Below are 142,811 nucleotides of genomic sequence, written 5' to 3' on the forward strand. Positions count from 1 at the left end.
CTCTCTGATGGGCACAAGGAGACCATGGTTATCCTAGTAGAATTATGGGATCAAATTCATTATGACTTTGAAGTGTTTAATAAGCTCATCACTTTTACACTCATTTAATCTACATGGCTTTATATATTTCATTGCCATTTTACAGATGAAGACAACAAACTTTAAAAACTGCTGACCCAAGGTTATAATATATAAGTGCTGGAGCTGGGATTCACCATTTGCTCAAACAGCCCAGGTTCCCCTTAACCCTGGCATACTATCCAACAGACTGCTGTAAAGACCTTTGAAATAGATTCCTATTTTCACTTTCTTATAATAACTTTGAAAGCCACACTCTATTGATTTAGCACTGGTGGCTCCTCTAAATTTGCTTTATTCAATTTTAGGAGGCCCTTCCTGCCAAAATGCCTACTTTCTGACAAAGTGGGGGTCATTCTCTCTCTTCTCTTTTGCCAGCTCAGGGAATATATTTATGGCCAGCTCAGATAGAAAAGCTGGTAAAGAGATATTTCTTGGTTTTAGGGCTGATTTTGGGGAAAAGGAATCTAGTTTCTATGACTCATTTTGTGGAAGAGGAATTTTAGTTTCTGAGAATAAGAAATATCCAATTTCCAAACCATATTTTCCATCTTGTACAAGAAGCCAGTCTATTTATACCAACTGCTTCCTTTTAAAACTTACAAAGGGGGGTCGGGCTCCAAATTCCTTAATAGGACACCCAGAGCACAAGAGTTAAAAACAAGAATCAACAAATGGGACTTACTCAAACTAAAAAGTTTTTTCTCAGCAAGAGAAATAATAAGAGAGGTAAATAGGGAGCCTACATCCTGGGAACAAATCTTTACTCCTCATACTTCAGATAGAGCCCTAATATCCAGAGTATACAAAGAACTCAAAAAATTAAACAATAAGAAAACAAATAACCCAATCAACAAATGGGCCAAGGACCTGAACAGACACTTCTCAGAGGAGGACATACAATCAATCAACAAGTACATGAAAAAATGCTCACCATCTCTAGCAGTCAGAGAAATGCAAATCAAAACCACCCTAAGATACCATCTCACTCCAGTAAGATTGGCAGCCATTATGAAGTCAAACAACAAGTGCTGGCGAGGATGTGGGGAAAAGGGTACACTTGTACATTGCTGGTGGGACTGCAAATTGGTGTGGCCAATTTGGAAAGCAGTATGGAGATTCCTGGGAAAGCTGGGAATGGAACCACCATTTGACCCAGCTATTGCCCTTCTCGGACTATTCCCTGAAGACCTTAAAAGAGCGCACTATAGGGATACTGCTACATCGATGTTCATAGCAGCACAATTCACAATAGCTAGACTGTGGAACCAACCTAGATGCCCTTTAATAGATGAATGGATAAAAAAAAAATGTGGCATTTATACACAATGGAGTATTACTCGGCACTAAAAAATGACAAAATCATGGAATTTGCAGGGAAATGGATGGCATTAGAGCAGATTATGCTAAGTGAAGCTAGCCAATCCCTAAAAAACAAATGCCAAATGTCTTCTTTGATATAAGGAGAGCAACTAAGAACAGAGCAGGGAGGAAGAGCATGAGAAAAAGATTAACATTAAACAGGGACAAGAGGTGGGAGGGAAAGGGAGAGAGAAGGGAAATTGCATGGAAATGGAAGGAGACCCTCATTGTTATACAAAATTACATATAAGAGGATGTGAGGGGAAAGGGAAAAATAAAAATAAAAAAACAAGGGAGAGAAATGAATTACAGTAGATGGGGTAGAGAGAAAAGATGGGAGGGGAGGGGAGGGGGGATAGTAGAGGATAGGAAAGGCAGCAGAATACAACAGTCACTAGTATGGCAATATGTAAAAACGTGGATGTGTAACCGATGTGATTCTGCAATCTGTATACGGCGTAAAAATGGGAGTTCATAACCCACTTGAATCAAATGTATGAAATATGATATGTCAAGAGCTTTGTAATGTTTTGAACAACCAATAAAAAAATTAATACCAAAAATTAAAAATAAAATTTACAAAGGGCCTTTCCTGCCTTCATATGGGCAGAACCTCAAGCTCTAACCACTCTATGACCTCCACCCTCCTCCATCTTTCTGTGGAGCATAGACGGACCCAATGTGCAAGATCAGATGAGACCCATGTGTCTGAACCATGAGCCATAATTGCCAGTGCCCATGTGCACACAATAGCAAAACCATCAAACTGCCTGATATCTCCTCAAAAGCTTGTCCAGGAACCCTATCCAGTGTGCTGTTTCACTTAGGCTCAAGCATAGGCATAGTAAACCCTCATTCCTTTGATATAGTTTGCTTCTTAATGATTTCTGTCTTGAAGTGAGCAAAAGAACCCGGGGCTGATTGGCAACATTCTTGGTGGCCCAGCTGGATCTCTCACTTTAAAGGGTCCCAAAGAAGAGAACTGACAACAGCAGCAGCCTGTGTGGAGCTGCCTCGTGGCTGACAAAGTGGCGCCTGCAGCTTTGTTTCATGTCACCACAACCAGTGGTTTCTGCCCTGGCCGTCCTCAGCTTGAATGACACTGCTGCTTTCTGTTTGACTGCTTCCATCCTTTGTTTGGCTTCTCTTATACTTACCTTTTAAGTTCTGTTTGTTTCTGTTCTGGTTTAAAGTTTGAGCCTTGCATCCTACAGTGGACACCTTCAGGGAGGGTGGATTTGGGCTGCAATGGCCCCAGTCTTGACTGTCCTGGTATTTTAGGCTGCAGGAAGGTTTCACCTCTTTGGTAGTCTCTGCAGGCACTGTTTTGGATTCAGTTGTAGTTCTGCCCTGAACCCGACACACCCCTGTTTTACGAGTGCCTTTGATTCTTCCTGTTATTTTCTTCTCCATGTCTTTATTTGTGGGGACCTGAAACTTGTCAGATCTTGTGCCATTTGGCCGATCACAGCCTGTCTCTAGGCACCCCAGTGCTGTTTCTGTGTGGATAATGTCTGTAAGAGTACATTGGAGATCCTGAGACCCTGTCTTTCCTCTTTGCTTGTCTTATAAAACACCTCCTTTCCTGCTTTTCAGTTGAAAGAAAGCATGAACTTGAACTCAGCAGATCTTGGACTTAGTATAAGAGCTTCTTGAGGATTTCTTAAAAGTTTCTGGACACCATCAATAGCCCAATGGGAAGCTTATTCCCTCCTTTTCTCTTTCCTCTCTAACCTATTTATTTTATCTTTTTTGCCAACATCTCTGTTCACAGGCCTCATGGGACCAGAAAAGTCACATACCCACCTTGAGTCCATTCTTGAGGTTTTACATCTACACCTCAACCTCTGATTGTTGGTCACTGACTATAAAGATATCAGACATTTTCTGAGCATTCTGAAAGACTCACCCTTTGGCTGTCTGATAGCTAATTGGGACCAATTTGAACTTGATGGTCTCAAGAAAAATAAATGATTCCCCCCCCCCCGCAAATTGTCTAGCCTCAATACAAGCTAGGGGACCATGACCATTGGCTAATAAAAATAGGTCCCTAAACTATACCACCATCTTCCACCCTAACCATTCTGTAAGAAGGAGAAAAAGTAGACAGAAATTCTCTATGTCCAAATCTTTATGAAGCTACATTAGGACCTGGACTGAGGGACTCCTGTAGGGTCTCTGTGGTTGTAACCTCTAAGTCTGCTAAGTCTACAGACTCACCACCCAGACATTCTGATTGACTCTCACCTCCACCCAGTGCCCTGCCAGCAGCCTAGTCCCTCTCCTCAGAATCCTGCACCCCCTTCACATCCAGCACAAAGATCTACTCCACTCCCTTCAGCACTGCCCTTTCTATCTCCTGAACCAACTGGCAGCTCTTTCCTGGCTCCATTCCCCCTTCATCCAAAGTGGAAGCCTCTTCCTCTCTGTCTCTCAGACCACCTAATCCACCCATTCCATCTCTAATGGAACTGAGGTCAGGAAACAAGTGGACACCCATCCTACTCAAAGGAATCTGTTCCTCCTATGGGAAGTGTCAGATGGAGGTAGAGAAATTATTAGGGTGCATGCCCCATTCTTAGTAATGGACATGGCCCAAAATAAGGAAAAGTTTAGGAACTTTTCAGACAACCCTAATAGATTCAGGGATGAGTTCCTTAAATTGAGGTTGACCTTTGTCTTTGCTTGAGGGATATGATTGCAGTTATAATTGTACTCTTAATGAAAAGGAATGGATTCTTAAAAAGGTTGTTGAAGCAAATGGTGCTGGGAAAACTAGAAATCCATAAGTAGCAGAATTAAATTGAACCTCTATCTCTCACCCTGCACAAAACTCAACTCAAAGTGGATCAAGAAGAACCTAAGCATTAGACCAGAGACCCTGTGCCTACTAAAAGAAAATGTAGGCCCAATCTTCCCTTATGTTGGCTTAGGATCCAAATTCCTCAACAAGATTCCTAAAGTGCAAGAAGTAAAAAGAATATAAGTAAATAAAATAAAATAAAAGGTTGTTGAAGTAGCTTACAGATTAAGCAGATAACACCATGGAATATAATGTCCAATAACCTGAGGAATGTGTGGTTCCAAGTGTAGACCCTAAATGGGACTCCCAGGAGCACATCAACAGAGCTAGAATAGAATGTCTTACAACCTTTGTTTCTTTTCTTTCTGGTACTGGCGGTTGAACCCAGGGGTGGTTTACCACTGAGCCACATCCCCAGCCCTTTTTATTATTACTATATTGTAAACTTTGAGACAGGGACTTCTTAAGTTGCAGAGGCTGGCCTTGAACTTGCAATCCTCTTAGCTTTCTTGTCGCTGGCATTACAGGCATGTGCTACATGACTGGCTCTAACCTGTGTTTCTAAGGGAATGAAGAGATGCCTAGTCAAACCTGTTAATTATGACAAAGTTGAGGTCACCCAGGAAAAGGAAAAAATCCTGTGGTGTGCTTAAGACACCCTATGAGAGGCCTCCTGAAAATACACCAATACTGACCTGGAGTTGGTGGGAGGGGAAGCTTGGATGATTATACATTTTATGAGAAAAGCTGCCCCAGATATCTGAAGGAAAGTGTAAAACCTTAGGTGGGACCCCAGGCCCTGCTGCTGGCCTTGGTGAGGGATGCCTGTCGAGAGCCACCTGTGGACTAGGTGTGAACTAAAATCAGCATCGTAGCCAGTGAATAGGAAAATCTGGTGTTTGGGAACTTCCCATGGCAATCCCAGAGGGCAAGACTGCCCAAATACATGTGAATTTCTAGTCAGCTTTGCCTGGTCCCACATAGCACCAGAAATGGGATGACCTGCCACAGCCACACAATCTCTCAGAGATGGGTGTGACCTGCCAAGATGCCAATCAACCTGTTGACAGCAAGACATCAGGAAGCAAGACCTCACCCCTGAAACCTTATCCCTGCCTTTGATGTACCCCTTAAAAAAACAATGGGAGACATTTTCTAATTATTCAGCTCCAGCTTCTGTGTGGGCTGGACCTATCAGGTGCTCCAAGCTCCTTAAAACTATTTTTCTGACTCTGTGTCTTATTTCTTCACTAAATATTTTAGACTTTAATTTTCTCTGGTGGCTTATACCCTCCTGGGAAGGAAGAAGGAACCCCTGCAAGGCACTGGCAGCCTCATGATAGAGGCCTTCAGGGTATATAACAATAAAGACAGGGCAGAGGAGGCCAAGAAGGGTAGAAAACTAGGAAAAAAGATACACTCTTGACTACCCTGATTTGGCCACAAACTGAGGTTAACATACAAGGCTCCCAAGATCTACAGTCAGCCTCCAGTGCAAGCTGTGATGCCAAGGTCAAAATCAGTGTGCATACTGACAAAAGGAAGGGCACTTGAAGAGGATTTGTCCTCAACATCCCCGAGAAGGCCAGCTGGGCAGCAGCCCATGTCCAAGCATGGTCCCCCAAGTGGGAAAATTGGCACTTGGATTGAAGAGGCCTGAGTCCTGCCCTCTTCCAATGTTGGCTTGCATGATGATGGTTATAGATGGGCAGCTTAAGATGAGAAGTTTTACTTTTCCCCTCAGTTGTGAAGTTGGGTCTGCAGCCATTGCCCAGTCCTTCCTGTATGTTTCAGAATGTCCTATACCCCTGTTAGGGAAGGATCTTCTTAGTAAACTGCGCAGACGAGACGAACTGGGTTTAAAAGAGCTGGCTGCAACGTTAAGCTGAGAAAGTGGTGAAAAATCACACAATATAGAGAGTAGTTTTTAAACCCAGGGCAGGATGGCTCTGTGACATTAAGGGTCAGCTACCACGCTGGAAAGACAGAGGGTGCACCTGGAATATCTTTATTTACAGGGAAATTAAAAAGGAGTTTCGATAGAATATTCTTCACCAAACAAGGCTGACCTAGCCCCAGTGGGAAACACCCAGGTGCAGAGCTATGAGAGAGCAGACTTCTTTGCTAGCAGAGTGAAGGTGAAGGCCACCTGCTTCAGGCAGCCAGACAGCATGCAGTGCCAGACCAACGCCCCCTTGGCTCAAGGCTGAGAGAGGATGCTAATATAGCTCATGGGCGGCTCCCCCACACCTGAGGATCCTTCATGGTCCACTGTGCCCAAGAAACAGCACCACCACATCAGTAGAGCTTTGGGTAATCCCTGACATGATTGGAGGGTAATAATTTTTTATTGGACACAAGAACTACCAATGTCCTGATGCAAGCTGTTGGCCCTCTTCCAATGTCGGCTTGCATGATGATGATTATAGAGGGGCAGCTTAAGATGAGAAGTTTTACTTTTCCCCTCAGTTGTAAAGTTGGGTCTGCAGCCATTGCCCAGTCCTTCCTGTATGTTTCAGAATGCCCTATACCTCTGTTAGGGAAGGATCTTCTTAGTAAACTGGGTGCTTCTATTTTCCTAAAGGAAGAATAGATAACAGGTTGCTGCAGAACCAGGATAAGGAATTCATCTACCAGTCCTCCTTGACAGCCCCAGTTCTAAACTCCAGCACCTTCCTGACAACATAAAGACTCAATGCAGGCCTCAGTTTGGAACACTGACTTTACAGATATGCTGTAAATAAAGACTCGGTTTAGATACAACTGAAACCTGGAACAGACCATTCTTGGAAAAGGCCATACCCTCTCGAACCTGAAGTTCTAAAAGAATCCAACAACTGTTGCAGAGGTTCTTAAACACGGGCTCATCAGGCCTTCTGATCTTCTGGCAATACTCTATTTTGTTAAAAAAAAAAAAAAGCTTGTAGGGAAATAATGATTTGTTTCTCACCTCTATGATTAAAGAAGCAGACATCACCATATAGTCCTTACATTTTATACCCTCACACGAGTCCATACAGGGGAGGTGACAGCATTGTTTTTGTGTAAATTATGTAATGCAAATTTTTTAATCTTCGCCTTAATACTTTTTTATTTTGTTTTATTTTGAATGGTCAGCCATCGTGGCCCCCCTTTTTGTCCCCCAACATGAGATGTATGAAGGCTTTTGGTCTCCCTGGGAGTGGGCTAAAGTGTGGAGGCAGCCAGGGCTTACCTGTACACTGACTTGAGACCAGTTCAATAAAAGTGCACACCTTAAAAAAAAAAAAAATTTATACCCAGCTCACCTAGGCCTTTTAGAATGCCCAATACTTGATAGTCCTAGATCTAAAAGATGCTTTCATTTATATTCTCCTCCATTAAGAATCACAGTAACAGGGCTGGGGTAGTAGCTCAGTGGTAGAGCACTTGCTAAGCATGTGAGAGGAACTGGGTTCCATTCTCGGCACCACATTAAAAAATAAATAAAATTGTGTCCATCTATAACTAAAATAAATCTATCTATCTAATCTATCTATCTATTTATATCTCACAGTATCAGGTACAGTGGCACAAGCCTGTAATCCCAGCTAATTGGGGGACTGAGGCAGGAGGATTACAAATTTGATGCCAGCCTGGGCAGCTTAGTGGGCACAAAATAAAAAGTAAAGTGGGCTGGGGATGTAGCTTAGTGGTAAAGTACCTCTGGTTCAATCCCTAGTCTTGTGGGAAAAAAAAGAAAAAGAAAAAGAGAAAAGGCTGGTGGGGTGGAGTGATAATAGGGAACCCCTCTTGTGGGAGGCCATCCTCGCACGTGATTTCAGTTACCTCCCTGGCTGGGTGAGAGGCGCTTGGATACAGCGGTGTTAAAGCCATCCCACACCCTGTCCCAGGTACGAGGGCTTGTCTGTGTAGAGGTGTGCCTGGCCACTGACCTGAAGACCCAATCGCTGGCCCTGACCTTGGGATGCTGCCTCCCTTAACCTTCATTGGATGGGATTTTCCCTTGAATTTTTTGTTCCCCAATAAAAGCTCACTCCCTGGCGTGCGCTCTCTCTCTTGCCAGTCTCTTCTGTAAACCTCACCACCGCATTATGTGGCTGGAGGCGGGAGCTAGGAGAAGCCGTCTCGGAGCTGGGAATAAAGGTAAATGAGAGTCTGTCTCTTTAATTTAAAACTCACTAGCAATTTTTATGCATCGAACCTTCTTTTATGAAGCTCGCGCTGGTCACGTGGCAGACCCTCTGCTGAGATGATTACTAGCAGGCATCGAAGTCCTCAAAAGAAAGCTTGTCCAAGCCCCTGCATTAAGACTCCCTGACAAGGAGCAAAATTCAGAACTATACAGTGACACACATTGCTTGGAGACATTTACTTACTGAATCATTTCCAAAGCTCTTTGGCTGAACAAGAATATCCTTGTGGAAGTTCATGGCCCATTAACAAGGCCATGCTCTCTTCCCTCAGTATCATAGGTACACAGAGACCTAGAGGCCAGGAATAATTCAACTGTTCTTTCTAGTCGTGCACCCCATGGCAAAGTCTGGCTATGCAGCCTCCCTGCAAATACCCACCTGGCCACAAACTCTACCACCTCCTTCCTTGATGAGACTCTAGCCTATGATTATACTGATGACCTGTGGCTCAAAAGTGATTACACTCTGGGATTTCTTGCTCCCTCAGAAATCTCCATATTTTACCCAAACCCCACTTCTTTTATACTGTAATAAGAAGGCTATAAGCCTTATCTTTGCAGGCAAAAGGGCCACAGTAGGTATGGATGCACCATGGGGAGGGTTGGCCAATCGTGAAACTACCCTGCACAATCTAACCACAATTGAAATAATCACCCAAATACCCATGAGACTATTACAGGACTTAAAGTTTCCTTAATTTCTTAGCAAATTTGGCTCTTGACAACAGTCTAGCACTAGATTATCTCCTGGTAGAACAGGGTGGCATGTCCTGTCACTAGTACTTTCTGCTGTATTTTGATAAGTACTTGTACTTAGGACAAGTTGAGGTAAACATTAAAAGGATATGTGATCAGACCCAGTGGGTTTACAGGAAAGCTGTAAAGGATGCTTTACCTGGCATAATAACATGGTCTCTACCCTTTCTTGGACCTCTGTTAATTATCTTACTGTTAATGTTCTTTGTTTGGTCCTTAGGTTATAAACCTCGTGGTTAAATTTATTTCCTTGAGGTTACAGCAGCTTCAGGTCAAACTGAAGGTTATGTAAGGTTTTCAACAAATACCTTCAAAAGAGGAATTGGGACTTTATTTGTCATTAGTATAGTCAGCAAGAGATTTTTACACCTCCAGTTACCAGAGGTTGGATGTCCTCAGTCAGCAAGAAAGACTTTTGTTCATGACTCCTTAAGATTAAGGAGAATAAAATTTCTCAGGAGGAATGAGAATAAGAAACTGTCGAGTTCCCAACCATGTTTTCTGTTTTCCAGAAGCTAATTTGGCTGAGTTTACACTACCTGCCTTCTTTAAAGCTTTTAAAGGGGTTTTCCAGCAGCCTCTGGACAGCTATATTATCTGTTGTATGACCTTCCTGGGATGGCAGTAATGAGCCTTTGCTATCTTCCAGATGAGCAGACCCAACATGCATGAGCCAATAACCAATCACCATGCCGAGTATAGACCCGGTCCAAGGTGCCTAGAGCAAAGATCTGATGAAATGTGTGTTGAAATCCTGAACTGTAGGCAACAACAGTAGTGTGGCCTGCACACACAACCACCAACCCATAAAAACTTTGCCTGATATCTCTTTTAAAAGCGGGTCCAGGAACCCTATCCTCGGTGCTGTTTCTCTCCAATTCAAGTACAAGCCCTAATAAAGCCTCATTGTTTTGGAATGATTTGCCTCTTTGTAACTTCTCTCTTGGAGTAAAAGCCCCCTGGGCTGTTAGTCAACATTTCTATGGCTTGCTTGGGGGTAAGGGAGAGACCTTGGTTCTGAGGCTGCTTCTGAAGAGGCCTTCCAATGTCTCTTAGTTCAAAAGACTCAGCATGCCACAGTGCCATACTTTGGGGGATTGTTTTCTGAGACCCTACCTTAGTTAAAACGAACCAACAAAAGACTCCTACCTTGAGTAGACAGGTACGGCTAAGACCACAAATGTAGCATATTCAGTTATAAGAATTGTCCTTTAGACATTTCTAAGTTAATGTGAAATTCTAATTTCACTGGGTTTATCCTGATTCTAGTTGGCAACCCTTGCTAGAGTAGCGTGTAAAGTAAGAGATCTGAAGATCTGCACCTTCCAAAGGTTCTGCCTCTCCACAAGGTGCCTGAAGGCGACTTCTGGGCCTGTCTTTGGAAACGCAGGGTGGAGTCTCCTCGGGCTGGAGAAGTGCCTGCTGCCCACACAGGTGCTGACTTGCACGCAACGAATGGGAGCCACGGACCTCTGCTGGAGCCCTCCTCTGGACTTGGGGGTCAGGAGAGTTGAAAAAGACCTGCGACATCTGGGGCTGGGCCTGAAATGCCAGTCATAGATCAGCGGCCAGAAGCTGTCCGCCCGACTCCAAGATGGCGCCCGCGGCAGCCGCCAGACGCCAAGATGGCGGCGCGGGGCCGCGCCCGCGATCCCGGCTCTTCTCCCCCAGGCTTCCTCCCGCGCTAGCGTGACTCGCGTCGCGGTGCGCCGGTTGCCCTTCGGCAGGGGTGGTCACGGCCGCCCACCGCCCCGCACTATGCGGCTCCTCGGCTGGTGGCAGGTATTGCTGTGGCTGTTGGGGCTTCCGGCCCGCGGCCTGGAGGGTGAGTTCGGGCCGGGACAGTGACCAGGGCGGTAGGCGGTGGTGTGTAAAAGCGGGGCGAGAAGGAGGTGCGCCCGGGAGGCGCTCTTTACCTGCGCCAAGGCCCGCGATGCCCGCCCTGCTGTGCGCTGCTCCGGACCTGGTTCCCCCGGCTCCCTGCGGGTCAGTGGTCCCGGGCAGGGGATAGCGGGGCGGGGATCGCCGGCAGTGACCCCGTCAGGAGGAATTGTGTATTAAACGCTTATCGAGGTGTACCCTCTTGCTATGAGCTCTTTATTATTCATAACCATCATCATAACGAATAGCCGACGTTTATTAAGGCCTTTCTTAGAAGCCAGGAACCGTGCCTAGTGCTGTGCACCTTTATCTCATTTAGTCCTCCCACCAACCTTACGACATGGTTTCATTAACATCTCCATTTTACAGTTGAGATGAAAGAGGCCAAGCAATCTGCCCAAGTTTGCATCTCTGCAGACAGAACCTGTCTCCAACTTCAAAGCCCACGCTGGAGTTCATTCTGCTGGACCACTTTCTAGGCAAGCCTCAGGTGCCTCCATAAAGGACAGACTAGAAAAACTACTGGAGACCACCAAAGCCAGGCTTGCAGGGACTCCTTTAAGTGGGGGAAGGCAGTCACCCTGGACGATAGCTAGAGTGGGTAATGGAGGCTTTAGTCTTATTGCTCTTCTGCCCGCCTCCTCACAGTCCAGAACCTTTGGCCTTGCTTTTCATTCACACCTTAATAAAAACAGAGGCAGGGCAGCTGACTGTTGCTGAGCTAGGGGAAGGGAGAGGTACAGTCACACCGTTACCATTAATGAAAGCACTCATTGTGTGTCAGGTACTGTGCTTAGTGCAAAGAGTTATTTAATCTTTAAATATTATTCAGTAGATGTTATTGTTCCCATTTTATAGATGAGTAAACGGAGACCCAAGAGCCGGTAAGTCCTTTGCTAAGGTCATATAGTCAAAAATTAAGGAGTCACATGAGGCAAGCCCATGTCTGCCTGACCTCACAGCCAAATCTCTGTATTCCCAGTACACTTAGCCACTAGCCTCAGAGGTATGAAGGCATGTGTAGAAAAACAGCTGGTCTCTTGCCTTTGGGTTGGAGGGGGTGGGGGAAAGTGAGGTCAGTATGTTGATTTTCTTAGCTGTCTCCCTCAGGGGTTAGCCCAGGCCGGCTGTGTCCCCTGACTGAAAGGCCACCGTGTTAGAAAGCTGCCTTCTCTGAGCTGCATGTGTTCTTCCAGGTTCTGTAACTGCTTTTGCCTCTGGACCGGTAAAGTCAGTGATTGCCTTCCCCTCCGCTGTTCCTGGCCTTGGAGTTCTTTAGTCTCTCTACTGAGCCCACATATTGGTGGTCCCTTATTCAGTTCATTTTTCTTTGTTTTTTTTTTTTTTGATATATATTTTTTTAGTTGTAATTGGACAGAATATCTTTATTTTATTTATTTATTTGTTTATTTTATGTGGTGCTGAGAATCGAACCCAGTGCCTCATATGTGCTAGGCAGCGCTCTACCACTGAGCCACAACCCCAGCCCCCTTATTCAGTTCTTCAATTGCCCAAGTTAAATGTGTTGTTTCCTGGCAGAATCCTCGGCTAACTCAGGGGACTGACTTGTTGTTGGAGTCAATGTGAGCCCATCTTGTAGTCGGGGTCACATTCATGCAGATCCTGAGGATGATACCAGCCATGGGGTGGACCACTGGTCATCGTGGACTGCTCATGAGTAGAGTGAGAACAAGGAAACTTCACCAGCTGGTTCCTTCCCAGAGTGGCTGAAAATCTAAGGCCTTTCTTTGTAGAGAGCACCACTGGCAGATTAGCATCTGGAGCGGCAGTGCTGCCAAGGTGCCTAAGGATCTCAAGACCCCTGCCACCAGTTGTCACTAGGCAGTCAGCCAGCAGATTCTTACTGCCAGACATAGTTGGGCCCTGAGGGTTCAGTGATGAACCAGACAAAACAGGGACTGGGAGTACAGACAGAGCCATGTCATGTGGGGCCTGTTTTTAAAATTTTGAGACAGGGTCTTGTTAAGTTGCCCAGGTTGGTCTTGGCCTTGAACTTTGGATCCTCGTGCTTCAGCTTCTGAAGTAGTTGGGATTATAGATGTGGGCTGCTGCACTCATCCGTCATTGTTTCTTTTCTTCCTAATAGCTAAATGACAATGTAAGATTGCTGTTGTTCCTAATTTGTACTATGTACACATATATCTTCATGGGGGAAAGGGGTTGTATTCCTGAACTCAAGATACCAACTCTGGGCATCACCGAGATTCTCTGTTGGTTTTCTGCTGGGAACATCTATCTGAGGATGATCAGAAAGATCTGGATTCTAAATTGTCCCTGTTGGCACAGTGTACAAGTTTTTTATTGTTGTTGTTTTTTGTGGTACTAAAAACATCCCCAGCCCTTTTAAAAAGAAATTTAAAAATTTTTTTCTTTTATCTTGAAGTAGAGTCTTGCTAAGTTGCCCAGGCTGGCCTTAAACTTACCATCCTTCTACCTCAGTTTCCCAGGATATTGGGATTATAGGCATGTTGGAATTTTACCTGGAGGCTAAATTGTCTCCTGAGTCAGGTGTGGTGGCACACACCTGTCTGTAATCCCAGTGTTTGGGGAGGCTGAGGCAGGAGGATTGCAAGTTCAAGGCCAGCCTCAGCAATTTAACAAGGCATAGAAACTTAGCAAGACCTTGTCTCAAAATAAAAATAATAATAATAAAAAAAAGGGCTGGGGTTGTGCCCCTAGGTTCAATCCCCAGTACCAAAAACAAAAGAAAAAAAATGTACCCTGAGATTTTTCTTCTGGAGATTCAATGTTTTATCATTCTCTATTTCCTTTTGGGATCTAGAATGTTGACTAGGTTAGTAAGGGCAGATCTCCATGGAGCTGGGGTGTTTTGGTATAGGGTTGACCCCCAAACCTGGCACTTTCTTTCTTCTCTAACTCTCTGGTTTCTTTTCCTGCTCAGCAAACTTGTTTATGCTCATCAACCAAAGGCTATAGATGGAGCACCAGTGTGATCCTGTTCCCCACCAAACTGCCAAAGCTCCTTGCCTGGGCACCCTGGCCCTTCTCTCTGTTGTAGTCACAGAAGTGCTTGACCAGACTCACTTGCTGCCTAACATTGTCGCCTGTCCCTCCCTGCCTCTTTTTCCATTGGTGTTATATATCCTCAAATTGTTCCTATGTCCTAAAAACACAAATAAAAACCTCTCTTAGTTCTTTGGTTTTATATATATATATATAAAAACTACCTCGTCTTCCTTGTCCCCTTCATAACAAGAATTTTAGAAAGAATTGTGGGCATTTATCCATGTAGTTCCCACTCTGCCATTCTTTATTCTTTTATGTGTGGATCTTTATTTACATTTGGTATTCATTTTCTTCTGCCTGAAGTAGTCCCTTTAAGATTTTTGTGTGTGAGTCTATGGCAGTGAATAATAATAATAATAATAATAATAATAATAATTATTATTATTATTTTCTCCTTCTCTTCAGTGCTGGGGGTTGAACCCAGGGCCTTATACATGCTAGGCATACTACCACTGAGTCCCTATCTCAGCTTTTGGATTTTTTTTTTTTTTTTTTTTTTTAGGGAGGGGGGTCTTCTTTTGTTGCCTAGACTAGTCCTGAACTTTGGACTCAGGTAATTCTGCCTCAGCATCCTGAGTAGCTGGGATTACAGTTGTGCACCGCTGCAGGGTTTATTTATTTATTTATAAAATATTTTGTTTTAGTTGTAGTTGGATACAATATCTTTATTTTATTTTTATGTGCTGCTGAGGGTCAAACCCAGTGCCCCAAATGTGCTAGGCGAGCCCTGTACTGCTGAGCCACAACCCCAGTCCCTGCAGGGCTTTAAAAAAAAAAAACTTTGTTTTTTGTAAGATATTTTTGATGGGTATTCAAGATTTGTGTTTTTTTTTTTTTTTCCTTCAGTACTTTAAAATTCTGCTCTTGCTTACATTATTTCCAATGAGAAATCCACTGTCATCTGTGTCTTTGTTCCTTTGTCCTTCATATATCTTTTTTTTTTTTTTTTTCTCGCCACTTTTAAGATTTTCTTTTTGTTACTGATTTTGAACAATTTGATTTTGATGTGCCTTGGTGTAGTTTGTTGAGCTAGGGGTTTGTTGAGATTCTTGGATGTATGGATTTATAGTTTTTATCAAGTAGAAGAGTTTTGAGGTCTTTCTTTCTTTGCTGAGCATTGAACCCAGGGTCCAATGCATGCTAGACAGTACTCTACCACTGAGCTACATCCTCAGCCCCACTTTTAAAAAATATTTTTCATTCATTCATTTTTTTTGTTTGTTTGATTTTTAGTACCAAGGATTGAACCCAGAGTTGCTTAACCACTGAGCCACATCCCCAGCTGTTTAATTTTTAATTTTGAGACAGGGTTTCACTAAGTTGTTCAGGGCTTCTCTAAATTGCTGAAGTTGGCTTTGAATTTGCAGTCGTCCTGCCTCAGCCTCCCAAGCTGCTGGGATTACAGGTATGTGCCACCACTCCCGACTCATTCATTTTATATATACTATATATTATGTTATCATATGATTTTTACACACACACACACACACACACACACCTACACACACAAACGATTTTTCCCCTCATTCTCACTCCAGTGACACAATTCACTGGTAGTTCCCAAGCCACATGGTGAGCTTTTCTGAGGGCAGCCAGCATCATTTGTTTCCACTGGTCAGTGTCTGGTGTCTGGCATTGAATTGAGTTGGAGTCATCTACAGAGGTCTATGGCTAAATGGGCACCAGGATTGCCCGGGACTCTTCCCTTTTCTGAATATTTAGCCCAGGACCCACCTTCTGGCTCCAAAATGGGAGGAAAGTCCTCCTCTCCTTCCTGCTGCAGTGGTTGCACTGCTGGGCCCATCTCTTAGCATTCCAAGAACAGCAGCTCAAGGTTGGCGGGTAGGACAGCAGAGTCCAGCTGTCAAGGTCATTCTAGGAAGGAGATGCTTTGTGGCTTGAGTAGTGTTCCTTAGGCAGAATGGCCTGGCATCCTCCGAGGATTCATTGTGGGGCGAGTTAGGCCCATTCTGGAGTAGCAACCAGAAGCCTTTGTCCTTAGAACTGGCTCTGTCACTCACTAGCTGTGTGCCATCAGGCATTGCACTGAGTTTCTCTGTGCCTTATCTTGGTCATCTATTATGTGGGCTTGATCACCCCATCTGGCACATCTCATAGCGCTGTTCCAAGTGTGCATAGATGCTTTGACCTAGTAGGGTCTTGCGTAAAACTATTATTTTCTGCTGGGTGGTGCACACTTGTAATCTCAGCCACTTGGGATGAGGCAGGGGGATTGTAAATTCAAAGTCAGCCTCAGCAATTTATTGAGGCCCTACGCAACTTAGTGAGACCCTGTCTTTGAATAAAAGTATAAAAAAGGGCTGGGAATGTGGCTCAGTGGTTAAGCACCCCTGGGTTCAATCCCTGTTTACAGCACCCCCCGCTCCCCGCAAAAAAAAAACAACAAACCCAAACAACAGCAACAACAATTATTTTATTAAGTATTCTCATCAAGCAAACGAAAATGTTGAAGTGTTTATATCATATTTTCCTGATCTGATGTCTGCACCAGAATGTTTTGGTTATAACCCACATGGCAGGCAGTGGGTTCCAGGTGAACCTATGTATTTGTCTACTTATTTGGTATCCATTAATCTAGATTGGTGACAATCTTCCTGAAAAGGAGAATGGTGATAGCCCTCTGATAGTCTGATGGGAAGCATAACTTTTTCTCCACAGGCGAAAATTTCATTTTTTGAAGAGTTCATTTACTTTTGAGTTGAGTATCACTGAACATGCTGGCATGTTTTAGTTGCAGAGAAAAATGATCACATATGGTCAGAGGGGCAGCCGGCTTCCCATCTCCAGGCAGGGGCTGTGTACCTGAGCGAGGAGGAGCCCCCACTTGACCGCACAGGCCGGGACAGGGCTGCGGAGGAGGCCAGTGCTGGGCTGGGGCTGGACGCTAACCGAGATCCCATGGTGGTGCTGTCTGTGATTCCTGGGGAAGCTGAGGACAGACGGAGCTCGGAGCCCAGTGGTGGCACCTGTGGTGTTGATGGAGAGGAAGACTCAAGGTGCAGCGCCCAAGACAGCCTCTTCTCTCTGGACAGAGGTGGGACAAGCTTCCCTGAAAGAGAAGAGGAGTACTATGCGGAGCCCGAGGTGGTGGAACCTGATCCTGCCCCTGCAGAGGACGCCAATAACACCGAGAGCCTCAAGTCCCCAAAGGTGAACTGTGAGGAGAGGAATGTGACAGGGTTGGAGAATTTCACTCTGAAAATTTTAAATATGTCCCAGGTAAGAAAAAACCATTTAGCACTTTTCTCCTTTCAGCACATGATGAATACTCTACCAGCTCTCACAGGGAGGGCCACTATCTTTATCATGTTCGAAGTGGGGGGTAACACTGAGTGGCCCTGTTAGTGGAAGTTGACTTTGCTTCTGGTGAAGTTTATAGGAAATAGAATTAATGACCTCGGGCTGGTGATGTGGCTCAAGCAGTAGCACGCTCGCCTGGCATGCGTGCGGCCTGGGTTTGATCCTAAGCATCACATACAAATAAAGATGTTGTGTCCACCGAAAACTGAAAAATAAATATTGAAATTCTCTCTCTCTCTCTCAAAAAAAAAAAAAAAAAAAAAAAAAGAATTAATGAGCTCACAGTTTTGAGCTCACAATTTAATTATGTTTTATTTTGGTACTGGGTATTGAACCCAGGGGTGCTTTACCACTGAGCCAGATCCCTAGCCCTTTTTAAAAAATTTTTTTCTTTTGAGACAGGGTCTCACTAAGTTGCTGAGGTTGGCTTTGAACTTTCTATCCTCTTGCTTCAGCCTCTCAAATTGTTGGGATTACAGGTGTGCACCACTTTGGCTCAATTATGCTTTTTAGGTGGCCAAAATCTAGTCATTCTTGGGTAATCTCACCATCGTGCCCTATGATAAAAACCCTATGGATAGATAGTTAGTAGATAGATAGTTAGTGGATAGATAGTGGTTAGCATCAGAATTATAGCATTTGACTTCCAGGGCTGGGGATATAGCTCAGTGGTAGAACACTTGCCCTGCTTTCAAACGAAGTATTTATTACAGAGGCAACATAAAATACCTGAGTTACAACTGGTCAGTGGCTTGTGCCTGCAGTCCCAGCTACTCCTGAGGCTGGCTTGAGCCCACAGTTCAAGACTGACCTGGGCAAAGTAGTGAAACACTGTCTCAAAAAACAAAACAAAACAAAATTGAACTAAATTAGAATTTAGCAGTATTTAGATGAGAAGTATTTATAATTCCTTGAAGTTATGTCACATTGATTGTCATTTTCTTTCCTCTAAAGAATGTGGACCAGTAATTGTTCTGGAGCGAGAGCTGAGACTGTTGTCCTAAACCCAGCTGTACTTTTCCAGCTAGTTGGATAAATGATGATTCCAAAGGGAATTCTGGGACAATGACTGACAATTTCTGTAGTTGAGAAGCCAGAAGAGCAGGATGAAGTCAGGCTGCTTGTATGAGAAAAATAAATCCCAGCTCTGAAAGCTGTGATTGTTTCTTGTCAGGGAGGGCATGATACAGTTAGTGCATGTAGCTTCTCTAGGAACAAGGGTCAGCCTGGGGTCTCACATCCCCTCCTGAATGTGGTAAACATTTTGCCTTAGTCCTGCAGTATTGTTTTACTGAGTCACATACATAACCAGGATAGTCTGAGTTATAGTTTAAATAGCTGGTGGTAAGGACAGTGCACCCTTGACTTTAGGTAACCTTTGGCCTCATGCATTGATCCAGTTGCTTGGTATAGACTTAGCTCTACTAAAGTGATAGTTTGGGTCTGATATCATAGTATCAGACCCAAATATCATTTGAGATTGTTTGATGGATGTGTTAGTCAGTTTTCTGTTACTCTAACAAAATACCTTAGATAATCAACTTAAAAAGAGGAAAGGTTTGTTTGAGCTCACAGTTTTGTAGGTTTCAGATCATGGTCAGTTGACCCTGTCACTGTTGGGCCTGTGGTGAAGCAGTACACCATGTTGGGAGTGTGTGGCAGAAGAAGCCCTCTTCTCATGGAGGCTAGAAAGGAAGAGAGAGTGTGAAGAAACCAAGGTCCCCAAATCCTTTTCAAGTACACACCCGAAATGCCTAAGACCTTCCAGTAGGTCTATCCTGTTCAGGCTTCACCACCTCTCAGTGGCACCATGGGCCTTTGGGATTTAAATCATAGTATTTGAGATGCACAGTTCAAAGGCATGGGCAGTGACCAGTACCCTGTGAGTATTTGCATTTGAAGTAATGAATTATGAAAAATACTAAACAGCTCTCTAGTCATATTCGAAAACCTTAGAGGAAAATACATACCAGTCATTTGATACTGCTTTTCTACTAATTCCTGGATCCATGTGGTTTGAATCCCAAAGGTTCCTGAGGAAGTTGCCCAGCTCTCCCTGCCTCCAGCTGCAGTTCCTCTCTCTGGAGGCAGCAGGCGTTTCTCTTTCTTGGGTGTCCGGCCAGAAGCACGTGTATGTACTTTATTGCTGACGTCAGTGCTGTTTCTTTCACCACAGGATCTTATGGATTTTCTAAACCCGAATGGTAGTGACTGTACCCTGGTACTGTTCTACACTCCATGGTGCCGGTTTTCTGCCAGCTTGGCCCCTCATTTTAATTCTCTGCCCCGGGCGTTTCCAGCTCTTCACTTTTTGGCACTGGATGCATCTCAGCACAGCAGGTATCTTCCCATGGCGGGGTTTATGGCTCATCCTTTTGGCTGATGGTGCGGTTTTGTGGAGGCTGCAGTTAGATAAGTTAGAAGTGGAGGAGGAGGAGGTAGAACTATGCGATGATGGAAGGAAGGGAAAGGCAAGACTGAGGTGTGTGAGCCAGGTGCCATGGCACATGCCTGTAGTCGCAGCTACTCAGGAGGCTAAGGTGGGAGAATCACTTGAGCCCAGGAATTTGAGAGTAGCATGAGCAGCACAGGGAGATCCTGTGTCCAAAAAAAAGTGAATTAGTGCAAGAGTGTCAAACTTCTGAGAAAGCCAGTGGCATCATTTTTTGGAAGACCCTTAACAAAAGAGGCTTGGTCTCTGTGTGGTGGATTTAAAGGTGTCCCATTTTGGCAGAATAAAGTCCAAAGGACTTTGGAGGGTCCTGGCCAGAGTCCAGTTAGTGCAACTGGTGTCACAGTATGAAGTCTCTTGTGACTTTAACCTGCAGATTAAGTCCCCATCCCTGGCAGCCTAACTCTTAGGACCCTTGTTCTATGTTTACTTTGACATTCTTCCTTTCCTTGTATTTTCTCTTGTTTTTCCTTCCTCCTTCTTACATATACTCTTTTTTTCTGAGTACCAGGGATTGAACTCAGGGTCACTCAACTACTGAGCCACATCCGCAGCACTATTTTGTATTTTATTTAGAGACAGGGTCTCACTAGTGGCTTAGTGCCTCGCCATTGCTGAGGCTGGCTTTGAACTTGTGATCCTCCTGCCTCAGCCTCCTGAGCTGCTGGGATTACAGGTGTGCACCACCGCACCCAGCTCTTACATCTACTCTTTGCATGCAAGTTTCACAGTAAATATTCAATAAAGTAATGAATTAATTTAATCCATCAAAGTAACATTTACCTTTGTTTTATGTTTCTGTTATATTGCCCACTCAGTTTTTATCTTTTTTGGGAGGGAGGGTAAATTGGGTCTTGCTACATTGCCCAGGCTGACCTTGATCCTCCTGCTTCAGCTTCCCAAGTAGCTGGGATTATAGGCATGTGCCACCACCCTTGGCTCATCTTTTTAAAATGTCTAATAAAACAAGTTAGAGAATTTATTCAGATATTTTGCATTTACCCTAAGTGCTGTGATCATGGCCAGTTTATAAACTGTGTTCCCACTTCTTCTAAATCAGATGTTCCTTACTAGGTCACAAGACAATGTGTGTGAATCAGTCTAGAATGTTGGGAACCTGGTCAAGGTGATGGTAAAGGCTTTATTAATTTGTACTCTACTGATATTTTTCAGTGTTGGTCTATAACTGCTAATGTTTACATGAAACTTTTATGGAAAAAGAATAAAGGAATAAAAGAAATAGAAATTTATTTTGTTTCATGGTTCCCAAGGCTTCAGCCCCTGGTCAGTTCAGGCCCTGCCGGTGTGCTAAGGCATCATAGCAGAAGCACCTGGTGGAGGAAAGCTGCTCAGCTCTTGGTGGCCAGGAAGTAGATGGAGCTTGCTTGTAGTCACAAGCCTCACCCCAAACACATTTAAGCTGTGAACCCATAAATGGATCAATCACTTAATGAAGTCAGACCTTATGATCCAGTTACTTCCCAAAGCCCCCACCTCTGAACACTACTGCACTGGGTACAAAGCCTTCAACACATGAGTTTTTGGGGACGTTTAAGATCTAAATCATAGGCGGCAGGTGAGGTGGCGCATGCCTATAATACCAGTGGCTCAGGAGGCTGACGCAGGAGGATCATGAGTTCAAAACCAGCCTTAGCAAAAGCAAGGCCCTCAGCAACTCAGTGAGACCCTGTCTCTAAATAAAATACAAAATAGGGCTGGGTTGTGACTCGGTGGTCAAGTGCCCCTGAGTTCAATCCCCAATACCATTAAAAAAAAAAAGATCTAAATCATAACATAGGAATCTCATATATTAATATGCAAATAGCATGTTACTTGATGAGAAGAATATTTTGATTATCCAATATTATTGTTTCACTAATGGGGGAAGCTGAGGTTTAGGGAGGTTAAATATATCTGCCCATAGGTCACACCTGGTTCAGTGGCCTGAGACTAGAACCCAGACTGGTCTGTATTTTGTAGAGGTGAAATAATCCTACCCAGGTCAGATTACTTCCAAGCCCTCTTCCCCTAATTGTGAACTTCCTGGTGCATTACGTTATATATTCCTTTGCACCAATTTACCAAACCAATTGCTTTCTGTAAGTTGATGTTTTTGTTTTTTTTAGGGATGGAGATGGGCATTCTGAAGAAATTGAAATTTCTTCTGTCAAATAAATTGATACAGTGTGCTTTGTCCGTGAATTAGAATTTTCTGTTCTGATGTTTAACAGTTAGGAACTTAAATAGTGGAATAATTGGGTCATGGGTAGATCCACATGGTGATAGAAAGCAATTCAGGAATACCCCCAATCCTGACCCATAAGGAAAGAGGTCAAGAAAAAACTGAAAGCTTCAAATTTGAATATCGGAAATCTCCTCAGGTCACACAAAACTGATCCTTTCTCATTTATTTCAACCATTCTGATATGAGAAAGCTTGCTGTTAATTAACTCAGGTTTTCTAATTGACTTCTTTCTCTCAGCCTTTCTACCAGGTTTGGCACTGTAGCTGTTCCTAACATTTTGTTATTTCAAGGAGCTAAACCAATGGCTAGATTCAATCATACAGATCGAACACTGGAAACACTGAAAATCTTCATTTTTAACCAGACAGGTATGTAGAAATAATATGCTGGGGAAGAAGATATCTTACTTCTGGGGGTGTATGCCTTTCTTTTTGGGGGGTTACTGGGGATTGAACTCAGGGCCACTGAACCACATCCCAGCCCTATTTTGTATTTTATTTAGAGACAGGGTCTCACTGAGTTGCTTATTAGTCTTCAAGTTGCTGTGGCTGGCTTTGAACTCACAATCCTCCTGTTTCAGTCTTGCCAGCCACTGGGATTACAGGCATGCGTCACTGTGCCTGGCAGTGTATACCTTTTGATCTGCTTAAATCCATCCTTAGATTGACTTTAAAGTGTCAAAATTATTTTATTTAAAAATTAATTAATTAATTAAAGTTCTTTTCTAACGAACTCGTGATCTTGTTAAATACCTCTCCATCAGTGGCAAGCTTAACATGAATAGGTAATTTAATGATTATAGATACCATTTAAAAAAAAGATTTATTAAAATATAATTCACATATCATACACTTTACCTATAGACACCTTTTTATATTCATTTTTAGTTATTTAATATTTACACAGAATTACATAAATCATTAGTGATGAATTTTTATAAAGTGAAATTTCAACATTACATACAACTGAAAATGTATGTAAAAAGATATCTATACCCTGGGTAACCCGTACTCAGTATAAGAAACACATGAGCAAAATAGCCCCTCTGCAAAGATAGCCAGTCTTGACTCCATACCAGAGTCTAGTGTTACCTGTTTTGTATTAGTGGAGATGTATTTTGTATATTCTTGGATGTCTGACTTATTTCATCCAACTACTATGCTTATGAGATATGTCTGCATTGTTTTTGTTTTGTTGGCATTCATTTATTAATCCATTTGCAGATGTTATTCTAATTTTTTAATTTAATTCCTTAATGTTTAAACATATGGCCAGGGCTGGGGGTGCAGGTCAGTGTAAGAGCACTTTCCTAACATGTGCAGGACCGTGGGTTTGATTCTCGGCACTGCAAACAATCAAACCAAACCAAACAAACACAACTTCACTTTTTACTCTTTGTAAGAGTTTGAGCATTTAAATTGAAGAAAATTTCCTCCATTGTAAAACTTAACTAACTACTTAAAAGCCTTACTGTCTTAACTAAGAGTATCCCTTCTTTCTGAAGTGTACTCAGTGGAAATAAGTTCAAATTAGAACACACTTCCCATATATAGTGAGTTGCATGCAATCACTTTTCTCTTAACACTAAAGAGCAAAGTGCTAAGTTAATTGGAGGGGTGCAAGTGGGCCACAAAGTGGTTAGGAATCCAGGTCTAGTACTGGATCCCAGACTGGTGTGTGGAGAGGAAGCCATTTTCTTCACTGCTCTAGGAAAATGTAGAAAACACAAAATCTAGGAGTCCTAGTGTCTTTGGTGATTACCAATCCTAATAGTTGCTAGTTCTACCAATTTTTTCAGTAACTTATTTAAAAACATTTTGAATTCAGCATTAGTTAAACACGTGAAAAAAACATTCTGTGAACTCCTGCAAATAAGTAGCTTGTTAAACTTTGGTCTCAGGAGAACAAAAGGCAGCTCTTACAAGGCATTGACTAAGAAATCTCTGATGAGTCCACAGAAATTCTGGAATTTTAGCTTGGAATAGTTGAATGGATTCCTGTTCCTTTGATGTGGTGGGGAGAAAGGCAAGCTACAAATTATACTGACAAGCAGGTGAAATTCATCCCAGATATAATAGTGGTGGTGTTTATTTTAGGATTGCATGTCATTTTGCATAACATGCATCGTACTTCAAAAAAATCTGTGGCGGATGTGTTTTCTCTCTGGTTTGAAACAATTGGTTTTTCTTTCAGGTATAGAAGCCAAGAAAAATGTGGTGGTAACTCAAGCTGACCAAATAGGCCCTCTTCCCAGCACTTTGATAAAAAGCGTGGACTGGTTGCTCGTATTTTCCTTATTCTTTTTAATTAGTTTTATTATGTATGCTACCATTCGAACTGAGAGTATTCGGTGGCTAATTCCAGGACAAGAGCAGGAACATGCCGAGTAGTGATGGACTGAAAGAAGTTGAAGAGAGGAGAACTTGCAGTTTTTCATTTCAGAAATTATTGCTGTAATCTCATACATTTTCTCCAGTGAAGTGTTGACTTGCAACTTCAGTCAAGTTAAAAGAATCATGCCTTTGTTGAATGGGTAAAAGAATTACAAACTGGTGTTTTAACTAGTTTTGGAATAAGCAGATGCAAAAATATTCATTAGAACTTACTATTCTTGTTTTTATTGCTTGAATATAACCCAATATTTTAGGAATAATCCAGTTTGAAATGTGAAGACATATTATGGTAGAATAATAAGTATAGTGCCATTGTGATTACTGTGTACAAGGCAGAAATAGAAAATTCTTGGTTCCTTGTGTATGTCTAGGAAAGTTTGTTTTCTGTTTGCAGTTTCTCTTCCAGAGTTGGTTAAGCAGGAACATGTTTTGTTATGGGAAGAATAATTAGAACTGACAGTGTATCCCTAAAATTGCAACTGATGGAAAATAAAAAAGTGAAATAACTTGGTGTTTGTGATCTCTGCTTTTACTGAAAGAATTTAAAGTGATTTCACTTGTTTCTAGGTAAGACAGATGTTAGGAAAAAGTAATTAAAAAAAATTTTTTTTTTGTATTAGGGATTGAACACAAGACCTTGCATACACTAGGCAAGTAATCTGCCACTAAACTGCATCCCTGATCTTTTTTTTTTGGTACCGGGGATTGAATTCTGGGAAACTTGACCACTGAGCCACATCCCCAGCCCTATTTTGTATTTTATCTAGAGATAGGGTCTCACTGAGTTGCTTAGCACCTTGCTGTTGCTGAGGCTGGCTTTGAATTTCTGATCCTCCTGTCTCAGCCTCTGGAGCTGCTGGGATTACAGGTGTGCGCCACTGCACCCAGTTTAAAAAAAAAATTATGTTGAGATAGGCTCTTAGTTACCCAGGCTGGCCTTGAACTAGTGATCATCTTTTCCTTTTGTCTTAGCCTTCTGAATAGCTGGGATTACAGGCGTGCACCACCATGCCTTGCAAAGTAAATATTTTTATAACTCAAGGTAATTTATTAGTTCCATGCTAAAGCATATTGTAATCACAGTACTAATTATTTCCAGTGTTTTAGATAGTTTAATGTGTATATCATTATACCCTAAATTCTACAGAATTTGGTTTCCTGAGTGTTACACTGAATGAGAATTGACAGCTTTATGTGTCATATTGTGAACAGCCATGGTTGGGATGTCCACTGGCAGAAGGGGACCATAGCTCAGGACAGTAGCATTATGGTGTCCATTTTACAAATAAGCAAACTGAGGCTTAAAGAGGTTAAGTAATTTCCTGAAGCTATATAGATAGTAAATTAATGAAGCTGGGATTTGAACTTCACAAATATACTTGTAAAAAAACCTTTAATGATTCCATCTGTGATAGTAACTAACATTTGAGCTGTTACTGTGAATACTAGGTACTATTTTAAATGCTTTACTCATATTGTTTCATTTATCCATAAAATAACCCTGAGATGGATACTCTTAAATAGCCTCATTTCAAAGAGTAAAAGGAGGCCTCCAGAACTTGCTCTTCCAGTGGTGGGACCAAGTTTCAAACATAAGCATTCTTACTCTAGAACCTCTGAGAGATGGGACCCTCCCCAGCTCCATACCATGTCCCAGGTAACCACTGATTGCCTTTCCCTCTAGGCTTTCTCTGGTGTGTTGTAGTCATACTATTGTTAAAATGTAGCAACTGGATTTTTTTTTTTTTTTTTTTTGCTTAACAAATGACTAACATCTCACTGTTGCTAGTGGTTTTCTTAATCTTAACAGACCTTTGAATAGATTTAACATACTTACCTGTCTTCTTTGGCTGGATATAATTGCATATAGTCTCATTTTGGAATATAAAAGAATTACAAATTTTGTTGGGGGCAAATTCCCAGTGTTGTAATTATATATAAAAGATTTAAGCGTTTTCATGCCTTGTGATATATACTGGGTTGCTATTCTAGTCTGGAAGGGGAGGGAGGGCTCCCAGGATGACCAGCATATCCATGGCTTGCTTCTAACACTCAGTTAAGACCAGCTATGTGGAGTTCCCCTGGAGGGAAATAAGGAGCAAGGCTATTCCCTACAGAGGAGCTGCAGAGATTTGTCAGGAAACACTGGTTTTGAGGGAAGGAAACGGAAGTAGCAGGAGGAAAGGAAGCAGTTCAGGATAAGCCTAACATTCGCAAGCCAAACATGGTTGACCACTGCAAAGGATGTACCCAGTTGTCTTTGCTAAGGGGCTTAAATCCTATTATTAATCTGGGAGCTATGTGTGAAGGCAGAGCATTCAAAGCCCCTACCAGATGACATCACTCCCCTGACCCTTACCATCTTTCTTTGGCTGTTTGCCTGACTAGAGTTGAGATGCTACAGTGTCATAAAGTGTTAAGGAAGGAAAGTGACGAAGGGTCACTAATTTGTTAAATCACACATAGCAGTTCATTTTTCAGTTCTCACTTTAATAAGCAAATTTCAAGAATATTTTTCATGATCATAAACACCCAGTGTAAATATTGGAAATACAAACTTTAATTACACTTGTAGTCTGTCTGTCTCAGGAACCCTGGAAAGAAGCCAGTGTCTTACATGCCTGTTGCCAGTGACATGTTCAGGCCTCCCCCATCCCGCACCCCCAGCTTGAGTCTTCCCCTGGGTTTTGCTTTTCAGATAGCCATGTCTTGTCAAGTGGGCAAAAGGGAAGAAAGCAGGCCAAGCCAGAAGCCCATGAATTTTAGGCCATTTTGAGGCAAAAGGCTTTATACTTTTTTCAAGTCCATGTGGGATATAAAACTGACGGCTCACAACGGTTAAATCGATCTTTTGTATATATCTATTCTTTTGCTGTAAACTCTCCAAACCCATTTATGTCATTCATTTGCTTATTTCGAATACAAGTTAATGCTAAAAACACTACGTTTTAGAGGGTGAACCTGATGGTTTGTCAATTACATCTCAAAAAGAAAAATATTAATAAATACACACATAGAATACATAAAAGAAAGAATACCTCCCAATACACGAGACAGTTTTCCTGTCCTCACCTGTCTCTGGAGAGGCTCCGGTGTTGAGCCCGCGGGGAGGCTAAAGATGCAGCTCTTACTACTTTATCAAGACAGATACGGTTGACCACAGATAGATTCGAACCCACAGCTGCCTGATTTGCATGCTTTCGAGGTGAATCACTAAGGTCCGCTGTCCCCAGAACTGAACTAACTACCTAGCGGGCAGCTCCCTCGTGCCCCCTTGCCCTTGCCTTCTATCGCTGGCGTCCCCAGAAGGGAGCCCCGCGAGATCGGACGGTGCACGAGTCCCAGGCAGGCCGAGGCCCGAGGCGAGGTCGGGGCTGCACGGCAAACCTAGCGCCCTGCTGCTCCCTGCCGCGGCCAGCCGGCACTCGGCGGGGACCACGCGGACAGAGCGCGCGTCCGCCCGCCCGGCACCCAGCCCGGTCAGCAGCCATTGCAGCTCCTGCAGGCCTCTGGGGCGCGCCGGGGCCTGCGTGGCGGCTGGGCTCGCGGCTCGGCGCTGCCTGCCACTTGGAGCCGACTCCGGGGAGAGGCGGCCGGGGCGGCGGGCAAGTAGCGCGCCGGGAAGCTCGCGGCGGACGCCATGGCTGCGGTTCTCACGGCGCTGGGGGCGACGCGGCCCTTGCTGGCGGTGCTGCGGCGCCGGAGCCCGGGTCTGGCGGCCCTGGTGAGTGCCAAGCGCTCGTGGCGGTCCCGTGGCGCCGGGTGAGGGGCGGGAGGGCTCGGGCCTGCGGACTCGGACGCTGCGCCGCGGCGCAAACTGGTACCTGCCTGCGGCGCGGGTCGGAGTAAGTGTGTCCCCAGCAGTGGCACTTCGCCTTTGGTTTAAAAAATTCCTCCGTAGCCTACGAACTTCCTAGCCGGAAACAAAGAGGACGAGTTTTTTTTTTAAGTAAACATGAAAATTAGTTGCAAAACTGATGCTTACGGCCACTCGGTGTGCTAATGACCAGAGGCGCAGGTGGGTCCTGCAAACGGTACGCTCCGGGCCAGCAGGGCCTTCCGGGGCGGCTGGCAGTCGCCTGTTTCCCTCGGTAGTGAGCTGGTTTGTCTTAGCGCTGAGTTGTTGGAGGAACTATTAATAAATAAATTGCCTTTTTTTTTTGCGACACGTTGATTTTTCTTACTTCCGACGGGGTGTTCAGTTTTCCTGCTGTGGAAATTAATACTTTGGAGTCAATTAACATGAGGGAAAATTTTAACATGCAGCACCACCTAGTGGAAAAGTTTTGCATTAAACGCACCGTTTCATTTCCTCAAGTTGCAAGTTAGAGCACGTTTCAAATTTCTTTAATAGAAGAAATTTAAAATCGCTGGATGGCGGAGGAAGATAAGCACTCTGCTTTCGTAGCCACGAAAGCGAGAACAACTTGAGTGCTTACTGTTAGCTAGACATGTCTTAAGGCATATCTTTGCTCTTGGTGAGGGTGACCACGGAAAATCATGGTGTCTGGGAAGGAAGTATTTGAATGGAGTGACTGTCACATGCCAGGCTCTTTCCTGGGTACCTTCACATTTAAGTTCTCTTTAAACCTTTGAAAAAATCTTGGCAAGTAGATAATATAATATCCCCATTAAGAGAGGCCAAGTTCAGCATCCCACAGTAAAAAGTAACAAAGTTAGCCCTTGAGTCAAGTTTACTCTTTCAAATCCTGTGCTTTTCTCTCCCCACACTCCCATTAAAAAATTTCGAGGCCTCCAAGGAAGGGTTCTGCTGAGGGTGTGTCCTCATGTCCTCAAGAGGGCCATAGGTGTTATGTAGATGAAATGGCTCCATTTCACAGTTCTGGACATGATTCCTGGGCTGGGCAGACATCTATGATGAGCCAGAGTGCATACCGCTGATCTCAGTGGGGTTGTGGATGGCACCAGAGAGAAGCATTGCAAGAGTGCGCATTCCACAGCCTTCAAGTGACTACTGCGCAACAAAGGCATATTTAATTTTCTTCACCTACTATGCAGTGTGGACACAGATTCTGATTCTTTTTTGAAATTCTGAGTTGACTTAAAATAGTTGTCTTCAATAGAAATTTTAGATTAATTCCTGTGGTAGACCTTAGTGTGAAAATTTTCAGAACTCGGTGTAAGACTAATGGATAGCTCTTTTGGCTCTTAATAGTAAATGCTTTTTCAGCAACAGGCCTTCAAATGTTTTTGTTGAAGAGGTATTCTAATTTTTCCCTTTTGTTAGTTGTGGGGAAGTGTAGCTGATCTAGCAAGGAAGAAAAACTAGGAAGTTTGTTCATTACCTCCTTTTTTCCTCTTCTTCAGGGATGCTTTACCACTGAGCTATATCCCTCCCCCCCCCCCCCCACCTTTTTTAGGTATTTTAGATATTTGTTGTTCCATATTCATGCATGCACACAGTGTAGTTGGAAACAATACCTTTATTTGTTTATTTATTTTTATGTGGTGCTGAGGACTGAACTCAGTGCCTCGTTTGTGCTAGGCAAGCGCTCTACCACTGAGCCACAACCACAGCCCCCCCAATCATTGTTATTTTTTATTTTGAGACAGAGTCTCACTAAGTTATTCAGGGCTTCCCTTAATTGCTGAGGCTGGCCTCGAATTTTTGATACTCTTGCCTCAGCCTCCCAAGTCGCAGGGGTTATGGGTATGCATCACCATACCTGGCAAAACAGTATTAACTATACTAATATCAGTGATAAAAGATTTTAGGATTTTAGAAGTGGGCATGAGTTGCAGCTTCATGGCAGAGAATCTGGAGAATTCCCAGTTGTCCTTTGATGATGAGTGTTCAACATTAGTTCAGACTTTCTGAGTGCCAGTCTCTCACCTGAACCTACAGTAGCCCTGCAAGTAGGTGAGGCATAAGATATTGGTTGGCACTTATACTGGAGTGAGAACCTAACTTTCTCTCTGGCCATGAGGTTTAGAGTTTTTTTTTTTTTTTGTACTATGGATTGAACCTAAGGACACTTAACTACTGAGCCACATCCCCAGACCTTTTTGTATTTTATTTATTTATTTATTTTTTTTTGATTTTTTTTTTTTTTTTTTTTTTTTTTTTTTTGTATTTTATTTAGAGACAGGGTCTCACCAAGTTGCTTAGGGCCTCACTAAGTTGCTGAGGGTGCTTCAACCTCCTGAGTGGCTGGGATTATGTGCATGTGCCACTGTGCCTGGCAAGGTTTAGAGATTGTTTTTTTTTTTTTTTTTTTTTAATTTTTTTTTGTAGTTATAGATGGACAGAATGCCCTTTTTTATTTGTTTATTTTTATGTGGTGCTGAGGATCGAACCCGGTGCGTCACACATGCTAGGCAAGTGCTCTGCCACTGAGCTACAGCCCCAGCCCGAGGGTTAGAGTTTTTAAAGTTAAAAAGCAAATGTCATAAGGAAATGTGGGCACATTTACCAAAGAACCTGGATTTGTGAATGTTATCACTAGGGGGAGAAGGCGCAAGGTAGGTTGTACACCCCTGTGCTTTGGACTGGATAGTACTCTGGACAAACTCTGGAGGGAGTTTTTCTTTTCTTTTTTTAACATGTCTTTTTATTTTTAGGTGGACACAATATCTTTATTTTACATTTATGTGGTGTTGAGGATAGAACCCAGTGCCTCATGCATGCTAGGTGACCACTCTACCACTGAGCCACAATCCCAGCCCCTTTACCATGTTTTCTTAAATTGGTGCATTAGAGTTGAACATACTTACGGGATTTATTGTTCCATACTCATGCATGCACACAGTGCAGTATAACAGTATGATTTGGCCAGTATCATTCCTGGAAGATTTTCGTACTGGTGCTCTGAGAAAAGGATTTCATAAATGTACTCTATTAAGACAAGGTCTTTTTTATTTATAGTAGAGGGTCTGTGGACCCCAGAAGTTATTATATCAAATTCTATGTAAATGTACATTGGTTTTTCCCTCTGGGGATTGGTTTTTATCAGAGGTGAAAGGGATTATTAATCAAAAATAGATGAAACCCATATGACTAGTTGGTGAAGGCTACCAGGTGACAGGGGACCCTCCTGAAGAGCACTAAGACAGGAGTTCAAAGCTTTGAGTTCTACCTGGTCTTGCCAATGGATTTGCAAAATTTCCTTCAGTGGGTGTTCTTACCTCAGTTTCCCAACTCCTGAAATTCTGAAACGGTCTCTGGAGGCCAGTGGCAGTGGTCAGTCTCAGGGGCGTCTGTAAGAAACCAGAGTTGCCAAAACGTGAAGTTTGAGGCAGGAGTAAGGGGCGGGAGAGCCATACTATGGAGGCAACTTATTTTGTATAGAGCTGGCCTTGCTTTTGTCTGGATTTTTTGAGAATAAAGAAGTGAAAGCTGGTTAGAATTTGTTGCCCTTGAGACTTTTCTACATCTGTTCTCAAGGTAGAGAGCTATGAGTTTATTTAAAGAGTTTAATAAACCTCTACATTTTCAGATATGAAATGTGTTCTCTTTGTAGTCTTCAGATGCCCAGTTGTTGGCAGCAGAGGAGAGGAACCAAGTTATGCTTGACCTCAAAGCAGCAGGATGGTCGGAATTAAGTGAGCGGGATGCCATCTACAAGGAGTTTTCCTTCAAAAATTTTAATCAGGTAATTATAAATTCTGGTTAGCGTCACCACAGGCTATGACTCTTTTGCTTACTACTAATTGTCTGGTACCATGTGGACCCAGGATGCACATCCTCTCTTAAGAGCTGGGGAATGTGGCTCTGTAGGTAAGTGTTCCTGGGTTCAATCCCTGGTATCTGCCCTCCAAAAAAAAAAAAAAAAAGAATTCAGTGTTAGAGGGAATCCTTGCTGATATTTGTTGCTGTCCAGCCAAGTAAAAATTACCTCTTCTGGGGGAAGAGGTAATTTCTATTATTTGGAAAATCAAATTCTGAAACCACTGTTGATGTGATTTGGTGTTGGATAGTATATTTAGTTTTGGAATTTTAAATAACCTTAAAAGAGTGTGTGAAATTTTTATATTTATCAGAAGGGGGCATGAATAAGACCAATTGAGAAACATACACCTGGGCTGGGGATGTGGCTCAAGCGGTAATGCGCTCCCCTGGCATGCGCGGGGCACTGGGTTTGATCCTCAGCATCACATAAAAATAAAATAAAGATGTTGTGTCTACCCAAAACTGAAAAATAAATATAAAAAATTCTCTCTCTCTCTCTTAAAAAAAAAAAAGAGAAACATACACTTGTTGGACTGATTACCTTTCCTTTTCCTGGGCAGTTTTGGTTCTTCCTGTAGTTGTGTTTCTGCCTCTAAGTCATCTCCTAAGCTGTACCCTCTTCCCTAATTGGCCCATTTTCCTCAAGCCCAGTAGCCAATCCTTGAAGCTTTTCTTAAAACCTGACCTCCCTCTTGGAGACTCAACAAGGTAACTGTTCCATTTAGGCCCCACCCTGTTTAGAGAGTCATCTCCCATGACTTACCCTTCAATTATTACTCTGCTGCATTTATATAAGGTAAATGCTTTTGACTATTTTGTGTTTGTTCAGTTAGTTTGGTAATCCTTTGGACAGATTTATTGTTTTTATTTATATTAGGTGTCAGCAACTAGAAGTCAGAGACCGTGTTTGTTTAAATAACTCTCTATTGTACCTAGCACAGTTCTTGGTACAAACAGGCATTTGATAAATGCAGACATTGATTGTAGTGTTTGCTAGTTTCTAGAAGGGTGTGTGAGGACCAGATTTCCACCAAAGAAACCCTCGGCATGTTTTCCTAGTAAATGCCGTTGGCTCCACCGAGCTGCCTGCCCTATTCTGTTCTCCATCCATCTGGCTGCCAGCCATCTGCTCTGAGTCCTCAACTCCTGAGGAAACCTGGACCAAGCAGGCTCCCTGTCCCTGCTGCCCCACGTGCTCGACAGCTCTTGTCAGGGGCTTAGCACTCTGTGGCTGGTGGCAAGGAATCCCATTGGTACAGTAAGCTTGTGTATAAGCTCTAGGTAGCATTTTCCAAGCTTATTAAAATTCTTACATGTGTACAGCTTGACTTCTTTAAGCCCGGGCTAATTTATTGGGCTTGAACATGTGGCTTAAAGTACTTGAGTGGTGTTGCCTCAGGCCCTGCCCATGAGTCAGTCCTCCAGCACCACTCCAACCTTGCACTCTGGACCACTTTCAGAAATGGGGGAAGGGAAGCTTGCAGGGCATCCCGATTAACTAATATTATTCACTGGGACATTTCATTAACTAGGCGCCCCCACCTTCACTCAGCTTTTAGGAAACAGAAGACCTAGATACTAAGAAAATCAGCTGGTGTCAGAGAATGTATTCAGAGAACCAGCTCTGACATTATATCCTGGGTCAATTTTCCAGCAGTCTGCTGTGACTTTTCCTGTAATGGCACTGATGTCATGACAACTGTCACGGCAGTCCAGCCAAAGACAACCAGGAGCACATGTCTAGTTGAACAAGTTGGCTTTATTGCTCATTGCAGCAAGGGAGAGCACACTCTATAGGGAACTGTGGGCATCTCAGGAAGACAGTGTGTTGCAGACTTGTGACGGGATTTGGGCTTGTGCTAAGTGATTTTTGGAGAGTGCTGAAGGAATCAGGACTTTGCTCTGCATTGGATGCTGCCTGGAAAGAGACAATTCTATGATTCAGTATTTTAACCTTACCTATGGGACAACAGACTAAGGTGGGGCCAAAGCTAAAACTGGAAAAGAAGCAGTAGTTCCTCATTAGCTGGGAAAGGGGGGTGTTTCATGTTTTGTGGCTTGGATAGCATTCCTGTTTTGTCTGTGTTCAGATGTCATTACAGAATGGACTATTTATTTTTTATTTTTAGTTGTAGATGGACACAATACCTTTATTTTGTTTATTTTTATGTGATGCCAGGGATCGAACCCAGTGCCTCACGCATGCTAGGCAAGCGCTCTACCATTGAACCATGACCCCGGCCCCCAGAATGGTCTATTTTTGATCCATCATGGTTGCAGAGTGGCTCTGTCTGCTATTGATGTTGTGTTCAACAGGAGAGCACCAAGGCCCCTTCATATTCCCAGGCCAGCTCCCCACACCAGGAGCTGCTTGGCTCCTGCTTACAACCCATGAGTAGGGTAGTAACTTCCTGGCACTGACAGATCCTCATTCATCATTTGGAAAAGCCACTGTCTTTTTATTTCTAGCAACAACATAATGTTAAAATAGAATTGTATAAATTAAAAAAAAAAAAGATTTCCCATTGTAACTACTTTTATTTTTTCCATTTTCTTTTAGTCTTCTCTGTAGGTATAATTTACTCACAATGTGACAGTTGTATATGCAGGTAAATTTTTAAAAAAATTAATTTAAAAAAATAATACTCATTGATTTACCAAATATTTGTTAAGCATCTTTTTCTCTTTGCTGGGCATTCTTCTAAGCTCATGTGGCTTATATTTCAGTGGGGAAGATAGATAATAAGTAGATAATGCAATATCACCTCATAAGTGACATAAGAAGAATTATGTGGGAGATTGGAATAGAAGGTGAAGAGGGAGACCCTTTTTGAGATAGAATAGTCTGAAGTCGTCTCTCCAGGTGGAGATGTGTGATGCCTGAGTAATGCAAAGGAGCTTAGTGTATGAGGATCCAAGGGAAGATCATTCCAGATGGAGAGGACAGCAAGTACAAAGTTCCTGAAGCAGGATGATCTTGGCTTAAGCAGGAGCCAGAAAGCTAGTGTTCTGGAGTAGACAGAGAGAGGAGAAGAAAGAGCTCTGGGGCCTTGTGGCCTGGTGAAGAATTTGAATTTTGTTCTGTAGAAGAAAGCTGCTAGACTATTTCAAGCAGAGAAATGTCATCATTTGGCTTATGTTCTAAACAAATCATGTTTGGCTGTTCTGAGAAAAGGTGGTAGGAGGGCAGGAGTGGAAGCAAGCAAACTACATACAAGAGACAACCGGAGACTGGAGGAAGCAGTGGAGGTGGAAAGAGATGTGGATTCCTCACATCCTTTGAAGGTGGAGTAATCAAGACTTGCTGATAGAACTGTGGGTGTCGCTCAGTGGTAGAGCACTTGCCTAGAATGTGCAAGGCCACCACCACCAAAAAAGAAAAAAAAAATATTGCTGATAGACTGGAAATGTTTCAAGGATAACCTCAGGGTGTGGGTTCAAGCTGTAGGGTGAAGGATGGTGGCATTAGTGCCACTTACTGAGCTGTGAAGACAGGGCATGGGGGAGGGTAGTAGGGAATGAACCTTGCTTGGGGCACTTCAGGTTTGAGATACTTACAGGTCATCCAAGTAGAGAAATCAGGTTAGCAGGTGGATATATGACAACAAGGGTCAGGCTGGAGAGCCCAGTGTGAGAATTTCCAGAGGGGTAACTGTGAGAGCACAGGACTAGAATGGCAGTGCAGGCCTGGGGGTGGTGTGTGCATTGTCATGGGAAAGCAGGAAGAGTGACAGGTACTGAGGGAGGTAGATGGGTAGCCAGTGAATGCGGAAGGGAGGCGTGTTGGAGGTCTGGGGAGAGAGTGGGAGGAATGGTCATCTTGGAGACTAAGATGGTGAATTCTCTGGGGAGGTGTAGCCAGTTGCTGTGAAGTTCTTAGTGTCTCTTCAGAGTTTGGTCACATATTTAAAGTGAAGATTTTATTTGTTTTTCTAGGCACATTTAGCTGCGTAGACACAGGCTTGGAGCAGGTGTGGAGTTGGGCTAAAGGAAAGCTGAACATTTGTCAAATAAGTATTGAAGGAAACAGGAGCAAAGTAAGGGAGGTTGGGGAGGGTGTGTGAAAGGGAGGGATTAAAACATTGGTCCTTGGAGTTCGGGCTGGTGAGGAAGTGCAACTATGACAGGGAGCTGGCTGGTGAGGAGCTGGGAGTGTCATTTGATATAATCTTTTTGGAGGGCAAGTGGGCAATGGCTGCCAACCTTTTTTGTTTGTTCTTTTTGTTTTTAGTGGTGCTAGGGATCAGACTCAGGGCCTCACACATGCTAGGCAAGGATTCTACCACTGAGCCACACTACCAGCCCCCATGCCTGTCAACTTTTAAAATCTACGCACCTATGGTCCTAACCTAGGACTATGTCTTCTAGGTACAGTCCCTGTGTGTATACAAATTCGATATGTGAGGGTGACCATTGAAATCCCGGGCCTATTTCTGTATGTGTGTGAGAGCAGGCATTTGTGTGTTCACATGTGCACTGTGGTAAGACTGCATCTTCCTCGCTACAGCGCTGCCCTCAGCAGGAATTGAGGAGGTCTGCTCCATGTGCCCCTAACAATGGTACCCCATCTTTGCTGAACATATGGATAAAATATATTCTTTTACACAGTAGGTTATGAAAAATTTCAGTTCTTTGCAGTCTTCATTTTGCTTTCACTAAAATCTTTAGGAGTAGGGGCTGGGGCTGTAGCTCAGTGGCAGAGCATGTTTGAGGCACTGGGTTCAATCCTTAGTACCACATTAAAAAAATAAAATAAAATAAAGGCACACTGTCCATTGAAAATAACAAAAATTAAAAAAAAAATTCAGGAGTAAGATTACACTTGGTTGGACATTATAATTTTTAAATGATTTGCTTATGTAGTATTTGTAAATTGGTATCACAAGTTTGCGTCTGTCTTTATTTCTTTTATTACTTTGGAAAACGAACTGTACATTTTAGGAACATTTTCAGGGGCCCTGGATAGAAACCTATTTCTCAGAGCTTTGGCCTTTTTCACACTTTATTATAGTGATAGAGCCAGCAAAATATGTTTGACCTTCTTTTTTCTCAGAGGTTTTACCAAGATATGGTTGATTTCACATAACCCAAGTTTATTTGGTAGCTCAAATGGGGACAAATCTGAGATGATAAATGTGAAAATCCCCAAGGGATTCTCTCAGCACAGGTAGATGAAGTAGCCATGGGTGTTGGTTGCTGTTGACCTCTGCCCTTGGCAGTGTGCACAGGGTCTGCAGTGCTTTGTGGGTTGATGGGCAGTGAGATGGTGACATATGGTGACACTTTGAGAGTAAGACAACATGACAGTGTTGGGACTTGAGGCACAGAATTTCCATACTCGAGTGCTTGGTCTCAGACAGGGTGGGGTTGGCATTTGTAAAGGAGCTTGACTTTCCTTTTCTATTCGTGTAGACATAAGGAGGGAGAGGTCTGTAACTGACATATAAACTTATTCTTGGGTGTTTGGCAACTGCAGGGTGTCTGCACTGAAAGAACAAAATGTTAGAAATGTGGGTGTGAGTGTCCCATAAAGATGAATTTTGTTGTGTATTGTCATGTACAGGGATAAACGGGAAGCTTACAAAATCAGGACGGTTTCAGCTTTACAAGTAGGTGCAGAAGGTGAGGCTCTGGAACTCAGGAAACAGCAACTCCAGATACCAGCAGGTGGAGCCCTCCAGGGCAGGAGCCTAGCCTGGCCAGCTGCCATACGCACCCCCTGGGCAAGTTGTCTCATTTCCACACTACTGGGTACCTGGGACCACCCTTGTTGGGCAGGGAAACTAGCTCAGTATCAGGAGTAGGTAAGCAGCCATGACTGGGCACTGGATTTGGTTTGATACCTTTTGGGAAGGACTCTGGGTGGAGGCTACAAGGAGTTTCCTGCTGGTAATGGAGAGGGCCCATGCTCTGTGAGGAGGGGCTCCAGTTCCCTGTACTCCTGGAGCCTTGTCTTTCCTTCCCAAGGGGCTTCTGGGTGTCTGACATTGACTCCTATGAACTGGCTAGTACTCTGCCAGCTTTCGCCTCCGAAGGGGGCACAAGGTTCAGTTTAACAGCTTGTCCAAGTGTAGTACCTTTTGCAAGGCAAGGCCCAAGCTTTATTTGTTCTTCAGCTTGTTCATCACATTCACATTTGTAACTGCTGCCATTGAAAGACTTCTGGAGCTGGTGTGGGAGTGAGGAGGAGCCTCCTGTATGTCTTGTTAGCATGGCTGTGGCTGCGTGGTAGTGGTCTGTGCACCTCTCAGTGGTAGCACCACACGTGGCTTTGGGGTTTGTAAAATGTTTCTCTTCCTGTGCCCAGAGAGACTCTTGCCTTAGAGCAGTTGAAAGTTACTGTTGCTGACTTTATAAAAATGTTTTATTGAGGGACTTGATCATAGGCTTATGGTTAACATTTTGAAATGTTTAGTGAAGTCAGATACAAGAAGAAAGACAGATGATACCAGAAGAAAGACAACCGTTAATGAGTCTTAACAACCCTCCACAGGCTTTTGGAGGAGGTCTCAGCCAACTCTCATTGTGAATGAATTAGTTTGGGTTTTATATTGTTTGTTGTGCACATCATAGTTATGAGTCAGCAGTGCACCTGAGCAGTCTTGGAAGAGGTATTTTGCCTGTGGAGGGTAGGGAAGCAATTCCGGAGAGGAGGTGCCCAAGACTTGGGCATGGTGTAGATTAGAAAGTGCCATTTGCTTAAGGCATGGGCTGATGTTTGTGTGTCTGGGAGCAGGTAAAGTGAAAACTCATGTGGCTATCACATACAGTAGCCTACATTTAATATGTGCTTACTGATGGGCTTTGTAACCATAGCAGACAGGAAACCTGAGAAAGTGTCCATGGTTTTCCTTGGAATGGAGAGGAGAGATGAGTGTGTTTTAACACACATTACCTAGACTTGGAAAAGATAACCAAAATATCTGTGTGGTATTCATCTTGGCATTCACTCTGGAGTTCTTCCTGAAGTCCTGGGGAACCCTAGGTGGGACTGTGTTGATGATATCACATGGTGGCCGAAACATCAGTGTCGGTGTCCACCCGGGTGGGGAAACTAGAGCCTAGAAGTTTTGCTTCTGCTGGATGTGCCATACAATTGGCTTAAACCTGATGTGCATTTGTAAAAGCACACGCAGTGATAGACAGGAGAAATGTAAAACAGGTGTCAACAATGCAAATATGATGCCACACTGCAGTGCGAAAACACTGTGGTCATTACACCGCCCTTTAATAAAAATGGACTTTTAACTGCATCGGTCTTTCTTTAGTCGTGTAGTAAATCTTCTGTTTACAGAACTTAGCCTGAGTATTTTGTAAAAGTCAAACAGCCAAGACATATAATTTCCTCAACAGTCTTTGTCTTGCCCTTTTACAGATGGCGTAAAATCAGGTGTGTAAAAAATAAAAAAGCAGTTTGAGCTGACGTGAAAGGTATTTCAGATTTATGCTTTGCAGATGATATTGGTATGATTAATGCATTCATTGCTTTTTTATTGCTTTTCACAGATAATGTACATAATGCATGGAAAGTGTTGTGATTTTAAATCTTTGCCAGGTTTAGACTGTGAATATCAACAGATGTTATCATATAAGTACCATAATTATTATAAAATAAAAAATTTGTCATGAAATGCATTGACATAAATTTCATTTATGTAAATTGCTTTCATTAGTATAAAACCTTAGCGTAGCTGTTAGGGTTTGTGAAGCACTTTAGATGAGATTAACTTGGTATAAAGTGGTCACAAATGGGTTGCTTTAAATTTAACTGACAAGAAAATAACGCTCAAGAGTTAGGAAATTACTGAGGCATTTGTTTCCAGCCCACATTGCTGGTACCGCTTAAATAGGTTGAATATGAATTAATAACAACGGACTGCCAGTTCAATAATTGCCGAAAATAATTGGAAGGAGACCTTAAATAATAAAAGTATTGCGGTCTTGCTCTTTTTCATTCTGTTTCTGTTTTTCTTTGGTGTGCCTGCTCGATGCTTCAGCATAGCCATCATCAATGGCATTTAGGTTTGCACTGCAAGTTTTGGTGCATTCAAACTGTGTCAAAGAAATATGCATTCAGATGCTTCAGAATATGGATGTTGGGTGCTTATGCGGAGGCTGTTAGCTACTCAGGGTTCTCGGTTGCATTCACATTCTGGTGGCTGGATAGTAGCCAGTTGCTGACTGTTCTCAGGAGGGATTGGGTCCAACAGTGTGGACAGGTGGGTGAGGTCCTTTTTCCCTGGCTCTGAGCTTTCTGTGTTCTGCTCTTTTTTTGTGTGTCCTTTTAAATAAAACAGCATAACATCCTCTCCTCTGTGTGGCTGTTAATTCACCATCATATTATATTGCCCTTGTGATCTAGGCACACTCATGGGCATTCTAACTCATTCACAGAATTTTACAGGATAGCACTGAACCAGACCGAGACCATAGGATTGCTTGTGGTCACATTGGCTCCTGTCACAGTTAGCAGGTGCCAGACTCATGTTCCTGGTTCTGGTAACAACACTTTTATCTTACTTTGATATAGAAAGCTTTTTTTTTTTGTTGTTGTTGTTTTTATTTTTTAGGAGATATGTTGTTTTCCAAGGATTTCCTGTTGGATTACTTTCCTTCCTTAAATGAGTTTCACCTTACTTCCCTGAGAATGGGGATACTCACCAGCTGACACAAACAAAGCTGGGCTTGTTTGGGAGTAACCTAGGTATCACTGTTGAGCAACCAGAGGTCATTTAATTATATCATTAAAATCAGTCCTATGAAAACAGCAATGTATCTAACGAATCTGTTTGCCAGTGTGCTCTTAGCCAGCAGGGCAGGATTGTGGTCTTCTGCCATACCATCCATCAAACCAGCTTCAAATGCTCTGCCCTTGCCATTGCAGCCCTGGCTGTGGACACATACCAGGTGCCTGGAGCCGCCCCAGCTGGGCAGGCCGGGAACCACATGGTCTGGCTTTGTCCGGCTTAGTGAGCACTGCAAGGCACTTGAATTGGCAGCTGCCAAGAGACTGGCACCGTCCAGCCCAAGGTGTGGAAGGAAGAAGATGTGACAGAACTATGTGGTTCTGTCTCTGCCTGCAAGAGCTCCCAGTTTTGCTGGGGAGGTGGTGCATCTAAATTTTGCAAGGCGGTTTAGTTTTTCAAGTTGCTCTATTAATCAGCACTAAAATGTGAAGTATGGGTAAGCTGAAGGAGATGTACTCCAGGGTCGCTGCCTGGAGAAGGGGAGTTTTTAGTTGGTCCTTGGAGATCTGATAAGTTCTGTGAGGGAGTGTGTTGGGGAAAGGAGGGCCCTCTGTTAGTTCTGTGAGCTGGGTCCCTTGCGGGGCAGTCTCCTCCACCTTCAGCATTGCCTCAGGCTTGGGGTGTCTGAAAGCCAACACTGGCCTTTCTTTACTTCGGCTTTGCCATCATCCTTTCAAGCACTCAGACCTGAAGCTGAATTGTCTCTGAGACCAGTCACCAAGAACTGCTCCATTGTTCTTCAGTGTCTTCCTAGGACTCTGCTCTGGTCTGGGTGCCCCTGCCTTCCCCTGTCAGGAGCTTTCTCACCGTCTGTCACCTTTAGATGCTCCCTGCTCCCTGCTCCCACTGGCCTGCATACCACTCTCTTGTGACTCCGTCTCTGCTCAGAAATCCCAACACATTTCTGTTGTGTTTTTCGGAATATATTTCATCTTCTCAGAAGCTTTCAAAGTTGCCTGCAGTCCTGCCCTAACCCTGTCTCTCGTTACTCCTGCAGGAAGTCTGTCTCTCTTTTTAAATTTTTTTAGTTGTTGATAGGCCTTTATTTTATTTATTTGTTTTCTTTTTTTAAAAAATATTTTAAAATTGTCAATGGATCTTTTTTTTTTAAAATTTTTATTGTTGGTTGTTCAAAACATTACATAGTTCTTGACAAATCATATTTCACACTTTGATTCAAGTGGGTTATGAACTTTTTTATTTTATTTATTTATTTATATATGGTGCTGGGGATCAAACTCAGGTCAGGGCCTCACACGTGCCAGGCAAGTGCTCCACCACTGAGCCACAACTCCAGCCCCTATTTATTTATTTTCATGTGGTGCTGAAGACCGAGCCCAGTGCCTCACACACGCTAGGCAAGCGCTCTACCATCGAGCCACAACCCCAGCCCTGCAAGAAGTCTCTTTATTTACAGGTTAGAACTATAAGATACCTGAGAGGTCACCCAGAGGTCACTGACTAAAAAGTGAGGGGCCGAAGGCAGGAGAGTACCTTACTTGAGGCCATGGAAAATTAGTGGCCATGCTGGGACTGGGCCAAGACCCCTGCCATCTCAGTTCCATTCTTGTCTTCTTTTATTCAAGCTGTTCTTCTCCCTGCCACCCCAGATCCTAGCCCATCCTGCTCCTGTCTGTCCACATTTCACCCACTTCTGTGTTTTTATCTATTCCCTGCTAATACACGACGACTGGGCACTCACTTTAGGTGAGGCACTGTGATGGATGCTGGGGTGGAGCAGTTTACAAGGCAGATACTGTCCCCATCTCCATGGAGCTTACAGCCTAGTGGGGGAGACAGCATAAACAAAGAAAAAAGGAAAGTATAATCACAAGTTACGGTGAGTGCCGTGAAGGAAAATCCTAATAGCTAATGCTTAATGAACACTTAAGGACTTTACATGCATTTATTCATTTAATCCTCACAAAACTTTGTGAAGTAGATGTTTCCCTCACTTTACAGATGAGGAAACTGATGCTTAGTCTAAGGGACTTGGCCACAGTTTCACAGCTGGTAAGCGTGGAGCCAGGATTGGACTCCAGCTAATGCGTACCCTGGACAAGCACAGATGACCACCACCACAAGAGCAAGGGGCACTGTGAGAGAGGGTAGTGGGGAGGCCTAATATTATTGAGGAGATATTGGGGAGACCCAGTTCTGTTTGAAGAGAGCAGTCAGGGAAGGGATCAGCAAGGAAGTGATGAGCTGAGACATCATTAGAAAAGACAACATTAGAAAAGACCAATCAGAGGATGTAGAAGATACAGTGGAAGAGGCCAAAGTCAAACTGGGAGAATGCTGAGGAGGCCGTTGCATTCTTCCAGATGAGATATCACTGCTGGGGTGGACTGGGGCAGGGACAGGAGAAGCACAGAAGTACGGGGGCTGGAACTATATTTAGGAGTTCACATGAGGAGAAACCAGAGGTAGCAGCACACTTAACTCTTATGGAAAATGCACATACAAAGAGAATACTCAAGTTTCTCCTGACTAGGGAGGAGAGATTGGTGGGTGGTAGGGAAGAAGAGCAGAGGGTCCTGAGAATGGCTCTCAGATTTCAGGTCTGAAGGAGCTGGGTAACTGGAGATGCTAGTTACCGAGTGGAAATGTGGGAGAGGACAGGACTGGGGCACAGGGATTTCTGTGTGGGACATTGTTAAGTGTGAGTTGCTGTGAGACATCCAAATGTCAACTTCAAGGAGGTAGTTTGATGTCTGAATCAGGAACTCAGAGGTGAGGTCTGGGTCACAGATAATGGGAGGGTCATAGGTATGTATGGAAAAAGGCTGAGATAATAGATGACGTCACTCAGGAAGAAATTATAGCATGAGAAGCAGGCTCAGGACTCGGGCTGTTTAGAGACTGGAGAGAAGAGGAGGGGCTAGCAAAAGACTCAGAGCTGTTAGAGGAATAAGAAAATGAGGTAAGTGTTGTACAACAGAATCCAAAAGAAGGTGGCATTTTAAAAGAAGGGAAGGGTCAGTTCTGCTGAGATGCCAGGCAAGGTGAGTACCAAAGGATGACCATTAGGTCAAACCGCATGGAGGTCTGTGGTGCCCATGGCGAGGATGGTTTTGGTGGGGCAGGTGCAGGCCAGCCTGGAGGGGAAGAGGAGCTCTTTGGCTTACACAGATCCTCCCATGACTCGGATGCTGGTTTGTTGTCTTCTTTCCTTTTAGGACTCAGACTTTAGGTTGTTTTTTTGTGTGAAGTTCTTTCATCCACGTTTTGATATTAAACTTGTGAATCTTAAAGTTGAATTGATCCTATGACTATCAGAGCTGGAAAGAAGAAGAGAAGAAGGTGACCAGAAGACCCAGGGATGCAGTGATTTGCCAGGGTGACAGTGAATCAATGGCAGAATTCGGTTGAGAGTTAGTGCACTTTACATCATGCAGCAGGGCAACACAGCTACTCACCTGAGTCTCTCCCACTCAGGTATAAGCACCTCGATGGCAGAGACTTGGGTTGGTTGTGCTTGTGTACCTCTCCCATAGTATGCAGCTCAGCATTATCTATGTGTAATTTGAATACATGGGGTCCCTTGATTTGGTTCACTGTGGGTCAGTATACTTAGACTCGAAGGAATAAAGCATTTTTCTTCTTTTTGCTTCCTACGGGTTATTATCTAAAACCTATTCTCACTAGGGACATTTCCTCACCTCCCATCTCCTTACTCCTAGTCACAGATGGTTCCTGAGTTGGCCACTAAGTGATTGACAGGGATGAGAGGGTGGTCTCTATGCCACTGGGCACTTCCCAGAAGAATGGCTTTTCAAAGTTCTGTGTGTAACTTTGAAGCAGTAGAAAAGGACTCGGGCTACTCCTGGCACCTCTAGTCAGTTGCCTCTAAGAAAAAGTACTCACACTTGCATTCACTCAGTATTTTCATACCATAGCCTCAGCCACCCACAGCCACAGCCACAGTCTGTTGTGAATGTTGGTGTCTTGGGGCTCAGAGCAGGTCCTTCCAAGACTCCACGAAGGACCCACACTGGGAGGCTGCCACAGGCATATCTGTTAGGCACTCATTTCTGTTTCCTGACAGTTTTTTTAGTCTCATATTCTTTATTTTCTTTTCTGTGACTACTGGTGAAGCACTCTTGGCTGATTTTTCTTTCTTTCTTTTTTTCCTTCATCATAACTTGATGGGGTTCTGTATAGAAAAGTTAAAAATATATTGAACCTATTTGGGGAGAATTATTTATAGAAATTTTAATGTAAAAATGTTGCTTTAGATTATTCTATATATGTGACTCATTTTGTTTGTTTTGAAATGGGGTCTCTCTCTGTTGCCTAGGCTGGTCTTGAACTCCTGGGCTCAAGTGAGCTTCCTGCCTCAGTCTCCCAAGTAGTTGACTGCAGGTGTGCAACACCATGCCCAGCTACCAGGTGACAATGAACGTTGCATTATTTACCTGAAACATAGCCAGATCACTTTTCTTTATGACAGTCTGGAGAATCACAAAGTACTTTATGGACTAGTGAGTGAGGGAGGTCTACAGGGTGTCAGTAGCTTGCTGTTAGCTGCCCTGTGCAATAACATCCCAGCAGCCTTCTCTGGATGGGTGTTGGTATCCTCATTCTGTGAACAGTAGAAAATTCAGAGAAGTTAAGGAATGAGCTCAGACTTACCAAGGAAGCAGGCAGGGGGGACATATTTTCAAGCCTTCCTACCCCAAGGTGAGGGCTTTTCTTAACACAAATCTATCTTTTGAAGAATTGCAGAACAACTCAGAATGTAGATTTCAGTTTTGTTGGTGAACGTCTTAGACCTTTGCATGAACAGCTCTGCTATTCCAAATTGAGTGTTTTTCTACACATGGGAGGCTGTGCGTTCTTGGCATATTTTGAACAAAAAGGTAGCCAGCTACTGATAGGAATTTGACCTGAAACGTACTACATGGTTCCCTGTGCTGGGCCTGGAAAACATTAGTTTATAATACTCAATTGACCAGTTATCAGTCTTAAATCTGTTACAATTTGGAGGTCAGCTTCTATCGGGAGGGGAAAGTCGCTTCCAGATAGAAGGTCTGCAAAAGGCAACTGGAGTAATGGAACTCTGCACAGAGAGACCCACATGTTGTGCATTGAGGATCCATCTTTCTAAGCCACTGACTATACAGCCGTGGATACAGATGTGTACAAGAGAGGGCCATCGCAATTCAGTCTCACAGCATGATTCTCTAGTGTACATCTGAAGATATGTTCCTTACATCTTCTATTTGTTTAAAACTGCAAGCCATAAACAAGAGTCTTTAATTTTTGTGGGTTACTCATTCCCCATGGAGATCAGCCAGGCTTCTCTCTCTTACAGGAAGGATACCACCATGCTACATTTGTGTGGTACCTTCAGCTGGCTAATAAATGTTTTTTTTTTTCCTGGTTGCATAATATGTCTTATAATTTCGAAAACACAGAAAGATACATTTAAAAATAATGTGATTGTGTGTGTGAATATACATTGGGGTTATATTGTAGATAATTTTTTAGTCAGTTTCTTTTTTCACTTCATGTGTGGTAAACATTTCTCTGAATTAGTTAAATATTTTGCCTCATGATTTTTAGTGGTGGGAGGTACATTGTATCACATTGGACAGAAAGGTCATGTGTCATTTTAGCCAGTACTTTTATAAAGTAAGTGCTGTCACAGTGGAGAGACTTTGTGAGCCTCCCTTTTCTAACTGCTCCACATTGATGCTGTTGGTTGAGCACACAGATGTCAGGGAGCTGCCATGTCCTTCTTGCTAAAGGTCCTCAGGATGCTGATGCCCATTGAGATCAGGTATAGATCTAGTCACTTGTTAAAAAAGTAAACCAAAATCATCACCTAGATAGAATTAATCTGTTAAAGCTAAAAAAATCAAGCCCTTCAAGTTACTTGAGAAGCCCAGAAGGAAAATATTATGTTATAGGGCTTTGTAGCTACTATTCTCACAGCTTAGTGCAAGGGTGTAGGAAATATTTTCATAGAAATGTTTCACTTTTTGAGAGTTTTTTCAGATAAAGAAGGCTTGTTTAATTCAGGAAGAGTTATTTCATAGGAAATCAAGTCTTTGTAAATCCTCTATCACATTTCCACACTTGCCTGTTGTCTGGCAAATGATGGCTTTCAAATGGTTCAGGGTTTCTTAAAAGCAAACAATTTTGTGTTTTATACATATTTATCTTTATTTAAAAAATTTTAATTGTAGGTAGTAAACTTGTACTTTCCTTTTGTATTTGTCTCTGGGTGATATTACTAGTTCCTAAACCCAGAATGGTAATTACTTGTAGTGATTTTTTTAAAAATCAGATTTACTTGGTGAAAATATTTTCTTGGTTGTGATGAATGACTCTAAAGAACTAAAAACACAGCCAGTGCTGTTGGCTAGGCACTGGAGAGTTGCTTCTGCCTAGAGATCTGTAATTATAACATCTTGGGTTACTGTGCTCAGTGGTGTCCACTCATGTCGTGTGCTTGGGAACCGTGAAAGAATTTTCTTTTCAAGTCTAAGCACATCATTTTTTCCAACATTGATCAAAGGTTGGCAAACTAGTATTATATACGTAGCTAGGGTATTCATAACCGTCTTACATTCTTAATCTTTTGGCTATTTGTTTGAAATATATCTACGCCTCTTAAATATTGAAAGCATAATATCCTTTAACCTACAACCGCAGAGTTAAAATGAATTTTATGTGAAATATTTAGTTGTGGGCCACATCTTCAGCTTTTTATATGCCACAGTGGTCTTGCTTCGCCCCCCCCTTCCATTGTCTGATAGTGAGGTCATTTTCAGTCCTCTGAGAAATTCTATTCCCAGCCAGATGCGGCTCATATATTAAAAGTAGCACCTGTGGCTAATATCACAGCAGCTTACCATAAATTTACATGGTAACTAGGATTATATCTGTCAAGACTGTTAAAAAACATCTAGATTTAATTTGATTTCCAGTATTGTAGAAGCTATCCAACATTTTGCTTCATAACTATATTTTAAAAGTTAAAAATCACTCCATTGTTAAGTTTTATAGCACTCCTAGTGCCCATTAAGTTGATTTGTTCAATGGAGGTCAGAGTAAAGCAACTTGGCTACATTAAGATCGGAAACCAACCCATTTGTGACAAATTTAGTCCTTTCGTGTGAATCTTCTCAACGTCTCTGTGCTGATTGGATTCAGGTGTAGCTTATGTCAGTAGCATTTAACCTCAAAAGAATGAGCGGTGTGATTGGATTGTTGTAAATTATGAAGCATTTTGCCTTGGGTTGTTTAAGTGTGACTGTTGACTCTGCAGCCCATGCTCCACTGCATCTTCCTATCCTGCAGTGGTGTGTTTTAAAGACATCTCAGAAAATTGGGGGCCCATGTGCTTATCCCTTTCCCTCCTTTATGTGACCCTTCCTAAACTGCCGTAGTCCCCATTATCCTTTGAGTCATCTCCCACGTGTTATGATTTGCACACCTGCAGTTATAAAATTATTTTGGAGTGTCATTATATCATGTTGTTCACCAACTTTCCAGCATTTATGAATACAATAACGATTCACTGTAAATCAAAATAATTTACAAGTAACAGAGAATGTGCTCCTACAAATAAGCATTGAATGATCAATTTCTGTGGTGTCCTCCCATTTCAGATGGTTTCTTGAAAAGAAATTGATAACATATTTCTTTGTATTTGCAGAAAAATTGATTCATAGACCAGAACTGAATTAAAGATTAAATTCAACCTTCGGGATATTTTGTAGTTAAAACATGTAAACAAATATGAACCAATTAAGAAGTAAGCAAAATGTGTTTCTTAATTAAAGTTGCAGTTGGCTGGCAGTAATCTTGCTCCTGAGCGAGACAGTGGTGATGTTGAGTGTTGGCACTGAGGTTAGACCAGGGTGCATGCTTCTCCGCACCATGTCTGTCACCCTGAGTCGACGTGTTTGCTTTAAATTGAAATTAGTATAGAACGACTTTCTGCTGCTGGTCACTTTTCTAGAGGGAAGTTTGTAAGCTCTTTTTGAGCCCAAGTGTCACCAAGAAAGTGGAACAGCAGCCAAGAATTATACTGGAAAGCTGTGATGATGGAAGAAATGATGAGGAAAGAGACTAAAAGGATGACTTAGTGTGTTACCAGGTATAATTAGTCACTTAACAGAAAATGCTCTTAATGACCTGCTTGGAACCTTGTAAAATTCTTTGCGGGGGAATTGTGACATCTTGTTTTTGTGTCTCTAGGATAAATTGATTTCCTTGGACAACTTAGGTGCCCGACTTGTGAATCTAGATGGCTGTTGTGGTGTCTACTTGGACATTACTGAAAGGAGGAGTGAAAACATCAAGTGGATGTGTCCAGCGCTTCTTGATTGCTTTCCTCTCCCCATCCTTTACCTCTTTTTTGTGGGTTGGGGAGCACCAGGGATTGAACTTAGGGGCACTCAACCACTGAGCCACATTCCTAGCCCCATTTTGAATTTTATTTAGAGTCAGGGTTTCTCTGAGTTGCTTAGCGCCTCACTAAGTTGCTGAAGCTGACTTTGAACTCGCAATCCTCCCGTCTCAGCCTCCCCAGCTGCTGGGATTACAGGCATGCGCCATCATGCCCGGCCTCTCCTTTACCTCTTTACAGCTCTTCATGTTTGACCTGTCTGGGCTCCCCCACCACACTGAAAGCTCCTTGAGGGACAGCCCCTGTGATGAGGGCCTAGACTCTGAGAAGGTGCTTGTGCACAGCGGTGGATTGGTAACTGTGGATAGCACATACTTTCAGGAGCAGACTGTTGGGAAGGTTCTGGAATTTCCAAATACATTGAAGTTTCCAGATCCTGTACAAAAAGCAGAAACTTAAGAAATTGATTGCTGTCCAGGATTTTTTTTTTCTCCTCAGCTATCCATTCCAGTTAGAAGCAAATGTGTGGTTTTGTTTCCAAAGGTATCAATTGATGTTCTGAAAGGAACAGGAATCATGAAGTTGCTGGGGATGAGGCTCCCTCACCAAGTAGCCTTCTTCATTTTGACCCACAGTGGGCACAGGAGTTCTCTTTGTCCAATGACCAAACATGACCTTAGAGAATAGTTTTGAGAACAGAATTTAAACTTATTGAAGAAGACCTGCATATTTTTAAAGGGAAGTATTATTTCCCCACAACTCAGAAATGAGTTAAGATCCTAAAGCAATCATTGAAGTGTCAGGGCCAGTTTTTATCACTCATTAATGCCATATTACCTTAAGTGGCTTATATAGAGGAGAAATGGCTGTAATTTAAAACCAAACAGACCAATGTTATAGCAATAAATAGGTATAAAATACTGTTGCATGCATTGACTTATAAGGCAATATTTAACTTGGTTCTTTCATAAATAACATTCCATGTTGAAAAATGAAAACTGTGGTATTAGCTGCATTTTTATTTAGAATTTTGTTTTAAGCCACGTAAAATTCTCTTGTATAATTGGGTTTTCAGATTATTGTATGAGAGTAAAGTACATATTTCTTCTAATGAAATCCTTATTTGGCAAAATTTGGCTGTTATAGTTGCTGTTTGATGAGCAAATATATATATCCATTTTATATGAAAAAAATTTCCATTCCTGTGCACAAACATTTGTTTCTTAAATACATGCAACTTTTCCTTCACTAAATTATTAAAAATGTGTTTTATTTGAGAAATAAATTATTTTGTTGTACCAAGACCATGTAATAAATCTAATATTGCAATATTCTAGGACTATAATTAAGAATAGATTCTGCTGGTAAATGTTGGGACGAGGCAAAGAAGGAAGTTACAATACATTGCCTATTTACCAATTAGCCATTACCTGCCAAAAGCACATCAGACCCACACAGCGGACATCCGCTAATCCAGTGGTTAGCCATTCCGGGCTCTAATGCACACTGTTTTACACGTTAACGGTTTTGAAGTTCCAGGCCAAAGCTGACCTTTCACATGTGCTCCGTTCACAGTAGGAATCTCCACTCACTGCTTCCTGTCAGAATGGATTATGGTGACATAGCCCAGGGCTCACTTTGGCTGCAATTAAGTTTTTGATCAGAATTATTTCGTTCACAAACAATCACATTTGTTAAAATGTTACATCTGCCCTGAGAACCACTGGCAGCCTCTCAGTTTATCAGTGTGATGTGAGTGTAATTCTTCATTTGTTTTTCATAAAACGGCAAGCTATCTTATGTACGTTATTTAATTCTTTTTTTCTTTTCCTGGTTTCTGCCTTTCATTTCATTTGGGTTTCTGGAAGGAAACTCCGTTCTGAAATTAGCACAAAGCTACGCAAAGACTTTGGGAATTTGAATGGAATTGTTTTTGGTGCAGAACAAAATTATTCAGTTGGGAGCCAAGACTCAAATATTATTTCCAAAAATTGTTGGTGGTAGTTCTGTTTCACACATGAGGAAATGTTTTGGCTTGTGAGTGTGGGGGTTTGAGGGCTTGATTCTGGGTCCACAGTTCTTGCCGTCTCTGTGCCACGATGCCTCTGCCTTTCAGCATTTGTCATCATGCATATCTCCAGGTCTGTCACCATTGCCATGGGCTTTGGAGCCAGGAGTGGAGCCAGCTCTGGTTCCCTTACACTCGTCTCCTGAGGCTCTTTGCCTTGCTTTTAAAAGTCATTTTCTCACTAAGAAATGGCAGCAGAGGTAGTACTAAAGGAGCCTTTGCACCAACTGACCAATTTCTGTCTATAAAATGGTGTATCTACGTAACTTCTGAGTTTTACAGCTGATTTCCACTCTCTGACTAGGGTGTCATCTCACCCTTCTGTGACCCTACTAATTTTGGAGGAGTCTTTTTGCTTGGTAGTTTGTATATTGGGTGGGGTCCTTTGCAGCACAAGATTAGAGTTTAGAGTGTGTCTCAGAATGGAAGTTAACCTTTGACTCGGTTTAATGTGAGCAGAGGCTGGGAAGTTGGTCCTGAGGTAGTGGCAGCAGTAGGGAGGGCTGGAGTTGGGAGGCTGGGAAGTGATGTCTGAGAGGTTTCGAAAGTTTAATTACTTAAAAATATACATATGTATTAAAAGTATACATATTGGGCCGTAGCTCAGTAGTAGAGCCTCTGCCTAACACATGTGAGGCACTGGGTTCAATTCTCAGCACCACATATAAGTGAATAAATAAAATAAAGGTCCATCAACAACTTAAAAATTTTATTTTATTTTATTTTTTTTTAAATTTTAAATAAATAAGTAAATAAAGTCTACTTCATAAGGTCACCAACTTGAGATCACGCATAGGAATTTTATGGCATGATGCCAATCATTGTGTAAATGTTTAATAAATTAGAACATTTTAAAAAGAAATTATACTTTGTATATATTTAGGATGCCATTGAAAGAATTTATTATCAGATTTTTAAAATATTGCATTAAAACCTAATCCATTTCTCATTTGTTTTGGCATAACCAAACTCATTTACTAGTGCATAAAACTACAACTGGCAAAACAAAAAAACTCTCTTTATTTAGCTATGATATTTTAAGCATTTTAATAAAGTAGTCCTAGCTGCACATCTAAATAAATGCAATGAGGTAAGTACTGGTTATATTATTGTAACCTTCATTTTCCTTCTTGTCATATTTGTGAGCAGATTTTTCTTAAGTCCATTATTATAATTGTTTTTATTCTTTCAAAAATATCATACTTGGGATATACCTGGCCACATAATACGATTTTTGTTGTTTTTGCTTTTTTGTTGCTGGGAATGGGTCTCACTCTGTTGCCCAGGCTTGCCTCAAACTCCTGGACTTAAGTGATTCTCTTGCCTCAGCTTCTGAAGTGGCTGGGCCTACAGGTGCACCTCATCACGCCCAGCTTCATACTTATGTTTAAAGGAAATATGCTTAAGGAAAACAATGAATAGCATTAAATTTTGAGAGAAAACTCTAACTTGCATTCAGCCTTAGGTATGCAGCAGGTATACTTAAGTTTCTTTTATCTGTCATTGTTCTTTTTCGCCAGTCAGAATTTGTAACTTTATTAAAAGCTTACGCTAAGGCTGGGGTTGTGGCTCAGGGGTAGAGCACTTGCCTAGCACATGTGAGATACTGGGTTTGATCCACAGCACCACATAAAGAAAAATAAATAAATAACCAAAGTTATTAAAAAGCTTATTCTAATATAGCCATTTTCTTAGTTTCAGGTTTTGTTGATTTGTTTTGACATTCTGAAAATTTTAGAAGTTTGTATTCATAACCTGAGAAGCCCATATTAATGTATATGGGGCATCTGCTGGGTCGTAGAAGGAGGCTTCATCTTCTTTGGGGGATGTCTTTAGGGAAATCTGGAGCAGTCAGGAGAATGACAGGAACAGAGTGTCCTAGTCTCTACAAAAAAGACAGAGACCACTAGAATTCTACACAGCACCCATCATGTGTAGACAACTCTGCAGGTCTAAAAACCTTAAATCCATATAAGGAAGGCACAGCCTTCTGCCTACTGTGAGCAGAAGCTTCACATGAAATATACAAAAAAATTCAAAAATCCTCTTTCTGGAAAGACTGAGACAGACATCTGTGACTTGGGCCTGTCTACCAGTATATGAATCTGAAAGATAAGTTGGATGTTTGATTACCTTAAAGTTTTGCTGAAGCTTGTAAAAAAACATTTCTCAGGCCCCACATAGGTCCTTTAGGCCAGACAGAGAACTCTGAATTCTGTTCCAAGTACCCTGGAAAAAACCCTCGCTTCCTAAATAATATGATTGTTGGCTTTTGGGAGATCCCACACTGTGCTGAGAAGAATCATTTTTAAGTCACCAGGGAACATAACACATTTCTCCTTCTGGTGGTCACATAGTGAGAGGAACTCCACTTGTCATTGGCCCAACCCTTCCTCCTATCTTGAGGAAGCTGAGGCTGAGAGGGAGCAGTAACTATCCAAGGTGAGAGAGCTTGGCCTTTCCCTTTTCAGTCTGTGGGATTCCTTATGTCACAGGACTCTAGGTACTTTTCCATTACATTCTGCACGGACCCAGAGAGACTTAAAGCAGAACACCATGTTGGTAAATAAAATGAATTCAAATTCTAAAAATTGTCAGGCATGCTTTTCTGAGCCTCAGGAATTCGGGGCAGGTAACTCATGTAGTCCCTGCCAGCTCCAACCCTCCTGGTCTCCCGAGGCATCGCTCCCCGGATTCTGCACTCCTCTCAGAGCCACCCCAGTTTGAGCTCATGCCCACACCTCACAGTCACAGCACAGTGTATTTTTATCATGAACCTGGATTTGCAACTGGTCATAGTTCCCAAGCTTTCAAGAAAGAATGCATCTCAGCACTCCAAGGTAAGAATGGCTCTCAAGTTAGTACTGGGTGCTTGTGGTGAGGTTAGGCGACCAAGAAGGGCAGTGAGACTTTGACCTCATCATGAAACTCTTCCAGTGTCTCAATTTTGAAAACTTTGAGATGTGGGTCATTTCAGAGAAGAACTCTGTTCTCTGAGCACTAAAGAATATAGAAATATAGAAAGCTTGCTTGCCCCCAACTCCTCCACCTTCTCACAGCCCCACTGTAAGTGCCTCTTGTGCAGGCCCTGAGTGTGGAGGTTGGGTGGCTGGTCCGCAGTCATACGCATGGCTGGATGTATTTTGAGCACAAGAATTCATTCGGGGGCTGGGAATATGGCTCAAGCGGTAGCGCGCTCGCCTGCCATGCAGGCGGCCCGGGTTCGATCCTCAGCACCACGTACAAACAAAGATGTTGTGTCCGCCGAAAACTAAAAAAAATAGATACTAAAATTCTCTAAAAAAAAAAAAAATTTAAAAATTAAAAAAAAAAAAAAAGAATTCATTCGGTCCCCAGAGAAGTCTGCTCCAGGGATCTCTCCACAACATACTCTGCCTGCACCTTGGAGGATGTGACAGCAGTGTCCCTGCTGGCTCAAGTCTGGTGGATAGATTATTTGTTCCAGAGGTTTAATTGTCATTGTTTGGCACAACAAATTGTTAATACCTGAAATAATTGGTTGTTTTAAAAGGTGCCCTGGTAAGGGACTTTATCATATTATCTAATGTTTTCACTAAGACTTCTCATTCATCCCATAAAACCCCAATTATGCAATTACGCTTTTAATTTTGTCTCTGAAACTCTGCAACATATATTGAGGGAGAGTTCAAAGAATCTTTATGTTCAGAAAGTCTGGTTTAAAAGATATATTTGGTTTATACATGTCTCTCTTCTACTTGATTGAACCATTTACATAAAATACTTTCTAAAACAGAGTTACCCACTCTGAGATTACGCAGCATCTAAAAATTAGGAAAATCATGGAGCCACATGGAAAATGAGTAGGATGTTTTGTTATAAAGTGGTTTGGTTCAGGATACACAGATAAATGAATGTTATAACAATTGTGGGGAAAAAGGCACAGGGAGGAAATAAAAACAAAATATATAATAGCTTTTTTCCTTTTTCTAAACCTTCTGTAATACTTTTCTCTTGTAATTAAAATTTTAAAATAAAATTCACTGCAAGCCTATTTTTGCTGCAATTTACTTTTAGAGACAGGAAAAAATAAAGTACAATCTGACATTGGGGGGTTGTACCTACAAGCACACACATAGGCTTTGGAGTTGGACATACTTGAATTTGAATCCCAGCCTCACTTTTATGCAGTGTGTGACCAGGCAAGTGGTTCACCTTCTCAGAGGCAGTTCTTTCCTCTGGTAAAGTAGGAGTGGTAAACCTGTTCACAGGGTTGTGCATATGACCTGGTGTAGAGGAGATTTTTAAATAAATAGTCACTGTATCTCTCCCTTCCCTTTGTCCTCAGACCTAACAGTGAGAATCAGTGGTCAGACCAATAGCCCTGAGATCCAGTAGATCTGCAGTCAGCGAGAATCAGTTATGTTCAGAAGAGGAGCTTCTTCATCAGGAGAGTCTACTCAGGTGTTTCCATATGAATGATGAAAATAAAAAAAGTAACATACACGGAAATAACCAGAACATGCTGTTCTTTGTGTATACTAGTTGATGATATCATTACCCGGTTTAATTTTTTTTTTTTTTTTAATTTTGGTGCTGGGGATTGAATCCAGAGCCTTGTTCATGCCAGGCAAGCACTCTACCAATTGAGCTATATCCCCGGCCCTAAAAATTTTGTTTTGTAATTAAACATTAATTACTGTGTGCGTAAGGGCTCTGTGCAGTGTGATTGGTACACATCACCTCCTCTTACCCAACTGAGTGTGTATCTTGCTCAAGTGTGGAGCTCAGGTTTTGGATTTCAGATCTAATAATCTTCCATTATATTGCACTACTTCTAATATATTTGAGGTATTTTTTAAAATGGCCTATTCTTTGCAAATCAGATATTTAAATAACTGTAGTCTATCCATTTCCCTATTGAACACTTAGATTCTTTCCAGTGTTTGCTATTATGGTCAGTTCCAGTAATAATTTGACTGCAACTTGTGTACAAGTTTGTCTCCTTGTGCATGTATATGAGAGTTTCCATAGGGCATAAATCTAGAAATGGAATTGCTGGGACAACCCTCTGGTATACAGATTAATAAAAATGAAAGTTTACAGGACTTGTTGACAGTCACATTGTAGCTCAGGGCTAGGCTTTATATTATCAGAGAACCTGTGCTTATGTACAAGGCCAGTTAACCCATGGTAATCTGAGCCCTTGACATTTCAGAATAATATGAGCTAGATTTGAAGTGATTCTGAACAACTGGGAAGGTATACATAAGATACAAAGATCATGGAAGCAATTAGCAAGTAGGGCCTCAGTCCAACTTATGAATACTTTAGGCCTCCAAAATACCCATTATTAACAAAAATTCACTGTTGATAGCACTAAACTTAGAATATCATCAATACTGCAGATTTGTATTCTCCTGCCTGAAATTTTTACAAATGTGCATGACATCAAGTTTAAACCCAAGTTAATGAATGTCTATTGCCTGAAGTTTAGTGTGGTGGTGCATGCCTGCACCAGGTACTTGGGAGGCTGAGGCAGGAGGATCACATCCATTCCTGTACAAATACTTGTGAGAGACTGGAAAATGGGGATGGTCAGGTTTCCTGGGTTGTGTGCCCTTGGGGATGGCAGAGTTGTGTTAGGTGGACCACAGCAGAGCTGGGATTAAAGAGCAGATGCCTGCACACGCTGGTCCTGTCTCATCCCCTCATGTCTTAGTAATCTCGTTGTTCAGTGAGGAGTCCTACTTTACACTGATCTTTTTGGGCAAAGATAATTATATATATTTGCCTGGGTAAGCAAATTGATAAACTTGTAATAAAGTGTATCAGACCATTTCTTTGGCAGGACCGACCAGAACAGCTTGTGAAGCAGAGCCATTTCCAATGGAGCATGAAAAGCTTTGAAAATTCTCAGTAACAGCAGAAAGCAATATTTGAAACCACCCTTAAACAATTGTTTGTTTTCCTCTTCCCCAACCAAGTTTATAAAAATTTGGTCAGACAGGCGTTTTGTTTTGATTTAAAATATTTTCAGTGAATTGTTATCTGCCGAATGCACATGTGTTCCTGCACTTTTTCTTTCACGATTGAAACTTTAAACCTTTCCCTCAAGTTCCTCTGAAAAGTTCCCTGTACCTAGTAAGGTTTTGCATATGTGAAGCCAGTGAGGGGATTCAGACCTTGGAGAAAACTTGCAATTTGAAATCTGCCTGTATGGTCATATGCCAGAAATGAACATAGCCGGTGCCATATTGGGCTCTTTGTCCTTTTCTTCCACCAGGATTCCTCGCCCTAAAAGACACTGGTTAATTTGGGCATCTCAGTTTGGTGAATCAAATCATGAATCCTCTCTGTGAGCACGCTAAGAGATAGGATTGATGCACTTACAAAAACTTGGCTCATGGTAAGCCTCATAATTTGTTTTAAAGAATTACCTTTTCAGTGACATTAAAAAGCAAAAAACAACCCAAAAGACTGTGGTTTATAACACTGCACCTGGCCCAGATTGTACTGGATGAGTCCATAGTTGCTTCACTGTAAATGATTTTGAGGGTGGAATTCTTGGATTGTTTTCTGTCTTGTAAGCCCTTGACATTGTACTGGTACCTGTGTGCTCACAGACTCCCTGACATGGGAAAGGACGGCTCAGCCTCCCACTGAAATGCAGGTTGGCTGCATTTATTCTGCATGTTCCTAGAATGAGGAAATGATATGACAATAAACAGAAATGCCCTTGCTGAAGAGAGAAGGGAAGCTGGTGTTTATCTGGTCAGGTGGTTTAGATTAGCTGTGATGCGGCTCTGTATTATGTTACTTTAAATCATTGTGTCCCAACAGGACATAAATTATGAAGATTGTTACAGTATGTTTCATCCTATGTAAGATCAACAAATTGGAATAATTTTTTTATAGGAAAATCACAGTGCTTTTGGCAAGGCTATTGAAGCCTTTAATTTGACTTGAGTATTTCTCAAATATTATTGCCTAATATATAAAGTATGATTTGCATAAGGTATGAAATAATAAACTTTTAAAAAACAAAAGGGAAGACTTTCTCTGTAGCAACTGCATGACATGGCAGAGCACTCCCACTCCATCATATGGTTTTTGCCCCAGTGTTTCTGAGCTGGTTGCATTACAACCGTTGGCTGTGGCGAGACGTGAAGGAGCTCTGCCGTCTTGGTGCTGAGATGGAGCTCTGCCGTCTTGGTGCTGAGATGGAGCTCTGCTGCGTGCAGCCTGCCGCCAGCCTCACCTGCCTGCAGAAAGGGACTGCTGTGTGGGGACCCGAGTGGGAGTCTGCTCTGAGGAGGAGAGCACACGTTCTTCTTTACATACAATCAGAAAATCAGTTTTTTTCTTTCAGGATAGTAATTATAAAACAAAACAAAACCAAAACTTTTAAGTTTTATGTTTTAACATAAATAAATAAAAATAAAAACAAAAAACAACCCCCACAGATCAATAGCCAAAATTAAGCTAATTTATGGGAACATTGAAAAAGAATGGACTTAACCAACTTTTCCTATGTTTTCTCCATTATTTGTCATTTTCTGAATAATTAGCATTATTTGTGAATTTTTGGCAGACTTATAATTTCTCATTTGTATTTAGGATGCAGCTAAATTCATTCGGCCACACAGAACAAATTTTCTAGATTAAAAAAATGGCACGAAATTGCTTCGTGTCTGATTCAAGCAAATGGGAACCTGTTTAGAATCTCTTCGTGGCACATTTTCTGTGCACAGCACTCTGCATTTTTATGAGGCCTCCTTACACCCCACAGTGAAGTTCAGAAGTAGTCTCAGATTTACAGAGACTAGTAGAGGTGAGAGAGGTCTGGGATTTGCTCAATGCCATGGATCTGGACGTGGCTGAAGTTAGAAATTTTCAGGATACAATGATACCACCCACCAGACTTGCAAGTCTTTGATACCAAAAATAGAGTTGAGTGCTAAGCTTACTTGACTCTCTATGTGGCCTTAAGCCCTGAAATCTTTCTTTAATTATTTAGTAATACCATTTAAAACATAAAAACAAAAAAGTCCCTTCTTTTAGTCTTTAAGGGTAAAAATTTAACTCTCCTTAAGTCTCCTCCTCGTAACAGGTTGTGATAAATTCTGAATATATTTGTGGTTTGCTTTAGCTCAGTGTCTGAAGACAGGTTCAGGGACCTTTCCAAGTTCACAACCTGTGAGTGCACTTTGAAACCAAAACAGATAACTTACGAGATGGTCTCTTTCCTGGGCTGCTTTTTGCTGGGCACAGTTTTCTGAAATGTGTCTCTGGCAGGCTTTTCTCTTCCAGGATGCTTTGCCACCGTCTGTCACTGGAGGTTCTCTGTGGAGTTATCATGGTGTCCAACTGGGCTCCAACACTGGGGTGATGTATTTTCTTACAGAGAATATTGGCAAATGTTGCAGCAACCATGCTTAAAAACTCTTAAAAGGGGAATTGATTCCCAGCTTATGATTCAGTAAAAGAGAGGATAAATACAGATTCGTTGATGTTTCGCAGACTTCTTTGTACCGTCAGCTCTTCTGTGATTTGAAGTGGGATGATACTCTATTTTACAAAATGTGTTCTATTTGTAGAAAATGTATTTACTGTACAATTAAGCCAAAATAGATGTTCCTTTGGTTCTTTAAAATATTTTTGAGCCCCTCACCCTTTCCCACATGATGGGGAGTAGGTGTTCTGACTGCCCTGAGACCTTGTTTTTTTTCCTCTACCCTCTTGATTATCATTACAGGATCTTGACTTTCAGTTTAACCTGTCCCAATGAAATGGAAGCTTTTTTGCCCTTTCTCTCTCTCTTTTTAAAAGTGGATGCACTAAGATTCTTTTCAGTATGATAACAGGGAAAGACAGTTTCATGTCAGATATAAACTGGAATTACATGATGTTAGTAGTAGTTGTGTCTCTTGAAAGGAGCCAGTTGATTATAAAGAAGAAAAGCTAGTAAGCAGACTGCCATTTTGCATATCATTCAATTTTTAAAGATGTGTTTGGTCAGATACTCAGTATCCTCTTGGCTTAGATACTTGGAGTAGAAACCTAGGGATATTTTTCTGTACGAAGTTGAATTTTTATAAACTTTATAGTGATGAAAATACCAAGGAACTTAAAAAGGGATTGCTAAACCAAAACAAAAAAAACTTCGGTAGTATTTGAATTACTTCTCACCTCATGAGACCCTGAAAGCTAACGAATGGGATTATCAGCAGGTTAGGGAAGAAAGCCTTGATCAGGCCGAGGGTTGGTGATAAAGAGCAGTCCCCGTGCCCAGTGTGACCAGTGAGGTTTCAGAGGCTATTTTGGTGTCAGGTAACTCCAGTAAGTGGCTTCTCTGGTGGATTCCTCTTGGGGGCGGTTTTGAAACCAGTGTTTTGGTCTGTATTAGAGGGAAAGAGTGGACAGAAAACTGGTGAAATGTGCTGATTCAAAGGGAGGAAAATTGAAGGATTGTGAGAAATCCAAGAAGCAGATAATCGGACTGGGCAGTTGATCTGCCCAGTAGTAGCCGATGAAGATACAGGCAAATGTAATTTAAACTTATGTTCAGAGGAATTCGGAAATGAGTAGTGTCTTTCAGGGAAAAAATCATCTTGGCCAGAATGTTTTTGGCACACATTAGCTGTGTTGAAATCTATCTAGTTGGAGAATTTTCACTAAAAATGGAAAAGAAAGGGCCCCTAGGTAACATTGTGTGTAGAGATGCTTTATGTCGGTTAAACTCTGTTGCCTGCACAAGGTGGACTTAAATTAGTAGAACCCTGTCAAAGGGGAGCTTTCCTAGCTGGGAACTCAAGAAGAATTTACTAATGTAATGACACATCCTAATTCTGCAAAGGAAAACTGTTTTGTGCCTTGCTTTTTCATGTAATGGTATATATTGAAGATGTATCATGTCAAGAGCTGCTTTATTTTGCTAATTGGCTGTTTAGGACATTATGGCAATTACGAGAAATGGTGACTTAAGAATTTTAAAAAAGGTTCTGAGATGTTATGGTCTGTGAACACGGTGTTTGAAGGAAAAGTTTAGAAGTGTGCATACTATCTCGCAGGTGGTGTACTTGATTCCACTAGCTGAGGGGGAACTAATTCAACCCGAGGCATGGTAGAGCATGCTTGTCTTACAGTGGCTTGTGGACATTTTCTCTGGTCCCTGGGAAAGTCAGGTCAGTTTTAGAGTTGGATGTTCTTGGCCTGAATTACTGGAATGGTGAGCTCTGCAGTGGATCCAGTTGAGGTCTGGTAAACTAGTAGCCCAGCATTGGTGGGTTGTGTCTGCTCCCAGACACACACAATAGATGGCCCAGGCAGTAGTCCTCAGGACAGGCCTTTAGTCCTGCTTCCTCAGGGAGATAGGGCCACCTGCTGACACCCACTCAGAGAAACAATTCTAGAGATGCTTTTGGTTTCCTCAGCCTTGCAAAGGTGAATTATTATTATTATATTTTTGCCTTCAGTTTGGTCTTCTAGGTTTGAATGGAATTCTTCTTTTCTGGCCACAGACATTATTATGTTGAAGTGTTGTTGATGATGACACTAACATTAACTGAATATCATCAGAGTGCCAGGAGTACTGTAAGGGGTGTTACATGAATTACATATGAGGAAGCTGAAGCTTGTTTAAAAGGTCGAGTAACTTCTGAGATCACATAGCTAGTGATAGTGGAACTAGGAGTTAAACCCAGGTCTCTGATTCTGAAGTCTCTGCAGTTGACCTCTGGGCTCAAAATATGGCTCAGTGTCGAAGGGGGGGAAACAAAAACATGGATGAAATACATCTTTGGCTGGATCTGTTCCTAACAATTCTAGTTGAGAATATTCTCATGTTGCCTGCAAATTAAGATCTGATGTTTCCTTTGTAGTGGCTAAAACAGTGAATAGTGTTTTTCATGTGAAAGTCATGGTGAGACATGTTTTTGGGGCAAAGATTGCTTTTCCTCAGTACACCAAGCAATGTTTATGTGATTGATAAGTCACCAACACCAAGGGAAGGTCCTGTCCTGTGACATGTGCGTGCTTGGCAATGATCTTGCCTTGCATTTTGCTTAATAATTTTCATTATTTTTAATTAAAGTTGAAGAAGTGCAGACTCTAGCTGAAATTAAGGTAGGTTGTGTTGCCGGAATCTGGTAATTACTTTAATTGATCACAAGATAGTTTCCTTGATCACCAATTAGAGTAAATTGCCGATCATGTTTCAAGACGTGAAGAAATGCCCAAACTGATTTATGTAATAGTGTTTTCATTTCTAATCAGACATAAATATCATTTCCTTCCATAGCAATTGTGTTTTTTAAAAGAAGGGTTATAGGCCTACAAACATAGAGGTGATTCATAAACAATAGAGTTCTAATTCATTGAATTAGTAAAGGAAGTATTTAGAGGCTTAATGGAGATTGTACTGGGGAAATTACTTTGGAGTAGCTGGTGCTCATTTTCTTAGTGGGAGATATGTTCTTTTTTAGTACATAATTAAAATAGTCTATAATCAAAATATAAAAGGCAGCTGATTTAAAGAACATATATCAAAGAGAATTGCTCTGAGTAATGAAAGATTCGTATTGTAAATATGTGCTAGACGTTAAGTCTTAGAACTTTAATAAATCATACATGTTATTTGGACTCAAGCTGCATTTTAAATTCAGGGTGCTGTTAAACATTTCACAGACTGATACAGGATTTTTGTTTTGGTTTTGTGCATCTGATAGTCTTTCATAGTTCCATGGAATAAAATGAAACAAAAGGAACTTTAAGAAAAATTAAAGTTCCCAAAGAATACTTGATTTGGGGTTCATGGAAAAATCTTTAATTGCTGATGGTTTGGAGATTTCCAAATGACAAACTTCATTGGCCCAATTTACTGTGATTGTAATGCTTACATTCCTGAAAATGGCAGAGTGACTTAAAAAGTCATACTTCATCATGCATTCATTGACTTGTTCATAAAATGTTTGTAATTTGCAATAGAGGAAAGACTGAAACTATTATCAGCCATTATATGTTATTTGTTGGCCATATGTTTGTTTGAAATGGCCGTGGCTCAACAGAACATGGCTCATAGACAAACTATGCTGTAAATTGGCACTAAAAACCCACCTAAACAGGTAGGCATATGTTAAGAAGTTAACATGAGCCAAAATATTTTAATATGAACCATATTACATACATTGTAGGATCCTGATTCTCTTTGCAGCAGGAACTTCATTTGCATGGCTTGTTCATTTTCTCCCCAAACTAATTTTTAAAAATAGGTCATCTACATACAAATTCCAAAGGCACCAAGTGTATAGTAGGTCAGTTCTTGTTCCTGATTATCACCCAGTTCCCACTCTCTACTCCCCCCCACCATTCACTGCTACCTCCATCATTCTTGCATGTTGTTCCAGAGATTTTCTTTTCTTTTGTAGGCAATTTATAGACTGTTGTTATGCACCTTTTTTTTTTCTTTTAGGAACTTATCTTGGAGGTGTTTCCATGTCAGATGATAATATCCTCATTTTGCTTAATGGCTGCATAGTATTCCAGTGTAATCTGTAATAATCTGTTTAATTATTTCCCTGTTGATGGACATTTGGCTGTTTTAAGTCTATAGCTATAACAAGCAGTACTGCAGTGACTCATTGTGTATGAGTGTGTCTGCAGGACAGAGTTTACAGGCCTGTTTGGTTTAAAAGCTTGGTTATTTTTTTCCCTAAGGGTATGGACCCCCTCTCCGCCCCCTGCTTTTTGGCATTGGGAATTGAACTCAGGAGTGCTCTACCACTGTGCTGCATCTCCAGTCCCTTTTTAATTTTTATTTTTGACACAGGGTCTTGCTAAATTGCTGGGGCTGACCTCAAACTTGTGATTCCTCTTGAACTTTTCATCAGCCTGGAGTTGCTAGGATTTTAAGTCTGTGCCACCAGGCCTGATGGGTGTGGAAATTTTAAATTGTTATAGATATTGTCAGGTTGACTTCCATGGCATATCATTTTATATTCACCAGCCATCTCTGAGAGTGCCTTTTCTTTTATATCTTCACCAACAAAGTATTATCAAACTTTTTTTATCTTTGACAAACTAATAGATTTAATATAATTTTGATTTGTGTCTTATGAACGAGATTTGAGCAGTTTCTATGGTTCAGAACCATTCATATTTCTTTATTGTTATCTATGCCCTTTGCAAATTAAAAAATAATGGGTGGTTTGTCTCTTATGCATGGGCAGGAGTTCTTTTATCCTAAGAAAATATGACCTGCAAGTGCACTGTTTGTCTTTTGGTTTTGTTGCCTGGTTGTTATTGCTGTGTAGAGAAATATTCTTAATGTAGTAACATTTATCTAGTTTTTAGTAGTGGTTAAAATTTCCTGCTTACAGGATTTGTACATTTCTTGTTTATTTCTAAGTAATTTTTTGGTATCATTTTAAATGGAATCTTTTCTTCCAATATGTTTTCTTTTTTTTAAATTTTTATTGTTGGTTGTTCAAAACATTACATAGTTCTTGATATATCATATTTCACACTTTGATTCAAGTGGGTTATGAACTCGTTTTTACCCCGTATACAGATTGCAGAATCACATCAGTTACACATCCATTGATTTACATATTGCCATACTAGTGTCTGTTGTATTCTGCTGCCTTTCCCAATATATTTTCTAATCAGTTGTTGTTTGTTCAAGAATACTGTTGACATTTTTGGTTCTATTTATTTATTTATTTTTGGTACTGGGGATTGAACTCAGGGGCACTCGACCTCTGAGCCACATCCCCAGCCTCATTTTGTATTTTGTTTAGAGAGAGGGTCTTACTGAGTTGTTTAGGGCCTTGCTAAGTTGCTGAGCTGGCTTTTAACTCTTGATCTTCCTGCCTCAGCCTCCTGAGTCACTGGGATTACGGGCTTGCAACCACTGTGCCCGGCTGGTCGTACTCTTCATTGAGATTTCTTTTAATGTTTTTCTATCAAGAATGATGCTACCTTGGACTGAGAATGTGTTCTGTCACATTAAGGAAGGGTCCACTTATCCCTATCATTAAAAGTTTTTTTATTTATGTATTTATTTTTGAGATGGAAAAATCTGTGTTGCCCAGGCTGGCCACAAACTCCTGGGTTCTAGTGGTCTTCCTGCCTCATCCTTCTCAGCTCCCTGAGACTATAAGCTCATGCCACCACACTCAACTTTTGAGAATTTTTAAAAATAACAGATATTATTAAATTTATCAATCATTTTTTTTTCAGAATTTATGAAAATCATATGATTTTTGCCTTGACTTCACTGTGGTAAATTATGTTAATGTATTTTCTAATATTGAGCCATCCTTGCATTCTTAGAATAAATCTTACTTGATCATGTTCTTTTGTTCTCTTATTATGTTATTAGGTTTTATTTGTTAGGATTTTTACTAATATATTAAAACTCTGCAGTTTCATTATATAAGCTATCTTTATGGGATCATGGAGACAGTATTAGGTTGGACTATAAAAATAATTTGGGATTATTTCTTTTACTATGCTCTGGATAGTTTAATTGATGTTCGAATGAAATATTCCTTGAAGGTTAGAATTCTTTTTGATTCAAAGAATCTGGATTTCTGAAATGATCTGGATCTGTTCTTATTTTATTTATTTATTTTTTGGTGTCACTCTTAGACATATTTCTTTTTATTGTTTAGATTTCTTTTCTAATCTGGGAATTTTTTTCTTTTTTTTTGTACCAGAGATTGAATCAAGGGATGCACTTTACCCCAGAGCCACATCCCCAGCCCTTTTTATTGATTTAGTTTTTGAGACAGGGTCTCTTTAAGTTATTTAGGGCCTTAATAAATTGGTGAGGCTGGCTTTGAACTTGTGATCCTCCTGCCTCAACTTCCAGAGTTGCCAGGATTACAGGCCTGAGCCACTGTGCCTGGCTTGACCCAAGAGTTTTAAAAGAAGGATTTGAAAAAATTTCCAGGTAGTGTTTTTTTTTTATTGCTTTATATCTGAATTTTCTTTTTAATTTATTGCAGAATGTTGTCAGTATTCTTTGTACTTTTACAATTGATTAAGTTATTTTCTTTGTGGGCTAAGTATGTTTGATTTCTGTGAATTTTCAGTGGGTACTTTAAAAGCTGTGTTCTCAGTTTTTAGAGTTTAAAATATACCAATAGTTCTATCTTTTATTATTTATTATTCAAGTAGTTCATATCCTTACCTTTTTGTTTCTTAATCTGTAATAGGTTAAAGACAGAAATTAAAGTCACCAACTATAAGTGTTTATATTTGTCCTATATTTTGTATAGTTTCTGTCTCATTATTTTGATCCTGTGTTATTTGAGGTGTAAAAATTCATAATTATTCAATCTTCATTTTGGATATACATTATAAATATTAATTGCCCTTCTTTTGTAATTTTTAGTGTTTTATCCTAAATCAGCCTATCCAATATTATTTTTTTCCATGACTTTTTAAAATTAGAGCATTATAATTATAATCTTTGGTTCATTTTAACAAAATAACACATGCAAGGAATTTGACTTAATTTCCTATTACCTCACTTTTCCTTCCCTCCTTCCTCCCCCCATTCTTTTCTCCTCTTCTCTCTTATCTTCCTTTCACTCCTTTATTTATTTATTTTGGTATTGGGGATTAAACCCAGATGGCACTTTACTACTGAGATACATTTCCAGCCCTTTTTATTTTTTTTGAGACAGGATCTCCCTAAGTTGCTTATAGCCTTGGTAAGTTACTGAGGCTGATCTCGAACTTGCTATCTCTCCTGTCTCAGCCTCCTGAGTTGCTGGGATTATAGGCATGCGCCACTGCCCACAGCTCTTTATTTATTTATTTACTAAATATTTATTTATTTAGTTGTAGTTGGGCACAATACCTTTATTTTATTTATTTATTTTAATGTGGTGTTGAGGATCGAACTCAGGGCCTTGCACGTGGTAGGCGAGTGCTCTACTGCTGAGCCACAACCCCAGCCCTCTTTATTTATTTTTGATTGGTATTTTCTATATATACATACAAGGAGAAGTTCTTTTGGTACATTTATATATTTATGTAACATGCTATTGTTAAATGCATTCTATATTTCTACCCCTTTCCCTTTTTTCCCTTCCTTTCTGTCTTTGTCTTCTACTCTACTGATATACCTTATATTTTCATGATATCCAGTCTCCTCCCTTGCCACCTTCTTTCCCTTATTTTGCTCTAGCTTCCACATATGAGAGAAAACAGCTCTTGATTTTCTGAGTCTGGCATATTTCACTTAGCATAATTTTCTCCTTCTCCCTTCGTTTACCAGCAAATGCCATTATTTCCTTTTTCTTTATGGCTAAGTGTAACTCCTTTAACTGTGTGTAAATACCATATATTTTTAAAAATATTTATTTTTTAGTTTTCGGTGGACACAACATCTTTATTTTATTTGTATGTGGTGCTGAGGATCGAACCCAGCACCTCGCGCATGTCAGGCGAGCATGCTACCACTTGAGCCAACCCCCAGCCCTAAATACCATATTTTTTAAAATTTTGTTTTTGTACTTGTTCATATGCTTTTATTTTCAGTGATTGAACTTTGCTTTGTGATCCAGTATGAAAGTTTTTTCTTATTTTAATTTTCTGGATTTAGTCTCTTTACATTGTTGATTAGATAGACGTTTGGTCTAAAAAACATAACAGAACCAACATACTTTTTCTTCCTTATTTTAAATCATATCATCTATATATGATTTTTGGTATGTTTTAAAATTTTCTTATTTGTTTTCCTTTACTTTGTTGGGAATGTTTATTTTTATTTTATTATTGTGGGTACTGTTATAATTTTTCATAAAATTTTTAGTCCTCTGTTTCTTTAGATAGCATTCCCATTAAGCAATTTCAGAATTATGTTTCTACTCTATCCTACTTTACTATTTAATTTTAGTCTGTATTATTTTTTAGTTCTAGTGCTTATGTTTTATAACCTTCAATATACTTATTTCTCTAACACTGAATCTTGTGTTACTCAAAAATTTTGTTTTACTCTCATTTGTCTTTCTCATTGCTTTCCCCTTTTCTTTGAACCCCTTAAATTGTTTATAACATTTATGTTTTATTCTGTAACTTTAATCCCCACAATTCTGTTAAATGGATTCCTGAAGCTGAATGAATATATTATTTACTGCCAATGCCTTTGGTACAGTTTTCCCATTCATCTCTTACAGTTCATCATTTAATAGTTTTATCAAGATGGGTGAATGGGAAATTCCCTCAAGTTCATTTCTAAAATGTCTATTGTATTTAGTTTCTGAAGAACAGTTTAGCTGGGTATAAAATTTTGTTTGCACTTTCATTTTCTAAAATGTCTTTGTGATTATTATTTCTCTGACTTCTAATGTTGAATGTTGGTATACAGAAGTTGAGGTCAGCAGATCCTTTTCATCCTTATACATGAATTAATCTTTTTGACTAGATGCCAAAAAGATGTTTAAAAAATTTTTAAGTTCACTAACTTTACTAGGATGGGTAGACCTGGTTAAATTTTTACAATTTATAGATTTAAATCTCTTATTTCTGGAAAAATTTAAAATTCTATCTCCATGTTTTTCCTGTTTCTTTTCTTTTTTTTTATACTGGGGGCTGACCCCAGGTGCACTTAATCACAGAGCCACATCCCCAGCCCTTTTTATTTTTAGTTATTTTGAGACAGGGTCTTGCTAAGTTGCCTAGAGCCTCACTAAGTTGCTGAGGCTGGCTTTGAACTCGCAATCATCCTGCCTCAGCCTCCTGAGTTGCTGGGATTACAGGTGAGTGTGCTGCACCTGGCTGCTCCATCTTTTTTTGTTTTATTGTGGTAATTAACTCTTATGTTAGTTCTCCTTTATTTTCCTCGTATATTTATTTTTGTGTAATATTCTAAACTCTTGTTGATTTCTATTTCATTTTTGCCCACTTTCTTGGTCTTGTCGTGTAAGTCTCTTACTGAGTTGTTGTTGGTATCTCTTCTGCCTTGAGCTATTTACAGCTTTCTTTGATGCATTGGTTTTAGAGGCCTACACTTTTAGCTCAAGACCTTTTGCTTCCAACTGGAGTCCTTGCCAGTAAATAGCTATGCTGTAAAAAGAAATCTTCTAAAGGGACAGATGCCTTTCATCATTCGTTGAGTGTTTGGTCGTGTTTCTTCATTGTATTTCAGATAATCAAAATTCCCCTTTGAATTTTTTCTTTTTTCCTCTCTTATCTACTCATCTAAGTTCCTTATGTAGTCATTCTTATAATTTGAATGTGTATTTTTTTAAAAAAATATTTATTTTTTTAGTTGTAGTTGGATACAATACCTTTATTTATTTATTTTTATGTGATGCTGAGGATCGAACCCAGGGCCCTGCATTTGCTAGGCGAGCACTCTACCACTGAGCCACAGTCCCAGCCCGAACATGTATTCTTATGGATGTTTTAGATTTGTAGTTTTAAAAATAAATATTTTGGAAATTTTTGGTTCTTTTATGTAGAAGGAAGATTATGGAATTGTCTCTTTGCCCACAAAGCAGATTGAGTATTCTTCCCAGAAGGAAGAATTATGACTATGTCCTATACAATGGCTTATCAGGCTTGTGATACTTTTTATCAGTTGAAGGGAAATATGCAAAACTGAGGAAAATACAAGTTTGAATAGTCTTTATTATTTTTTTTCTTCTGAGGGTTTTACTGGTCCCTCTATAACCTGAAGAGAAAGCCATGCTCACAGCCAAAGTATGACACCCAGGGTTTTTATTGTCTTTGCAGTCTTGTCTTCACAGGAGTGAAGACAACCCATGTCTGTGCAGAATAACCATAAACCCCATGCTTCCTGTGTCATGGGTCCAGGTGTAGGAGGTGACAGATTCACGGTTGGTACATTCAACAGCCTGGTAGGCCTTTCCTTTAGGGTCTGTCAGGATAGCTGCACCCCAACAAGCAATGCTGATGCAGATGACCATGTGCTGGGTGTAGCCCAGCTTCAGGGTGTCCACGCCACCAAGTACACGGAAAGGCCTGCGGCCCCAAGAGAACCAGGCAACTCCAGCAGTTATTAAACAAGGGAGCTTCTGATGGGAAGTTGGGCTCTCTGGATGCACCTGGGGATGTGGAGTTGGCTGGGGGAGGTGACCTTCCTAGGCTGCAGAAGCTGGGACAATGAAGAACCCATGTTCTGGAACTTGGACCAGCCCTAACAAAACTTCGGTTCTTGAATGGTCTTTAGATGTGTGCTTTTAAAATGTTTATATAGAGTCAAAGATTTGAAGAGCACTTCTGACCATGTCCAGGTCTCACTGTATCCATTTGGCTCTTAGGAAGTGGTTAGGGATTCTAGGCATGTTTTTAGTTAGGTTTTTGTTGCTGTGACCAAAATACTGACAAGAGCAACTTACAGGAGGACACGTTTATTTGGGGCTCACTGATTCAGAGGTCTCGGTCCATAGACAGCGGAATCCCTTCCTTGGGGCTCCAGTTGAAGCAGCACGTCATGGGGGAGTGCCCAGTGGAGGAAAGCTGCTCAGTTCCTGGCTGGGCCAGGAAGGGGGGTGGGAGAGGGAACCCAGTGAAGGGGGCCCAGGGAAGATGCACCCTCTGGGGTGTGCCCTCGGTGACCGACCTCCTCCAGCCACACCCCTCCTGCCTACAGTTACCACCCTGTCAGTCCATTCAAATGAGGAATGGACTAAAGGAAAGGTCACACTTCTAATCCAGTTACTTCACCTCTGAACATTCCTTCATTGACACAGGAGCTTTTGAGGGACACCTCACATCCAAATCATAACAAGGCATCACTTTGGATGTTTTAGGGTGACATGGCTCAAAGAAATTATGACCACAGGGCTTAAGAAGTTGAGCAGTGACAGACTGTGTCCACATAATTTCTTGCCATTAAGCTTATTTCCCCAGACATTGTGCGATCCGTATACGTATGGGGGTCTCTGTTCGTGACAAATGGGAAAAGAAGGGCCATTCTTCTCAGAAACAACTGAATCTTAGATTCTCAGGCCTGTGGAAAACTTTTTACCCCTCATTGTGTTTTGTCAAGTTTATCTTATTCAGCTTGACCAGAAGCAGTAGAGGTATCAGTGTGTGCCGTTGTTGATATCTTATTCTATGCCAAATGCTTGCTAAGTGCCTGTATGTACCCATATAATTTTTTATTAAAATGGTTACATGAGTTATTATTATTTCCATTTTAATAATAAGAAAACAGACTTGAAGTTAGGTTACATGACAGTTAAATGGTAGAGTCAGTTTCAATCCAGGATTCCCAGGCCCCAAAGGACAGGCCCTGAACAGCTGTATTGTCTCTATATACCAAAGGGGCATACTGCAGACTGATAAAAGAAAAAGCTTCTATCATGTAAATACAATTTATTAAAAAAAAAAATAACTCATCTAAAGAAGTACACATTGTATCTCTGCTAATACTAAATAAGACACCTCCACTGCAAAGGAGAAATTTTCATTAACACCATTTAATACAGGTTAGCTGTGTTTGAATAATTAAAACAGACTTTCCCATCCTGCTTGTACCCTCCATAGAATCTGGAGAATTAGATTGTGGATTGAGAAGGGCTGGGAGAGTAAATGCTGTTTTTCCACGAATAATTCCACATATGGTTAAGTGGGTTTTGCTTGAGCTTCCTTTTCCTAATGGGGAAAACATTCAGTTCTTAAATGTCAAAATGGGAATCTTTAACCCAAATAAAGAGATGGGAACTGTAATGAACAGTATAGAATTGTTTAAAATGGTAGTTTGTCTTCATAATAGCTGCTATTCTGACTGGAGTGAAATGATATCTTAGAGTAGTTTTGATTTGCATTTCTCTAATTGCTAGAGGTGATGAACATTTTTTCATATATTTGTTAATTGATTGTATATCATCTTCTGAGAAGTGTCTGTTCAGGTCCTTGGTGTTGGCGAGGATGTGGGGAAAAAGGCACACTCATACATTGCTGGTGGAACTGCAAATTGGTACAGCCAATATGGAAAGTAGTAGGGAGATTCATTGGAAATCTGGGAATGGAACCACCATTTGACCCAACTATCCCTCTCCTCAGTCTATACCTAAAGGACTTAAAATCAGCACACTACAGGGACACAGCCACATCAATGTTTATAGCAGCATAATTCACAATAGCTAAACTGTGGAGCCAACCTAGATGCCCCTCAGTAGATGAATGGATAAAAAAAATGTGGCATAAATACACAATGGAATATTACTCATCAATAAAAGAGAATAAAATCATGGCATTTGCAGGAAAATAAATGGATGACATTGGAGAAGATAATGCTAAGTGAAGTTAGCCAATCCCCCAAAAAATAAATGCTGAATGTTTTCGGAGGTTGACATAAGGAGGTTGACTCATAGTGGGGTAGGGAGGAGGAGCATGGGAGGAATAGACGAACTCTAGATAGAGCAGAGAGGTGGGAGGGAAAGGGAGGAGGCAGGGGGTTAGCAAGGATGGTGGAATGTGACAGACATCACTATCCAAAGTACATGTATGAAGACATGAATTGGTGTCAACATACTTTATATATAACCAGAGATATAAAAAATTGGGCTGTATATGTGTAATAAGAATTGTAATACATTCCACTGTCATTTATTTTTTTTAAAAATCAATTAAAAAAAAGAATTGTTTAAAATGGTATCAAACATACTTTTCCACTGTTAATTAGGAAATGTGCTCTTATGTCATTTGGTGATCCAAAAAACACTGCCCAACCAACAACATATTGATTTTTCTGGATGGGGTAATGAAGTTAAATATTTATTTATGTGGGTGTAATGGGCACTGCCCTGTGAATTCCACTCTAACTTTGTAATTAATGTGCCATTGCCTTAACCTGACCAAGTATTTCTGCTTTCTGCACACAAGAGACAGACTTCTGCTATTGTTTGCAATTACTCTCATAAAAATTTGAAAGCGAGAAGTTTGTCTTCTGCTTCATGTTTCCATGTTTCTGTGGTAAGACGACAGAACCCCATAGGTTCAGACTTTGGCCTGTGGCTGGTTTTTAGTCCTCTGCTCATTTCCAGCTTGTCTTGTGTCCTGAGGCAGATGCACCGATACCTCAGAGCAACAGGGCCGGGCAGTAGCAAGAAGACCCAGAGCAGGCAAGCTGTTCTTTTCTCTTTTGCTCTAGAATGCAGTGAAAAATAGCCCTTCTTCATTCCTCCCACCTGAGAGATGGGGTGAGGAAGTAGTTCAGGTCTGCCAGTGCTTTTGTTCAAGTCACACTCAGAAGACCTTCTTCCGTCATCTCGTGGTTGATGCCTTAGCAACCCGTTTGTCACTAAAACAAACGGCCCAGAGCTGCAAACAAAGTGACTCCTAAGAGTTGGGGCCAGGTAGTGAAACCCAGCGCACTGAGTTGGGGAAATTATTCCTGTGCTATTTTGGAGAGTCTTGTCCTGAGGACAATTAAACAGTCCAGACAGGTCACTGGGTGAGACCAATTTCCTGGTTTGTTTATTTGAGCCTGATTGTTTTCACCACTGAGCAGCCGGACACAATCTGCCACACCGTTACCCTAGGCCTGCAGAGAGCGATCCTTTCATTTTTGATTTCTCCAGGCTTCCTACGGATTCTAGCGTGTCTTTATCTGGTGGGGTTGCTCTGGAGTCTCTCAGGCACAGACAGGGTGGAGGCCAATATCAGTGATTGCTCTTGACTTCATCTTATACAGGCATTTGGCTTTATGTCCCGAGTCGCCCTACAAGCAGAGAAGATGAATCATCACCCTGAGTGGCTCAATGTGTACAACAAGGTAAACGGATCACCTTATTTTGGGATCAATTTTAATTATGGAGTTCGAGAAACTTCTTTCTTCTTTTCTTCCTTGTCATCTTGTGCAACTAAATGTGCTTGTGCTTAAGAAAATATTTTCTGATTCTTTCTCTTAGAATCCCTGTGTATTATTGCAAATTAGTGACAAATTTCAGATCTGCTCATGAGAACAGTGAATAAGCTCTTTATTTTCATGTTTGTCTTCTACTGAAACTTTTAATAAAAAGAAAGTTGGGCCTAATTAGGTTCCTGAATTAAACTTGAATATCAGCCACGCAGGTAAACTTTTAAATTGAAAATAATTTATTGAAAGAAAGGGTTGCAAATAAGATAGATATGTCCTAATTATCTTATTGAAATAGATTTTCTCAGGAATTATATTTTATAAAAATAACTATTTATTGAATTCTGGATCCTCAAAATTTACAAAGTTTTAGAGACTACAGTGAGAAGAATCATGTTCCCCCCCAAAAGTGTCCTTGTCTTTATGGTCACGCCATTTGAAATATCTTACCATCCAGGTTTTGTGAGGGTTTATTTTCTCTCTGGAAGTCCTCTTTGAAAAAAGAAACATCACCATTCTTGATTTTATATATATATATATATATATATATATATATATATATATATATATATTTTTTTTTTTTTTTTTTTTTTTTTGAATAATTCAAAGCACCCCCATACTAGCATCAGCTTTTCTTTCCTAGTTGCCTTTCTTTGCCCATAATTTTATTTTTGCTTTTTAACCAATTTGTCAAGAGGTAGCGTTCCCAACACATACCCCTTCCCTAATTTGGAAATGTGCTTTTTTTAACATCACTGCTAAGATATTACATTTGATAGCTTGGCTTTTCTCAGTGGCCCCCAAATAGTTGGTGTAATTAAAGTAATGGGAGTTAAAATGGAACCCCAGTCTCTCTTTTTTTTCTCAAGAAACGAGATTTGAGATCCTGGCAGCTAAATTTCCTCCTCGTATGAGACAACCTTTTTATCCTGTGTGGCTGCCGGGCCCCCTCTGATGAAGACTGTGGTCCTGGAGTTTGCTGGGTTTTGCTGTGTTTATTGTTCATAATGTATTTTCTAAAGCATTTGATCCCCCTGATTCTCAAATATGAATGTTGGATAATAGATTGATTTCTGAACCACCCAAGGAGAATTCCATGAATTGTAGCTCAGGGTTTTAAAAGCTGCTTTCTTCTTTCTTAGGTCCAGATAACCCTCACCTCTCATGACTCTGGCGGACTGACCAAAAGAGATGTGAGACTGGCCAAGTTTATTGAGAAAGTGGCTGCTTCTGTGTGATTTCTTCAAAATGCATGCATAATCTTATATACTGCTGCAGTATATCTTGAAGGCAATTTACATGAACAAAAATCAAGTTTTAAAGGAGTTCATCCTTCTACATTTTGTATAATCAGTGTGTAAATACAAGATGACCTAAACCTGAGCCTAAGGTGTTTTTTATTACATGTATTCACAGGCATAAGATAACTCAACCTAGCAATTACATTAATAATATTTAAAGAGAGAAATGGATTCTTAAAAACCAGAACTTAGGAAAGGGAATAATCACGTATTTCATAACCCAGAAATTCAAAATCATGACTTTATAAAAGCATTGTGTTGAAGAATAGTTGTAAGGGACAGGAATTAGGCACTTTGCAGGGAATGGGTTTTAATTTTACGTAACAAATTGTAGGAAGCTAAAGTCGATTTGGATTTTGGTGCTTGCTACTAATTGATTAGATCATGAAAGTCACAAAAATGAGCTGTCTTGGTGTGTCTTACCTTTCAGACAGGGAGTTAGAGGATGAGGGTCTCATTCGTGGCTTCCTGCAAGATGTGGCAACACAAGGACTCTCTGTCACAGTGATCGCTTACCAGGCCATTATTGGACTTACAGGGTTAAGGAGGAACTGAGGGTCATTTCTTTGCATCATTTGTATGTTGTGACCCCTGAACTGAGGGTCTGCAGTCTTGGGATCTTGAGATTTAACAAGGATCATCTTTGTAAGACACCTCACTTCAGAGGCCAGAAACAGCATTCCGTTATAACAGGCAAACCTTCCCCTCCTCAGCCCAGCCCCTGCTCCAGCAGGACCTGGAGGCTGCGTTCTCCTTGAAGTCCGTGCTTGGCTGGTTCTGTTAGCCAAGGAAAGACAGCTTTGGTCAGTTGGCCCTGTGGGCATGGAATGTGCAGGGAGGGGAAGGGAGTGGAGAGCCACAGGCTCTATGGCCCCCAGGGGAGCAAAAGCCTTCATACTACGACTTCTGTTTCCTAGAATTTTTCAAAGGAAAAGGCAAAGCTATGTGTTTTTTATAATCTCTTCCGTACATTATAGATTTGGAACTTTTATACGTTTTATTACCAAAGATTTTTAGTTCATTGCTTCAATTTTTACGTGAGCCTTTTTAAAAACAATTTTTAAATTTTGTTTACTCTTATTAGTTATATATGACAGCAGAATGCAGTTCAATTCATATTACACAAATAGAGCACAATTTTTTATGTCTCTGGTTGAACACAAAGTAGAGTCACACCATTTGTGTTTTCATATATGTACTTAGGGTGATGACATCCGTCTCATTCCACCATCTTTCACATGAGATTTTTAAACATGAAAAATTTTAAACATATGCAAAAGTAGAGTGAATAGTACATTGAACCCTTATGTATCGATCACCCACATGTAGCAGTTACCAAGATTATGCCCAGTTCCTTCATATAATCCCATTTCTGTTGATAAACTATTTAAAAACAAATACCAGATAGCATGTCATTACTCTTCTGTGTCCTTCAGTAAGCATTTCTAGGAAAATATTATCATCTTACATAAAACAACAATGCCATTGTCACATATAACTATATAAGCCATGATTCCCTGGTACCACCGAATACCCAGGCCAAACCAAATTGCTCTGAGGTCAATAAAGTGTTTGGACAGTATTTTGGTTCTAGTTAGGATCCACATGAAGTCTACCCATCACATCTGGTGGCTGTGTCTTTATTCTCTCTGAGCCTAGAGCAACCACCCCTCTTCTCTCCCCAACCCTGTCTCCATGTATTTGATTTATCAAAACTGGGTCAATTGTCTGGTAGAATATTTGCCTCTGACTTTGGTGTCATTTAACTTGTTCCACTGCACCACCAATGTAAGCCTCTCCTCCTATTTTGAATGTATCTGAGGCTAGATGGATGGCTGCATTAACATATGCCACATAGAGCACAGTGGGGAAAGCAGGCTATAGCTCCTAATTACAAAGACCTGGAGCAGAGTTACCGGTCAGCATCCACGTGAGGGTTTGACATAAGGTCCATGTTAAGGGGATTGCATCTGCTGGAACTCAAAAACAGTTCAGAATCAAAGATCCTGTATCAGAAGTCAGTAGAGATACTCAGGGTACCAAATTCCAGCAGATGAATCCCCAGACTTACTTCAAGTAACTGACTTCGCAACTTGAAAGAGACTTTGCCAAAGTTGAAGGCCCCCAAATCCTTGTGTGCTGACAGTGGTTTCTCTGATGTGGTAAGCTTTGGTTTCCCTCTGTTTTCTCTCTAAGTGATCACCAGAGGAGAGAGGAGTTAAACAGACACAGTCTACTCCTTGAGTGACTTCCATGTAACAAACCAGGGCCAGCACGTTTGACTTTGTCCTTTTCTAAAATAAAGTTAATGAAAGTTTGGGAAATAATGGCTACTTTCTGTCATTGATATGATTTAAGAAATCTGGAAATAAGTAAAATAAGCATGGTTCTTTGTATTTTCACTATAGGCAGAAAGCAGCAGCCTGTATATTATATTTGAAATAAGCCCGACTTCTATCAATGTATTGAATAATTGTCTACAGTATTAGTATGGAACAGTCTGAATACTTTCTAATTCACACTCAAAAATGTAATAGTTGAACTTTCAGTTTTGTAAACTTTCCATCTCAGTAATAGGTTTGGCTGTTATCATATGTGAACTTTGTATTTCAGCGCCAATTTCTTGGGACCACGATTGAAGGGTCCCCAGGCTGCTGTGCCTGCTGAGGCAGCCCAGGTAGGGCTGCCCAGGCCCCGCAGAGTGAGCTGCTGCTGATAGGGTGGGAGAGGTGGCACTTGGGCTTCTCATCCGAGAATGCCTGTCCTGTCCACCTGCGTGTGGGAAGATCTGGATTTCAGGAGGCCCTGGATGAGCTCACCACCTCCGAGTTCCTGTTGCGCTCCCCTCTCCCAGCTGGAGTTCCGTTCCCAGACTGTCTTCATCAGTGGCTTCCGAAACCGCATTCAGCTGTGATGGACCGCGCTGATGTGGTTCACTAGGAACAACTGGGCTCTTTCTCCTGCCTGCAGCTGGCTGTCTCTCCTCACCACCGCACCCAGCATTACATTTTTAATCTCCTTTCTGTTTTTTCCCAGAGGAAGTCCCAGAAGTGTCCCTCTGGGGTCCTTGCAGATGCACTTCCACTGTGCCACACTAACTGAGTGATGCTACTCAGTTCAGTACCCTGTTCATCTAGCTTGTGTGCTGCAGGGGATGAGGGCGGGTTAACATCTTGGGGCAAATGGAGATGCAGAGCTGACTCAGCCCTTCTGAGCAACTGCTGCAGAAGGCCACTGTGGCATTAGGGGGACACATGACCAAAGAAAGCAATAGGAGTCATAGGAAGAACTGGTCTCTTTCTCTCTGAGGGAGAAGGGGTAGACTCAGGGTGCAGCTAAAGTTTGAATCTTAGGTAATCTTGGTAATCAAGCTGATTAAAATTGGCTGTGATGATTTGTTTTTCATTAACAGATAATAACTATATCTTAATGGGGTACAGTGTGATGTTTTGGTACCTTTATACATTTTATATTGATCAACTCAGGATGCTTAGGTTCCCCATCATCTCAAACATCTATCATTATTTTATGTTGAGAATGTTAAAAATCTTTTGTTTTGGATTTTATGATACAGTACTGTTAACTGTAATCACCCTCTGTGTAATAATTCACCGGAACTTTTTCATCCTGTCTGGCTAGGAGTAAATAAGATGTTGTCACCCAGTTCAGTATATTTTCCTACCAGGAATGGAAATATGCACTTATTTTAAAATACCAAGGACAGCAGAGATGGTGGGGTGATTACCTCGTTTTTTAATGGTCCAAGAATTTAGGTTTCGAGGAAACTGACCAATTTAGCCCTTAAACATTTAATACAACATACAGCTAAGCAGATCTGTCTTGATTTGCTTTGAAGGCTAAAGGGGCTGGGGGAGGCTATATTAATCCTGAGAGTTGAACAGAACAAAAATCCTGATATAGTAGACCATCCCTTACACCCTGTTTAGGTGTTTCATACACACATATATCCCATGCCCCAAATGAGCCAACATAGGGCCTATGTTACCTTCTCTGCCCCACTAATTCTTTTGTCCTAGTCCCAAATGGATCACAATCTTTCCTTCCAGATGTTTCCATTGCTGGCCCTGATGCGTTCTCTCACAGAATCATAGAGAACTTTGCTTTTTTTTTCTTTCTTACATGACCCTCAACTTTTTCTAACACATCATTAAGGGTCTAACAGATGGGACACTTCTTGAAGTGGGAACCTTTGCCCTATCTCTAGTGTTGCCCAGCATTCGCCCGAGCTTTACCGTTGCTGGGTGCATGTGAAGCCCCTTGCTCAACTGAAGCACTGTTTCCTTGAGAAGAAGGATCCTGGGACAGGCTTGCTGGGAGCGCCCCACCCAGTGGTCTGTAGGCTAGTGATGCGCTGGAATGCCTGAGAGTGATCTCATAAAGCCAAGATTCCCTCATGGACCCTTTTCTGCTGCCTCTTGGAATCCAGACACCAAGGGGATCTCTAAGTAGAGATTTTTTTGATTAGCTATAAAAGCAAGGAATAAAAAATTGAAAATTTAAAAAATGTCTCAGGCCATTTACGAAGATGTGCCACCAAAGTCTACTTCCAGTTCGCTGTTTGGTGCTGCATCACAGGCGTTCTGTGGGAGATGCAGGAAATTTAAGTAAATATTTCTATTTCCGTTGTTAAGAAGCGTGTAAAGGGCAGGGTGCAGGCGGGTGTCAGCTTTCTAGCCTCTTCCACACGCTTGTGGGCTTCCCAGGTGGAGGGCACCTCTGACCGTCGGTTTCCCTAGTTGGTGAGGCTGGCACACTGTTACTGACCTGCAGACTGCAGACTCAGTGTTATCTTTTCCTGTTAAATAATTTGAAGTCTTTTAAAATTTTGTAATAGACTATTTCAAGCCAGAAAATGAAAATTACACATCTTGTTTTTATAAATCACAGAGGTATATATGATATTCATACACACAGCACACTTTTTTTTATATTTTAATATTTATTTTTTAGTTTTTGGCAGACACAACATCTTTGTTTGTATGTGGTACTGAGGATCGAACCCGGGCCGCACGCATGCCAGGCGAGCGCGCTACCGCTTGAGCCACATCCCCAGCCCACACTTTTTTTTTTTTTTTTTAAAGACATGATCTTGCTATGTTGCCCAGGGGTGGTCTTCAACTTGTGAACTCAAGTGACCCTCCTGCCTCAGCCTCCCAAGTAGATGGAACTATAGATAACAGCCATTTTGCTTGGTTACATTCTGTATTTTTTTTCACCTTAATGAAAATGAGAAAAAAAAAAAACTAATCTTTGAGAAAATTTGCAAGGCACAGATAAATGTAAATGAATAATAAGAAGAATGACTTATAACTTCACCACTATTCACACTTTGGCATATTTCCTGCTGAGTGTTTTCTACCCATTTTATATCCTGCTTTTTAAAAATTTTTATTATTGTTTCAAGGTTTACCAGAGAATGAACATTTTTCTAATGTTTCTAAATCATGAAAAAATGCATAGCAAGGGCTGGGGTCGTGGCTCAGTAGTAGAACACTTGCTTAGCATGTGTGAGGCACTGAGTTAGAATCTCAGCACCACATATCAATAAATAAAATAAAGGTCCATCAACAATTTTAAAAAGTATTTTAAAAAATACATAGCCATATTTTAAGGTCTATGTTTCATGAAATGGAGATGCCAGAGTTTACTTAACCACTCCTTTTTGTTAGATTTTAAAATTGTTTTCAGTTTCTCACTACTATAAATAATACAGGAGTAAATATCTTTGGCTAAAGTCACTTCCTGCATTTTACATTGTTCTTTTGGAATAGATTCCACAGGTGAGAGGATAGGAACAGTTCTGGGCTCTTTAGAAAAGCTGTCAACTTAGCTGGGCATGGTGGTGCATGCTTGTAATCCTAGCAACTCTGGGAGATTAAGTCAGGAAGATCACAGGTTCAAGGTCAATTTGGGCAATTTAGGAAGACTCTCCCTGTCTTCCTAAAAGCCGGTCAACTTAGATTTCCCTGGAGGCTTATGAGACTACCCCATCATACTCCACTTTTGACAGCATTAAATACTATTATGCTTATTTTTTATTTATTTTATTTTTATGTGGTGCTGAGGATCAAACCCAGTGCCTCACATGTGCTAGGCAAGGGCTCTGCCACTGAGCCACAACCCCAGCCCACTATCATGTTCAAGTCTTTGCTAATTTTATAAGCAAAAGTGATTTTTTTTAAAGACTCCCTGACATTTGGGGCTTATTTCGGCCACTTGTTTTTCTTTCATAAGTTGTGTGCCCATTTTTCTCTTAGGGTGTTCAATTTTTTTTTTATCATTGATTTGTAAGCAAAAGATGATGATTTGATTGTTATCAGTTTTTTCTATCAGACTGATAGTATTTAAATTTTTCACATTGTATTTCTAGTACTTTCTGTGTTGCTTGGCATGTAATAATCAATAAAAATTTGTCGAATGAATAAATGAAGGCTATTGCTTGCGAAGGAGTGACTGTTCTTTTTTAGAGGTTCGCTAAGAGGCGGACAGACCATTGATGATGATCACATATATTTCAATTGTCATTCATTCAGTATTAATTGCTATTTGAAAGTGTATGTGGATTTATATTCACAAAAGGGGAAAAGCAGACCCTGATCCCTACAAAAAGGTGTGCATTGTAACTCTGCTGTGTAACCATACCTCTTATTCACCTTTTTGATAGGAGGAAAGACCGTCAATGTCAGGCATTTGTGAGGAGAGTCATAACGAGTCATCTCTTTCAGATAATTATGATTAGCACCGTCTCTTTGAATGCCTTTCTTACAGTCTTGTGGACCAGTTATAAAATAAGATACCGCTTGTACAGAGTTTTTGAGGTAAGCTGAAAAAAGGGGTCCATTTTCTTCTATTTTACCTGTTTTATTTCTGGAAATGTTCTAAAATCCTGAAGCTATTTTATTTCAAAAAATTTTCCACAGAAAAATTCTAAGGATCTTTAGAATATACCCTAAAACCTAGGCAGATGGTAACAGGAGTGGCAGTGAGACATGGATTTTAAAGTTTCCTAAATTCTTTTTAAAATAGCCACTAGAGAGCAAAACTAAAAACCCATGGGAAAAATTTACAGCAAAGCTAGTTACTGAGAGCAGCCAGGCGTGGTGGCGAAGCCTATAATCCCAGTGGTTCTGGAGGCTGAGGCAGGAGGATCATGAGTTCAAAGCCAACCTCAGCAACAGTGAGGTGCTGAGCAACTCCGTGAGACCTTGTCTCTAAACAAAATACAAAATAGGGCTGGGAATGTGGCTCAGTGGCCGAGTGCCCCTGAGTTTAATCCCTGGTGTACCCCCTCAAAAAAAAAACCAAAAAAACAAAAAACAAAAAACCTAGGAGCCACTAAGAACATGTCATTAGCTTCTGTGGGGGAAGAGGCAGAGGGGAACTGGTAGGTATTCCCTGGAATGTGTGGTGGGCTGATGTGAGAACAGCTTTTGGGAATAGGGTTGCCTAATACAATACTGGGGGAGTGCAGAAGGATCCAGATAATTTCTGAAGGAGCTGGGGCAGTCCAGACCCAATGAACCAACCCTGCAAGTCTCCCTTCAAAGGTAGGGCTGCACATTTAGGAGAAATACTGGAAGTGGAATAAAAATGAGCAAATTAGAGACAGCTGAAGAAAGAGATGTGAACAGAATTAGGAAACCTCAAAAATCCAACTACCACATTTTAAAACATGACCTAAAAGCAGAAGAGAGCTCAGTGAAGTTAGAACCACACTTTCTTCTAAAAGTGCAGGAAAACTAATTGGACATTAAAAAAAAGCACACTATAAAAGGATTGAAGGAAAACAGCCTACAAAATTTTTATAAGAAAAAAAAGTGGAGAATCACATTTCTATGATTAAAGCAAGTCTACTGCAAAGGTATGCCCACAAACGGATAAAAATTATAGTGTATGATTTTAAAACAGGGTAAATGTTTAAGAAACTGATCAAGTTAGGAAAAGAACAGAAGTGAAGTGACAAAACTCAAGAAAGAATTAGAAAGCCAAGAAAAATAAAAAATGAAGACTAATTAAGGGCAATTACATACAATAGACAATTGCTTAAGAGAAATACATGATTAAGTAGAGGAAGTTTTTTTTAAAAAAAACAAAAAACAAGAAATGAACAGATGGAAAAAATTCAGGAGAAAACAATGAACAATGACAATGGGAAAAAATTCAATATAAAGATAATAGGAAGGCTGGGGTCATAGCTCAGAGCGCTTTCCTAGCATGTGTGAGGCACTGGGTTTGATTTTCGGCACTGCATATAAATAAAATAAAGGTCCATTGGAAACTAAAGAAAAAAAGATAGTAGGAGCCCCTGAATTTCAGAATAAATGCTAAAATCTATCATGCCCCCCCATTACCTTAATAAAAGACCTCAATTTATATGTTGAAAGAGCACACGTCACATACCTGAGAATATGGATTTAGAACAAGCACCAAAATACATCTAATAGAATTTTGGAACTATACAGATAAAAAGAGTAGAGGAAACTGTAACCAGCTAGGAAATGTGGCTTCTAAGGAGAAGAAAATTAATTATCATCAGACTTCACTGTGGTAATACTTCAGGCCAGAAGATAATGGAGATAATTTAAGATTCTTCAGCAAAGAAAATGTGAACCAAGTTTTTTAGATCAGCAAAACTGACTTTCAAGTACCAAGGGCACAAACTGTCACATTCAAAAACTTGGAGAATGTTCTTTCCAGGAGCCCTTAATTAGGCTTCTACTACAGAATAAGTTGAGCCAACCAAAACAACTTTATACTTCTGATGATAGCATTAAATATATAGTTATTTGTAAAACCAATTAATTGTGGTTTAACAGGGAAGGAATATTGCATATAATGAATATATTACCTGACAACAAATATATAGTATGACCATAAAAATGGGAGCCATTGGGGAGAGCAAGTGCAAAAAAATTTTAAACCATTTCCAGTAATCAACTTGGTGATACTATGAGTAGTAGTAATCTGAGACTGATGAGCACAGGGGTAATTATGGGATGGTATCTTTCATTGTCTATGTTCTTGAGAACCAGGATGTTAATGGAAGAAAGGAGATAAAGATGTGTAGATGAACGTTAAATAAACTTGTACATTTGGATTGGAAGTATCATCCTAAACTACTGAGGTATTTATTTTATCCTCTGAATGACTTCAAACATTGATCAACTTAGCAATTATGCATTTTTTGTGCCCATAATGTGATATTGAAATATCATTTCTCACTAAAAGAAACCAGAGTTTCTTAGAGAAAGAAGAAATGCATCAAACAATCTATGAGGTTATAATGATACACAACATAACTGGCCATTTTGGGTATTTAAAAAGAGCTAATCCTTGATCTTTTTCTTTCCCTTTAGTACTGGGGATTGAACTCAGGGGCACTTTACCACTGAGCTATATCCCCAGCCCTTTTTATTTTTTATTTTTGAGACAGGGTCTTGCTAAATTGCTGAGGCTGGCCTCAAATTGTGATCCTTCTGTGTCAGCCTCCTGAGTTACTGGGATTACGGGTGTGCACCTCCACATCTGGCCAATTCTTTATCTTGAAACCTAGCAAACTAAGGGAAAGTATCAAGATTTACTAACCTCTCTTAGATGAACTGTGACCCTGAGGGGGTCACCTACTATGTGACTATTCACTCTTATAGTTAATATCTTTATAAAGTGTCCCAGTTAATAAATGAAAAAGAAATGATAGAAAAAAAATCACAATTTTTTCATTATAGTAATGGATCTAGGCATTCAGCATTAATGGTTGCTGCCATAATAAAAAAAAGAGATAGCTAGATGTTATATGCCTTCCGTGAAGGAATAGCACCTATAACTTTGCCAGAGATCCAACCTGAGTCTGATCAAGCTGATCAATTTGGAAAATATCTTCTTATTTTTAGGAAATTTGGAAAATAGAGGAACATGCAGAGTGGCACCATAAGTGTGCAGTCAGCAAATTCCAGACTGAAATGTTCTAAGAGTTAAACTAGTTGGATACTTTAACAGATAAATTGTAAGAAGAAACAAAGGAATGGGAGATTTAAAAAAAGATAAACCAAAGTTTAAAAAATTATAAAAGGCAAGACTAAATTATAGGTTCTTGGGAGGTATATCTGGGTTTCTATCCATAACGGAATGCAAGGAAATAATTATAATTAAAAAATCCAGATAATAGTTAATTTTGTAGGTAGGGAAGGAGTTGTGATTGAGAGGGGCAATGGAGAGGCCTGGGATAGCTGTCTAAGCTCTACTTCTTGACCTGGTGGTAGTGATAGGAGTGTTGGCCCTGTCATAATTCATTAGGCTAATTCATGTGGTTCTATGTGTATTTTATTTTATAGTAAAATGTTAAAATATACTTTATTCAGGGTAAAACTCACATTTATTTCTTACTGGTAAAAATGGTTAGCATCAACATAATGTACTATCAGAGGTGGTGGAGGTGAGTGGCCTACTTGAAATTCACAGGATCCACTTGGGGACACTCCTGTGAATGTGCTGGTTTGGTAGCAAATTCCACACCGCCATTCCACAGAGTGTGATCATGGACGGTGGGAGGTCATGTTAGGTACAAGACTGGTAGGGAAAGAGATCTGTTGAGGAATCTAAATCCTGATTGTCCTCCAGAGACTATAAGGTACCAAGTATGTGTCCTTTGGGGACCCTGGTTTGCAAGCCTAGTTCTGTGTTGTGGGAAGGATGTGGACTTTGGGACTGTACAGTTGTGGGTTCAAGTCCCAGCTCTCCTACCTTTTTACTAGTTGGGAGAATTTAGGCAACTTATGTAATCTTTTTGTGGTTCAGGTACAGCATGTGTAAAATGATACACCTTCCAGGAGGCTGTGAGGCCACTGAGCATAATGTGTGAAAGCCCCTGGTTAACTATGAACTGTAATGAGAAATCATTAACACTCTTGAGATCCCCCTGAAGGTTCTAGGAGAGACCTGAGAAGGGCTGATCTTTCACCTCTGGATGATCTTGAGGCTCTGAGTAAGCAGGAAATGAAGGTAAATTGCTACTATTGGCAAATTGCTGGAGAACTGAATGCAGGCCCCAATACACAGAGCAAAGAGCCTTGGCAAAGACTGGGAGGCTGATTGGTTCCAGGCATTTAGGGGAATCTCCATCCAGACATTAGGAGGCCAGTGAGCTAACTGAAGGGCTGGGGATGTAGCTCAGTGGTACAGTGCCTGCCTGTCTTGCATGCACAAGGCCCTGGGTACATCCTCAGTATTGTAGTAAACAGACAAATGAGCTGACTCAACAGAGGCTTTGATGACCACACACAACAGACTACAGACTTGACAGAATTCAGGAAAGGCTCTTGAAAAAGAAAGAAACTGTAACAATTAACCATACTGAAACAAACCCTGGAGAGAGGGGAGAAGCTGATTTCCAGTTGTGACATGTTATTTAAAAAGACAATTTTTAACAACAAAAAAATTATGAGACATGCAAAGAAACAAAGAGTGTTCAAACCAAAAATGTTGATCTTAAGGAAGAGAGTGGAACCGTGATTTCTAGAAGTTGGGAAAAATAGGGGCAGAGAAGATGAAAGAAGTTCAGAAAACAGGTGCTAAAATACAGTTAAATAGGAGGGATACGTTTTTATAGTTCCATAGCATAGTAGGTGACTAGTTTATAACAACTTATTATATATTTTATGAAGGATTAGAAGATAGGAGTTTAAAGGCTCCAAACACAAAGATAAGAAGATGGCAATGCTAATTATTCTAATTTGATTATCATACATTATATACATGCATTGAATATTGTCACTCTGGAGCCCACCAGTATGTACCATTATTATGTGTCAATTAAAAAGAAAAAAAAAATCAGACTGGGTATGTAGCTCAGTGGTAGAGTGCTTGCTTAGCATTCTTGAGGCCCTGGATTCTTTTGCTACTTGTGAAAAAATAATAAATAAAATGAAAGAAAAATAAAACAAAAAACAATGCATGAAAAAGAATGTATGTCCCATACATAAGAAGAGAAGCAATCAGTGGAAACTCTCCTTGAGGAAGCCCATTTGTTGGACATACTAAGCAAATACTTTATTATTTATTTGTTTATTTTGTGGTGCTGGGGAATTGAACTCAGGGTCTTGCTAATGTTAGGCAAGCACTCCACACAGAGCTACTTCCCCAGACATTTAAACAAATACTTTTAAAAAGCAGCTATTATAAATATTTTCAAAGAACTAAAGAAAAACATATCTATAGAACTAAAGGAAAATATGAAAACAATGTCTCACCAAACAGAGATTATGGAGAGAGAGAAATGGTTACAAAGAGCCAAATACAAACAGGATGACCTGGTGCACAGCCTTAGTGCCAGTGACTCAAAAGGCTGAGTCAGGAGGATCACAGTTCAAGGCCAGCCTTGGCAACTTAGACCCTGTCTCAAATTAAAAAAAAAAAAAAAAGTGGAAGCTCAGTTGTAAAGTGCCCCTGGACAAAGAAGAAGAAAAAGAACCAAATAGAAATTATGTAGTTGGAAAGTACAATAACTGAAACAAAAAAAATGTACTTTCAGATTTGAGCTGGTAGAAGAACCAATGACAGGAAGATAGGTGAGTTGAGATCCTGCATTCTGAGGAGCATAAAAAAATCAAGAGTCTAAGAGACATGGACACCATCAAGCATACCAACATACACATAATGGGAGCTCCAGAGGTATGGGGTGGCCAAAACTCCCCCAATTTTATGAAATACATTCAAGAATCCCAGTGAACACCAAGGAGGAAAACAAAGAGATCCACACTGCAACACATTATAGTCAAACTGTCAAAGCCAAACAAACAGAGCAGGAGATAAGCAAATTGTCACCAACAAGGGAGCCTCCATAAGGTTAACAGCTGATTTCTTATCAGCAGCTATAGAGATCAGGAGGCAGCAAAATGACATGATAAAAATACTGACAAAAATACTGTCATCCAGGAATTCTATGTCTGGAAAAACTACCTTTCAAAAATGAAGGTGAAATTAAGACATTCTGGATAAATAAAATGAGAGTTTGGTACTAGTATATCTGAACTAAAAGAAATGCTAATGATGCTCTTAGGTGAAATAAGTGAAATAAGTCAGTAACTTGAAGCCATAATAAGAAATAAAGAATACTGGTACAGGCAGCTCGTAGGTAAATTCAAAGACCAGCATTATTATACTTTTACTTTTTATATGATTTAAAATACCAATGCATAAAGCAGTAATTTTAGTTAATAAACACAAGATGTATAAAGATATAGTTTGTGAAAGCAAAATTTTTTTTAGCTGTAGATGGACACAATATATTTATTTATCTATCTATCTATTTATTTATTTATCTGGTGCTAAGGATCGAACACAGTGTCTCATGAATGCGAGGCAAGTGCTCAACCACTGAGCTATAACCCCATTCCCTCCCATAGTCCTAATAGTGACAGAACTACCCAAAAGTCCAAGTCCAAAATTTTATGTAAGACTGAAGGCAAACTCATGAATGTTTTCCACTAAAAAGATCAAAAGTAAGTCATATATATCCTAATATATAATAGCATAAACATTTTCATTCCACAAGGGAGAAATAGGGGCATAGAAAGAACGGATGAGACAAAAGCAAGATTGAAATCCAGCTGTGCAAACATCCAGCGTGTGGAGCACATGACATTGTGATGTTCTCTCCAAAAGATTTCTGTACCTTCACCCTATGACCTTGCTGGTTGCAGCCTGCATGGCCTCTTGCCTTGTTTCTGCTCAATTCCTATAGCTTTCCTCAGCAGATGCTCCATGGCACTCTCATCTCTTAATCTTGGTGTCTCCACTGCAGCTTCAGCTTCCTACTCACATCATCATGCATTGCCATCTCAGGGGTTGCCTGCAGTGATTACAATCCTAATACACTTTGCCTGTCCTCCCTGGCCATCCTTTGAAATGTTGGTGGAATGACTTCCTAACTCCACCATCCTGCATTCTTGCATAACTGGCTCCACATGGTTTATGCCAAGGTCTTTCAGTATCTCAAGCAGTAGTGAAGCCTCTTGGGACCATGGCTGCAACAACCTTTGAGTGTCTTGGTAGCTGAGCACAATGAAACAACTTCTAGACCCTCTTGTGAAAGCCAGATGTCCTTTTGGTTTCTTTTCAAAGGAAGTTTTACTTTTAAAATCTTGAGCCTGAGATGGGTATGGACTTGTCAGTTCCTGAGATGCCCTCAAGCCATCTCTCCTATTGTGTCTGTGCAAAGTACTTAACATCTCATTAGTGGTTATAATATCTTTAACAACCATGACTTCTTTAGCCCCAGTTTGACTCACACTTTCTGCAAAACCACAAGTTATTAAAATCTTTCTGTTTTGCTTTCTGTTCCTGATTACCAGAGTAAACTTGGATAAAAGATGCCAACAATGTCCATGCCACTGCCTGAATATGGTGCTGCCTTGAAATTTCCTCAGCCACATCAATTAGTACATCACCTTCAAATTCAGCCTCACAGAAAGTCTCAGGACATGGGAACATGTTGACAACTTTGCCAGAATTTAGCATGAATGGCCTCTAGTCTAATTTCCAAGAGTCTTCCTTCTCTGAGACCTCATGAACCCAGACTTCACTGTTCACAGTCTTATTGTCATTCTTGTCTTCTGAGCTCCCACTGGAATCCCCCATTAAGCTCCACTTAACAACATTCTTGTATCTCTAAACTCCAAATTTCCTCCCTCCACAAACCAGCTCCGAAACCTTCTGAACCACATGGTCTTGGTAGTCATAGCGATTTAGTACCATTTTTTTTTTTTTTTTTAGCCACCTTTTCCATTGCTGTGACCAAAATACCTGATAAGAACAACAGAGTGGAAGAAAAGTTTATTTTGGCTCATGGTTTCAGGTTTCAGGGCATGGTTGGCTGACTTCATAGTTCTGGGCCCAAGGTGAGACAGAATATCATGACAAAGCATAACAATAGATTTTTAAAAATCCAACGACATGATATCTACAAGAGACTCATTTTAGATCCAAAGATACAAATAGGTCAAAGTGAAAGAATGGGAAAAGAGATTCATGCAACCAGAAACCAAGAGAGCTGGGGTGGCTAAACTAATATCAGACAAAATAGAAGTTAAGGTAAATAGTTCCAAGACATGAAGAGGGGCATTTTATACTGGTTAATTCGTCAAGAAGATAAAACAAGTTATCTCTAGAACATATGGAGTCTGCAGAATAGACTGGAGGTTAGGCCATAAAATAAATCCCAATAATTGTTTTACAATATTAAAATCATAGAAAGTCTCTTCTGTGACAATAGTGAAATAAAACTAGAAATCAATAATGGATAATTGGAACATTTGAAAATATTTGTAAATTAACGCAATCATAAAAAATAGTAGGTCAAAGTAGAAAGCACAAGGCAATTATTCTAAGATTATCCAGGGGTGGTAGTACATGCCTAACAACATGAAAGGCTGAAGCAGGAGGATCTCAAGTTCAAGGCCAGCATCTAAAACTTAGGGCAACGCTGTCTCAAAATTTTGGGGGGAGGGTACTAGGAATTGAATCCAGGGGCACTTGACCACTGAACCACATCCCCAGCTCTATTTTTTTTAAATTTTATTTAGAAACAGGGACTCACTGAGTGGCTTAGTGCCTTGCTTTTGCTGAGGCTGGCTTTCAACTCAAAATCCTCCTGCCTCAGCCTCCCAAGACACTGGATTACAGGCATGTGCCACCACATTTGGTCTCAAAAATTTTTTGAAAGGGCTGGGGATGTGGCTCAGTGGTAAAATATCCTTGCATTCAATCCCTAGTACTGGAAAAAAAATCCTTAAGATGAATGAAAATTAAAACAGTATAACAAAACTTATATAATAAAGTAAAAAGTGCTCAGAGGGAAATTCATACCTATGAACGTGCACATTAGAAAAGAAGAAAGATCTCAAATCAATAACCTAACATTACACTTTAAAGCACTAGGAAAAAAAAAAGATTAGACTAAACCCAAAAGTAGCAGAAGGAAAAAAAGAAAAAAAAAGATTAGAGATAAACAAAATAGAGAATATAGAAACAATAGAGAAAATCAACCAAATCAAATATTGGTGCTTTGAAAAGATCAACAAAATTGACAAGACTTCAGCTAGATCAACCAAGCAAAATAAGAAAATTCAAATTAAGTGTCAGAAATGAAAATTGGGACATTAATACTGAACTTATAGAAATGAATTATGTTACAGGAGACTATAACAAACAGCAGTAGCAAATTAATTAATCTAGATGAGTTCTAGAAGTTTTCTGGTGGGATTTTTGGGGTCTTCTAAATACCTCTGGTAAACAGAGGTAGCTTGAACTCTTCTTTCCTATTTGTATCCCGTTAATTTCTTTCTTTTGCCTAATTGCTCTGACTAGAGTTTCAAGGACTATGTTGAATAGAAGTGGTGAAAGAGGGCATCCCTGTCTAGTTCAATTTTTTGGGGGGGGGGTGCTGGGGTTTGAACCCAGGGTGTTATGCATATGAGGCAAGCACTCTACCAACTGAACTATATCCCCAGCGCTCGTTCCAGTTTTTAGAGGGAATGCTTTCAGTTTTTCTGTTTAGAGAAAAATTGTAATCCCAGGGACTCAAAAGGCTGAGGTAGGATGAGTGTAAGTTCAAGGCTAGCCTCCCTGGCTTAGTGAAACCCTGTCTTAAAATAAAAAAATAAAAGGGACTGGGGTTGTAACTCTGTGGTAGAATACCCCTGGGTTCAATCCACAGTACCAAAAGAAAAAAAAGTAAAAGACAGATATGGTATTAAAGCCAATATATTTTTTAAATTACCTGAAATAGATAATTTTATAGAAAAAAAATTATGAAACTGACATTCAGTAAGAAAGTGAAAACCTGAAGTAAACTTTGTATGTCCATATATTTCCTTTACTGACTATAAAGCATTGATCTAGTAGCTCAAAATTTCCACCCCACCTTCAAAAATAAAATAAAAGAAAATAAAAGAATAAAAAAATAAAAACTAACCTGCACCAGATGATTTTACATGTTTCCATAAGATCAATTCAAGAAATGTAAAAAAAAAGTTTATCATAAATGTACTTCATGAAAAATACTTAGCAAACTAAGAATAGAAAGGATTTATTTTTATGCAATTAAGGGTACCTATGAAAAACCTATATAAAAATTCACACTTAGTGGCGGAACTTTGGCTGTGTTCCCTTTGAAGTGGTATAATATATGTTATTAATAATATATTTATTAATATAATTAAAGTCCTAGCCAATGTATCATACAAAAAAAAGCATTAAGAAATAGAAAGATTTTTAAAACTGTCACTACTCATAAATGATATATGACCAGGCTGGGGATGTGGCTCAAGTGGTAGTGTGCTTGCCTAGCATGTGTGAGGCACTGGGTTTGATTCTCAGCCCACACAAAAATAAAGATATTGTGTTAAAAAAAATGATATATGACTTCTGCATAGAAATCCCAAAATAATTAGGAACATTATTAATTGAATTAATGCTACTATAAAGTTAATGAATAATAAATTCAGCATTCTCTGAGCATTTTACTAATAAATCATTATTTTATTTGCTGTTTCAGCAACAAAAAGATAAAACTTATAGTAAGTATAAAATATAAAAAGTACTTAGATGCAAACCTTAATTTATGTGACTTTTAAATAGATAAAAATATAAATATGTAGCTGGGTGTGGTGGCACACACCTGTAATCCCAGAGGCTCAAGAGGCTGAGACAGGAGGATTTCAAGTTCAAAGCTAGCCTCAACAAAGGCGAGGTGCTAAGCAACTCAGTGAGACCCTGTCTCTAAATAAAATACAAAAAAAAAAAAAAAGGCTGGGAATGTGGCTCAGTGGTTAAGCGATCCTGGGTTCTATCCCCGCCACTGCCCCCTACAGAAGAAAAATATAAAAATGTGTAAGGTCATTAAGGAAGACATAAAGAGAAAAAATATACTCTGTTATGTGCAGAAAGTTTCAGTTTCTTAAAGATGTGATCTCTCTCTTTATGCATCTAGTTATTGAAAGACCATTAAGAGTTGGGTGCTGTGACAAAGGCTTGTCATCCCAGCTACTCTGGAACCTGAGGTGGGAGGATTGTGTGTTCAAAGGCAGCCTGGGCAGTTTTGCAAGACTCTGGAAAAAGAGAGAGGAGGAGTGAGGAATAACCAATAAAAAGGTGAAAGAGTGTGTTAAGTCAGTGTGGGAGAAGATGCTTGCACGGATAACAGTCAAAGGATTCAAAATCTGTGAGATGTCCTCCAAATCAGTCTGAAGGTAACAAAACAATCCAGTAGAAAATTTATCAAAGATTAAAAATAGGCAGTTCACAATTTAAACATATGCAAAAATGCCCAACCTCATTAATACAGAAGTGAAAAATAAAATTAAAAATGAGATAATATTTCATATTTATCAGGCTGACAAAAATCAAGTGTGATAGTGGGAAGTATTGGCAAGAATGTACAACAATAGGCACATGGCTGATGTCAAAACAAATTGGATCAGTAACTTCAGAAAATCAATTTGTGAATACCTAGTGTGGTTGAAGATGCTCACATCTTACAACTTAGTAATTTTACTCTTAGCTATATTACAGAGAGACTTTACACATGTGTATAATAAATGTATGAAGAATTGTTCAAGCTGGGCACAGTGGCACATGCCTGTAATCCCAGCATCTCTGGAGGCAGGAGGATCGAGAGTTCAAAGCCAACCTCAGCAATGACGAGGTGCTAAGCAACTGAGTGAGACCCTGTCTCTAAATAAAATACAAAATAGGACTGGGGATGTGGCTTAGTGGTTGAATGGCCCTGTGTTCAATCCCTGGTACCCACGCCCCCCAAAAAAGAATTGTTCAAATTTTTTGTACTATTGCACTATTTGCAATAATAAAATATATATAGGCTAAATATCACTCAGCAAGTATCTGGATAAATTAAGTGTAGTATTCTCACAAGTGGAATCGCTAAATAAGGGTGAAATAGTAAACTCAGTTTGCATACATAAACATGGATGAATCTCACAAACATGATTTTACATATTATTTATTGACAGATAATGATTGCACCTTTTCAGGGGATACAGTGTGATTTTTTTGGACACTTAAACATTGTGTGTTGATCAACTCAGGATACTGAGGTTATTCATCATCTCAAACATTTTATCATTTCTTTGTGATGAGAATATTCCAGATCCTCTCCTCCAGCTGTTTTGTGAGTGCTGATCACTCTTCAGTGTCATAGAACACCATAAGGTATTCCTCCTCTCTGGTTGTGACCTGGTAACCAAGCTCCCCGTGCTCCTTCTACCCTCCCTGGCCTCTCAGAACCCCTATTCTGCTCTCAACTTCCATGAGCTCAGCTTTTTAGATTCCATGCATGTGAGAAATCATGCAGTATTTGTATTTCTGCATCTGGCTTATTTCAGTTAACATTTGGAACCCCAGGTTTGTCCATGTTGCCACATGTGACACAGAATTTAATCCTTTGTGTTTATGATATTGGAGATTGAACCTAGGGCCTTGCTCATGCTAGACAAATGCTCTACTACCGCATCCCCAGCCCTTTTGAAAAATGTATTTGGAGACAGTGTCTCACTAAGTTGCCCAGGCTGGCCTCAACTTGAGATCTTCCTGTCTCAGGGATTGAGTCCTTTTAAATGGCTGAATAGTATTACGTTTTGTATAGATACATTTTCTTTATCCACTTGCCTATCATCTGAAACCTTGGTTGATTTCATTTCTGGTCTATTGTGAATAGCGCTGCGATAAACATAGAAGTGCAGGTGTCGCTTTGATATATTGGTTTTGTTTCCTTTATACATAGACCCAGACCATTGCTGGGTTGTATGGTAGTTCTCTCTCTCTCTCTCTCTCTCAATTTTAAATATTTTTTAAAAAATTGTTGATGGGCCTTTACATTATTTATTGATTTATTTATATGTGGTGCTGAGAATTGAACTCAGTGCCTCACACATACTAGGCAAGTGCTCTACTACTGAGCCACAGCGGCAGCGCTCTCTCTCTCTCTCTCTCTCTCTCTCTCTCTCTCTTTCTCTCTCTCTCTCAAATGAAGATTAAACCTAGGAGTGTTCTACCACTGAGCTACACCCCTGGTTCTTTTTATTTTGAATCAGGGTCTCACTAAATTGCTGAGGCTGGTCTTGAACTTTCCATCTTCCTGCCTCAGCCACTCCTGAATGGTAATTCTATTTTTAAGTTTTCGAGGAAACTCCACTCTGTTTTTTGTATTGGCTGTACTGATTTACACCCCCCAACAGTATGTAAGAGTTCTATTTTCTCCACATCCTCGTCAGCATTTGTCATTTTTTTTTTTTGTCTTTTTGATGTCAGTCATTGTAACTGAGGTGAGGTGATATTTCAGTGTGGCATTTTTGTTAGTGTGCTTTTTTTTTTTCTATACCCAGAATTGCTTTGCAACTCATCTACACCCCAGCCTTTTTTGTGTATGTATTAGGAATTGAACTCAGGGGTGCTTAACCACTGAGCCACATCCCCAACCCTTTTTAAAATATTTTATTTAGAGACAAGATCTCTCTAAGTTGCTTAGGACCTTATTAAGTTGCTGAGACTGGCCTCAAACTTTCGATCCTCTTACCTCAGGTCCCTAGTCACTGGGATGGCAGGCATACATCACTGTGACCAGCTCAAAGTGTTTGGATTTGTGTTTTCTTGATGATTAGTGATATTGAGCATTTTTTTCATATACTTGTTGGTCATTTTTATCTTCTTTTGGGAAATGTCTATTCAGATCATTGGCCAACTTTCAAATTAGATTATTTGTTTTTTTCTGTTGAGTTTTTGAGTTCATTATATATTCTGGATATTAATTCTTTGTCAGATGAATACTTTTACATATTTCCCCCCATTCTGTGGGTTGTCCTGTCACTGTTGATTGTCGCCTTTGCTAAGCAGAAGCTTTTAGTTTGATGTGACCCCACTTGACTACTTTTTCTCTTGTTGCCTATGCTTTTACATTTTTGTTCAAAATATCCTTGCCTACACCAATGTCATAAAGCATTTTCCCTGTTTCCTTCTAATAGATAAACAGAATTTAAATGAAAAGAGCAAATTGTCAAAGAATATGCTAGTATACAGGCAATTTATGCAATGCCTAAAAAATGCAAGACAATAACAGGTCTTTTTAGGGATACCTATGTGGCAAAAATATAAAATACATGAGCATGACAGGCTTCACATTTACAACTGGGTTACCTTTGTGGAAGAAATTTGATTAATGAAAGACCCACAAGAGACTTCCTGTAATAGTTTATTTTTTAAGCTGAGAGGTAAGCATATGGTTGTTGTTATATTAGTCTATACTATATCTTTTTGTGTATCTTAAATGTTACATATTAATTTCAAAAACTAAAAAGTATATGTAAATGGTTGTCACGTGAAGACATTTGAGGACAAATAGAAACACTGGCTTCTCCAATGTTATTCAAATGAAGAGGTGTGACCACCTATGACTTATCCTTAAAAGATCACATATCTCAAAAATCTTTCCCTCCAGAAGTCCTCTCTGTCCCCTTCACCTGGCTGCTTACCAGTCACTCCCTCTGAAACCTAGGAGTCTTGCTGGCTGCCTGTCTTTTACATGCATCCTGGAGTTCAGGATCAAGTCCTATCCTCACTGTCCACACAGGCTATCTGGAACATGTCCTCTTCTCTCCCATACCACCACTGTCCCCTCAACAGATCGGGTTCACCCTGGATGACTGCTCTGATGACTAACGAGGCTACTCACCATTGCCTCCCTGCCCCACCTCCTAGTTGCTGTTTCTCTTGTACTGAGCAGCAGCCCAGATTTCTTAAAAATGAGCATCAGTTAAAGAAAATGTGGTATGTGTACACAATAGAATATTACTCAGCCATAAAAAAGAATGGCTTTATGAATTTTGCTGGCAAATGGATGGATCTGGAGATGATCATATTAACTGAAATAAGCCAATCCCCCAAAATCAAAGGCCGAATGTTCTCTCTGATATGCTGATGCTAACACACAACAAGCAGGGGAGGCGAAGAGTAGAAATTCATTGGATTAGACAAAAGGGAATGAAGGGAAGGGAGGGGAGATGGGAATAGGAAAGATAGTAGAATTAATCAAACATAACTTTCCTGTGTTCATCTACGAATACACCACCAGTGAAACTCCACGTCATGTACAACCACAAGAATGGAATAAGTTATCCCAATCAGAATAAGTCATACTCCATGTATATGTAATATGTCAAAATACACTCTACCATCATGTACATGTAAAAAGAGCAAATAAAAAAAATAAATCTTAGGGCCTGGGGATATAGCTCAGTTGGTAGAGTGCTTGCCTTGCATGCATGAGGCCCTGGGTTCAATCCCCAGCACCACACACACACACAAGCTATATAAAAAAATAAATCTTAAAAAAAAAAAAGAGCCTCAGTGGGGCTAGAGATGTAGCTCAGGGGTAGAGTGCCTGACTAGCAGGTGCAAGGCCCTGGGTTCAACCCTCAGCACTACCAAGAAAAAAGAAAGAAAGAAATGTATATCAGTTCTAATCGCTCCCTTGCTCAAAATCCTTCAAGGCTGAGATGACAGTGGGGTAGGTCCTCACCTGGGCTCCAGGGCCCAGTGGTCTGGCCTCCAACTGCTTCCCTGGCCCGTTCTCCTCTTTCACTGACTGAGGCCCGTACAGTCATTCTTTCTGCCAGTCAGTCATTATTCCCAAGCACCTCATTTCAAACCTGGGGCTTAGAGCACAGGAGGGAAGACACCGAAGGGGAGGGAGTTGGACACACTCGGAGTGCTCTGTGTGCCAGGGACTCTGCCTGGGTTTCTCGAGCATGGGGGTGACCCGGATTGGGTCGCCCAGGCAGGGAGTGGGCCGGGACTGTGGGGCTCTGCTTTTTGGTTGGATCCTTTCAACCCTTGCCACCCCTGCAGATCTCAGAGATCATCTTTGTGTCCATCTGCACCTCCGAGTTCGCCATGAAGGTCTACGTGGACCCCATCGACTACTGGAAGGATGGCTACAACATGCTGGATGTGTTCATCCTCATCATCATCTTCATTCCCTATCTGCTCCGCAAGATCAAGGGCAAACACTACCCCTACCACAACATCGCCGAGGGCATACAGTCCCTGCACATCCTCAAGCTCATCCCCTATAGCCGAGGCATCAGGGTGAGTGCCCTGGGAGTGCCAGGGTGCTGGGAGGTCAGGCTGCAGGCCACACTGCCACCAGCCCCATAAGAAAAGGTAATTTGACTGCTGTCTTCCAGTTCATGTGCCCTTCTGTGTGGTGGGGTGACCTGTACTGGCATTATTATCTTGATCTTAAGATTAGCTGGACGTGGTGGCACATGCCTAAAATCCCAGAGACCCAGAAGCCTGAGGCAGGAGGATGGCAAGTTCTAGGCCAACAACCTCAGCAACTTAGCAAGACTCTGTCTCAAAATAAAAAATAAAAAGGGCTGAGGATGTGGCTCAGTGGTAATCGCTCCTGGGTTCAATCCCAGCGGGAGGGTTAGGAGGAATACTTGGTCGCCATCTTAAGATGAACAATGGCAGGAAAGATTTTATTAGCTCCATTTTACAGATGAATAAATTGAGACCTAGGGCCACTCAGCAGCTAAATGTCAGGGCTGATGTTTGAAAGGAGTGTCTGACTGCAGAGGCCTTCTGTCCCATGCTGCAAAGTGACTAGCTTTTGTTCTTTTTTCCTGTTTTGTGGTGCTGGGGATGGAACCCAGGGTCTTGCACTCTACCGATGAGCTCCATCCCCAGCCAGTAACTGACTTTCTTATGGGACAGATGCTTTGAACTACACGCCTAGGAATCTCCAGCTTTTCTGGTGACCGGGGCCGGTGGCCGCTTTACCGGGACAGCCAAAGGTCTACTGCTCCTCTCAGTGGGAAGTCTTCCCACTTTGTTGAGCAGCCCAGCAAGTGCTGCTTCCCCCGAGAAGTCTTCTTGGGTTGCCCCTGTTGTGGGGTGCCCGGCCTTGCCTGAGCTCCGAAGCTTTCAGAACAAGCCTGGGAGCTGACCCCTTGTCCTCTCCCGGGCTGGCAGGCATGCGTCCTGGACACACCGTGTTTGTCCTGGCAGCTGTTCTCCAGGAAGGGGCTGGCCTGGGCCTATTTGTCCAGTCAGGGTGTGTCACGTATCCTGCTGTGATAGCCACCAGCCCTGGTCCTCGGGGGGAGAAGGGACAGGGCCTGGGAGCAAGCCCCCCCCAGTCCCTCATCTCTTGCCCTCATGTGGTCACATGCCTGTGTGTCCAGCCCTCTCTCTGCCCCTTTTCCTCCCCAGTCTTACTTCCCTCACTAAGCCCTGACTTCTTCCCCTCCCTCCAGAGCGCCGGGCCTCTTGAGGTTGCCAGATGCGGTGGCCATTTCCCTGGGCGTCCTTGGTCACTGTTTCTCTTTCTCCATCCTGACCTCTCGTGGCGTTCTTTCCTCAGGACCGTGCCCTGCGTTCTCTTTCCCTCCGCCCTCTGCATATTCTCTCTGGGGGATCTTTTCTGCTTTCTAGGACTCTCCACCTGCCCGTGCCTCTGTCTGTGACCTTCAGACCCAGTCACCTCCTGAACAGCTCATGCGCTCCTCAAGCACGTGCCTAACTGCAGGTTCATCACCTGCCCCCACCCCTGCCCGCAGGTCCCCAAACCCTGGCTCCTCCTCCACGATTTCATCTTTTGGTGGAGAGTGTCCCCCACTCCTATTCAGTAGGCAAGTCATAAATCTGAGTGTCAACTTGGCTCTTCTCTCTCAAAGTCTTGTCACGCGGGCCCCTAAATAGTTGCTGACTTGTCCACGTCTTTTCATCCCTGCCACCGTCAGCCTTCACCTGGATTCCCGGGTGTCTCCGGCAAAAGTGCCTCAGCAACAGGGGCGGATCTTCTAAAGGCACCTCAAATCATGACTTCAAATCCCATCTTCATGGGTTACGGACAGCCCTTGGGATGTGACCTAGGAGGAGGGGAGGGAAGTGTCTGAGGTGCTGGGTATTGGAGTCGAGGTCAAGTAGGGCTGAGGAGACTGGAGGTCCAGGGGGTCAGACAGGTGGGGGCACCTCAGAGTGAGAGAGATCAGAGGGGGGAGTAGCTCAGCTTTTCCTGGGGCCTGGAAAAGCTTCAAGAATCACTAACGATGAGGATGTTCAGGGAGGAAGTGGTCTAGATCATGTGTCATTTGCAAAGATCCCCCGGGCTAGCCTCAAGATGGGGTGGGGAAGGAGGTGGTGAGCCTGGAAGAGAGATTTCAAGTCACCAGGAGGAGAGGGAAGCCAGAAGTTTGGTCATGCCCAGAAATAGGGACTTTGCCCATGGAGTCAGGGGCTCCAGGGACGAGGCAGAGGATGGCCCCCTGAATCCCAGGTCAGTGAGGGATAGGCAGCTCCTGGAGAGGACTGTTAGGGTAATCTCAGGTAAGAGGAGATCCTTAGATGAAGCCGGGAGAGAGGGCACCATAGGACATGGATGCCAAACCCCTGAGGGAGTCACGGGAGGAAGGGAGTGGTAGGTGGTGGGCTGAGGGACCACGCAGGGAGAAGGACTGATGGCAGAAGGGGCTTCATCTTGGAAGGAAGTTGTTGTGACCCAGCTGGGCACCTTGTAAGGCCGGGGGCTCTAGCTACACTGGTCTTGGCTGTGTGGGGGCAGCAGGTCAGAAGGCAAAGAACTGAAGGTGCCCGAGGTTGAGGGCCTGCCAGGGGCAGCACCTCCTTCCAGCCCAGGGAGACTCCCTAGTGGCCCAGGGCCATATCCTGGAGCAAGCCAGGCTTTCCTTGTGAATCCAGGCCCCTGCTCAGCCTTTGGTCCTCATAGACCCATGGGCACACACCACGTGTACACAAATGTCTATCCCAGGTTTGGCCTTGGAGTTTTCACCAGAGGCATGCATCCCAAGAGTGGTTCCTTGGAGACTGATGCCCTGGCTGTGGCTCTACTGTAGCCTTTGAAATGTCTTGGGACCTGGGTTCGCAGGGGCACAGAGGTGACCCTGGATTGCATGGCTTTGTGTGCTGGTCTGGCCTGCTGGCCAAGGGAGCTGGAGCTGCTGGAGGTGGGGACTTGCACTTCCATGCTAATTTGTGTGAATGAAAGTCTAAAGGAGCCCCGAACAGAGCTGACACTCTGGTACATCCTCGGCTCTCTACCCCTGATTCATTAAAATGGCACTCTGCCCTCCACCTAATGGCAATAAACTTGCTCCTCTAGGAAATCATTCCTTGTTGTTTTGTACATAGAGAATTCTGTTAGCTGGGTACCACGTTGCTCCTGGTCATCTGCATTTTATTCGGACAACTTTCCCTGCTGGCTGAAGCCCAGCTTCATCTTCCTCCTCCCCACCTCTCTAGGGTCCCACCATTTCCCCCTTATCCCAGGGGCTGCCCAGGAAGACTCTCTCAGAACCCTGACCTGGCCACCTGACCTGGCCACCACCCCCAAAAGTCCCAGGCATAAGAGAATAGCTGTGGCTGACCCAGGACCCAGGAGAACGGAACTGGATGCTGAGTATTGCTTCTCCAAAGAATGTGGAAATTTAAAACCAGACATCTACTCGAGGCCAGGCTACAGACCTCGAAAGCCCAGAACTTCCTCAGTGAAGGATCTCCTGACCTGTGGGGACCTGGGTGGCCATCCTCTGGGACTGGATTTCTGCCTCTTTCTTTTCTTCATTCCTCCCTCCCTCCCTTCCTTTTTTTTTTTTTTTAAGGTACCAGGGATTGAACCCAGGGGTGCTCAACTACTGAGCCACATCCCCAGCCCTTTTTTATGTTTTATTAAGAGACAGGGTCTCTCTAAGTTGCTCATGGCTTCACTAAGTTATTAAGGCTGGCTTTGAACTCATGATCCTCCTGCTCCAGCCTACCATATCGCTGTGATTACAGAGGTGTGTCACTGCACTCGGCAATTTCTGTCCCTTTCTGGATCTGTTCATTAAAGAGGCTGCCTGGATTGTGCCTCAACCAGGTAGTGGGGGTCCCACTGGAGAGTGTGACCTTATTACAACTACTGTTCTCAAGGCTGCTTGGCTGTGTCCTCAGGTGGGCTGGCCTGGAGGTGGGACAGCCAGCCAGACCTCTCCCCAGCCCTCTGCGCCCCCTGCCCACCTGTGCAGACAGAATTTGCAGGCCATTACTGGGTTTCCTGTTTCCTGTTAGCACTTACTGGTTTACTTTTCCAGTCCTTGGGAAGAAGTTCTGCCTCTGTGTAGCAAGGAGAGAGATAGTGGTTTTTTTTTTTTTTAATAGTCAGCTCTTTTGGAATGAATCTGAAAACACCAATTTTCTTCCCCCAGGGGGACGAAGAATGAACGGGCATGTGTTCACTCCTGCCAAACCATCCTGCATGTGGGGCAGCCTGGGGCTCTGGGGGTGTCTCTGCCTCCTGGAGTACCCCAACTGTCCAGAGTTCACTGTCCTGTGTCCAGCTACAAGTACCCCCTTTCCTAGTGCTAATCGGCCTCTGTGTTCAGGGTTGCTGGTGGGTGGAGGTCGTGGCCTGAGGCAAAGGGTTTTGAAATTGGTCCCAGCTCTGCTGTTATACTGGAGTGTGACCCTGGCCAAGACAGTTTGCTCCTCTCAGTCTCTGACCCCTCATCCTGGAAAACTGATAATATCTATCTACCTTGAAATTATGTCTGTGAAACCATTTGAGGTAGGTGAACACATATGGAGCACTTATTGCATGCAAAACTCCAGAGAATGGAGAACGAATGATGGGGAGTCACACGATGTGCTGGGGAAGCCAGATCCCACATCACAGGGGGAAGCCTGGGGACCTGCCTTCAAAGGCAGGGTCCAGAAAGAATGGGAGCCACATTCCTCTGGGCCCTCTCTATTCTAACCTGCAGGTGGTTCCCCTCCTCCTGGGCCTGGGGCAAGAGCACTCAGGGATGGCCCTCAGCTGAGAATCAGGAGCAGGATACCCTAGGATGTCCTCAGAGCCAGATGGGGAGTGGTTCGTGGTGACCTGAAATCCATGACCTGGGATCCTGTGTACCCTCTGCCCCTAGGTGACTGATAAGGGATGTTCGATTCTGGCAAATCAGTTAGATTGATGCAGCCCTCGATCTGAGCACATTTCTGATTCACTTCATTCATTCGACCACTAATTGTTCATCATGCTGTGTGCCAGGCATGGCACCAGATGCTGGGACAGTTGTGACCTGGGGCAGACTGGATCTGTGTCCTCTGAGATGCCCTGCCTGGCTCCCTGGCCTAGCTGCATGTCCCTGCCTTGCAGACGCTCATCATTGCCGTGGGGCAGACCGTCTACACCGTGGCCTCTGTGCTCACCCTCCTCTTTGTCCTGATGTACATCTTTGCTATCTTGGGCTTCTGCTTGTTTGGAATTGTAGAGAACGGTGACCTGAATAACTGGGGGAGCCTGGCGGTGTCTTTCTTCACCCTCTTCAGCTTGGCCACGGTACTGTGTTTGGGAACAGTGGTGAGGGTGGGGGCCTTATGGGACTGCCAGGTGGTGTGAGCAGGTGGCTGTGAGGGTCTAACGTGGGCTTTCCCCATATTCGGGTACTTAGTTGAGCCTGGGGAAGGTGGAGGCTGGCCTTCCAGCACGAGTCAGAGGCCCTGGATAGAGATTCATCTCCGTCTCTGATCTTGTGACTCCGTGTAGCATTCCCATATGTCCCACAAGGCCGTAAAACTTGTCAGAGTTCTCAAATGATACTTCATTTGGATTAAGTTTAAGTTATAAATGAAACCCATGTTACATAGCCTTTTTGGAAACAGGCTGTTACAAACCCACCCAAGAATCAGGATGCAAGGCCCAAGTCCAGAATTCCAGACTCTGTTGAACTCTTTCAAAGAGTGGAGTCTTTTCAAAGGTGGGACTAGCAAGAGGCAATGTCCTCCCAAGGACTTTGAGGGGACAGACCCCAGGGCATGCTGGTCTCCATCTAGAGGTGCCCTGCGTTTCCAGGCCACCATGTAGAGGGGCTAAAAGGCTGATGTGGGGCAGAGGCAGTTTCCTCTTCAGTGAGTCGGGGGCTTCCCTGGTACAGGTAAGATGGGAGCCTGCTCTGCTGGGCCCCGGTACTCAGCAATCCCTGTCCTGCTGGACAGGTGGATGGCTGGACAAACCTACAGGAACAGTTGGACATGCGGAATTTTACTCTGAGCCGGGTGTTCACCATTGCCTTCATTTTGCTCGCCTCCTTCATCTTTCTCAACATGTTCGTGGGGGTGATGATCATGCACACGGAGGTGAGGCTGTGCTTGGGGGTGGGGGATGGGAATGCCAGGTGCGACAGGCAGAGGTGTGGGCCGGGCCTCTGGGGAGAATGCAGAACGGTGTCTCCCTCTGAAACAGAGTGAAGGTAGCCTGGTGGGCCTTTCCTGGGCCTCACCAACTCTTGGCCCTGAGCTTGTGAATTTGCCTGGCCAACAGGAGGGTTGGCAGCTTGTGTTGGGGGCTGGCTCTGTTGGGGTGGATCTTTGTGCTGAGGGCCTGAGCCACAGGCGAGGAGAGGCAAGGGGCGAGACCAGGTCGCGGGCAGTGTGGAGCGAGAGGGTGCTCCTTACCTCTACCCTTTGACTCACTAGGACTCCATCAAAAAGTTTGAGCGGGAACTGATGCTGGAGAGGCAAGTCACCCTGATGGAGGAGAAGCAGGTGATTCTGAAACGGCAGGAGGAGGAAGTGGACAGGCTGATGAAGACACAGGTAGGCAGTGCCCCAGGCGGGGCAACAGACAGAGAGAGGGACAGTCAGGGCTGAAGTACTGGCTGGGAAGAGGGCCCTGATGTGGAGAGGGCAGGTGGCCTCAGGCTTTGTGGCCTTAGGTGAGGCAGGAGAACCGTATCTCCCATCGCCAAGCTTTCCTTCCTCGGTTTCTTTGTTTCTCTGACCCCCTTGGAGAGTCCAGGGCTGTAATGTTGGCGTCTCCTTTGTGGCAGAACTGCCCTGTGGGGCCTTTTGGGTCATTCAGCCTGTGCTTACTGGGTGCTAGGCAGCCCAGTCCCAGGTCACAGGATGGATGAGGATGAAGAGGCTCTGACAGGGTGTCACTCCATCTCTGTTTCCCCACACTTTGAAAGCCAGAGGAGGAATTAACACAGCAGGCTGGAGGTTGTGGGTCAAGCACGATAAACCTGTGAGGGCTGGTGCTGCTTCTTTTTTCTGCCTAAGCTTTGGGAGCCCTGCTGGGTCCCTTCATCTTTGGTATGACCCTCCTCAGCCTTTTCTCTGAGGTGGAGACGACATCTGCCTGTCTAGGCTGTGTCTGGGGTTTGTCCAGGACTGGAGACCACACTTAGCCACTCTGAGACTCTCACGGGTTCCTTTGTGTGCCACCTGCCCCACATTGGTGATGGTGGCTCATGAGGTTACCTCACCCATGAAGGTTCAGGCTCATCCTGGGGCTGGGAACAGGCCTCTGCCAGGGACCCATCATGGAGGGTTCCCAGATCTCCTTGCAGCGTGACTGCCACTTTTCTGTCATTACTCACTCATTTTGCTTCCTTCTCTAGAGCAATGTTGGCAAGAGTTTCAGTGAGTTGGTGGAGGACTTCAAGAAGACTCTGAGGCACACTGACCCCATGGTCTTGGATGATTTTGGCACTAGCCTACCCTTCATTGATGTCTACTTATCCACTCTGGACAACCAGGACAATACTGTCAACAAGTCAGTCCCAGCCCCAGCCTTTCCTGGTGCCCAGGGCTTCCTCAGAGTGGGGGCTGTGTCGAGGGCCATGGGAGGGTGGAGCATTCATGACCCATGTGTAGGGCAAGCCGGTGGGTTAGAGCCTTCATGAGAGTGCAAGAGTCCATGAATATGTAGTCTGGGCTGCAAGTGGACAGGCCTGTGGCTGGGGAACTCTGCTGTCCCTCCCCAATCCTCTTTTTTTTTTTTTTTTTGGTACTGGGGGATTGAACTCAGGGGCACTAGACCACTGAGCCACATCCCAGCCCTATTTTGTATTTTATTTAGAGTCAGGGTCTCACTGAGTTAGTTGCTCAGCACCTCGACTTTGCTGAGGCTGGCTTTGAACTCGTGATCCTCCTGCCTCAGCCTCCCGAGCTACTGGGATTATAGGCGTGCACCACCGCGCCCAGCCTCCTTAATCCTTTTTGATTTATATAGAGATTCTGGCTCCTTCATCTCTCCAGGGCCTCCTTGTGAACCCCTTTTCAGGGGGTAGAGAAAGCATACTGGGTGGCAAGTCAGGAAGTGAGGAGGCTTTTGGCCTGGTTCTGCCACTACCTGCCTGTGTGACCTTGGGCAGGTCTCTGTCCCTTTCCCACCTGTCCCACAAGGAGCCACTAGTCTGATTAAATAATAAAAATGTATGTGTGAGGTCTGGGGTTGTGGCTCAGTGGTAGAGCGTGCACCTTGCACACGTGAGGCACTGGGTTCAATCCTCAGCACCACATAAAAATAAATAAAGGTATTGTGTCCATCTACCACTAAAATAATATTTAAAAAAATGTACGTGAAGCTCTGAGCTAGGACTGGCCCAGGGCTTGTAAGCTAGCTGGAGTTATGACTGGCCATAGCTGAGCAGGAAGGATATAAAATCCTGGCTTTGGGCACTGGGGAGCCACAGTGGGATCTTGAGTAAGGATAGACATAATTAGCTTGGTTTCTCATTGAAAATCCTCTAGAGGGCTTCTGAGACTGGACAAACTTAAAATGAGGGACCAGGGAATGTTCACTTGGGGCTCAAAAGTGGTTCAGGCACTGTCTGGACACCACAGTACAGTTCCTGCTCTTCACGCTCGACGTGTGAGTGAAATCAATCACTCCAGGGGACCAGAGGCAGAGTAGTGGACCTAGGATGCCAACCACCTGATGTGGCTCTCTGAAGTCCTTGCTCTTCACTGACCCCACTGATCTGCCAGAAGTGGTGAATGCACCCGAGCCAGCATTGGTGGGTGGGGTCTGGGCGGCAGGGAGCCCACCCTGTCCTCAGGTCCCCTCCCCTCCCGTGGTATCTTTTAGACTTCAGGAGCTGTACTACGAGATCGTCAACGTGCTGTGCCTGATGCTCGAGGACTTGCCCAAGGAGAAGTCCCAGTCCTTGCAACGGCTGGAGGAGAAGTAGCTGGTGCCCTGGGGGTCTTGCCAACCGGGAGGGACCTCATTAAACATGGCTTTCGGAGCTGGACTCCAACTGCTCTGATGTTTCCCTGCCTTTGTGGGTTGGGCTGGAGAGGTGCTCCTGAAGTCTGATTCCCCAGGCCTCCATGACACAGCGTATCTACGGAGAGGAAGACTCACCCCGGCTAGAGGCCACATCTAGGCCCACAGTGGCTCTAGTCTCCCTAGACCCAGCAGCAAGGATCCCCTGGGCTCCTGGAGGGAGCAGACTAAGGAGGGTCCCCAGCAGCCCCATAAAGCATGTGGCCCTGCTGATGTTGGATCCTCTGAGGGCTGATCTATGTGGGACCCCTTGCCTGGCATGGCTGCCACTCTGTGGACCCACTATTGTGGAGACCTGCCTTTGGAAGTCTGCTCTGATTTGCCCTTTGGCTCCTTGCAAGGGGCACCACAGTCAGTGGCTCGGTTCTGCTGTGTGGGCATGGGAAGCAGCCAGGGAGCTCAGCATGGGGAGCAGCCCACTGGCAAGGGCAGAGCACCACATACCATGGCCCAGAGCAATGGCAGTAGCAGTACTTTGGACTACTTTCCTGCTGTGGTTAGTTAGGACTCTTTACTGCATCATTCCTGGCCATATGAACGCCAGAACTGCCAAGGTCTTTGTACCACTCTGGCCCAGATGTGACAGAGCCATCTGTGGGCCCTAGAGGGACAGAAAAGTTGGCACCCCCTGCTCCAAATGGGCCATCACAGAGCCCCGGTGGTGCCTACTCTGCTTCCATTGTGAGAGAGTTTTCCTGAAGCCTGTCACCTTGGCCATGTCACCTGGGACAGAGTGGGGAGGCAGGCTTGGGGTAGAGTTGGGGGTGAGAGATTGGCACCTACAGTTGGGTACAAAAAGGTCCCAGACACACACTGGGAAGTCAGGTCACTAGAAAATTCCTGGGGTGGAAAGAGTGTGGCTGGACAACAGGGTCCTACGGTGGGGCCTGTGGGTTCCTGGCCTGGGGGATGGCACCCTGAGTCCACAGGACAAAGGCAGGTAGAAGGATCTTGTCCTTGTGGTTGATCAACTACTGTTTGCTGAGCTGTGCTGGGTACTGAGATTCAGTGACAAGGAATCTGTAGTCCCACCCTGCCCCCCCCCCCCCCTTTTTTTTTTTGGTTTTGGGATTGAACCTAAGATTCTTTACCGTTAATCCACATCCCCAGCCCTTTTTATATTTTTAATTTTGAGACAGGGTCTTGTTAAGGTGCCAACGATGGCCTTGAACTTATGATTCTCCTAAGCTGCTTCAATTAGAGACATGCACCACCACCCCCAGCCAGCCCTGGCCCTCTTTGACGCTCTTGGTTGCATGCTGATTTTCCTGAGGAGGTGACAAGAATTGTTCCAATGCAGAGAGCACCTGCCTTCTAAAATACCCAGTTCATTTCCATTTGCAAATGTTCACACTCTCAGGGTCACAGTGAAAATTGCCCAGAGGAATTGCTGCTGGGGGTGGCCACGTTGCGTCTCAGGCAGGGGCTGCTGCCTTGGTGGGATGACTTTGTGATAGTACCTGAGAGGTGGGCCTGAGGTAGGTGGGGGAGAGGCTTGGGATTCCACCATTTGGGGATGACTCCAAGGTTAAGAACTTCCAAGGGTGCTCTGGAAAGAGCACCATCAAAAGGTAGGCAGGCAGATATTGTCACTTGCTCACATTGGGTTTGGCAGCACTGCTCAGGGAACAATACAATATCTGCAGCACTCACTCTCATCAGGATCCTTGGGAATTGCCCTAGGCATCTGGGAGTGAATAAGAGATTTAAAAAATTGCCTCAGAGGGGGTAAGGTAGAAAGTACCATGGTTCTAGAGTCAGGAGACCTGGCTTCTTTAATCGGCTGACTTGGGCAAGAGGTCTGGTCTTTCGAAGCCTCAGATATTTCCTCTGAGAAACGGGAAGATAAAACTGACCAGCTACAGGGATCAAATAATAAAACAGACGTGAAAATGTGAGCTAAGGTGGTGTTGCCCACCCATGACTGGGGCTTCCTGGCATCTACCCTCTGCTTCTGCTCCCTCCAACTCTGCTGGGGACAGCAGCTGTTGGCTGAGGGAACAACAGTAAAGTGTCAGAGAGGAAAAGATGGAGCAGAAAGCAGAGTGGAGGTCAGAGACCCACAGAGGGGGTGTGAGTGGATTTCCAGATGGAGCTGGTTCAGAATGGGCAGGCTGCCTGTCCGATCGGGAGACCTGGTCTAGAAAGGTGGCCCTGGGAATGGGCCACTGGCTTGTGGGTCAGAAAAGGGCAAGCCACCTGTAAGGGCACAGAAAGAAGACTTTCAGAGAGCAGAGAGCTGGGAGTGGGTGACGTGCACAGGGCTGGCAGGACAAACTGATGGATATTTGGCACAAAGTCCCAAAGCTGCATTTCTGTTTGGCTCTATTGGCCTGCAGAGCAAACACTGGCAGATTGGAATTCCCACTTGGGCTCTCACCAACTCAAACAAGCTTGGCCAAGGCCTTTGATTGATTTGCTTTGGGCAGAAGTGCTGTGCTCGCCCTGGCCTGGCTATGGGAAGCAGGGCCCTCTTCTTCAGCTCCCAGCCCTGGAATCCAGCAAGCTGTCCCCAGCTCATCTCCAGACTGCCAGTTGGGGTTTGGAGAGGTGCAAAGGTCTGGGTTTAAGCTCTTGATGTTGCCCAGGCCTTTTCTCAGCTCTTGAGGGAATGATCTGGAATCAAAGACTGGAGGTGTTTGGAGAGTGGGCAGGTTGTGTGTGTGTGTGGCTTTTTTTTTTTTTTTTAGCTGCTTGTTGATCCCATCAGCAGAGAACAGTCTCTATAGTGTGGCAATCCAGGGAGTGACTGAGAATATAAATTCTCCTGTTTATTCCAACAGTCCCTAGAAATCTGTTAAAGAGACACTGGAAACTTCACACCTTGATGTTGTCTTCAAATGTGGGTGAGACAGGATGCCTGCTATGCCAAACTGGCCTTCAACAAGTCAGGTCTTGCTCTCAATGGGGTCTCCACCTGTTTTAGGCTCTGTCCTGGCCCCAAATGGGCTTGCTCTCTTATTCTTTCTTTTTCTTTCTCCCTCCCTCCCTCTCTTCTTTCTATCCTTTTTTCTTTTGTACTGGGGATTAAACCCAGGGGTGCTTAACCACTGTGCCACATCACTAGTCCTTTTTGTTTGTTTGTTTAGAGGCAGGATCTCACTAAATTGTTTAGGGCCTTCCCAAGTTGCTGGGGCTGGCTTTAAACTTGTGATCCTCCTGCCTTGGCCTCCCAAGTTGCTGGGATTACAGGTGTGCCCCACTGCGCAGGGCTCCTTCAGGGTTTTGAAAGAGATGATTTTGAATTCCTAATCAGGATTCTCAAAGAGGAGAGGTTGTGGTGGCTGATTTTAGTCACAAGGTCAGAAAACAGGCCAGGGTGAGGTGATAAATATGATGAAGCAGGATTTATCAATACATGAATGTCACCCACTTGAATCAAAGTGTGAAATATGATATGTCAAGAACTATGTAATGTTTTGAACAACCAACAATAAAAAAATTTAAAATAAATAAAAAAGCAAAACAAACAAACAAACCAAAAAAAAAAAAAAAAAAAAAACACATGAATGTCATTACTCTTTCCTGCAGAGAATTTTCTCTCTGCCTGCTCGGGCTTGGGCCACCCTTCTGCAAACTCTGTCTCACAAGACTGGGGTGGAAGGAAAATGGGTTGTTCTTGCTTCCTTGGCTAGCTCCTGGGTTCTACTCCATGGTGGAGAATCAGGATAGCCAGCCCAGTAGAAAGGAATCTGATGGACCACCAGGCCTGATGAATGTGCCCGTTGAGAAGCTGGGATAGTGGAGGGGAAAAGGAGGCAAAAGCTGAGGGCTCAGAGTCTGGGAACTTTGACACAACTGGCATGAGAGACCCAGAGGAGAAAGAGGGTCCTTCAGTGTCCTTTTAGGCTAAGAATCGGACCCCTGTTGATATTCTCTGCGAGAGGCAAGTAATGATCGGAATTAAAAATCACTTTTAGTTGTCATGCATTTAAAAAAATGGAATCCCACGAATAACAGAGTAGATCATGTGGAGTCTGGATCATATTCGGTTCATATACAAAATCTCCCTGAGGGCTGGAGCAAGAGCTCAGTGGTAGAGCACTTGTTGAGCATGCGTGAGGCCCTGGGTTTCATCCCCAGCTCTAGGGTCGGGGGTTGGGTGGGGGGGAGCCCTTTTATAACAGAGCTCTCTGAGGCTAACACCGGGAAATGTGAAGAGGGTTTTACAGGAGCTGGGGATGTGGCTCAAGCGGTAGCGCGCTCGCCTGGCATGCGTGCGGCCCGGGTTCGATCCTCAGCACCACATACAAACACAGATGTTGTGTCCGCCGAAAACTAAAGGAAATAAATATTAAAAAAAAAAAGAGGGTTTTACAAACCATGCACTGAGCCCCTGTACCAGTGTCCTCTAAAGTGAAGTATCTAGAAGAGAGTGGAACTGGCTTCTTGCAAAGTGAAATTGAAGTCTCAAAAGGAGAGTGTGGAAGAGGCCAGAGGGGGACGAGAGAGCTAAAAGTGCTAAAACTCTGAGAAATTTGGGATTGACTGCAGCCTGGATAGACTTCTGACAGGATGGTGGGGTTCTCACAGCAGAGGTGCCCGCCAGGCTGTCATCCTGAGAAGGCCACTGCTCCTGGATCCCTCCCTCCCCAGGGAAACTTCGATGCCTGGGATTGGGGCAAAAGATAAAAGATCTCTCAAAACTTGATGCTGGGCTAGAGAAGGCAGAACCCAAACAGAGGTCAGGCTAGCACTACAAAGGTACAGCCTCTTATTTTTTTTAATTTTTTTTGGTGTAGTGCTAGGGATTAAACTCGGGGCTTGCATATGCTAGGTAGGTGTTCTACAGCCCATCTACACCCCCAACCCCTTTTTAAATTTTTATTTTGAGAAAGGGTCTCACTAAGTTGCCCAGGTTGGCTTTGAACTTTCGGTCCTCCTGCTTCAGCCTCCAAGTAGTTGGGATTACAGGTGTGCACCACCATGCCTGGTTCTGTTCTCTGCATTGACTATGGAAATACTACCTTTTGATTTGCCAGCATTTCTGTTTATCAGATAAATTCACACATGGGATTTCAATCGCATAACAACACTTAGGTATTTATTACCCTTATTCTCAGTAAAGAGGTGGCAAAAGAGGTGATGTAATGTACCCAAGGCTGCACAACTAAGGGGTAAGAACCAGGATTCCCAACAAAATGCATCTGACTCTAATCACTCTTCTATAAGGCTATGCGACTATCTCCTGAGGAATCCTTATTCCTGTTTTATAGTGGGCAAGCTGGCCCTCAGAGAAACTCACGAGGCCAAGATCAGCATGAAAGGGCAGAGACAGTATTTGAATGCAGGCCACACACGTACCTTTCTGCTCTCCTGGCTCATAGCAACCTTTTTCTTTCTTCTTAAAGCTATTTCTTTCTTTGTTTTTTTTTTTTTAATATTTATTCTTAAGCTTTAGGAGGACACAATATCTTTATTTTAGATTTATGTGGTGCTGAGGATCGAACCCAGTGCCTCGTGTATGCTGGGCGAGCACTCCACCACTGAGCCCCAGCCCCGGCTCCTAAAGCTATTTCTTGAACTTTAAAGAATCAAGGCATGATTCTCTCTGAGCAGAGTCTGTCTGTGGGAGGAGGGAGGCAGCTGCTCAGAGGGCCTTGGTTTGGCCCGCTCCTTGGCACCTTGTTGCTGCCTGGTCAAGGCTCTGAAGTCTGCTGGGCCTGGAAGTCCTGGGAGCCTTAGAGATTGAGAGGATGGCAGGAAGCAATCAGTGTGTGCAGAGAGGGTGGTGACTGCGGCACCTAATCAGGAAATTACAGCCTGGGCAGAGAGAGGGTTTGGCTGAGACTGGCCTTTCTCTGGGCCTCACTGCAGGCCCACATGGAGGGACATGCTGAGCAGGCGTGGGCAGCTCAGCCTCCTGGAGAGCCAGCTCAGCACCCACTGATAAGTCCTTGGCAGGGTGAATGATGGGGCACTTGGAGGGAGTATCTGAGGCTGTTGGCCAGGTAGTTTTTTTTTTTTTTTTTTTTAACCTGACCCTTGAAAGAGCAAGTTGAAAAGAACGCAAAGAATTGTCAGGTGGGGATAGCCAGTTGCAGAGCTGTACATATATGACACCATCTGTATTAAAAAGAAAACAAAAAGGAGAAATAAATAAACTACACACACAAAGTAGCAGTGAGTTTTTTTTTTTCCTCCTTTCAGATGACAAATGCATCTGACTCTAATCATAATAGATAAATCCCAGTGCTGCCCAGGCCTGGAGAATGGGCACGCTTGTCCACATTTGGCAATGCGGATAGGTGTGGCCTTGTCATAAAGCCACATGGGTTAGATTTTACATATGCACTTCAAGGGCTCAGCAGTTCTAATTCTTGAAATTATCCTAAGGAGCCCAAATGAGAAATGCACGGAAGTACCCGGTGTTTACTGTGGCTGGTTATACCAGAAACAAGACAAAAGAAAACAGGAAATTACCTAAATGCTCATTGGTGAGAAAATAGGTTGAATTATTACAAATCCACACATGTGGCCACCAGAAGCAATGGTTTGTTGATAAGAAGAAATAGTATTGATATTTTATTGACTGAAAAAAAAAGGCTTCTAGAGCAACCTATGACATGACATCTCTGATACCGTGAACAAGCATACAGGATGTGCTCGTGCGTGTGTCTATACAGAGGGACGCCCGGAAGGTTAATTATGGAAATATTAATTGTGATTTGAGTGATCTTAACTTTTGACCTCACATTTCACTGAAACTTTTGAATTTTAACAATAAATATGTCTCTTATGATCAGGAAAAACAATGCATCTAAAAAATGTGAAGCAATGCGTGTGTGCATGCACGTGCATGTACCTATGGACCCGTGGCAGGTGGAAGGGCATTCAGGTGGAAGAAACCATTTGCACAATGGAAGGATGTCAGGGCCCTGCAGAGGGTTTAGGGAGTGCTGGGAGGTTGGTGAGGCCGCAGCTTGCAGTGAGGTTGCAGGGAGGGGGAGATTGGAGCAGGACCTTGAGTGCTCAGCTGGGGGGTTTGAATTTTAAGGAATGGGAAGGGCTGTCAGCAGGGTGGTGACCTGGCCAGGTTTGATTCCCCCCTCACATAGCACTTAGTTTTTAATTTTTTTTTTTTGTACTGAGAATTGAACCCAGGGGCACTTAACCACTGGACCACATCCCCAGTCCTTTTTAATTTTTTATTTAGAGACAGGGTCTCACTAAGTTGCTGAGGCTGGCTTGGAACTCACGATCCTTCTGCCTCAGCCTCCCAAGCCACTGGGATTATGGGCATGTGCCACTGCATCTGGGTCTCACGTGGCATTTAAGGCTCTCCTGTGCTCCCATATCTCCCAGGGCTCCCCCTTGTCTGGCTCAGTCTCACCTCTATGCTTTTGCACCCATCCCAATCCTGCTTGTCTGTCAAGTCTTTAGTCCCAGATTGCTCCCATTTGCCTCTCTCATTTCACCTTTCCCACCTTACCTTAAAGCAGACTTTAATTCCTCTATCCGTAGATATTTCTTCTTCCTGCATCAGTTGGAGAAAGCTGTGGACTGAGAGGTCATACCCTAGCAGCTGGATGCCAGTGACCAGCCTGCCTGGGACATGCCAGCTTTCGAGTCCCAATGTAGGGAGGGAGAACATGGGCAGCAAAGATCTCCAGAGCTTATTTGGAGCTTCTGTGTCACAGGCAGGGTGCCAAACACCAGCATACTTTTCCACATTTATCCCTATTTTACAGAGAGGTTATACGGCAGTGAATAAGTGGTGGTGCTGTGAGTTGAACCCAGGCTCCGATTGCCTGCAAAGTTCAAGCTCTTAACACCTGCGATCTCGCTGTCTCTGGCCCTTGCCCACCGGGGATGGCTGGGTGGGGCCAAGGCAGGACCTTCCTGTGCCTTGCTGTCCAGGGCCAAGTGGCAATGCAGCGGCTAGTGGAAGTGCAGGACTCAGGTGACTTGAGGGAGGGGAGGTGATTCCATCTTACCCAAATGGTAGCTCTTGACTCCATGGAAGCTCCTGGGATAATGCAATGTCCCTGCTGAGGCCTTAGGAGTGCCACTGTCCCCAAGGAAATAGAATGAGATACTTCCCTAGGAGGAGTGGCACCATGATACATCTGCAGGGGAGGGAGGCTGGACATGTTGACCAAGAAAGAGCGTCCTCAGAAATTTTCCAGAAGCAGAAGGTCAGGGAGATGAGGGAGAAAATTTTGTACATCTGAATCAACAGCCCCTTGAAAGCCACACGTACTGATCACACCCAGGGTACCTTCAAACCCTGAGGCAAACCCCAAGAAACAGGCGGGGGGAGGAGAGTCCAGTGCCCATTTAACAACGGAGTCTCAGGCTCTGTGAGGGAAAGTCTCGCCATGGGGCAGAGCCCACCTTCGGGGCTGGAATCTGGGTCTCATGACCCCCCAGAGGCCTGGCCCTCTTCCAGGCCCCTCCACCAGCCTTGGCTCAGTGGGCATTCCTGCCCCGAGGGGCTGCTGGGTCTGGAGGTGGAGCTGAGGGGGCCTGGTGGGCTTTATCAGCGGACTCTGGGCTCCAGATGTGGGAGAGTGGAGAAGCTTTGGTGACACCAAGCTCAGGAGCAGCCGGGGGTTCATGGTGAATTGTGTCTGTCTGCATTCACAGCAGCCCTGATGACTCAATGGAAATGCCATCCTGGGGGAGGGAGGAGGGATCCTTGGCCATAAGGTGTGGGGTCTTTTGTGTAAAATAGCCTGTATTAAACCGTGTGTGTGCGTGTCCATGCGAGCATGGGTGTGCATGAGAAGGCTGGAGTTCAGGTGGGGATGAGTATCCGTCCCAGGGTGTCCTGGAATGTTCCCCCATAGGCCACAGGCGGGAACAGTCTGGGGAAAGCCTTGCTGGTCCCAGGCGGTGAAGTGGCCAGCCGCGCTGTGGCTGTGATGTCTTGGAGAGTTTGCCAGGCACTTTCCGTGAAGTCACTGGGACATTAAACTCTTGGTTCAATTAAATGGGTTAATAAGCTTTGTCTGATTTTGATGACTAATAATAATATAATGTGATAATGGCAATAATGGTGCCATTAGCTGTGATTATCACGCGTGCCGCACCGTCCCAGGCACGGAGGGGAGGTGCCGCACACATGCCCCACACTCAGGCCCCATTTTCCACTCATAAAACCCCATTCTTCAAAGCTGTTCCAGTCCAACCCCCTATATCCATTTTCAGGACAAATTACCAACACTTAAAAAAATTGGGCCATTTTGCGTGAAAGCCAAGTTGAAATTCCTATTACTTTCCCCTTTATGTTTGAAACAGAAAAAAAGGTAGGGGTAGGGAGTGGAGGGGGACACAGGGGACAGACGGATAGAGGAAGCGAGGTGGGAGGGGGGTAAGAGGAAAAAAGCAAGCCTTCTAGTTTCAGTAAAAATGTATTTCTGGAATGATGTTTCAGTTTACTCAGGCAGAAAAATTAGAAATGGTGTGCTTATTAAACAGGCTAAGTAAGCATGACTATTTTTAGTAGTGTAGTAAAACCTCGGTAATTTGGACCTCTTTAATAAAGATTCCATGATCATGCTGGCTGGCAGGCACATTGTGTGTGTGTGTGTGTGTGTGTGTGTGTGTGTGTGTGTGTGAAGGCCAGGTAGGAGTTGCTGACTTGGAGGGGGGATGGTGGGGATGGGGGGCGTGTGCTAAGGGACAAAGGGGAGAGGGATGGACTCCCTCTTAAGAGAGAACCCTTTTCAAAGGCTGAGCTCCCTTTGCTTAGTAATCAGATTATTATAAATTATGCTTCTCTCTGAATGTTCTTCTTGGCACCTCCTAGTTTGACATCTACTTAGAGAAGAATGTATTTGCAAACAAAAATTTCATTTCTGCAAAAACCTATGTAGGTTTACTTGACATCTGTCACATTGTGTCAGCCTTTCCTGGGAGAGTAGATGCATCCAGAGTGGGTAATAACTGACACCTTGGGATGAAGACAGGGACACTCTGGGCAGAAGATCCCTTCCTGTCCTATGGATCACAGGTTATTATATTTTGAATAAAATTATGGTTTTAATGAAAATTATATTTCATTGCAATGTAATGCATGCTCAGTGCATAAACTTGGGAAAGTGAAAAAAAAAAAGCCTCATTTCTCTCCTCCCAAAGGTAGCTGGTATTAACGTTTTGTACACACTCAGAAATTTCTGTGTATATATACATGATGTGTATATTTAAATGATTCTGTGATTATAGACTATTTTGTAGCTCACAGAGCAGCTCATTTAAAAATGCAATAGCAAAGCTCTTACTTATATGCTAAACTCAGAGAAAAGTCATACATTCTGAATCGAAACTCAGTATAAGAAGTGTTTTTAATGGCTTCCCAGTGCTACTACTCTACCTTAAACAGATGGAGACTGAAACCTCCGGATGGCGCACGTCTGTAATTCCAGCAACTCGGGAGGCTGAGGCAAGAGGATTGAAAGTTCAAGGTCACACTCAGCAACTCAGTGAGGCCCTAAGAAACTTAGTGAGACCCTGTCTCAAAAGATAAAAAGGGTTGGAGATGTGGCTTGGTGATAGAGTGCCCCTGGATTCCATCCCCAGCACTGGAGTGAGGGTGGGGGATGGAGAAGTAGAGGGAGGGCCCTGCAGATGTCAGCTTTGCTGGGGCTTTTAAGGGGCTGTCAGTAGGACAGCTTTTGGGAAAGGTTTGCCAACAAGCAGGGGGCCAGCTCTGGCAGTGGACCCAACCCTGGGAGTCCTGGGTACCAGTCTCAGATGCCTCTCTGAATGAGATAGGTGTATAAACAGAGAGATGCTTTTTGAAAAAAAAAAATTGTAGTATTATATACAAAACATAAAACTTACCATTTGAACCTTTTCAAATGTGCACAGTTTAGTGGCATTAAGTATATTCACATTTTGTGCCACATTCGCCACTATCCATCTCCAGAACTTTTTCATTTTTCCCAGCTGAAACTCTGTACCTATGAAACTGTCATCCCCTATTCTCCTTTCCTCAGTCCCTGGCAGCCACCAATCTGCTGCATGAATTTGCTTATTCTAGATATCTCATATAAGTGGTACCATAGTATTTATTCTTTTATGTCTGGCTAACGTAACCTTACCATGTGTCAGAATTTCCTTCCTTTTCCAGGCTGAATAATATTCCATTGTGTGCATCTACCACATTTTGTTTATCCATTCACCTGTTAATGGACACTTGGGTTGCTTCTACTTTTTCTATTGTGAAGAACATGTTTTAGGTCCTGCTGTGAGCATGGGTGCACAATTCTCTCTTCAAATCCCTGCTTTCATGTAACTATACACCTAGAAGTCAGATTGCTGGGTCATATGACAATCCTGTGTTCAATTTTTGAGGAATCATTATTCTGTTTTCCCTGGCAGCCTGCATTTCCATCCACAATGCACCAGGATTCCACTTTCTCCACATTTTCATCAATATTTATTACTTTCCACTGTTTTCCCCTTTTGATAACAGCCATCCTTGTGGAGGACGGCTGAGTGTGAGGTGCTATCTCATGGTGGTCTTGATTGGCACTTCTCTGATAATGAGTGATGCTGAGCATCTTTTCATGTGTTTATAAGCCACTTGTTTATCTTCTTTGGAGAAATGTCTGTACAAGTCCTTTACCCATTTTTCAATTGGGTGGTGATTTTTCATTGTTCAGATACACTTTGAAAAGCAAGGCCGAGGGCTGCCTCTGCTGAGGGAGGAGAGGGGAGAGCGAATGGAAGAAGAGAGGAGCAGAGGGGAAGAGCAAATGGATCAGGGTGAGGGAGAAAGGGCTGAGAGATGTTTTGTGGAGCACAGAGGAGAGGGAAGGCAGCCCTCAGTTCTTCTATTGAGCTAATATTTATTGAGCACCTACTGTGTGCCGACATTTCTCCGGTGCTCCAGTCCTCACCTGTTTGACTCAGTTCTCCTTGCTGGCTCTCCATGACGGCAGCGACCCTGCCCAGCTGCCAGTGCCAACCTCCAGGAGGCAGTGCTGGGGGGTACTTCATCCCACAGCTTCTGTGGTCAGAGGGGCTAGAGTTTGAGTCCTTTAAAAATGACATGTGTGCCTTTGGACCGTTTACAGGACCTCCCTGAGCCTCACCTTCCCCATCTGTAAAATGAGGCTGGTAAGAAAAATAAAATGTGTAAAGTCCAGATCAGGGGACAGCATAGGGACCTGTGCCTCCATGAAGACTGTCCTGCCCTCTCCCTCCACCTTGCTCCAAATGCAGCTTCCTGCACCCTGACCTGCTCCCCTGTAGCAGTCGGATTCATAGACTCTTCAACTGACTAGGTTTGGGAAGCCATGTCTCCTGGGTGCTCTGCAGTCACTGCTGGGCCATGCCAGCCGTGGGGAGCCTGCAAGGCAGTGCAGGGCTGTGAGGAGCCCGGCTCCCATGATGGGAGGGGCAAGGGGGCGGGCCCACAGGCGCAGGGAGGAGGCCTGGGAGGGCTTCCTTTCCCAGGAGGCAGCAAATACAAATAACCATCTAGGAAATGAGAAGCTGTAACACTGACTGAGCTGGGTTGGGAACTCTGGGTGATATTCCAGGGCCCTTCATTCACCAGAACTTCCTCATGCTCTCTGCTGTCTCACACAGCCCTAAGCTTGGGAGGGCAAATCCTGGGGCCTGGGCCTCTTCTTTCTCTCTCTTAGAGCACAGTTGAGTGCACCCTCTTGTACTGAATTAAAATTTTTAATTTCCTTTCCTGCCTGAATAGAAATGCGACTCTCATCAGGGTAGTTAGTGTATAGTGCAGCGGGTAGGGGTAGGAGCTCAGGCCCTCATCCGGGGCCTCAGTTCAAGTTCTGACTCTACCCCTCATTAGCTGGGCCATCATGGGCAAGTTATTGATTCTCTCTGAGCTTTAGTTTCTTCCTGTGAAAAATAAGGATGATGAGCCCCTCCCTTGTGAGGTTGCTGTGGGGAATGGGTGCTATAATTCTTGTAAAGTGCTTGCTTAGAGCCGGGTGCTCCGTAAGGGCTTGATGTTAGCAATTGATAACATGATACGCAAACAGAAAGAAGTGTTCAGGTGTCTTCAGCCCAGTGACCAGGAGCCCTTAGAGGAGCATTCTGGGACGAGTGAGCACCAGTACTTCAGTAACTCATCTCTGAATACTGACTGGGCTGATCAGCCTGTTCCTGGAGGCCCAGAGGACTGCGGGAATTGGGCCTGGTTCCTCTGACTCTCCCAGGGGCTGGCCCATGGAGGATGGCGGGAAAACAGGATCCCAGGACAACTGGCTAGGTTTCTGAGAGTCCAAGACTAGGATGGCTCCTGGGGTTGGGTGGGAGAAGGTAGGGTGGGGTTGGTCAGCAGGACTGTCAGTCATAACTCACATGCCACCCAGTGAAGCTGGAGGAAGAAAAATCCAGTTGAGCCTGAAATGATATTTTTAGAAATGACCCTGTTTGAGAAACTTTCACAGAGAATCTCTATTAATGTAGAAAGGGGGTCCTCCAGAGAAGTACTAGGACATTTCACTTTAATAATAACAAGAATAATAATACTATCAAAAATAACAATTTGGGGGCTGGGGTTGTAGCTCAGTGGTTGAGCACTTGCTTTGCATTGTGGGACACTGGGTTCAATCTGCAACACCACATAAATAAATAAATAAATAAATAAATAAATAAATAAAACAAAGATATTGTGTCCATCTACAACTAAAAATAATTTTTTAAAATAACAATTTATTAGTGCTTTCTACATGCCAGCACTACCACTAAAACCTGTCATTTCAATTCATTCTTTAAACAACAGTGAGGTGATTGCTATTTGCTTTTGTTGAAAAGGAAAAGAGAGGCTCAGAGATATTAATGAGGCAACTCAGAGCTGGGGCAATCTCAAACTCTTGCATTCGAAGACAATAACCAAAGTTCCTGTGGATGCCAGGGTCCAGTGATTGGTTCAGAAAACAGGGAGGGCTAGTGGTGTCAAAATACTCCAACCTCATTTCCCAAACTGGCCCCCTTGGTGATTCAGTCCCCTGGGCTTCGGTCTCTGGGATGGGGAGGGGGGTGGGCAGCAGGCTCAGCCACGACACTGAAGGGCAACACAGAGCTAGCGCTAGGGCCTGGTCCTTCTGGGTGATACCCTCTCCAGAACAGATCTTCCTCTGGACAACCCTGGCAACTGGGCTCCAGGAGGTCTGCGGCCTGACTGGGGCCATAAATCCAGGGGAGGCCACTTGATTCTTTTTCCTCAGTGATGCAGTGCTCCCGGGGTTGTGCTTAGTGGCTGATCTTGTTTTCCTTTGGTGCCCACAGTGCCTGGGGCCAGTTTATGGCCTCTCTAAATCTGTAGCTACCTTTTCAGGGCTCTCTGTGTCAGGACCAGATAGAAAAAATCTGCTTGACTGCTTCTTGCCCCACACCAAGAGATCCTGTAAGGATTTTTTTTTTTTTTTCAAGGTTAGAAACCAGCCCCTGTTGCCCATGGTGGTTGGCATGGAGCATCCCAGTGCAGAGGGCAGAGGGTGGGCACTGGCTGGGTTTGAATTACTTGTTATTGGATTCCAGCTATGTGACCTTGGGCAAATGACCTGACAGCTTCAAGCCTCGGTCATATCAGGGAAAGGGGATAATGAGGACCCTTCCTCACAGGGTTTTATTTTTGTTTTTTGTTTTTTTTGCAGGCAAAGAGACTCATTGGTGAGGTGTGTACACTTAGCACAGGGGCCTGGCCCAGCTTTGCCTGACCACCCTGTTGAAGGCAGGATTCCCATTTATTCTTGCTCACTGCACTGTTATTTCTTCAGCCCAGTTTGTAATTACAGTATACTGTGTTTGTTTACTAGTCCAGGGACCATGTCTGTTTTCCACTGCCTGATCATTGGTATCAAGAGCAGAACAGTCAATGTTGAGTGAGTGAATGACAGACAGCCCCTCCCCAGTCTCCTTCAGGCAGAGCAGCCTTTATTTTCCCAGAAGACATGGCCTACAGAGCCCCATCTCCTCTACTCCCTCCAGAGCCACTGCAGCCTGGAAGGGCTGGATGCTCTGTCTGTGCCAGCCATAGAGCAGCCTGAGAGAACAACTGGCTGGGGCCAAGGCAGGGCCTTACACTCACCTGAATAGCTATGGTCCATGAGGGATGATGGGGTCATTCTAAGGGCTACTTCTGCCCTCCACTGTCCATAGCTCCCTGGCCAGCGCCTCCACAGCCATACCACTCCACCAGAGCCCTGCATGGCTTCCTCTCACCTGGAGCTGGGCCTGGCTTTCAGAAGAGGTTTCCTTTCCACCTTCTACTTTCTTCCAGTTCTGCCTCCTTCTAGGTCTCCCCTGCCTCCTGCCCTCATCTAAAACCAGGGCCCCCAGGACTTGGCAGATGTGTGGGGCTGGGGGAGGCACTGCAAGTCCAGATGTGACTGTGTTTATGTTTGCAGAGAGTGAGGGTCGGAGTTCTGGACTGGAGCTGTTGGGGGAGGGTCAGGCTGCAGCCCCCTGCCCCAGCCTTCCCTCCCCCACCTTCCTCCTCCAGCCTGTGTCTCTGGCCCTGTCTGTCCATCACAGAACCCATACTCTAAGTCCCACAGCATCAGGTTGGGCCATCCTCCAGGAAGATCCTCTCTCCATCGCTCATCTGAAGGTGAGAAGAGCAGTGGAAAGACATCTGGTTTTGGACTCTCAAGGCCTGTTGGCTCCATGTGACCTTGGCTGGGTTATAAAGCCTCATGGAACCCCAGTTCCATGTGTAAGAGGGATAACACTCTTGACCTCAGGTCAGTGTTGACCTGGTTTGAGAATGTGTGCATAGGGCTCTCTTGCTCTTAGCTCATGACTAAGCCTGTGGTGTGCCCCATCCCAGCTAGGGCTTGCCTCAGTCCAGCTCTAGGGCAGTGCCAATCCCCATCGCAAGGTGATTCTGAAGCAAACTATCAACCCCTCCTTCTTCCCCCACTGCAGCTGCAAACATTTTGTTTTGCCATTAGAAGTGACTTACTTAAGGGAAGCAGAATTTTACAGGCAGTTTACAGGCTGGACTTGTTCAGTAGTTTCCACAAGCCAGAGGAGGGTTGAGGCAGGCAGCAGCCCCCCTAAGTTGGGATGGAAGGGAAGTGAGAAGTGAGTCCTGAGTGCCCAACCCTTTCCTGCTCAACTGAGCACCCCTGGGTGGGATCTAGGTGTATTAGGGAGCTAGGGGGAAAGGGAGAGGAGGCCCTGGCTAGACTCTGGCCAATCCAGTCTCCTCAGCCTCCCTGAACACCTAGGGTCCAGCTCCAAGTATGAGAAGCCAGGAATGGCCCAAAGGAGAAAAGGCACCCTAGCCCTAAAGAGGCTCTCCGAGACCCCTACCCAGACGTGGTGGGTAGGCAAGGGCCCCATAACACTCTAGGGGCCTGGAGGGCAACCAAAGACATTTTGAGAAGAGCTTGCCCAATTTCGCGCCCAGGGAGGGAGGGGCTGCCTGGCTGCGCTGTGCCTAGAGACTAAGCTGTGCTCAGGGCAGCGAGTAGAAAGGACCCAGAACACCTGGCAGAGCAGTCAGGAACGGTGGTGGGGAAATGGGGGTAGTGTCCCACTCCCACACCTCCCCTACTCCCGGTGAGGGTTGCCTCGGTTTTTTCCCTCCCACCCCTGGGTCCCGGGGTTGTTCGGTTCCCTTTCTGTTTGCCTCCCTCTTCGGCCGAATGAAGCAGTCAGGGCTCGGCAGTGCTTAGCACGCTCGGACTATGGTTTTAATAGACGTACATGGACAAGTCGATATAGACAGATTTATAATTCTATACAGTCAGTCCGACATACACAGGGACGCTGTAAACAGGGGCGCGGGCCGGAGAGCGGGTGTGCAAAGTGGGCGCAGGGCCCTGGGGCCGCGCCCCGCGCTCTTCCGGCTCGACTCTTGCACGGCGGGCGGTAAGGAGGGGGGTTGTTCTCCGGGACAGGGGGCCACCTCCTGGACCGGGAACGGAGCAGAGGGCCTGATCCTGCGACTAAGCTGGGGCAGAGGTGCTCTGAGACGAGCCACCCCAACCCCTGCCTTGTCCGCACGGCCAGCTGTGGCTCCTTGGCCTTAATAAAGGGCTCCGGAGCGCGGGCAGGCGAGGGCTTGGGGGGCGCAACCGGGCTAGTGCGAATCCACGGTGAGTGCCGGATCCCGGGCTGGGTACCGTTCCCAACCCAACGCTCCCTCCAACTCGGATTCGGCTTGAGTTAAATTACGCTCGGCCGGACCCAGCTAGGAGTGGGCATTTTGGTTCGCACCGGGCCCGAGGATCCCCGGCCTGTCCGGGCTCCGCACAATCAGTTTGCAGGCGCAGCTGCTCAGGCGGGGATGCGGGCTATGAGGGCGTCCTCTGCTGCGGCCGGCCCTCGGATCTCACTTCTGGCGCCGCGTCCCCTCCGCGGAGTGGGCCGCTGGGGCCCGTGGGAACCAACACACACCACCGGCGCCATCCCGAGGGAAATTGCAACTCATCCATTTTTCTTTTTTTTTTCCGCGGCACTTTTCTCCGATGTCTTTTGTTTTTGTTTTGTTTTGTAGAGGGCGGAGTGGGGTCCGGAAAAGCAAACACAAAACCAAACCTGGAGGTGGGGAGATGGGGAGAAGGGGGCTGCGCAGGCGCGAGGTCTGCGGCGCGGCGAGTTGTGGCCCCGCGTGCGCCCTCCGTGCCTGCCCCCGCGCCTTGCCTGTCGGCCGCCGGCCCGCGTGGCCAGGCTGGGCGGTCAGCTGTTGTATTGGCACGCATTGAGGCCCGAGGCCGGGCCCTGCAGGCCGCCGTAGCCGAAAGATGAGTGCTGCTTAGACTTGAGCCTCAGGCTGGCTAAGCTCGAGTTGCACGTGTCCCGATAGACGCTGTAGGGCGAGGCGGGAGTGCCGTACGGGCAGGCGCCCGGTGACATGGCCGAGTTAAGCGAGGAGCCGGTGAGGTTGTTGATGTTGTTGAGACCCGAGTTGGGCATGCCGGGCACGGCGCCCGGGCCCATGCTGGACGGCATGGTCATGGAGGAGATGGAGCTGGGTGCCGAGAACATGGACTGAGACGACAGCGGGCTCATGGAGTTGAAGAAGGTGAAGCTCTTGGTGGACAGCGGCGCTGGCGCTAGGCTCTTGGCAGCCCAGTTGTTGTAGGAGTAGCCGGCGGCGTACACGTCCTCGTAGGGCTGCACTAAGCCGCTGAATTGCGGCACGTAGCCGCCCTTGCACAGGTCCAGCTGCTGGTTACGCTCGCGCTTCCGCCACTTGGCCCGCCGGTTCTTGAACCAGACCTGGGGAAGGGGGCCGGAGAAGGGTCAGGGCTGTCGAGGGCAGGAAAGCCCCATACCCCTACCCCTGCCACCCGAAGCTGTCCGCCCGTTTCTTTCCGAATATCGAATATCGTTTCTTTTCGCCCTCTCCGTAATGGCTCCTTTCCTGTCCCCAGAAAATACTGTTTTTTTTTTTTTTTAACCTTTTCTGATCTTAATCCTCTTCCCCAATTGAAACTCTTCAAATACACTCTGTGAACAAACATTCGTTTCCATCCTTTCAACCGGTCCACCTTTTGCATTCTCCCCCAAACGGGTCCCTATCTAAATATTTCCATCTTTTCCTTCTCCCTCAAATACAAAAGGTATTTTTCTTCCCTGAGACATGACTCGCCATCTTCAATTTTTTGGTCTATTTTCATCACTCAAATAGTCTGTTTTCACCTTTATTTGCAATATTTGAATTTTCATTTCTGTCCCCAATTTTATTTTTGTTCAGGTCACCCCACTATCTGAACCTCTTTCCTCTCCCTCAGTCTATTTTCTTCTTCATCACCCATTTTTTTTTTTTACTTTTGATTCTTCTCCAAGTATTTAGTTTTTTTCCTCTTTCCAAATATCTGACCTTCACTATTTCTTCTAAATAGATGATTCTTTCTTTTCCTAAATACTTGATCCTTTTGCTTCTCCCTTAAATATTTAATTCCTTTCCTGCTGCCTAAATATATGCCAAATATGTTTCTCCACAAATATTTAATTTCCTTTAGCTTACTAGTTTCTCTCTAATCTCCCCCTCCACTTTATCCTGCAAAATTTGGTAAGGACCTTATTTCCCAACTCTCAGGTCCTTCAGGAGCTTCACTTATTCGACTGCCCAATGAATATACCCTGTCTTCTTGACTCTTTTTCAGTCCCTGGGCTGAGTTTCTAGAGATCCCTGGCTGGGGGACCCTGCATCTCAGCTTTCCCCAGGTTCCAGAATCAACACTACCTGATTCTATTCCAGTCCTCACCACCAGAAACCTGGGCAGGATTAGTAAATTCAGGATTACTGAGTGCTGTGTCTTCACCCAGAGTCCCGCTGGCCTAGCCAGCCTGACTGGGGAGGGGTGAGGATTGGGGTTTATAGCAGGGACTCAGTGTGTTGGGTGGGACTTTGGCCTGGCTTGGGAGGTAGGTGTTCCCAATATCTTTAAATATTTGCCCACTGGGGTAAGAAATGATACTCTTGCTGCTCTGGCCAGAAAACCTTGAGTTTACTGGGAACCAAACAGTGAGACATGGAAGCATCCAGTCAGGTTTGGGTCCAAGACCTTACATCCCTAAAAGGACTGGGAGGGCCATGCCACCCGCATCTGACCCCAGACCCACAATAGGAATGGGCATTAAGTCAAGGGTCCAGCTACGGGCCTGGTAAATGGCCAGGGAAGGTGGAGACTATCCTGAGATTTTGGAGAAACTAAGTGTGGGATGAGACTACTATTCCAAGAAGTTTTGAATCCCAAACTCAGGCACCTTTCAGGCCTCTTGGAGGCAGCCAGGCAGGACTTGCCTTTCCCTTTCGGTTTCAGAGGAAGGCCCCTGCAGCTCCTGATATCCCAGCCTTAGGGAATCCTCTGCTTAATCTCTGGCCCTGGATATCCCTTAACACTGAACTGAATCCTAGGCCCTCAGTGTGGAATAGTCTCTCCCCTTGGGGCCACAGGTCTTTGGGCTGGGGCTTCCTAGAGCCGAAGGGTCAGATAAGAAGAGTTGGAAAGCAGCGGCAGCAGTCAGAGCAGCTAGTGGCCTAGGAGCCTAGCAGTTGCCGGTAACTAGGGCCCTAGGTTGGGGGGGAGGTCATAGGTGGAAGAGCAGGGAGCAGGACTGAGTGAAAGTGTGAGTGCAGGTCTAAGTTTCGAAGGGCTCTGGCTGAGCAGGCAGGAGCCCTCTGAACCAGTACCCTTAAACACGGGCGCTGCGCTCACCCGCACGCGCGGCTCGGTGAGGTTGGTCCACACGGCGATCTCCTCCCTCATGCTCATGTCGGGGTAGCGGTTTCTCTGGAACGTGGCCTCCAGCTCTTGCAACTGCTGACTTGTGAAGTGCGTACGTTGCCGCCGCTGCTTCTTCTTCTTGGCTGGGTCCTCCGCGCCGCCGCAGCCCGTGCTGCCTGCGCCACTGTCCTCCGGCCCCTTAGGTTCCCCGCCGCGCTCCTTCTCTGCAGCAGGCAGGAACGGGCGCGGGTCACCTCGGGCTTAAGCCTGTTGCGCCCTGTCCCGGTTCCACCGAAGAGCCGGCTGTCAGCCCTCCCCCCCGCCAGGGGCCCGGGGAATTGTCCCCGTTGGCAAGAGCCTGCCGGGAGCTGGTCTGCACCTCTGGTCTGGCGTGCCGAGAACTACCCAGGAGCCAGAGCTGTGGGCCTGGGTTCCTGGCTGGCAGGGCCTGCTCCTGCAGCTCGGCTCAGGCTGGGCCCTGCTGCAGCTGTCACCGGCAAATACACGCTGTTTTTGCCGGGTGCTTGGGGGTCTAAATCTGAGGGAGTCTCTGCTTTTCTGAACTAGGACCAAATCTTCCAGACTGAAGCTAGCGTATCGGTGGGGCATGAACCAGGTGGTGGCCTAAAACCCTTCCATTTTTTTTTTCCTCCCCAAGGCTGAGTGGAGTTCCAATACACTCGGCCTTACTTGTAGGCCTGCGGTCCCAAGGCCTGAAAAACCCCTGTATCTAGGTGACCTCAGGCTTTAGTCTCTTTCTTTAGATCTACACAAAACACATGCAATCACAGAAAAGTTGAAACGTAAAGAAAAAGAATTTAAAAACAAAACACAGAAGTTCAGAAAAGCTTATAGCTCTCTGCCTAAAACCACAGAAAGGGTCATCAAAAAATCTCAAAAATAGGCAGGTAGAAACACACAGCAAGGGTAAATTAAGAATCAGAAAGCATTGTCCAAACACACCTCTAACTAAATACAAAGCTGTATGTGTATAGATTCATACATTTATTTCTCTGGCATTTAAAAAATCCATGCATTATTGTAGTTAAATTTTGAACCCCTTCTCATAAACATCCTCGTAGACATAAATTTTAAATCCCAGAGAAACACATTATAGTTAGATAATTTAAATTCCCCAAATAACATACTGCATATGCATTTAGAGAAAATCTCGGAGAAATGCGCCATTTTGGTTTGGCTTTTTAAAACCTCTCCAAGAATAATGTTGCATGTAGATATTTTAAATTCCAGAGAGACAACGAGTATATTAAAATTTTCAAAATAAAAATTGTTGAAATTGTTAATTCATCTTCATAGATTTGCTTTTTAAATATCAATCTATAGTTCTATGAATTTTAAAATAAAAAGCAACCAAACACCGCGCTTTAAACTTTCGAAAACAAAAGTACAGTACAGCGTTGTTTTTTAACCAACCAAACAGAACCGCTCAGGGAAAGTTACTTAGAGATGCAAAACAGAAACAAATAGAGATTTAAAACGCGAAGAGAAACACTTAGCGGTGGATTAAGAAATGAAGGCAGAAGAGTCACCCACAGCCTGGGGAGTGGGGAGCCGGGAGCACAGCGGCGACGCGGAGTTAGATTCACGAGCGCGGGAGTAGCTCCGAGAGCCCGGCGGCCGGGACTGGCCCGGGGATTTGCTGCACTATTGTCCGTGCCACCCACTCGCGGTCAGATCGCGTCTGGGGGAAAAGCTCAAGCTCTCGGACAAATGGACAGCCCAGTGGGATAAATGCCCGAGCTGAGAAGGGAGCCTGGCTGGACTGCCTGGTGGCTCCGAGCTCTGGCCGCGCATGTGGGCCAGGATCCCTCTATTCGGGTCTGGTCGACCCTGCCGGGGGTCTGGCCGCGCCCCTTGGCCGGCTGGTCTTCTCAGTCCTCTGTCTCTTCCTTTTACTTGATGTTGCCTCCTCCTCTCAGTTTGTTCGGTTCGCCCGCCCCTTCTCTTGGGTTGTCCCACTCATCTGCATCACCCTGCCTGTCAGGGTGTCTGCCCCTCTCTCGGTCTCTACGGGCAATTTCTCTCGCCCGTCAGTCCCATTCCCTTCGATCTGCTTCTCTTCCTTCGTCCCAGCGACATTTCAGCGCCCACTTGCGCAAACCCAACTTTTTCTCTCCCTGTTCTATTTGCCCATGATCAACAGGGGTTGTCACTCCAACCTCCTGGTTATAGGCTCGTGCATCTGCCCATCTCTTGGCGCGTGGGAACCGCGTGGAAATGCCTTCGTGTGTGTGTGTGTGTGTGTGTGTAAATTTACACCTTCACCTTCAGGTCAAGACTAGGAAAAAGAAAGCTCCTGACCCTCCTGGGGCGGAGAGGGAATCTGGCTGCGCCGCGCGGGAGCCAGGCCTTGCTCCCCGCGCAGGGGTAGGTTCCGTGCGCGCGGCGCGGGGAACCGCGCTTACCTGGCAGCTCTGTGTCAGACGACTCGCTGGCTGAGTTCTCGAGCGGCTCGCGGGGGTCGGCGGCGCGGGCCAGGTGGAAGGCGGGCCCCATGTCATGCGGCGGCGGCGGCGGCGGCCGGAGCCCCTCCGGCAGCCGTTCCAGGCTCATGCCCCCCTTGAAGGCGTCCATGGAGGTGGGGACCGCGGCGGGCGCTCCAGGAGCCGGGGCTGGGCGCGCCCGGCTGCCCTGGCTGCGACCTGCGAGGATAAGAGCGCGGCGCCTAAGCGGTTGCCCCCCAGGGCTGCCCGCGCAGGCAGCGACGCCGCGCCCGCTCCATGGACTGCCCGGGACTGCGGGGCCGGGCGGGCAGCGGCTGATTTTCGCGACCGAGCGCCTAACTCTGCGCTCCGCACTCTGCTCCGGCCGCTCGGGCCTCAGCCGCCCGCCCGGCCCCGGCTCCGGCTCCCGATCCGGGGCCGGTTTCTAAGGCTCGGGACCTCGCCGGCAGAGTCAGTCTTAAAGCGACAGTGCGCACCGCCAGGTTCCAGCAGTCCCTGCGCCAGGGGTGGTGGGTGGGGTGGGCCTGGGTGGGAGGGGGCTGGGGAGGGAGGGAGCAGGCGAACAAGCTAGCGAGGGAGCGCGGGCGGAATCCAGCCCTGAGCCGCCCGCGCCGCCGCGCCCTCTCTGCCGCCCTCCCTCCCTCCCTGCCTCGCCCGCGCCCTCCCCCTCCGCAGCCACCTTCCCGCCGCCTCCCCGCCCCCCGCGGCCTCGCCGCGCCTCTCCCTCCTTCCCCGGTGACACACCGAGTTCTCCCTCGGCCTTACAAAAGAAACGCATCTGGTCTGCAAGTCCCGCGCGGCTCGTGCCCACCTCAGGCCCCAGATGACTTGTTTTGCTCAGAGCCAACTCCTGTCTGGGCCGCCTCGAAGTCCCCGACCGCTGGCGGGAACTGCCCAGGATGAGTGAACGTTCGAGGAGCAGGATCGCGCAGAGCGGGCGCCTTGGAGCCAGCGCCAGGGCGGGGGCAGAGCCCGGGGCCCGTTCCGGCAGCTCCCTGCGGTGTCCTCGTCGAGGGGCCGCCGGCCCCTCCTTCCCCGGCCTCTACTCCAGGGAACTCGGCCCGGCTGAGTGACAGCCGCTTGCGCTCTAATGGGCCCCCGGATGCTGCCTCCTAATTAGCTTGGACCCTCTCCCCTAAGGCTGCTTCTCAGGCCTCCCTTTCTGCACCGCAGTCAATTTTCCGGGATTGGGATAGAAATGATGGCTTCTAATCAGACGAAACGTTTCTGTTGGCTCTAGGCCGCTGGCGAGTGCAGCGGGAGACCCCAAGAGCCCAGCCAGGCTCCATTGCCTTTTCTACCTCTCCCCTTATTTTGCACCTTCAACGGCCAAGCCCTGGCCTTGGCAGCCAGGGGGTTGGCCTTGGCAGCCTCTGCCATCCTTCAGGGTAGCTTTGCCCTGGCGCTTGGGGCCTGTGCTTTGGCTTCCCAGGACTTCAGGCACAGGCCTGGTAGACCAGGTGACTGCTGTCTTCCAAAGCTGGGAGGGCACGCAGGACTTCTGTCTTCTAGATTCTCTCCCACACAGTGGTAGCCAAACTGTGGCTCCAGGGGGCCCTTGCTGACACAGGCAAAGACACTCCCCTCCCAGCTCCCAAGGGTGACCCCCTCCTTTAGTCCTCCCACTTAAATGAAGTTTGTTGAAGGATTTTGCTCAACAATTGTTAACTGGCCCTGAGACCTCAGCATCTTGAGCAAACAGGCTGCAGCTGGGACAGCAGGGCATGGCCCTGACCTGCTTCTCTGGCCACAGCCAGACCCCAGGATACTTCTGCCCCTCACCTGCCCACCGGTTCCATTAGACTCAGCAACTGGAGAGGACAGTGTGCTAGAGAGGAGAGCCACCTGGGAGAGAAGCAATTCTCTACTCTCCAGGCCCAGCACCCTCATCCCAGAACCCAGAACATCCTGACCTCCTTGGGTTTCTTATTGGACTGACTGTCCAGATGTCAGCATCAGGGGCCTCCACAGGCTCTACCTTTGAGCCTTCACCCTTCCCCCATCAGAGGGAGGCACCCAGACTGAGTTCCTTGGTGAAGATTGTGGGGGCAAGGACAGGTTCTCAGGGTAGAGTCAGGCCTGCCTCCCACTCCCTTACCCTCAGCCCAAGATCCCTTCCTTAGGGCCTGGCCCATTCTCATTGGGTGTCTGACACAGGGAGCAGAGTCTGAGGCTGGGTAGAGAGGGAGGATACTTTCCAGGAGGAGGGGGAGACCTATTGGCTCTGGCCTTCTTCTTATAAGACCCCCAGGATGAAATTAGACTTGGTCAGAGGGAGAAGGACATGAGAAGGATAACTGCAGAGCAGTCGTCCTCAGCTCTGTCTTATAAGACATTTCTTGTTTGAGTCTCCTGCAACTGTGCAGGAGACATATAGGTGCTGCAGCATGCTAGAGAGTGCCCCTTTACACACACTCCTCCATGTGTCTGCCTTACCCTGTAGGGCAACCTGGATGAACACAGGCATGGGAGCATGCACATGTACGTCCCTACTTCACTTCCACGTAGGGTATGCTGTGTACACGTGGATGCACACACTATGTGCTCTTTGGCATGGCTGGCTGCTCTCCGATAGGTATATTCTAAGCCCACAGAATGGGCCTAGGTAGGAAGCACAGTGAATCTCTGGGTAGGGACATAGAAATGAATGGTCTGTCTATGGGGACTATGAGGCCCTCTATGGATGTGGACTATTTTGTGACTCTGCAACTACAACTGTTCAGTCTGAGGATGTGCAACCTTCACTATTGATGCCTTTAATGAAGTTATTGAGCACCAGCGGCATGCCCTTCCGGACCCAGGCCCTTGGAAGTGCTCCAGGCAGGCACTAAAATCCCTTTATTTGAAGATTTTGATGCCCCCTGTGTGGATGGAAATGCTCTCAGACCCTTTTGGGTGATGCCTAAATCTAAATGCATAGCTGACCCTTAGCCCCAAAGAGAAGCTGAGGATCTGCCAGGGTGTGCAGCATTCAAGGAGGGGAAGGGACTGGTTGAGAGAAAGCTGTGGCCTGTCTGGGCATTAGCTAAAGAAGGGACTGAGACAAGCTTTCGTTTTTTCCCCAGCTACAGTCTCCCACTACTTACTGTCCTACTCTGTGTAGGGGCTTCTGGCACATTCACAGACCACCTCCCCGCCCCCCCCCCCCCAAGGAGGCAACAATCTTTTGGAACTGAGGATCCATGCCTCCCCTCCCACCCACCCCTTTGCTCTAACCTTAGGCATGGCTTGCTGCACGGTGCCTTATGAGACTCTGCTCACTTCTTCAGCCTCCAGCTCACTTGATCATGGGATGGACATGAGGAGAGGAGCTGGGACCATGTGCCCTATTCCCCATTTCTCTTTAGCTACACAAAACTCAGTGATTCTGTGATTTAAAAAAAAATGTGGGGATTAGGGTCCTGGATGGGTTGAGCAAAGGAGTCTGGGCTGTTGTAGGAATTTGAAGTAGTCACCATGGGGACCCTTTCTAAAGCTAGACTGACTCAAAACAGATTCTGGGCACTAGAATTGTTTAACAACTTAATTTGGGAAGGTTGGTTGGAGGACCCTCATGGGGGATATCCTCCCACCCGCTCACAGGGGTACCTTGCTGTAATCCTTGCTCACAGAATCAAGAGATTTTAGGAAAAAGGAAAGAATGTGCCATGGCTTGCCCCCAGGGCCATCCCTGACTCTCGGGGACATTCCAGTCCTAAGCCTCTTAGGCTTCCGAGGAGAAGTTCAAACTAGAAAACCCAGTTTTGGAGTGCAGTGGGGACCACCTACCTCCTTTGGCCTGATCTAATACCACCGTCCCAATAAAAGCTTTTTTTTTTTTTTTAAACACAAGCAATTTCTGGGTGAGAGGAATGGGGAGTGCTCTGGTAGAGTCCAGAACACTTCCTTGGGATTCTTTAGGCTTCTTAGGACCAGTTCTGAAGCTTCCTGTCAAATGGGGTTCCCCAGCTGTTCTGGGTGAGAGCTGGGATGTATTTGGTAGGATGGCTGCCAGAAGGGCACAACGAAATGAAGGAAATAGAGGAACTTTCCCTGTTGGTAGTGCCCATGGCTCTCCTGTCCACGGAATGTTGTCTAGTTGTAGAGAATGGCTGAGCTGAGGGGAAGGGAAGGCTTTGAAAGTGGCAGTGGCTAGTCACATAACCGGGGAGCAAAGAGCCAGATTTTGCTGTCTCACAGCCTTCTCTTCCCAGCAGCTGCTTCCTGGGAAAAGGGCACTCTGAGCCTCTCCTGGAGCTCTCCCCTCCGTATCCTAGAGTCTGGGCAGCCTGGTCTCTAAGCCTGAGTGAGCCCCTTCACTTTTTCCTTGGCAGGAAAGCAACCTGGAGAAAGGGCAGGGGCAACCTAGTCCTCTCCCATGCTCTCCCGGCTGCTTGTAGCTTTGGCCCTTACCCTAGACCTGGGAGTAACTCTAGACCTGCATCCTCCACGAAGTGGACAGCAACCTGGAGTTTCCTCCCTCTGGCCCTGGTGACTCTGAGGTCACTGAGATGCCAAGAGAATATCCAATTCTTACTTTCTCAGAAAAGTGGGCTCAAGTATCTTTTAGATTCAGGGAATTCCTGAAGTAGGAAAATCTTGGAACCCGAATTTCAGCCCATTTCTGCAATCTGGGCCTTGGGGTCCTGGCCTTGCCACAACATAATCATCTCCAAATTTGAGACTAGCTAATTTCAAAAATTGGAGACCCGGTTCTAGAGAAGCGATTGGGTGCTCAGGTACCCTTACACCAACCAAACCCGGGAGATAGCCACGGAAACATCTTTATTGGACTTTGCGAAGAGCACTTGGGTTTTCTCTCAGCGGAAGGAAAAAGCTTAGCCTGTGCCAGCGAGGGCAAGCCGCAATAGGTTGGGGGCACCTCGGAATGAGGCGGCCGGACATTGAGGTCCCGGGCGAAGAGAGCTGGGGCTCTGGCCGATGTCTGCTGCTTTTTTGCGGCATTGCTGGCCAAACGAACGAACGAACGAATGAAGCGGTTTCGTTTAGAAAAAATACCCTCTTGACGCGAAGCTACGGCCAAAGTCCCGGGCCGTCCAGAGGGGCCAACGTTTCCACTCGTGGTGGGGCCCCCATCTCTGGGCGCGACCGGTAGCCGCGGGCGGCCCTCTCGCCTGCCGCTTTCTTCCGGAAGCCCCCAGCGTCCCGCGCTGCCGCGAGGGGCTGCGAAGAACTTCCAGGGCTGTACCTTCACGGGGCCCGAACCCGCGCCCCCGAGGCTGCTGCCTTCCTGGGGTGCCTGGGGTGCCTGGGGTCGAGGCACAGGGTAGGCCCACAAGATAGATGAGATAGCACCCAGTGACGGCATGCCCTGGGCGCAGGAACGAGTCCTCGCTCTGCCTCGATGGCGCCTGACCTTACACGCGTTGCGCTGTCCGGCGCAGCAGGCTGGACCCCACACACGCCGGGAGCAAACAGCTCAGGACTTGGCTGCTACTCCCGGCGCCCCTCCACCGCGGAGACCCCACGCCCCGAACCCAGAGTCTCTTACCCCACCGGGCAGCACAGCGTCTGCTGCTCGTCGGCTCCGGGCTCGCCCGCCGCGGACTCTGGCTCAGGTTTCGGCTCCGGCCGGGGCCCCTGACTCTTGCTCAGTGAGCTGCTTCGATCCCCGCTGGTTCGCTACATCCCAGCGCGCAAGGTCGAGGTTGCCTCGGTTCGATCCGCTCCTCCCGCTGCCGCCGCCCGTCGCCCGCGGGGAAGGCGGGGACACGGGCCGGGGAGGCGGGAAAGGGGGGAGGGGAAGCGAGGCGCTCGCCTGAACCGGCTGGGAGGGGGCGGCGTGCAGTCCCACGGGCTAGGGGCCCTGGCCTCCCTCCGGGCGCAGGCTAAGGTCCGCGCAACTGGAGGCCAGCCCAAGTCCCGGGAGCGCTCCCGGGACTGCGTGTGCAGGGCCCACGCCGTAGGCAGACGAAGCCGCTGCGGGTCCCAGCCTGGCCCAGCACGCTTTCTCTCTCTGGGCTCAGTTTCCCACCTTGCACACGAGGGGCCGAGCCTGATTTCCGTTTAGTCGGGATCTGGCCGGCGTTTCCCCGGTTCTTGCCAGGTGACCATCAGCCGGGGTTTTGAGAGTCTACCTTTCTTCCTTTCTGCTCAGTCGGCGGGTGGGAGCTGGTCTTGCTTGTTGGTAGGCAGAGTCCGCTGCGCAGAACCTGGCAGCCACGGAGGACAGAGGATCGACCCCAGGGTTTCTCTGTGTAGGGGTGGGGTGTGCTAGGGAGGAGCAACCGCCCGACTTTCCCTGCTTGGGGGATTCCTTCCTTCTCTCTCCTCAAACGCTGGACTGAGGAGGGAAGGGGAGACCGACCCCACCATATAGACACTTTTGCGTACCCCCTTGTCCAGCCTCAACGCCTTAACACGCTCCAACAGTCATCCTGCTCCAGGCTGAAAAAGTGGGAGGCCTTGACCCATGTGGCCCCGCGGCCCCGCAAGCCTGTTCCTGGATGGCGGCTATAGGGAGGTGGACGGAATTGAGGGGAACTGGGAGTTTGCCCTTCACACAGCCGCATCCCACAGTGTGCCCCGGCAGTGCTCCATGGCCGGATAACCTTGCGCTTGAAGCCTAGTAGGGGAAACCAATTGGCTGAACCTATTCCTGCTTCCCCAAGTGCCCAGAATGAGACTGCAGCTGTTGGGGACAGTGGGTTGGGAACGCACATCGGGCTGTGGCCTGCCCGCCGACGGCCGTGGGCTCCAGGGCAGCCGCTTAGGTATAAGGTGCCGGGAGATGGCAGCGCGGCGAACCGGCATTAATGTTTCATGAGGTGTAGTTCCAGGCGGCGCCTACCTGCCTGGTTCTCACCCACAGCTGCTGCGGGCTAGGCCGAAGCCCTGCGCCCGCCCAGGCGCCCTGCTGAATGGCGTCTCCAGGGCCGTCTGGCTCGGAACGCAGAGACCTGGGACTCCTGCCCCAACCTCCAAAGCCTGGCTAGGCCGACCTAAGCTCGTTGGGGCCTTGATGTTCAGGCCCTGCGGAGCGGCTCCTGCGCCCTGTCGTGCCGTTGGTGGGGAAGGGGGTTCTCCACAATCATCTCCTCGACCCTCAGCAGCAGGATCCCCTCTCTGGTGGGTGTGTGGAGCTACGTGCTTACGGGTTCTTGAGGGCTAAGAGAATAGTCTCCAAAGCCGCTGCTTGCAGACCTGGACTGGGGACTGCCTGGATGAAAAGCCATCTTTTGACTTGGAGCCTGCGCTGTAAGGATTCTAGCCCTCCCCTCCCCCACATCTCCTTTGGCTGTTTTATGTGTGAAAATGGCCTGTTGGCAGGGTTACCCTCCAGAGTTGCTAAGCTCAGAGGCTTCTGATCCTGTCTTCTGCCGTCTCCCCCCACCACAAGTGCCCAACATCTTCAGCCATAAATGCAACCTTACTATGGAGTCACAGACATCGAACTGGGGTGGCATTCACTTTGGTGTCTGTGGCAGGAAGTTGTACCTTCCTACTCCTGCCTACTAGCCAATTTCCAGGTTTTGTTTTCAGGGGGTAACTGGGCAGTGTGTGAGATTCTCTGTATACCCTTGTTCCCAGGCAGTGCCTATGGTCCCCAAAATGCTGCCTCTGTCACTGGGTGGCCAGAGTTGGAATCTTGTTTTTTTTTTTTTTCCCTTAGTTATGTGGCTTTGGTTAAGCCATGGAACCTCTCTCAGCCTCAGCTTCCCCACCTGTGAAATGGGAAAATAATAGCTCCCACTTCCTGAGAGATAAATGAGATGATGAAGGCGAGAGGCTTGGCCCTGAGTCCCTGTGCAGCTGGACTGAATGCTAACAATGACATTTGCCAGGTTGCTGTGCTCTTATTTTTGTTTCTCCTTTCCCAGCATAGTCAAGCAGGTTGAGTCAGGCAAAAGCAGACCCTTTTCTGATTTAGTAGACCTGCCCCTACCCTGTGTTTAGCCACTAAGAAGTGTTGGACTGAGCAGGCTGGAGGGGTGGGGCTTGACCAGAGCCTAGAAGCCCGGAAGTTCTTGGTGAACTGGGTTGGGCCCAAACATACCTTTTATGATTGTATTTTTCTTTCTTCAAAAAGGAAGGGTTTATAATTGCCCTTTAGGTTTTGACATTTTGGGGTACATACATTTCTCCTATGAAGGCAGAAGGATGGGGAACAGAGAGAGGAAGGTTGGGCTGTATCTATCAGGATGGATTTGAAGATGTGAATTGGGAGCAGATTTTATTTAGAGACAGTTAACAGCAGTAACAGTCCCCCTTCCTGAGTATCAATTTAGCTTTGAACTTGCAGGTGCCTAAGAAAGGGTCAATAGAATTAGCTGACACATTTACTTTGTCTCTTCTTCCAAATTGGCACGATACCTCTGAAAGAAGTTTTTCTCCTAGTATACAATTCTGAGATGAATTTGTTACGTGGTTCACACTAAATAAATATTGCTTCAACCATTAAATATAACAGGCAAAATGTCTTCAGCCACAGTTATGTAGAAAGCTATACCAATTCTTCAAGCAATATTTATCTCAATACTTGATAAAAGTAGGGAGTGTCTTTTTCCTTCATAGCTCTTATTATAATAGTATTGAAATTAATATTTGTGTAATGATTGATTAAAATCTGTTGCTTCTACCAGCTGTGACTGCCTTGAGAGCATGGTCTATCCTTTCTTGCCAACTATAAGACCCTCCTTACAACAGGCAAGAGGATTTGGTGAAGTTGCTTGGCTGGGTGCAGGTTACATGCCCACTCTTGAACCAATCACTTTATGGGGGAAGAGTGGCTCAGTGATGTGGTTGGCCAAGGTCACAGACTCCTCCCATGACAAAGGTGTGGGGAGTTCCCTATGGGAATGAATACTTGCCACCTTCCTCCAAGAATCCTAGTGGCTACTTGGAACAAGTTCTCTGAGCTGGTGGCAGGGAAGGAGATGGTTTTCAAAGAAGCTCCTGCTCTGTGGAGGTACTCAGAAGACTGCTGATGGTCTGGGTAGGTATGGGAAGCCCATCAGAATTATTCCTGCACTCATCTGTGGGAAGAGATGGAAGGTTACCAGATAGTCTCAGAAGGATCAGAGTCTGGTGACTACCTATAGGGTTGGGTCCACAGAGCAAGGATGGGAAACCTATTTGTACTCCCTTTTTCATCCATGAGAAGGAGTGAGTTGGAAGCTCTAAGGTTGGAGGAGAATCTTTAGGATAAGGTAAGATATTAATGTGTTTGATCATTAATCTATTGCACTCTGAGATTTCTGGCAGCCAAAGCAAAAAGAGGTTCATTTAGGCATTTTAAAAAATTGCAGTCCTGTGAGTATTTTGCATAAAATGGAGGAAGGAGCCCTGGTCTTGAACTCTCCTAGACTGGCCTCTCTCAGGTCAGCAAAAATTTAGAAAGAATATATTTTATGCCTGAGATTGCAGAGGTGGATGGTTCCTGCTCATTTACGTTGAGCAGAGGAAGCTGACCCACAAACCAACTGTTTTTGGAGTACAGTGCTGGAGAACAGATCTGCAGCCTGGTATTGCAGGGTGCTGAGTGACATTCTAAGGAGTTTCATGGAAAGTTTGTCTACCCCCCTGGGCTCCCCTCCCTAAAAAATAGCATGTGCACTGGGGGTGGTGTTGCATGCCTATAGTCCCTACAGCTTGGGAGGCTGAGGCAGGAGGATCCTGGTGAGTTCAAAGTCAGCCTCAGCAATTTAGCAAGGTCCTACATAACTTAGTGAGACCCTGTCTCAAAATAAAAAATAAAGTCAGATAGAGTGATGCATGCCTGTAATCCTAGTGGCTGGGGAGGCTGAGACAGGAGGATCGGGAGTTCAAAGAAAGCCTCAACAAAAGTGTGGTGCTAAGCAACTCAGTGAGACCTTGTCTCTAAATACAATACAAAACGGAGCTGGGGATAGGGCTCAGAGGTCAAGTGCCCCTGAGTTCAATCCCTGGTATGAATGAATGAATGAATGAATGAATGAATAAATAAATAAATAAACAAACAAATAAATAAATAAGAAAGAAGGGCTAGAGATGTAACTCAGTGATTATGCACTTCTCTGAGGTGAGAGACACTGTGGTTCACGTGACAATCTAAAAGATAGTCAACATGGCTACGTAATAGCCACTTGACTACTGGGGACAGGTGGCAAAGCAGAGCAAGGGGGAAGAGGAAGTTGGAGAATTAAGTGGAAAACAGATGCCACAGAGCTTCATAATCCTTGGTGCGGGGGTGGGGGGTGTTATCCCGAAGGCAAAGAAGAATAGAGGGAGGATTGAAACAGCGAGAGATCTGGTCAGATTTATATTTTAGAAAGATTATACTGCCTCGAGAATACAGGATGGACTTGAAGATGTGAAACGGGAGCAGATTATTGCAATGTCATTCACTTTGCTGCTCCATCTGTCCTTCCGTTTCTCCATCGGTCCATCTGCCTGTCCATTCATCCACCATGAGTACAGGAGGCCAGAGCTTGACATGGAATTATGAAGGTGAGAAGTTAAGAGGGCTCCACGTTTCTGGGGCTGCCTCTTGGAGGACCTTGTTTTACCCATCTGGCTCTGTGGCCAGTGCCTTGGTAGCTTTCCAGGTGTCTGCATACTGCATGGGTGCTTGGGACTTGAAGGGGCACAGCCACTACTGCAGGCAGACAATTTGGGGAGCTCGTAAGGGTGAACAGTCCTTTCGGAAGCTTTTAAAATAATTAGTCCTCCCTACACTGGCTGACTGGCTGACGGCAGCCTATTAGCCCTGAGTTGGAAATTCTGAATTGTTTCATGACAATTGAAAACATGATTGGAGACCGACTGGGAGGGAGCTACCCATGAAATATTTATGTTTCCTCAGTGTTATGGGGCTGTTCCCCTTCAGCTTGAAAATCCTGGAGGCATAGGGCTGGTGGCTTCCAAGTGACTGTTGTTGTTCCTGGGGGTCCATGGGCTGATGCCCCTGTGGACAGATGGGATGTGTTTTTGTGCAGAGCTGTGAGATTGGTTTGGGGACCTGCCCTGACTCTGCACATCAGCACAGCGGCTTTACTAGAGAAGGTTTCCCAGAAGAGGTTTCCCAGGCTGAGCTTGGAAAAGGAGTAAAAGCGTGCACAAAGGAGCAAAATGAAGTTATGCCCTGCAGAGGCTGGTCCAGAGTCCGTTAGTGAGCCCAGTGGTGAGAGGCACAGATGGCTGGGCAGGGCAGCAGAGGGCGAGCAGGAACATGGACTGGAATCCAATTAGCAAAGGTCCTGAATGCAGGCTGGGCAGCCCTAGGCTGGTACGGAAGGTGCTTGAAGGTGCAGAACGTGGAGTCCAGTTCTGCATGGGACAGAACTTGGGGACTGGTGGTGCTCTGTATGTTCATGTCTGGTCCAGATTCTTCCTGGTACTGAAGGCTCACTGTCAATCAGACTAGGTGTGAATTCCGGTTCTGCCCCCTTAGCATTGTGAGCCTTGTTTTCTCAGCCGGTCAATGTGGGATGCTGAGTTCTTGCCTTGCAGGGCTGTGAGATATGGGGATGACCAGATGTGGAGGACTGACCCTCAGCCATAGGCTCACATGCTCCTCAGGAGCAGCGCTTTGTAGATTATGTGGTGTGCCAAGGCTAGGGTTTTGTGCATCCTTTTCCTCTGCAGAGTATTTTGAAGTACTCAGTGTTTTTCCCTTCTCTGCAAATCCTAAATAAATATTCATGCTGGGAGGGTGTGTGCTGGCCTGGCAGGCACCTCTGATGGGTGAGGTGCCCTGGGGTTCTTGGTAAGGGACTCCAGATACCCACTCCAGATACTCCTAGGGGTGGGACTCTACCATGGCAGAGGAAACTGGTGGCTAGCACCTGCATGACTGCCTGATCTCACAACCTGCTCAGAGAGCATGGGTCTGGTGGTCCTTGCCTCTTTAAACTCCGTTAGTCATTTGTGATTCAGGTTGGTCAGCATCTGTTGAATACCTACTGGAGGTATGCAGAGGGGCTGATATTTTTGAATGCCAGCTGTATGGTAATCTATGCTGGGCTCTTTATATCAGGCCACTTCCTCATCAGAACCAATGGTGAGCCCATTTTCCAGATAAGAAACTCAAACTTTGAGAGGCCCAGTAACTGGACCAAGATCTCAAATAATAGTAATAATAATACCAGCTCCCATAGATTGAGCACCCGAGTGTCAGGCCTTGGCTGACATCTTCCTGTGTGTCTGCTCCTTAAGTTCTCAAAGCAAATGTATTGAACCAGGGGTGTTTTGATTTTAAGGATCAAGCAGTTGAGAAGCCCTGGACCCCTGGGCTCTGTGTCCCAGCTGTCCCCTCTTTCCTGCCTTGGGCTGTGGATTTGGAGCTAGCCACACGATGGCCTGCGGGTGAGCAGGCTCCCCACTGTGTTCCCCCTACTGACTCAGGGAACTGAGATCCAGACCAGCCCCCCTCAGAACTTCTCGACCCTCTGGGGCCTCCGTATGCATAGGCTTCTCTGTCTGTCTCCTCCCTGGTGCTGATTATGAAATCAGGGTCTGTCATCTTCTCAGAGTACCTGCCTTTCTGGGGGCTGGATGCCTGCCTAGCAGCAAAGACCAGGGCACATTGACCTGACTGGCTGGGTGGGACCATCCCAGAGAGCCCAGACCACGGGGT

At 44.3% G+C, this 142,811-nt stretch overlaps 4 protein-coding genes across 4 annotated transcripts; 3 read left to right on the forward strand and 1 right to left on the reverse strand.

The window, feature by feature from the left end:
- The first annotated feature begins 10,767 nt into the window (after positions 1-10,767).
- Positions 10,768-25,019, forward strand: Txndc15 (thioredoxin domain containing 15). The gene is made up of 5 exons (XM_027941108.2): positions 10,768-10,998; positions 16,855-17,342; positions 19,600-19,763; positions 22,358-22,488; positions 24,314-25,019. The coding sequence occupies exons 1-5, from the start codon at positions 10,932-10,934 to the stop codon at positions 24,508-24,510; spliced, it is 1,047 nt and encodes a 348-aa protein (XP_027796909.2). The 5' UTR covers positions 10,768-10,931; the 3' UTR covers positions 24,511-25,019.
- A 2,689-nt stretch (positions 25,020-27,708) lies between these two features.
- On the forward strand, positions 27,709-75,594 carry Pcbd2 (pterin-4 alpha-carbinolamine dehydratase 2). Its single transcript, XM_027941072.2, has 4 exons — positions 27,709-28,237; positions 31,995-32,126; positions 74,047-74,127; positions 75,354-75,594. The coding sequence occupies exons 1-4, from the start codon at positions 28,154-28,156 to the stop codon at positions 75,447-75,449; spliced, it is 393 nt and encodes a 130-aa protein (XP_027796873.2). The 5' UTR covers positions 27,709-28,153; the 3' UTR covers positions 75,450-75,594.
- Positions 75,595-78,995: 3,401 nt separating this feature from the next.
- Catsper3 (cation channel sperm associated 3) lies at positions 78,996-107,575 on the forward strand. Its single transcript, XM_071611835.1, has 8 exons — positions 78,996-80,137; positions 82,198-82,351; positions 98,448-98,687; positions 103,756-103,938; positions 104,595-104,735; positions 105,075-105,194; positions 106,001-106,155; positions 107,473-107,575. Exons 1-8 carry the CDS (start codon positions 80,037-80,039, stop codon positions 107,573-107,575), a joined length of 1,197 nt encoding a protein of 398 aa, XP_071467936.1. The 5' UTR covers positions 78,996-80,036.
- Positions 107,576-125,292: 17,717 nt separating this feature from the next.
- Positions 125,293-130,385, reverse strand: Pitx1 (paired like homeodomain 1). The gene is made up of 3 exons (XM_027941143.2): positions 130,217-130,385; positions 127,782-128,014; positions 125,293-125,835 (listed from the first exon to the last, which is right to left on the reverse strand). The coding sequence occupies exons 1-3, from the start codon at positions 130,383-130,385 to the stop codon at positions 125,293-125,295; spliced, it is 945 nt and encodes a 314-aa protein (XP_027796944.1).
- Between the last annotated feature and the right edge of the window lie 12,426 nt (positions 130,386-142,811).

This window comes from Marmota flaviventris, chromosome 5 (assembly GCF_047511675.1).
Source record: "Marmota flaviventris isolate mMarFla1 chromosome 5, mMarFla1.hap1, whole genome shotgun sequence".
Lineage (NCBI taxonomy): Eukaryota > Metazoa > Chordata > Mammalia > Rodentia > Sciuridae > Marmota > Marmota flaviventris.

What these genes read in the sequence shown, in the direction of transcription:
- Pitx1 (XM_027941143.2), bottom strand. Translation starts at nt 130,385, where the DNA reads ATGGACGCCTTCAAGGGGGGCATGAGCCTGGAACGGCTGCCGGAGGGG. An exon ending in GTCTGACACAGAGCTGCCAG is followed by an intron (nt 128,015 to 130,216) that starts GTAAGCGCGGTT and finishes TGCCTGCTGCAG; the next exon opens with AGAAGGAGCGCGGCGGGGAA. An exon ending in TCACCGAGCCGCGCGTGCGG is followed by an intron (nt 125,836 to 127,781) that starts GTGAGCGCAGCG and finishes CCCCTTCCCCAG; the next exon opens with GTCTGGTTCAAGAACCGGCG.
- Pcbd2 (XM_027941072.2), top strand. Translation starts at nt 28,154, where the DNA reads ATGGCTGCGGTTCTCACGGCGCTGGGGGCGACGCGGCCCTTGCTGGCG. An exon ending in GCCCGGGTCTGGCGGCCCTG is followed by an intron (nt 28,238 to 31,994) that starts GTGAGTGCCAAG and finishes TTCTCTTTGTAG; the next exon opens with TCTTCAGATGCCCAGTTGTT. An exon ending in CCTTCAAAAATTTTAATCAG is followed by an intron (nt 32,127 to 74,046) that starts GTAATTATAAAT and finishes CATCTTATACAG; the next exon opens with GCATTTGGCTTTATGTCCCG.
- Txndc15 (XM_027941108.2), top strand. Translation starts at nt 10,932, where the DNA reads ATGCGGCTCCTCGGCTGGTGGCAGGTATTGCTGTGGCTGTTGGGGCTT. An exon ending in AAATTTTAAATATGTCCCAG is followed by an intron (nt 17,343 to 19,599) that starts GTAAGAAAAAAC and finishes CTTTCACCACAG; the next exon opens with GATCTTATGGATTTTCTAAA. An exon ending in CTTCATTTTTAACCAGACAG is followed by an intron (nt 22,489 to 24,313) that starts GTATGTAGAAAT and finishes TTTTTCTTTCAG; the next exon opens with GTATAGAAGCCAAGAAAAAT.
- Catsper3 (XM_071611835.1), top strand. Translation starts at nt 80,037, where the DNA reads ATGTCTCAGGCCATTTACGAAGATGTGCCACCAAAGTCTACTTCCAGT. An exon ending in CCTATAGCCGAGGCATCAGG is followed by an intron (nt 98,688 to 103,755) that starts GTGAGTGCCCTG and finishes CCTGCCTTGCAG; the next exon opens with ACGCTCATCATTGCCGTGGG. An exon ending in CCCTCTTCAGCTTGGCCACG is followed by an intron (nt 103,939 to 104,594) that starts GTACTGTGTTTG and finishes CCTGCTGGACAG; the next exon opens with GTGGATGGCTGGACAAACCT.